The sequence below is a fragment of the Cynocephalus volans genome, chromosome 1 (assembly GCF_027409185.1).
Source record: "Cynocephalus volans isolate mCynVol1 chromosome 1, mCynVol1.pri, whole genome shotgun sequence".
In the NCBI taxonomy this organism is placed as follows: Eukaryota; Metazoa; Chordata; class Mammalia; order Dermoptera; family Cynocephalidae; genus Cynocephalus; species Cynocephalus volans.
Window position 1 is genome coordinate 267,075,127 of NC_084460.1, and position 144,179 is coordinate 267,219,305.

Consider the following 144,179-nt stretch of genomic DNA (forward strand, 5'->3'; position numbering starts at 1 on the left):
ATGACATTAGAATAATTACTTATTGATTTTAGCCTAGGATATGCCTATAATAGTGATGGGGTTCAGGATGTGCTACCCCAAAACATGGCCCTTTGGCATTTGAGAAAATAGCAGAAGCAGAAAGGTCTCTCTCACCTTCCTCTTGCCCCTTTTCCCCTGAAGTAAGCCATAAAGCTTAGCCGACCTAGGTCATAAGACCTTAATTCTAGAAGTAACCTCCCTATACTCAGGGAAAAGGAACATCCTCATCCTCAAAGACACGGAGACACCAAGAAGAATCTGAACAGATAGGCCTTGCTAAATTCTCCCCAGATTATTACCATTAGATTATACCATCTTGTCCTTCAATCATATTTTTTCAGAGCTATCCACTTCATTAAGCTTAGAAGAAAAATATACAGATTTCCCTGTTTCTTTGGGTCTTCATTTCTGAAGGCTCCTGTGACATAAACTTACATTAAATAAATATGTATGCTTTTCTCTTGTTAATCTGTTATTATAGAAGTCTCAGCCATGAACCTAGTGATGGGTGAGAAAAGTAAGTCTTTTCTCCCCATAATAGATCCAAAATAATAATGGTAATACTGCTAGTATTGGTAAGACTATTAAGTACACTTTATTTTCCCTCATTTCTTTATCACAAAAGGTAACACATTAAAAATATTGTCCTGCATTTGGCTTTTTTTCAGTTAACAATATATTTTGGTGATCACTCCATGTCATTACACAGAGAGATCACATTTCTTTTTACAGTTGTGTATTACTCCCTTGTGTGAATTTATATGAACTATTTTTAATGTTTCTGACACAAATTTCACATTATTTCTCGTATTATTATCTGTTGATTGCTGGAGATGATCTACCATAATTCCTAATAATTTGGCTGAATTTAATAAAGACAGAATGCAAAGATTAGGAAAAAGTGCAAACTCGCAACTAAACATAGTGGTTTGAATTCATACCACTTGAGAAAAGAAAAAGGACCCCAAAAATGTTGTGGGTGGAGAAGCTAGACTGAAATGATTAGTCACCCATAATTTTACTGCTAATTAAAAAATGGCTACCATTTGTCTTAACACAGATTCCCTGGAAAAAGAACCTGAAGCAAAAGCAGAGGGGCCTGCAGTATGTGCAATCCCAGGAAAATGAAAGTGAGGGAAACAAGGAGAGTAAATAAGTGGAGCATTTTTCTGAGCTGGTCTCAGCTTCACAACAAACATCGCTGGTTTCATAATGGTGGAAGCATGCTCCGTGGGACTTCCTGCACTTCTGGATTGTGTCACCTGATCCTTGCAAGAAGTCACTGGAGAAACCAAAGGCTCTGTTAGTCCATTTAAGCTGGTGGGCAGGCACAAGGGTCTCTTCTTGTCAGTGAGCTTCAGGTGTGGGGGCTCCTTCTGTGGTGGCGGTAGGCAGCAGCAGTGGGCATGCTTCAGGATGGCAGGAATGGCTTCTGCCACTGTGAAGCTGAACAGGCTGCTGAAGTCGGTCCAACCAAGTTGATCTGGAGTGGTGTATAAATTGGGTCTGATGCACAGTTCAAAATGAAATCATCTAAGTCTTTTGTCCTTAGTCAGAAACCTTTGGTAACAGAAATTATTATTTCAGACACAGAGTTAGAAAACATCTTAAGAAGTCATCTAATACTTTTCCTTACTTTAAACAAGACCATAAATTATTTAACTTTTGAAAATTCTGAAGGATATTTTATAATATCCCCTTGGTAGCCCATTCTAATATCTAAACATAGCAATTTAAACCTTAAAATAAATCAAGCTATTCTATTTTAGCATACTATGACATACATGCGGAGTTGCCTAAGCTAATAAAAATACTGGCCATTTAGAAATTCTAAGACTTATGATAATTAGAGAGTGGTAAAGAAAAATTACCCTGAACTTGGTCTGGGACATGTCTTTTATATGATGAAATTCATAATCTCCTTTTAGGAAAAAATGAACATTTCTTATAAAATGTATTATCAGTATCATGAGAAATTCTAATAAAATTAAATATTCTGAGAAACTAACTTCTCATTCTTTCAGTTGGTTGTCAGTCAAAAGTTGGATAGTTTTTAAGCCAATTTTTTTTTTATTACTGTAACTAGTTTCCCTCCCCTTTCTTTTTTTACTAAATGTTCTTAATTTGAGTGAATCTTTGATATGGCTTGTTTTAGGTCTCTTGTGGCAATTTTGAAATGAAACTTAAATATATGCTTATAATTAAATTATCGAAAAGTTTTTTTTAACCCAATGTGAGGTTCAGATATTAAATATTTGTAAATATTGTTGTGATAGTAGACATGACTCATTCTTTTCCCTTAATGATAATAATTCTCCGTGTGTGTGTGTGTGTATGTGTGTACCCTACATTCTGTCTCATTCTATGATTCGTACATTATAGTGGCAATAATCTTAGGAGTCTGTCTTAGTGCATTTTATGCTGCTATAAAAGAACACTACAGACTGGGTAATTTATAATGAATACAAATTTATTTGGCTCATTGTTCTGGAAGCTGAGAAGTCCAAGAGCATGGCACTGGCTTTTGGTGAGGGCTTTCATGCTGTATCATCTCATGGCGGAAGGTGGGAAGGGCAAGAGAGGGTGACAGCAAGAGCAAGAAGGGGCTGAATTCATTTTTATAACAAAGCCACTCGTGATAACTAACCCACTCCCCCAATGAGGACTTAGTCACCTCTTAAAGTTCCCATCCCTCAGTACTGTTGCATTGGTAATTAAGTTTCCAATATATAAATTTTGGGGTCTATCAGAGAAAAAAGTTCTGTTCAAAGGCCACAGAACGCAAACCAGTATGAGCCAGATTCCTTGACATGTCATGCTATTAATATACAGTAGTCCTCCCTTATCCTTGGGGGATACATTCCAAGACCCCCAGTTGATACCTGAAACTGTGGATAGTACCCAATCCTGTTTTTTCAATTTGGTAACTGAGACAGCTGCTAAGTGACTAACAGGTAGTGTCCACAGCGTGGATATGCTGAATGAAGAGATGATTCATGTCCAGGGTGAGACAGAGCAAGATTTCATCACACTAATCAGAGTGGTGTGCAATTGAAAACTTATGCATTGTTTATTTCTAGAATTTTCCATTTATTATTTTTGGACCATAATTGACCTTGGGTAACTGAAACTGTGGAAAGTGAAACCAAGGATAAGGGGAGACTGTAGTACTTCACATATATTAATTACATTTATGTAGAAGAAAGGAAGGAGAGAAGGAAGAAGATAGTTCATGCAATCTCCCCTCTCCCTCCCACTGGCTAAATCATTATCTATATACTAAGAATGTAGGTGCTCACTACATAATTTTTGAATAAATGAATGAATGACCACCCTTCTAGGACTATTAGATACGCTATTGCTTGAAGGCAAAGAGAGTAGATATCTCCAGATTTCTTCCTGTTCTATAATTCTATGGTTTCTTTGACTACTAAAAGCTGACTAGGTTGCAAATTTGTTTTAAAGTCTGAAAACCAAAATGTTTTCGGATGAAAGGCAGGGAGCAAACACTCCTCAATGTGTCCACTTTAGCACCAGGGAAGCCTAACAAATATCAATATCATTATCAATAACATCATGTAAACATCATTACATGGATAAATAATGTATATTCATAAAAACTGTGTATACCAACAGCACTAACTTGTGGCTGGAACAAAAACCTTAACTGAGCCAAAGTATACTTGATCCCATATTAGCCACCTTGTTTTCAGTTGTGCACATACGAACGCCAGCAACTGCCTTTCTGATGCAGAGTTTCTTGTACGGATAAGGAAAAAACTGCTGAAGTCATGAGGCTGCTCCAGGCAGAGCCCTCATGTGAGTCATATGAAAGCTTCATAATGCTGACCTCTGGCAAAAAGGAGTGAGCGAGGACAGGAGATGCAGAGGGGGAGAGGTTCAAGTGCGGGTTTCCTCCTTGAACCTAGAAGATTATGGGTCAAGAGCTGTGTGCAAAGACTCTACAGCCTGGATGCAGCTGCTACCGCTGTTCGGAAGGAGGCGAGGCACATGGCTGTCGGAGGAGTCAGCCTGTGACAACGGAGCCTCCGTTTGAGGTATTTGTATCCCAGGAGGAGCATCGTTCTATATTCACAAACCAAGGAGTGCAGACACTCCCTTTCTGTAGCGGGGTCTGATTCTTATGCAGTAGGTCTAAACTGATAAAATAAAAATTCTATTAAAGTCACAGAGAACTTATGGCTGTAGTTATCAAATTTGGGGATTTTCTTGTAAACCAAAAGGGAAAAATATTCCTTGGCTTTCGGCTGCATGAAACTCACTAGAGTTGAAGTTGAGAAAGTAGCTCTTAGAATCTCTGAGGTACTAAGTTACAGAGCTGAACCTCAAAAGACAAGCTGCAGTATTGGTTGGTATGCTGTGGATTCAAAATTTTGATAATTAGCCCATTATTATTAGCAATGCCATACTAGAAGATTATTCCCCTGAAGCAGTAAATTAAGTGGACATGAAAAAAGCCTGAACTGAACAGAGAAAAATTGGAAAACATTCATCAAAGAGATTTAGGTTAATCTAAGTGTTAAAGACATATTTTTAGGTGAAGAAGGATTGTAATATTTCAGTAGTTCATACGGGTATGGTCTTTTTCTTTTTTAGGGGGGGTGGGGATCTGACTTTCAAGAAAGGTGCCTTTTGGGGGTATAGGGAGCTTAGAAAACATTTGAAGAGTGAATATCAGGCAAATAAAAAAATGGCTTTGCCAGCCACTGAATCTTGACCTTGCATAAATTTTATTCTTGCTCTTTCTTTTTTCTCTAGCTAACAGACCTAAAAGAAGCATCATGTTCTATGACTTCATTTCACCCCAGGGGACTTCAGGCTGTCCATGCCCGGAAGTTCAAGAGTAAAAGGCCACGGAGTAACAGTGATTCTTTTCAGGAAGAGGATCTGAGACCGGATTTTCAGTGGGTGAGTGAGCAGCTGATGTTGATCAAGAAGAATTTAATGTGTGCTTGTCTAGGGAGGCTGGCTTGTCTTATTACTGAGCAGGCCTTCCCGAATACACTCAGGCAATGCTGTCTGATTTCCCCAGCGGAAAAAAAGTCAAGGCTAAAAAAAGGGCTTTCTTTCTTCCCTACCCCCTCCCCTCCCTATTCCCCTTAAGCAGAGGAAGAGCCTCCCTTTTGGAGCAGCCTCGTCTTACTTGAACTTGGAGAAGCTGGGTGAAGGCTCCTATGCTACAGTTTACAAGGGCATTAGCAGGTGAGTGACTCATAGCTGGGACAGACTTTAAAGATAAAGATCCCACCCCTTCATTTTACATCATGAAGCCAGGAGAGACATCACTCAAGTTCACAGCATTTGGAACCTGTGCAAAACACTATGGCCATTAGGGAGAGAGAGGTGATGATTTAAATAACCTTGAAAGAAAAACTATCCTGCCCTGCCTCAGTTAAAATCAGCCCACTAAACTGTTTCTCAGCCTTTCCCTCTCTTTTACTCAAATCAAAGAAAGCAGGTTTTCCCTACTATTGACTACTGCTCTTCAGCCTGGTGGGAAGCACAGGTAGTAAGGTATCTCTGAAGGGTTTCTCATATCCCTCCCTAAATCCCAGCGATGGTGGTTTGCAATGGCAGCCTCCTGAGTTCGTTGTTTCATTCTTCTACCTTGCCTTCATAGAAGAAACCGAAGCTGGTTTCTGCAAAGTATGGGATATGCGAAAAATGATAAATCCTGAGTTTTCTGCTCTTGCAAAATATACAAAATGGCTGGAGAATAAAAATACTGCTTATCCAAAAGCCAAGTACCCATTTTAGTAAACAACAACTTTATTAAATATATATGAAATATCCACGAATTGCACTGCCTTTTAGTTAAGTTGGGAAAGGTAGTATATCTTATTTCTTTAATTTATGCTATTCGAAGGGAGAAAAATAATGGCTTGATAGTGGTTAAATGTTAATTTTTTAAATGTAATATTAATACTACAAGACTCAATAGTTATTTATCTTAGTATTTGTTATTTTTATTTGTTAAAACAGGGTTGTAGGGGAAATACAATTTTAAATACAGTATGTTGTACAGAAACAGGATTTAATTTACTTCCATAGACTATCATAGGAACTGAGAATATAAAAGATTTCCTTCAAGGAACTCAGCCTAGTAATAGGATGAAAAGTGCATTAGAATTACTTGTCTAAGTGCATAGAGATATAAGTAGAAGTATATTCCTTGCAGCAAGATATAACAGGGAAAAAAAAAAAGCTGGTCACAAATATCCATTAATGGAGGATAGGGTAAATAATCACCATACCAGGAAATAGTATGCAGCCATCTAAAGTATAAAGTAGATAAACTATTATGAAAAGACGTCCAGTATTTTAAGAAAAAAAAAGCAAGTCACAGAACAATATTTACCTATGATCCTATTTAGAAAAAAGCACTCAGATGTACTGTACACCTATAAATTTGTATGTACATAAAGAGCCTGGGAAAACACAGAAGAGATTAGTTTCTTCTAGTGGTTGAAACTGGGGTGGGGAAGGGAGAATCACTTAAACTTTTCACTTTATTACCTTCCACAAAGTCATTACATTCATAATGTAAAAACGAGTTTTAAAATACCATAAGGCATTTGATAAATTCAACATCAATTGCTAGTTTTTAAAACTCTAAGAAAAATAGGAATGTAATGATAATTCCTCATTATAATGTAGAATATTTCGAATCAATAGCACACAAACTTTTTTGTTAAATACTAAAGACATACAGTTAAGTTAGAAATAGGACAAGAATGTCCATTATCATTATCATTTTTGTGAAAAATTATAGAAGTTCTAGCGAATGCAATGAGAAAAAAAAAAACCTGAATATCATTTTTGTGGATTGTAGGATTGTGTACCTAAACGCCCAAGAGAATCATCTAATAAACTATTAGAAGTAGTAAGATAGAAAAATAAGGTGATCAGTTACTAAATCAATACATACTTATCACAAGTTGTATTATGTGTTAGCAATAATTATTTAGAAAATATAGTAGGGGAAATTACTCTCACAATAGCAACAAAAATATAACTGTTAGCATTAAAAAAGAGTAAGGATTTATATAAAGCTTTACTAAGGGACATTAAAAACTTAAAGAGTCAGACAGGCATTCATTCATTCTACTAATATTTATTAAATTTTCTATTTTATAATATTTATGTGCCAGGCACTATTTTAGCCTATGAGGATACATCAGAGAACAAAAGAGACAAATATCCCTGCTCTTATAGAGTATACATCCTAGTGGGAGTGAGATAGGCAATAAACAAATTAGTAAATACTGAGTTTGTTAAAGGGTGAAAAGTGCGATAGAAAAGAATAAAACAGGGATGAGGGATAGGGAGAGCGGGCAAGGGGTGTGGATTACAATTTTAAATAGGGTGATGAGGGGAGGCCTCACTGAGAAGATCACACTTGAACAGAGAATCTGATGGAGGTAAGGAGTGAGCTGTGTGCATGTGCGGCAGAAGGCAGCTCCAGACAAAGGAAACAGCATGAACAGCATGAATCCCTGAGGCAGGAGGAGCAGCCCTGCATTGGAAGGGGAAAGTGGAAGGAGATGAGCACAGGGAACAGCTGTATGTGTGTGCACATGGGGGGAACTGTGTAGGGTCTTGTAAATGACCATCCCAAGGACTCTTTAAGTATGATATTTGAATTAGCAAAAATGTCAGTGATTCTCTAATTTAGAGTTTTGATGTATTATAAATATATTCGAAAGCTACAATAATTAAAACCATGTAGTGCAAATATAAGAAAAGACATATCAAAGAAATGAGATTTTAGGAAGTCCAGAACAGTCACAAATCCAAGTGTTAATAAGATCTAATGAATAATCATGGTGGCATTTCAAATTGGCAGGGAAAATGAGATGGTCCAATAAATGGAGTGGGACAATTGTTAGCCATTAGGAGAAAGTGAACATACAATATGAATTCCCAATGGATTAAACAGATTAATGAAAAAGAAAACATATAAGAACTAGAAGAAAAGATAAGGAGATTATTTTGGGGGGGGAGAGGGGCAGCTGGCTGGTGCAGGGATCTGAACCCTTGACTTTGGTGTTATAACTCCACGATCTACTGAGCTAACCAGCCAGCCAAGATAAGTGAATTCTGTTTAAACTTTTGGCTGGAAAGGTCTGTCTATGCATAACACTCAAGTCAGAACCTGTTAGGGAAGGCAGGAAGTTTCCATAGTGCCCCATCTATCCAAGTATGTTCCAGGGAGCCCCAGTTCTGAGACACCTTAACAGATGTTTCAACGAAATAGTGACCGTGATCAAATTGATATGGAGAACCCTAGAAGAAAATCAAATGTGATCCCTTATTATAGATGTTCTTAGCATTTTTTAAATGTCAGTGTTTACTAGACTGTCTAAGGAAGATTAAGAAGATTAAGAAAGTATAAAGCATTTTCTAAACATATTTGACTAAAACCTTCTTTTGTGTATGGAGGATGGGGTAGAATTTCACGGAGTCGTGCTCTGAATAAAATACTTTGGAAAATACTGAACATCATAAAGAATTTTAAATTCAAAATTTCAAAGACATGATAAGGCAAACAAAAGTAATTGTAAAAATTATTTTTATATATTATTTATGTTATTTTTAAATATTATGCAAAATATTTCAATAAAAATGTGGGCAAATAGGCAAATCACAAGAAAAATCATAGAAAAGACCAATAAATTTATGAAATTCAGTTCTACAAGTAAAGAAATAGAAATTAAAATTTTACCTATAAATTTTTTACCTATCAAATAGGCCAAAAAATAAAGATAAAAGCAAAAACAAAGCCACATTGATAGGGGTATGTCAAAGAGACATGGGAGTCAACTGAAAGAGCTTCTAAAGAACAAACACAAAAAGTTGAGAAACAAAATAAAGGGGTATTGAATTATAACCCAGAGAATAAAATAAATACCTGTGAGTCCACACTGATATGAATAAATGGCTCAAGAAATTAATAAACAGGAGAGAAGCAAATCTGCCATGCAGAAGAATTCCAAATAATTTATGTAGATAATCTACCCTCAAGGAAGTGGACCACGGCTTCCTACTCCTTAAGTGTGGGCTATTCATAGTGACATTTGTCCAAAAGTACAGTATGGAAAGGAAAGGGGAAAGTGACTTTACAGAGGAGAAACCTGACAAATGCTACATCAGACAGGGGATTAAGGACAACATCAAAAGTTATATTTAAGATGGCATATACCTTTAATATGATGTGATGAAGATAGCACTTTACCTCCTCAAACCCATAACCCCAGGCTAACCATAAGAAAAATATCAGAAAAATTCCAAAAGAGGAGCATCCTACAAAATACTTGACTGGTACTCCTCAAAACTGTCAGGGTCACCAAAAACAAGGAAAGTCTAGGAATCTGTCACAGCTAAGGGGAGCATAAGGAGAAATGACAACCAAATGTAATCCTGGATGAGATCCTGGACAATAGAAAGGACATCAGGTAAAAACTAAAGAAATCCTTTAATTAATAATAATGTACCAATATTGGTTCATTAATTATAACAAATGTGCCTTACAATGTAAGATGTTAACCACAGAAGAAACTGGATGTGAGGTATATGGGAACTTTCTGTATTATCGTCTCAATTTTTCTGTAAATCTAAAACTGTTCTTAAAAATGAAGTCTAAAAAAACAAAAACAAAAACAAAACCCTGCTGCACTGTTGGTGAAGAAGTGCTGGAATGGCCACCCTCATGACCATTAGTGGTACAATCACTCTGTGGGACAATTTGGGAACATGAGTTCAAATCAATAACAATGTGTGCACCGCATATTGTTTGATTTAGCTATTCTACCTCTATCCTAAGGAAATAATTGGGGCTGTGTGAAAAGATTTAGCTACAACTATAATCATCACAGTATTTTTATAACAGCCAAAAGCTAGAAACAATTTAAAAGAATTTGGAATTGGCTGAACATATTGTAGTATATTTAAATGAGGAAATACTATGTCATTATTAAATATCACATTGTACAAGAATGAATGATAAGAGAAAATGTTAGATAGAGGAAAAACAGGTTACTAACAATATGATATGAATTACTGTATTAAAAGGCAATATATTTACACCTGCATTAAAATCTTCCGTTCTTCGCACTTAGCTTATATCATGAACAAAAGGATCAATAAAGGGAGAGTCGGAGGAGATGTGGAGAGAAAGAGGATGGTGTGGCCTGGGTTGATCAGATAGCACTTAAGAGGCCATTGTAAGAATTTTACTTTTACTCTGAGTTAACTGTGGAGATATAGTAAGTTTTGAACAGAGAAGTAACTTGTCTTGACTTTCATTTAAAAAGGATGCTCCCAGCTACTCTGTTGAGAGCAGACAGTAGGAGCACAAGTGTACAAGCAGGGAGACTGTTTGGAGACCACTACAATAAATCAGGTGAAAAAGTGAGAATGGCCCAAATAAGTGCACAGAGGGAAATAAAAGGAACAATACTCATCAAACTATTATCAGGATGAATCGGTAGGGTGTTTTCTTTGTGCTTTTCTGTATTCTCCAAATTTTCTGTGGTGAACATGTTATCACTTTAATAAAGAGAAAAATGTTTTGGATATATATTTTATATATTAAACTTTTTATTTTGAGAAAATTATAGATTTATATGCTGGAATATATGTTGAAGGAAAACTACTTTTGTTGAGCCATCCTTAGTATAAATTGCTGTTTTGAACCATCTCGATAAGTGTGTGCCCTTCTCGTCTCCCCACTCTTTTAGGATAAATGGACAATTAGTGGCTTTAAAAGTCATCAGCATGAATGCAGAGGAAGGAGTCCCATTTACAGCTATCCGGGAAGGTAAGAACAGTAAAAATTAACCCAAGAGATCTGTTTTGAGTCCTTGATTTGGTAAAAAATGTGTTGTGTTTGTTCATTCAGCTCTAGTTTTTGATATTTCTAGAAGTAATATTATAATTTTAATTTTATTCTTCATAGTAGTTTTTCAAGAGTATTACACTATTATTTTATTATTTATTCTTGATGAAATTAAGATTCAAAACTGTTATATCACTTGACCAAAAATATGAACTCAGTAAGCATTTGCTAATACTTTCCATATGTTTGGTTTCATGCAGAGTGCTAAGGCTATACCTATACAACCCCAGAAAATTCCTGTAAAAGAGAAAATAAATTTAATCATGCAAGTTCTTAGTGGCAATTTGCCTGAACATAATATATTGTTTAGATAGCACTTAAAAGCACTTCCGGAAGGCATGCATTTTCAGTGTTGTGCCTGTATTTACTTTGTACCCTGAGCAGTATAGCTAGTGGGTGAGGAACCTGATATCAGATGGACTTGTGTTTGCATTGGAGGTCTAACAAATACTAGTGATATAAGTTGGGTAGATTACCTATCTAAGCCTCCATTTATTGCAGAGGGAGGATAATAATAGTACTTATTTCATGAAGTTGTCATGAGGATTAAATGAGGAATATGCACACAAAACACTTAGCAGAGTCCATTTTCAGAGTTCAACAAATGTTGGCTATTATTATTCTATTCCCTTGCTGCTGTCTTGTTCATCATCAAGATAACTAATAATTTACAATATAAAAATCAAGAAGCCAACATAGTGAAAATAAATCATGAAAAATGCAATTTAGCAACCTTTTTTACATGAGTCATTTGAAATAAAATGATGGTAGGATTGCTATCCATTTTAGCAACAAACAAACAAAACAGAAAAATGGCAGTTCCCTGGCCTCACTTTCTTCCCCTTCTAATTACTTATCTTCTATTCTTTACTGAGCATATACTATACGCAAAGCATATTGCTGGGTGTTTTGAAGGTTAAGAACAGAAAGCCCCATACTTTGTTCTCTGTTATTTTCAGTTTTAACAGAGCAGATGGTTCAAGTTACAAGTGTATAAAAGACGTAAACTAAGATGAGAATGAGTTAGTCTCAGTGTGGCTAATGGAGTTAGATTTTGAACAGAGCTCGGAAGGATGAGTTATGCAAACAGGTATGGAAAAAGCTATTCAGAAAATGAGTCTATAACTGAATTTGATGCCATTTTGAAAAGTCTTTTAGTGCCCCTGGGAAAGACATAATTTTAAATTGAAGTAGAAGGGCCAAATGGCCATCAGTTTAACTGAGGCCTCGTCCTGGTATGATCAGGTGCATTCTGGGAGAAAGCATGGTTTTAAGTGTTTAATATAATGGAAGCTGCATTTACTAATGTATTTACTAGAGGTCCCCATGAAAGGATGATCACATTTGGAAAGAGATCTATAGATAGGCTGAAAAATATTTTTGAACATAACAGAAATCCCCAGGTCACCCACATAAGGGGAGGGTCTCTAGGCCCAGGTTCACCTCGTTTTCCTGGTGTTGTCTTTGTGAGCTTGAGTTTGCCTATTGCTTAAGGCTGGCTTTGCTCAGATTTTGCCCACAGCCAAGTTTTTCAGGTTGACATTTGACTGTAACAGTGAAAGCTTTTGCCAGTTTTGCTAACAGATGGTTCTCAGCATGGTTCAGGAAAGTTGGATCTGTGTCGTTATGTATGCTAAATGTTTCTTTCATTGCATATTTGCCGACGAATTGCCTCTTCATCGCAGTTGTTTACAGTTATATTTCATATTCAACTGTGGACTTTCTTGGTTTGTTTTGTGGACTTACCTTACTGAATGCTTTGCTTGTATAATATTAAAAAACACAAAAGGATTTTTGACACATTGGAGGTTGTTATTCATCCCGTTTCCAACAATGAATGTTTCTTTTCACACCGGTGTAAAAGCTTGGAGCCCTTGTTAAAGGAGTCCTCTCCTCTCAAGACTTGAAGCCTAATTTGAAAACTTTGGCACTGTCCCATTTTTCCTGTAAGAACTTTAAGGATGTGAGACCAGGGAGACAGGAGGTTAAATGAGAAGGGATGGAAGGCAAAATAAGAACAGCTGGAGTTCATTAGTTAAAATCCAGGGTCACTAGCTAAAAAGGCAACTGAAAGCCATGTGCAGAAAAACCGAACAAGTAATGCAGCCTTCTTTAAAAAGCCTTGAAGCAGGAGTCACCTTTTCTGAACAGTTTGGCTGCTCTGATGATATAACAGCCAAAGATTTATTGAGTCAGATTTCACTGTATGTACGGTCTCTTTCTATGTAGGTAGAATACATGTGGCAGTTTATTAATCTGGTCATTTGGAATACTATTTGTTTTCATTTGGTGTTAACATATAATATTATGAAATTAGCAGAAGTGTGAATAGCACTAAGGAAAACATATCTTAATACATGTGCCAGGGACTTTTCATACCTATTTCAATCATCTTAACAATCTTTAGAGGTAAATATTATTATTATTCAAATATATAGCAGTGATTTAAACCAAATTTCTCTTATTCAAAAATCCATTCACTCTCTGTGCATCTGTTCTACAAATATTTTTTGAGTACCTACTATGGCCAGGCACTGTGCTGACTGCTAGATACAAAGCAGTGCACTAAAGAGATTTGTTCCTACTGCCCTCACTCCATTGCTAATTTAAAAGACCAGAGGCCTTCATTGCAACTTAGAAAATTTTCCATAATCGGCTCTAGAATTATATTTTGATTTTTTATTATTACAACTAGGAGAAATACTTTGATTTAAATTGGCTAATATTTTACATTTTTCTATAAGAACAACATTTCTTAGTTTTATTAAACTACATATCAATATCTTGGTAATATGCATTGTTTAAATATCTTTCTATAAATAGTCAATTTTTGGTTTAAACCTAGGACTCTGGCCTGTTAGCAGCATTTTTTTAGGAAGCAGTCATATAACTAACTTTTTTGAGGACCAGGCATATGATATAATCTTCCCCCGCCCCACATAATCTTTTTTTTTTTTTAAACCCTTACAGCACCTCTAGGAAGTAAAATATGTTATTTTTGTTGTAGAGATGAAGAAATCTGAGCCTCAGAGAGGTTAGGAGACTGAGCTGAGGTCACAGAGCTAGTAATCAGAGTTGTTAGGTATTAGAATCCATATCTATTCTACCTTAAATCCTTTCTACCTTATTATGATAAATTTGGAAATGCTTAACTCCAGCATATCTTCTTTAGCAACTGATGGAGTTTGGATGTGTTGTCCCCTCCAAAACTCATGTAGAAATTTGATCTCCAGTGTGGCAGTGTTGGAAACTGATTGAGTCATGGGGGCGGATCCCTCATGAATGGATTAATACTCTCCCTGGGGGAAGAGGAGTAGTGAGTGAGTTCTCGCTCTATTAGTTCCCGCAAGAGCTCGTTGCTTAAAAAGACCCTTGCACCTTCTCTCTCTCTCTTGCTTCCTCTCTCTCTTGCTTCCTCTCACCATGTGATCTGCTTGTACCTGCCGGCTGCCTGCCACTTTCCGCCATGAGCAAAAGCAGCCTGAGGCCCGTGCCAGATGCAGCTGTCCCAGAATCATAAGCCAAATAAACCTCTCTTCTTTATAAATTACCCAGTTTCAAGTATTCTGTTATAGCAACACAAAATGGACTAAAACAGCAACAGTAAAAATAAAAATTGAAGTCTGTTTTTATGCTACATTTTGTATAAGCATTAAGCAAAATGCAGAAGAAACATTTTATAGAAAACAATATATAACATTGTATATTCATCAATTCTGATTCTGTCATTGATTCTACAGCACCGGTAATTACAGCATTTAAATTAGAAACAGTTTCAGCTGAGAGTCTTTTAAGGTCATTTTCTAGAAAACATTGCAAAGTAATTATCTCCAATCCATATATGAGAAAATTGAGCCAAAAATAGGCTAAGGAACGTCCCCGAGGTCATACAATGAGGCAGAGGAGGAGTCTGATTAGAACCTTTGAGTCATTGACTTCCACAAATAGATTAGGACAGGCCTGGTTGACAAGAAGTCTGCTATTAAATGCAGTCAGATCACATTGTAAACACAGCATATTCACACATGCATAGTTACATCTTTATAAAGCAAAATATGCCAGGATAATGGTATGTGGTCAGGATTATAATTCCAAAGAAATCAGATGATAACACTTATGTGACATTTGTCTTAATATTTATCTAAATTTTTCTAGATTATTTCTTTCCTTGGAACGTGTAACTTGACTCATTAACTTGATTTGTGACTCCCAGGTCAAAGAAAATGTAACGTCAGGGACTACAGCTCTTTTTTATTCAATGTCCAGTGGGGATTGGGAGTGGGCTCCACTACTGACTCCTACATACACTCATTACAAGTGGTCTGGTCTTCCTTAATTACCACATGCCAGGCCTGTACTAGTGCTGGAGATGTGAAGACAAGGACAGGTTCAACTCATGCCCTTAAGGAGCTTACAGCTTAGAGAGTGATTTGACAACCAGGCATTCACCACATCCCTGAGACTTTGAGAGTCAGCTTTGCTCTTCCTTGTCATCATCATATTTTATATTTTCTTCTAAATAAAGCAGAACAGTATAGAGCAACATCAAAACATTATGACCCATTGCACTTGCAAAGCATCATTTTCCTAAAACTTTAATAAATCTCAAACCCCAATGAAGTTAACAAAAACCAGAAATTAAATATTCTTATATTATTGTGAGATAAAAATATTTTTTTCTAAATTATTAAATATCTTACATATATAAAAATTGAATTAAATTCCATTTAATTTTCTGTCAGTTGGCTATACTAAGTAACTTTTGGACATTTAAAATAAAGGAGGAAATACTTTACATTTTTTGAACAAGCTGTACAAAGATCAGTCATGGGTCATTTTCCCTGATCTTTGAAATTATGTTGTTTTCTTCAGGTTATCTCTTTGACACCTTGGGTGTTCTCATGATCATACCAAGTTAATGTATGTAAAATTCTTACAATACCTGGCATGTCTTAAATACTCAATGAGTGTTAGCTATTATCATTGTCATCATTATAAAATCATTTTAGAAGCAGTCAAAGAAATTTCATTGTGACTTATCTGCAGCTTTAAAGACCCCCCAATTTATTATCTTGTCTTTTCTTTCAAGAAAAACAGAAATAAGTATACTGATGGAGTTTGGATATGTTGGCCCCTCCAAAACTCATGTGGAAATTTGAGCCCCAATGTGGCAGTGTTGGAAACTGATTGAGTCATGGGGACAGATCCCTCATGAATGGATTAATGCTCTCCCTGGGGGAAGGGGAATTAATGAGTTAGTTCTTGCTCTATTAGTTCCTGTGAGAGCTCGTTGCTTAAAAAGACCCTGGCACCTTCTCTCTCTCTCTTGCTTCCTCTCATCATGTGATCTGCTCGTAACTGCCGGCTGCCTGCCACTTTTCTGCCATGAGTGGAAGCAGCCTGAGGCCCATGCCATATGCAACCATCCCAGAATTGTAAGCCAAATAAACCTCTCTTCTTTATAAATTACACAGTCTCAGGTATTCTGTTATAGCAACACAAAACGGACTAAAACAGAAAATTGGTACTGAGGAGTGGGATGTTGCTATACAGATACCTGAAAATGTGGATGCATCTTTGGAGCTGGATAATGGGCAAAGGTTGGAGGAGTTTGGAGGACTTAGAAGATGACAGAAAGACAAGGGAAAGTTTGGAATATCTTAGAGACTTATGTGGTGATGAGCAGAATGCAGATAGAAATGTGGACAGTAAAGGCCATGCAGATGATGAGGTCTCAGATAGAAATGAGGAACTTAATTGGGAATTGGACAAAAGATCACCCTTGCTACACCATAGCAAGGAACCTGGCTGCATTTTGTCCATGCCCTTGGACTTTGTGGAAGTTGGAACTTAAGAGTTCTGAACCAGAGCATTAGGCCAAAGAAATTTCTAAGCAGCAAAGCATTAAGGAAGCTGCGTGGTCACTTTTAAGAGCCTAGTCTGAGTTATGGCTGCAAAATCATGATATAAAGCCAGGATTTAAAAGGGAAGCAGAGTGTAAAGATTTGGAAAATTTGCAGCCTGGCCATGGGTAAAGAAGCGAGAGAAGTGGAGAGCTGGAGAACAATGCAAGGTGAAGCAGATAAACTGGTTGCTAAAGACATTATCTTGGCAGGCAGCCAGATGCTAATAGCGGAGACAATGAGAGGAAAGCCTTGCAGGCATTTCAGAAGTCTGGAAGGGTGCCCCACCCATCACAGACCCTGAGGCCTAGAAGGACTGAGTTATCCTGGTGGACAAACCTGTGGCGCAGCTGTCCTCGGGATCCTGTTCCCTGCATCCCAGCTGCTCCAGCTGGAGTGGCCCCAAGTGTGGTTTGTGCAACAGCCCTGGAGAGTAGAGGCCCGAAACCTCAGTGGCATCCACATTGTGTTGTCTGCAGGCCTGCAGGACACGAGAGCAGTGGAGGCATGGCAGCCTCCCCCCAGATTCCAGAGGATGTATGGAAAAGCCTGGTGGCCCAGGCAGAGACCTGCTGCAGGGACAGAGCCACTGCAGAGGCCGTCTACAAGAGCAATGCCAAGCAGGAAAGTGGGGTTGGAGCCCCCACAGGGAGCCCCCACCAGGGAAATGTCTAGTAGAGCCAAGGTAGCGGGACCACCATGGAGACCCGAGACTTATGGAGCTACCAGAGTGGAACACTGGCCTGGAAAAGCCACAGGCACCAGTGTGGCCCACTGGGCTGTGCATGGCAGAGCTGTGGGAACAAGGCTGCCTGATGCTTTAGGGGACCAGATGCCCAATTGTGCTGAGGATGCAGGACTTGGAGTCAAAGAACATTATCTTGGAGCTTTAAGACATAATGTCTGCCCTGCTGGGTTTTGGACTTGTTTGGGGCCTGTTTTTCCTTCTGGCCTATTCCTCCCTTTGGAATGGGAATGTGTACCCAATGTCTGTTCCACCGTTGTATCTTGGCAGCAGATAAATTTGGTTTTGACTTTTACAGGTTCACAGCTGGAAGGACTTTTGCATTTGGTCTCAGAGGAGACTTTGGACTTTGGACTTTTAAGTTGGTGCTAGAACAAGCTAAGACGTTTGAGACTGTTGTATTTTGTATGTGAGAGGAACATGAGTTTTGGGGGGCCAGGGGCGGAATGATGGAGTTTGGATATGTTGTCCCCTCCAAAACTCATGTGGAAATTTGAGCCCCAATGTGGCAGTGTTGGAAACTGATTGAGTCATGGGGGCAGATCCCTCATGAATGGATTAATGCTCTCCCTGGGGGAAGGGGGTTTAATGAGTGAGTTCTTCCTCTATTAGTTCCTGCGAGAGCTTATTGCTTTAAAAGACCCTGGCACCTTCTCTCTCTCTCTTGCTTGCTCTCTCTTGCTTCCTGTAGCCATGTGATCTGCTTGTGCCTGCCGGCTGCTGCCACTTTTCCACCATGAGTAGAAGCAGCCTGAGGCCCATGCCAGATGCAACCATCCCAGAATCGTAAGCCAAATAAACCTCTCTTCTTTATAAATTACACAGTCTCAGGTATTCTGTTATAGCAACACAAAACGGACTAAAACATATACTTAGTATATGTGAATTATAAAAGCAGTAATTCCACCAGAAACAGAATGCCAATTTTTGTATCTATCACCTTATCAGTTGACTTTTGTGTCCCTCAGCTGTTTAGTCTGCAGAACAGGTATCACATCCTGCTGTGAGGTTTATGAGATGTCCTTGAAATTAGAAGAAAGTAAGATCTTTTCTTTCTGGTTTAAAATCCACGTAACTGAGGTCATAGGCATTTTAGATCCATCTGGTGAATGGACCAACTGATATACCAACAATACCATGAGATAAATGTTTTGAACATCATCACCTCTTTCATGTAAATTTCTTATTTATTACTCAGCAAAATTCACAGTTCCCATATAACTATTTCAGTAGTGCATGCTGGGGGCATTAGAAAAGCATCTCTAGTAAAAGCATTAGTAGACATGGCCATAAAACACAACATTTATAATCTAATGAGGGAGACAACTAAAAGAAACAAGGAGTAAAAAGCATCTTCAACAGAAATACCCTATGCCAACTAATGATAGGTATATAAATAATATTAATTAGTGCCACTAATTCAATAATAAATATTTATTGAATACTTATGCTGGATATTATTCTAGGCACTGAGGATACAGCTATAAGCAAAAAAGATAAAAGTACCTGCTGTTGTTGGAGTTTATATTCTCAAGGGTGGAGACAGACAATAAACAAATATATGTAAGATATGTTAGGTGGTGATAAGTGCTATGAAAAAGAATAAAGCAGCGCCCAGGGACTGAGGATTGCTGGGGTGGGGTGGGGGTGCAGGGCTGCTATTTCATCTAGAGTGGTCAGGAAGCACATACCTTTGAGCAGAGACCTTAAGGCAGTGATGCAGGAAGCATGCAGAGAGCTGAGAAAGAGTGTTATAGGCAGAGCCAATGACAGGTAAAAGACCCTGGGGTGGAAATGTGTTTGGATGTGCCCAAGGAACATATAGGAGGCCAATGTGGCTGGAGCCAGGTGAGCAAGGATGGGAGTGTGTGATTACAAGTAATGGACAGGGCATGGCTGGATGGAGCAGGGACTGGGAAGGCCATTGCAAGTCCTTTGGATTTCATTCTGAGTGAGATGAGAGTCCACTGCAGGGTTTGGAACCAGGAGGGTCATGCCCTGACTTTCATTTGAGAAGGATCACAGTAACTGGCTACTTTGTGGAGGAGAAACTGTAAGAAACAAGGGACAAAGCAGGGAGCCTCGTTAGGAGGCGTATGCAATAGTTCAGCCCAGATAGGATGGTGGTGTGGCCCAGGGTGGTGGCAGAAGACATGGCTAAAAGGGATGGGTTCCGGACATGTTTTGGAGGTATTGCGAACCCATCTGCTGGTGGGTTGGATGAGGGTGTGAAAAAGAGTTGAGAGGAGTTGCCATTTACTAGTGCAGTTAATCTTCATAAAATGGATGGATAGTTTTAAAAAACTTCTGTAAAGAAATTGTGGATCGAAGATAAGACTAAGTATACAAGTATAAGTGAACAACAGAGAAATGGCAAAATGGACACTTTTTTTACTCCTACAAAACTAAAATTATCAAGAAAACTATATGAAGTAAAGGTCTATATCCACTCTTGTTAGCAGGAAGCCTCTTCCAAGCAGATATTGTTCCTTGAGCTTTTTAGTAAATGGTAGTATAGAACCATCATGATTAACAAAACATGCAATCATGATTTTGTAAATAAGCATCAGGATTTTTAGCAATATTATATTTAAGTGAGACTAAAATTGTATTAAAAATAAAATTAAAATATCTTAACAACATTCTTAGCAATTTCACCTTTACCATAGCCTTTTAAAATCTAGTTTTGGTATATGCTTTGTAGTATGTGTGTGGAGAGAGAGAGAAAGAGAGAAACTCATGAAATAATTTATAAATACACATAAAATACAGGCATTCCCAACTGATTATTAGAAGTAATTGTTTTAAATATGGAAGGAGCTGAAAACTCTAGCAAAAACATGACATAAACAAAATTTTTAAAATGTTAATCTGGGAATAGGGGTTTCATGGGGTTCAAGGTGAAAGGGAGGGGCAAGAAGTGATGGCAGGAATGTTAATTCTAATTTGCATCTGTGTAATGTTTTACATTTACCAAGCATTCCACAAATGGAAATGATTCCATCCTCTTTATCAACTCTGTGAAGTCAGAGCAGAATAGCCATTATCTCTTTTCATAAGGAGTGAATTGAGACTTGGGTTGAGATACTGTCCAGAGCTGACTCAGATAGAAAGTGACAGGACCAGGATTCATATTAGGGCTTCTGGCTCCACAGACAGTTCTCCCTTAAGGCACTCAATAAATATGTTTGATAAATTAAGTGCTTACTTTTGGCTGAGCGTTGTACTAGGTAGTGTGGCAGCATCCAAAAGAGAAAGTAAGTCACTCCCTCAAATCCCATGTAGCCTTCAAACTGGGACTAGGGAAATTAAACAGATACTCATGAAACTGTTTACTGTATTTACATAGCAACATATTTGTAGAAGTGAAATAGTAGATTTAGCCCATAAGGACTCTGGGGGGCAAAAAGTAAAAATTAGAGCATTAGTCATTAGAACAAAGGAGAGTTAAAAGGTGTGATAGAGCTCCTTTGGTGGTAAGAGGTTCCCACCTCAAACTGACTTAAGTAAAGAAAGAAATTCAGTGGCTCACTGATCTGATAGCTACAGGCTTGCAGGACACAAACAGCGTCACCAGGAATCCACGTCTCTCCATCACCCAACATTGGTTTTCTCTGTCTTAGTTTTATTCTCAGGCATGATGTCACCAGGTATTGATATATAGCCCCAGCAGCTCCTAGCTAAATCCTACAAGCTCAGCTCTCACAGTGGAAAAGAAAGCACTTCTTTTGCGATGACACCAAACAAAGTAGGATTCTCCCAGGCTTGGGTTTTGTGCTTGTCTCTGAACCAATCTCTGTGGCTAGGGAGATGCTGTGCTCTGATTGGCCAGGCCTGGGTCACATGCCTGCTCTTGGACAGAAGTTGGGTCAGCCCGGCCAGAACAGCATGGACTGAGTAAGAAGAGGGTCAGTTCCCCTGAGGAAAATAGAGGTGTCCTCACTAAAGTGAGAATGGCTGCCAGGAAGGCAAAACAACAGAGGTTCATTACAACAAGATTAGATTCCTGAAGGAGATAATTTTGTTCCCAATTTTAAGGGAGTATTTGAGTTGTTTGTTTTTAACCACGGAATTCTATTCTGGGTGAGAGCAGGTGCAGGAGATTCATGATATGCAGGCATATTCTATGGAGCACCATTTGCGCGTTTATCCTTAATCTTTCCTTTAAGTCTTCTTAAAGACTCTATATGCAGGGATGCTTTGAGCTAAAACCCATCATCTCCTTCTTGTGCCTTTTCTGGCCTTTATCCTCCTGATGCCAGGGGTCTTCCTATCTCTGGAACCCTTTATTAGTCCATTTTGTGTTGCTATAACAGAATACCGGAGACTGGGTAATTTATAAAGAACAGAGGTTTATTTGGCTCACAATTCTGGGACAGCTGCATCTGGCATGGGCCTCAGGCTGCTTCTACTCATGATGGAAAGCTGGTGGGTACAAACAGATCACATGGAGAGAGGAAGCAAGAGAGAGAGAGGGGAGGTGCCAGGATCTTTTAAACAACTAGATCTTGCAGGAACTAACAGAGTGAGAACTCACTACCCCCACTCTCCAGGGAGAGCATTAATCCATTCATGAGGGATCCACCCCCATGACTCAAACAGCTCCCAACACTGCCACATTGGGGATCAGATTTCCACATGAGTTATGGGAGAAGAATACATCCAAACTCCTTCACCCCAAAACCCATCCTTTCAAAACCCATCCTAGCCATTGCCAGCCTTTTATGGTGTCTTCTCCCCTTTTACACTGCCTTTAGTAACCTCATAATAATCTGTTACTGAAGAGGCAAGAAACAGTCCTAAGCCTTCCCCATTCCCATTCTCTTGGGGTCCTCAGATTTGGCCCTCTCCTCTTTTCAAGTTTGCATTTTCTCCTTTCCATGGAGGTTTGCAGCATTCTCTTTAAGAATTCCTTTCCATTCTCTATTATGTTTCAACAATTCTTTATCCCATGCTCTTATCCCCGACTCCCCACTAATCTCATCTACAGGCCCTGTTGACCCCTTGTGGGACTTTAAATTTCGGAGACTGGTCACATGTTGCAAAGTCCTGCTCTAGAAGGTAGAACACTCTATTTTCTGCTCCTCCAATGGCCTTTATCTCTCCAGGCCTCCTCCTCTGTAGCTCTAAAGCGCGGATGATAAGATTCCCAGAGGAGAGCATTCACAAAGTGCTGAGTGCTTTGATGAAATTGATTAGATAAATGGAAACATATTTTTTGCAACCGCTCTGGCCTGTAAGAACAATAAGTTGTATAAATTAAACAATTCTCCATTTTTGAAATAATAAAGATCCTTTGTAATTTTAAATATTATTTTGCAACAAGAGATTCTTTTCCAGCAGTAAAAAACCAGAATGCTTGTTTTGAAATGTTTAAAAAATACAAATAAATATTGCTTGATATCTTTAAAGCAACACTTTCATTATTAATGACTGATTGAACATTTTGTTTAATTTTTCTAGCTTCTCTCCTGAAGGGTTTGAAACATGCCAATATTGTGCTCCTGCATGACATAATCCACACCAAGGAGACACTGACATTTGTTTTCGAATACGTGGTGAGTTGCTCCAGCATTTTTACAATGCATGAAAAAAAGCCTGGTGGTTATATAATGAATCTGTTAATATTTTATGGCATGATGAAATTTTCATTACAATGTGGAAGGTATCATGGAAATTTTCATTATTGTGATTAGTAGAGCCTTATTGTTCTTACATCCAATTTTAGTCCTGCTTCTTTGCCCACTATTTTTGCTGTCCCTGTCCCTCTCATTAGCAATAATAAATAATGATTTTGAATTTGTCTCCTAAATAAAACTTTCAATTTTTTTTAATCTAAATTTAATCACTGTCTGAGCAGAACCCAACATTTTCATTGACAATAAAGATATAAATCACAAGATACTAAAAATTACAAGGTACTAAAGAATAACTCATTGTATATTTTTGAAAGGAAAAAAATATTCAAGTAAGCAGAGAGAAATCATAAGGTATGCGTACTTGACTTGCTTCTAAGGACACACAGAGAGTGAAAAATCCCTGGGTCATGTTCAATGCCAGTCGTTTAAAATAAGCATCTCTGTTTGTGCCAAGAAGCAGTTTCCTTCTAAGAGCAGTCAGTTAGAAAGACACACTGTGTATGACCTTAACAGTGGGGTCTCAGAAAACTTGGTTATGTTTCTTTAGCACCTTATTCTCAAAAATTCTGAACTTCATAATACCTTCTGACAGTCAAGCCTCTGGTCTGTTTTAGGACACTATCCAAGGACCACTAACTTACTCTTGTCTCTCTCCACTTTTCTATTTAGCACACAGACCTGGCCCAGTATATGTCTCAGCATCCAGGAGGGCTTCATCCTCACAATGTCAGAGTGAGTACATTAAGTGTCAGGACTCTTCTGTCTTGATCTCAGGAAGAGAATTTTGAAACAGACTGCCATCAAAAAGTGAAGTCCCGTTGTGCTAACTAAGAAGATGGACATCACTAAAAAAAAAAAAAAAAAAAGACAAGTTCCCCCTCAAGATATGGAGCAACCAATGTCTAGCTATTTTCTGAACAGCCTAACCCTGTCAGTCACTGCCATCATGCAAATGTGTCTTTAGAAGTATAAACCAATTAAGAATTATGTTGAAAGGATGGGCTGGCTGTTTAGCTCACTTGCTTAGAGCACAGCCTTATTACCCCAAGATCATGGGTTCAGTTTCCCATACCACCCACAGAAGACCAAAAATAATAATAATAAAAAAATTTTTAAATAAAGAATTGTATTAAAAGGAAAGAAGTGATGCTAGGCCATCATGAAATAAGTACCTTCTTCATGGCTGACTACTGTGGTCTATGATAAAGTTTGCATTGCTTATTGTTGTAGATCCTATTATATATATGGTACTAACTTCCATTTTCCCAGTCATTAGAATAGAAATAGTAATAAACTCTTAATTAGCTATAATTCTACATCTTTTATAAATTTTATAAACCATTTATATTTTATACTTTTCATTACCTAAGACTTAATTGACATTAGTTAATTGATTGGCTCAAAATAACCATATGAGATTTGTATATGATGTATTTATTCATTTAACTAATATTTATTTGTGTACTCATTCAAAAAATATTTGTTGAGTACTTAGTGCTACATCAAGTTGTGGGGTTTCAATAATGAATATATTGTGTTTCTTATTTTCATGAGCTTAAAGTCCAGAAAGATACGGGGACTTAGATAGGCAGTGAGAAGCAAAGTGCTAAGGACTATGGCTATGTTAACTACGAACACGATGGGAACACATGTTAAGGGGCTCTCACCCAGTCCAGGAAGGTTTGAGGACAAAGGGTGAAGGTCAGTGAAAAAAATTTTAAATACCTGTGTAGAGAATGAGATGGAGAACTAACTAGGAAAACCAAGAAGGAATGTCAGTAGTACATTAAAGACCCTGGTGAAGGTGAAGACCATTAAATGATCTGCATGGTAGTGCTTAGCAATGCAAATAGAGGAGCAGAGAAAGTAGACATTTGGGTTGATTCAGAGTTGGAATTTTGCCTAATGTGTGAAAGGAAAAGACAGGTGGGCAAGACAGTTGAGGAGTTTGTTGAGAGAGAGGTCAGTGGCTTCTAAACTGAGTCTCCTCTGAGGGAAGGAAGTTAAGATAAGCAGGAACTAGAAGTGTTGATTAATTAGAAGAACAGCTGGAAAAGGAATAACTGTGGGAAAGATAGATTTTCAGGCTTGAGTGACTCTCACATACCAGCCACTGTGCTAAATGCTTAGAAGGATAAAAAGACACAGAAGACATGATTCCTGCCCTCAAAGGACTTACAGCCAAAAACAAGAGATAAGAAATATATACTGATACTATTACAGGACATTTGCTAATAATGCCAAGCAAGAAATAAGACCTAGTACTGTAGAAGTTCAAAGAAGTAAAAGATATCTTCTGGTTTTAAGTGGTTTCAGACCTTAAAAGAAGCTCCGCATTTCAGGAGGCTGGAGTAGGGGAAGACATTACAGGGAGATAGAATGTTTTCAGCAAAGGTACAGCATAGGGAAGTAGAGGATGTACTCAAGGAAGAGGACCCCAGAGTCATGGACCTCAGAGTCAGTTTGGGTTAGAGGGACCACAGTGTTTTTCAGTCTGCAGGTTCTGACCCACTAGTGGGTCATGAAATCAATTTGGTGGTTAGCAACCAGCATTTTTAAAAATGAAATAAAGTAGAAGAGAAGAGAAAATGTTAAAGTTTAATACATTTAGAAAGAGTAAGTATTATTTTGTGCAACTTTTGTCCCAGTTGTAACTGTACTTATATTTATGTATGGATATACATTCTGGGTACACATGTACTGTGGATTTCCAATAGAAAAACTCTACAGCACTGGCCTGTTTTAACCTCTTTATTTTGTAGAAGATAAATCCAAGATTTGAGAGGACAAACATTTTGCCTGAGATATTTAGCTTTTGCCATGGCTAAATGTGATTCTTGGTTAAGATTCTTTTCCACTAGTGCCATTCTGCATTTCTGGTTCTGTTGGCCTAAAATGTGGAATACATTAGTGACATGGGGGACACAAGTCTGAGGAAATAGATTAGGTAGGTAGCTGAGAGCCTCACTTTTAACAAACGTGGACATTATTCCTTAGACAGTAGCGTCACTAAAGGGTTTTGAGTTGAAAGAGAATGACACAATCAGAAAGAAATTTATATTACTGTGGTCTGTGGGACGGATTAAAGGGAAACAGAGACTAGAGTCAGGGATACCAGTTAGGAGTTTATTGATGTGGTCTAGCCCAGGGCTCCTCAACCTTCAGTGAGCAGACGAGTGACCTGGGAATCTGACCCAGTGAGTCTAGGGTTAAGTCCCTGAGCTTCTATATCTTGAACATGATCCAAGGTGATGCAGATGCTCCAGGTTCGGCACCCAGCTTTGATTGGCAAGGATCTGGGTAAGAAGTAATAAAGGCCCAAATTATGGTAGCAACGGTAAGAATGGAAAGGAATGTGAAAAACAGTAACAAAGAAGAGTTCAGCCAGGAGTTGGTAGCTATAAGGGCATGTGGAGGGAAAAGATGGGGCCACACATGACTGATTTTGAGTTTGACCAGGAGAATTATGGCTCTGTTAACAGACATAGGAAAAGTTGGTTTGGAGAGGAGGACTGATGATAGGAGTTTTGCCTTTAGGAGGTGAGAGGAGAAACAGGACAGCAAGGGACAAAGGGTAGCAGATTTTAGGAATGTACAGCATCCAGAGAAATACATTGTCATGGAAGTGAAGGGAAAAAATAATTTCAAGAAGGAGGTCATGGTTGAGTGTCACAAATACCAGGAATACAGTTAGAAATCATACCCTTGACTGCAGGACTTTGTGGATTTGTGAGGGATACACTAATACATAGAGGAATTTATTGGGGTTTATAGAGGCACAAGGAAGAACTTATCAAATCAAAGCAGGTGAGAGGAGGGATGTGTTCCCCAAGGTGGAGGCAGCAGTGACCATGTTGGAATGCCAGGGAAGGCACGGCATATTCCAAGAACTGAAGGTAATTCAGTAAGGCTGGACTTCAGAATTAACAGAATTAGGGGTGATTAGAAACACAGCTCAAGAGATAAGTAGGAGCCAGAGTATGAAAGATCTATCTATGTCACGCAGTTCCATAAGAGGAGCCATTAAATGTTTTTAAATGAGAAGGTGATCAATTCACATTTTCTTTTTGTGAAGCTCACTCTGAGGAGAGTGTGGTGAATAGGTTGGAAGGAGGGCAATACTTTTTTTAAAAATGTTATTTTCCCCTGACTCCACATTGTCTTGTTTTGTTTTGTTTGCAATCTCCCTCTCCCTACTCACATAGCAGGCTTCTCTTCCTCTATTCATTCCATAAACGCTGGTCTTGTCAGGGTTCCAGCCTTGACAATGAGACGAATCAGAACAAAAGGTGTACAGATATGAGATTATGGTGGAAGAAAGTGGACAGATATGTCATCTGTTACTTTACCAGAACTGACAGAAAAAGGAAGAGTCAGTAATGATTTTTCTGGCGTTGAGTATTAAGATGGATAATGGTGCCATTCACTGAGACAGAGAAACAGGAAGAAAAATGGATTTTGGAGGGATATAGTGAATTATTTTTTGAACATGCTGAGTTTGAGGTGATTCTGGGATGTTCAGGTGAACTTCAGACTATGTGGGTCTAAAGGCCAGAAAATAAATCTGAGTTAGAGATAAAAATTTTGCAATCATCAGAATACAGTTGTTCACTGAAGCAATGTCAGTGGGTAAAATGGCTAAGGGAGCATGTGTAGAGTGATGAGAGAAGGTCAAGGATGGAGCCCTAAGGAATATCAATATATTAGACATCGGTAGAAGTAGAATCTATAAAAGGAACAGCTAGAGAGGTAGGAGATAAATTAGGAGATTGTGATACCAAGGGGGGGGGAGAGACAGAGAGAGAGAGAGACAGCTTCAGGAAGAAAGACATGGTCAACAATGCCAAATGCTGCAAAGGTAAGGAATGAGAGATATCCATCAGATTTCACAGCAAAAGTCATTGGTGACCATGGCAAAACACTATGAATGAAGTGATCATTGCAGAGGCCTTTTTACAGAAGGATGAATTTTACATTTCAGAGGACAAACAGTTCCATATGATGGCAAGATCCACCATGTGACTATGGGAGTTAGTGGCTGAAGTGGATTGGAGAAGCAGATCATTGGAGCTGAGGAGGCTGGCGAGACTTGTTCTCATGGGCACTGATGTCATGGAGACAACAGCTGCGATCCAGGTGCCCACATCTTCAGCGAATGATGGAGAGTGTTAGGAGTTCAGTGGGTGACAGTGAAAAGAAGTGTAGAGGAAGATGTAGGTGGATGGCACGACAACCCAAGGGACAGCAGTTTTTACTTCAGGGTGGCGAAGTAATGGTTGTGAAGTGGTATTGGGGAAAAGGGAGGCAGGTTATTTCCACCTTTCAGTGATCAAAAGTATGAGGAAGTTCTAGGAAAACCAACGTCCACTTGAGAATACTACAAAGAAGCAGTGAGCGTATGGTCTCATTTAAGGAAAGAAGCCAGAAGGAAATTCATCAGAGGTTAGCTTTTAGGGAGTTTTTAAACCAGGATTGAGGAGAGGAGAGTGAACATTGGGAGAGAGGGGAGCAGTGGACACTGGGTTAAATGACAGGAAGCACAGAGCAGTATGGAGATAAGTTTATATGGGGAAAACAGGAATAGTCAGAGGCTTATATTTTGAGTAGTGACAAAAAAAAAAGACAAGACGGGAATCCTAGTGCCAGGGGTCCCTGGTGGGTGGAAGGACTTAGGCTTCCCTGCAGAGAGCTGGCTGACTGATCTGATTGTGTTTTCAGGGACTCCTAACCCAGATGGCAACAGCCCAATGGAATTATTTTGTTCTCCCAAATTTTATTGTGTTAGGAACAGGTGTAGTCTCTAGGGTATGGGAGGTCTTTCTGGAAACAGTCACCCCCAGTCTGGCTTGACTGAGAAAACACCATCAGATTTGGTTATATTAATTTGGTGGCTGGCAACCAGCATTTAAAATGGACAAGAAGAGAAAATATTAGAGTGCATTGCATCTAGAAAGAGTAGGTATTATGTTTTTCAACTTTTGTTCCAGTTGTAGCTGTACTTACATTTCTGTCTGGATGTGAATACAGGATACATATGTATTTCCTACTGTGGATTGTGTTGAAGGAAGAATCCAGGTTGCAAGGGATGAAAGAGTGAGTGGGTGGTTAGGTTAGTCAGCACAGACTACACTTTTGAGAAATGCACCTATGAAATGTCACACCTTAATACCGCAGTGCTTTACCATTTACAAATGCTTGTAGACAGAAGAGGCAGAGAGAAAGGGGCTGACCAGCAAGTAGGTGGGAGGTGTTGTGACTGATTAGTGAGAACAGTCCTACCCTTGGGATGTAAAAGGCATTTCAAGCTGACCCCCTAAGGAGCTCTGTCTCTGCCTCAGCCAGCTGACTTTCTCCTTCCCTGTCATGTTTTAATTTTCTGATTTTTTCCTCCAGTTTCTCAGGATGGTGTAGTGAGTCAGGCAGGGCTGAGTTTGAGTCCTGAGCCCGACTCTTCCTAGACATGTTTTTAAAGTTTCCTTGAGCTCTGGTTTTCTTGTCTGTAAATTGAGGGTAAGCATATTTTCCCAAAGGCTGTAGCCTTTCCTGGTCACCATCTTCCTATCTTCTGTCCCTCACCTGTCTTCATCTTCCTCTTGCCTTCATCCCTTCATATTGGAAAACATATTTTTAAGCACAAACTATAGTATCTTATCTTTTACCTGGAATTTAAGTTTGTCTTTTATATGAACATTTATATTTATGACCAATTGGAAGGTTTAAATTTCAGTATAGGAATTTTGTACTTTGGTAGCTTTGGTGAATGGTAAAATGAATAATGTTTGTGTTTGAAGCACCAGGAAGAGAAAGCATTGGAAAGACTCCTAGAACCAGTAAATATTTGAAGTAGGAGCCATAAATATATTTTAACATTCTTAAATGGCTTGTGAACCTGATGTGGGAGCTGCAGGGAACTGTAGAACCCCAGATATGCTGTGGTGGGTAAACTCCCCAGGCTCCTGCTTTGGTCAGACCATGCTGCTCATTAACTTGGCTCCAATGTCTCCATGTCATTGCTAGGTCAGTACCAGTGCTGACATCTCTGAAATTCCTATTTCCAAGATGCATGGAAAAACTGGATTTATCCACATAGCTCTGCATCTGCCATTTTGCCTGTGTCTCCAGGAATGCTGGGCCTGTTCCTTTCCTTTCTAAACTGCCAGTACATGTTCTCAGTTGGCATAGTTCCTTGTAAACACTAATGTGGTGTTTGAATTCTCAATTGCCAGTGGCACTGGAAAATAGCAGAAGACACTTGGAATGCTAAGCATTCTTTTTTTTACCTTAAGCTTCTATATTGGTGGGAAACTAGTAATGTCTCTGGTTCCTGTGCCTCATAACTACATGGGACATTTTAAAATTGGGGCCCAGAATGTATTTCTTCTGTTGTTTCCCTACCTCCCTCTCCCATCACTACCCTTTCTCCTTTCTTCTCTTTACTATTTATTTCTTACTCTCTTTTTACGTTTTTGGGGGGGGAGGGGAGGCTACTTTCTTTTGGTTTCTCTTCCCTCTTAATCTATACTATGTATTTCCCTTCAACTTTGAATTTAAGACTTTAAAAATAAGTTTTAAAAGATAATGATTCTTTTACTTCCTAATATCATCTAGTATATGTTTCCCAGTCTGGTCTCCTTGTGTTATGTTTTTAAAAGGGTTTCACGTCAGAGAGACTGGAAAACTTAAGCAGTTGCAAACTTTAGAGTATCATTTCCAGGTCAACTTTGATCTTATATGCCAAGTTCATCAGTGGAGAAAAAAATTAAATCTTTCATATCTAAATCAATAACTATTGTTTCAAAGGAAACTTAAAAGTTTTACTTTAGATTTTTAAGGAAAGGGTAATTCCTTCAGTATCAAAGAAATGAGATATCAGGAAAAGCCAGAATCCCTTTGTTTAAGACACAGTCTGGTTACTTGATTTTCCTTGTCCTTTTTTACCCCTCTGAATGTAAAATCTTAATTTTTTTTTTTTTTTTGTCTCTCAAGAGACACTTTTATTATATTCTTCCAGATGAATGTTTTTGATTTAGAGGAGAAATCAACACATAGTGGCTCAAATCTCTTTAGGTATGGTGTTCATTCCTTCCAGCTTTTCATGTTTCAACTTTTGCGGGGCCTGGCATACATCCACCACCAACACGTTCTTCACAGAGACCTGAAACCTCAGAACTTACTCATCAGTCACCTGGGAGAGCTCAAGCTGGCTGATTTTGGTAAGTTGCCCCTCAAGTCTCCTTCTGGACTGTGAACAATGATGTTTTTGTGTGTACTTTTTTAAAGCATTAGCTAGTCCTGGCCTTTGAAAGCTGGAGGCCTGGGAACATGATGCTTTCTGAGCATATCATACTACTGCATAGGAAGTGAGAGGCAAGAAACAGGGAGAGATGGGTTGTTCCTAGGATTCCATCAAGCTCCAGTCTAGTCAGATGCCCCAAACTGGGGCACTGCTGCTACCTCCCTGCCATTTTTGATATAGAGACATTTGTATAGTAAACTGTACTTAGTAGGTATCCCTAAATCTGAGTGGATGTATCAATTCTATAAGAATAGATCTAGGTTATTCCAGGATGGCAGAATAAAGAAGTAAACCCCAGATTGTAACATGAAGTGCTGGAAAGGAGGCTTTAGGACACTTGCTCCTGCTTGCCTAAGTATCTACATAGTGTGACTGTATGGGTACCTGAAGTTTTTATTCCCATCAAAGTGATTTCCTCTTTGTATTTTAGCAGTCATCAGAGTTTATAATTATATTCACACACACACACATATATATATGTACATGCATGTACACACATTAATATATGTATGTACACATGTGTGCACACACAAATGTATATATATTTGTGTGATGATTTCATCTCCTCCACTAGACTGGAAGCATCATGAGGGCAGCCTGGGTCTGTTTTGGCTTATCATTGTATTCCTAGCACTGGTACCATAGCAGGTGCTCAATCAATATTTGTTGAAAAACTGGTTGCATATGAGCTGAGGAACCACTCTTCTCTGTTTGGCAGATGTCAAATGATGATGAAGATGTGGTACTTTATTCTGAAATAGTAGTTTTCATCCTGACATGTAAGCATTTAATAGACATTCATTTATCAGTTTTCCACAACAGTGAACTCATCTATTAAAATTTTTCCCAACCATAGATCATACGATTCTGTGAGATAAGCAGCTGACCAACAAAGGAATGCTCATTTGGCAGAGGAGCACTTGAGAGAAACTCATCTAAAGTCCTACCCAACTAGACAATTTGGATTAGCAGTCCTCACCCTGTATCTATTAAGCTGCAGGTTCCTGGACTGCAAAAATAGAAGGTGGCCATATTAGTTGTGCACTGAGTTCAGTTGCTGTTACAGAGACCCAGAATTACAGAGGTGTAACCCGATAGAAGCTTAACTTTCTCTCATTTAACAGTCCTCACCTAAGCAGTCAGAACTTATGTGGTGACCCCATGGTGCCTTGGCCCAGTCTTCTGTCATATGGCTCCACCATCTCTAGGATATTGCCCCAACTACATATTTCAAGACGGCTTCCACTTCCTTCTCTCACAGCCTAGAGGAAGGAGAAAAGGGAACCCCTCCATTAAAGGCATGATCTGGGAGCTCACACATCACCTCTTTTCTCATCATATAACAATAACTTAGTCACTGGACCCTGCTTAGCTGCCAGGAAGGCCATATCTAGCTGCAAAGGGGGACAAAATTTGAGAAATTCACTTGACAAAGTGCTACACCAGGGTCAGGATAATTGAGTAGTTCTATTAAAAGCACTCAAAGTTTGTGTTTGCTTTTTATTTATTTTTTATTTTTTTATTTTTTTTTATCTTTCTTTTTTTTTTTTTTTTTTTGTCTTTTTCGTGACCGGCACTCAGCCAGTGAGTGCACTGGCCATTCCTATATGGGATCCGAACCCGGGGCGGGAGCGTCGCCGTCCTCCCAGCACCGCACTCTCCCGAGTGCGCCACAGGCTCGGCCTTGTGTTTGCTTTTTAAATGTTGTTTACTCTGCCAGTTATACTCTTTCTGGTTAAATGCCTCACTGTGCCTCCCCAGACAATGGGTGCTATGCTTTTCTCCTTTGGGCAGGTCTTGCTCGTGCCAAGTCTATTCCCAGTCAGACATACTCTTCAGAAGTCGTGACCCTCTGGTACCGGCCTCCTGATGCTTTGCTGGGAGCCACTGAATATTCCTCCGAGCTTGACATATGGTAAGAGCTAGTGCGAAGAAAATGTGAGTCCTTCTACCTGTGAGGGTTGCTTTATCATCTGTATTACATTTTTAATAATAATTCTAACAATGACAATTACTAATATTTATATATAGAAACATAAAGTGCTTTGAAATACATACTCATTTAATTTTTGCAAGAATTCTGAGTTTTTATAGTTAAAGAAACTGAGACCCAGAGAGCTCTTGCCCAAGGCATCCTCTGAATCCAATGTTCTTTCTGCCACGCCCCCTCCTTGCTCCTCTCTTTAATCTTTTGCCTTTTCTCTACTTTAAGAGCTTGTCCTCTGGGCCGGCCTGTGGCTCACTCGGGAGAGTGCGGTGCTGGTAACACCAAGGCCACGGGTTCAGATCCCATATAGGGATGGCCAGATCACTCACTGGCTGAGTGTGGTGCTGACAACACCAAGACAAGGGTTAAGATCCCCTTACCGGTCATCTTTAAAAAAAAAAAAAAAAAAAAAAAAAAACAGCTTGTCCTCATAGAAGCACAGATATACCCCCAAACCATAGACAAACACACACACACATACACATCTGCATGGACACACTTACATATGCCCAAATGTAGTTCAGAGCCTGGTGTAAAAAATACCAAGATTCAGGAAACCTAATTTTCATGCCAATTCTATTTCTAATCAATTACTCTGAGTTCTGTTATCTTGAAAAAGTCAGGTATTCTCTTTGTGTCTGTGTTTCTCCATTTTTAAACTAAGGGTACTAAACTCTTTCCATGAGAGATTAAATGGGATTGTAGTGCAAGTATAAGAATCACATAGGTGCTATTAAGTAGAACCACATAGTTGGGGAGACTCTCAGATTAATGGGGTACAGTAGTGAGCATAGGATCTCAGGCATTCATCACCCTAGAACAGCACTGTTACATTATCTGGACCTTATTCCTAGAGATTTATCCCAGTCATTTGTGGGCCACAGTTAGATGCGTGATGACTTTACAGATATAGCTAATTCCTCAAAGGTAATAAAATATACGGACCTTATTCAATGACTTAGAAAAAAGTGTTTATGTAAACACAGGGCTCTATTTTTAAAAATCAATAATGATTTTTTAAAAAGACCAGAGTGTCTAAATTAAGCTTTTAGATTTCCAAAGAATTAAGAAAGGTTGCAGAAATTTTCCTCCGGTGTATCTAGAGTCCTTGATTTCTGATACCTGGTACCATCTCTAGAAATATCACCTGCTAGTCAAAACCCTCCTGAAACTGTCAGCTCACACTGCTCTGCACTGTCACTTCAAAGGCCTTCAGCAGCATCTGGCTTGCTCAGTTCTTAATGATGGCTTCCTGGTTGTGCTCCACAGAGTAAAACTTCTACCCATCAATTTAAAACTTTGTTTTATTATAGAATAGTCAAAACATTCAAAAATAAATATATCATATATGTAGATGAGTGATTGTCAACAAGGGGCAATCTTGCTCCCCAGGGGACATTTGGAAATGTCTGGAGATATTTTTTGTTGTCATAGCTGGGCTGGGGGGGGGGGAGTTGCCACTGGCATCTAGTGGGTAGAGACCAGGGGTGCTACTAAATATCCCACAGTGCAAAGGACAACCCTACAACAAAGATTTATCCAGCCCAAAACATCAGTGGTGTCAAGATTGAGAAATCTGACATAGATTAAGAAGCATAATAAAGTGAACTCCATGAACCCACTAGCAGTGTAACAACTAGAACATAACCAATACTGTCGCATCAACTTGTGTCCTTTTCCCATCAACCTGCCCTTCCACTCGAGCAGCTCCTACCTGATTTTACTTTATTTGATTTTTTTGGTCATCATTCCTTGACCCCTTTTTAAAGTGGTATTTTTATATTTTGTATGTATTCTAAAAAAGTTTATTTTGTTTTACCTGTTTTTGATCTTTAAAAATGGTATTATATTGTTTTTAGTCTTCTGTGACTTGCTTTTTTTCACCCAGTATGTTTCTAAGATTTGTTCATGTTGATCTAGGTAGGTACACTTTATTTCCTGCTGATGAACATTTCAATTACTTAGTTTTTTGTTTTGTTTGTTTCTACTATTTTGAACAGGCTTGGTATTTATATTTAAGAATTTCTCTAGGGTACTTACCTAGGGATAGATATTCTGTGAATGTTCAACTTCATAAAATAGTGCCAAATTGTTTTCCAAAGTGGTTCTAACAATTGATACACCAGCAATGTATCAATGTTAGTCAATGATAAATGTCCCTTATCCACATCTGCACCAACTTTGTAATATCAGATTTCTTAGTTTTTGCTAATCAAGTGGGTAGAATGGTATCATGGTGTGATCTGAGTTTGCATTCCCCTAATTACTAATGAACTTGAACATCTTTTTATGGATTACTTGCCATCTGTGTTTTCTCTTCTGTGAAGTACTTGTTTGTGTCTTTTGTTCATGTTCTGTTGTTCTGTCTCCCTCACTCCCTCCCTTTCTTTCTTTATTGATTTTTACAAGTTCTTAGTATATTCTGGACACTAATTTTTTATCAGTTGTGTGTGTTGCAAGTAGCCTTCTTCTAGTTCAGGCTTATATTTTCATGTTTTGATGTTGTGATTTTGAACTAAGTTCTTAATTTTAATATTGTTGACCTTATCGATCTTTTCTTTTATAGTTAGCCCTTTTGGGTTCTTGTTTAAAAACTCCCTTTCCCTGAGATTAGAATAATATCATCCAATAAATTCTTTTAAAGGTTGTAAAGTTTTTTCTTTTCACTTTATTTCTTTACTATATTGAAGTTGACTTTTGTATGTGCTAAACAATTGTCTCACTCCAATTTCTTCAGCAATGCTTCATGCCAAATCTCTTATATATCAAGTTTTCATGATGCATAGTTCTGGTTCTGGGCTCTCCATTCTGTTCCACTGGGGTCAGTTTATCTGTCCCTGTAACAATGCCATACTGTACTGATTTTTATAACTTTATAATAATCGTTGATATCTTGTAGGGCAAGTATCCCCACCCACTTCATTTCCTTCTTCAAGAGTGTCTTGCCTTTTTTCCTTTCTTATTTTTCATATAAATTTTAGATTCGGTGTTTCAAGTTTCATGAAAAATCCTAGTGGGATTTTCAGGGGAATTGCATAGAAATTATACAGCACTTTGAGGATAACTAACATCTTTATAATACTATCTCCCAATTTTTGAACATGGTATATCACTCCATCTGTTTAGTTCTTCTTTAATGATTTTTAGTAAAGTTTTGTAATTTTCTCTCTAAGGTCTTACACATCTAAAGCAAAGGTTCTTGTAAGTCTGTTTCATTGTGTATTGTTTCTTTTGGTTCTTGCATATGGTGTCTTTTTTCCATGCATGTTTAGTTTTTTCTGACAGTGATATGCTAATTTGCCTTGGAATTTTATTTGTGGGATTTCTTTGAGGCCTTAAAACCTTCAGAGAGGTTTTGCATTTGATGATGCCAGATATATTTTTAAAAAGCCAAGTTTACTATGGTATTTTATATAAGTATTGGTCTACCACCCAGATCTTGATTTCTTAAAACCATTTTCTGCTAAAAAGAATGTGAATTGTTTGGAGAAATGGTTGATCCTAAAGCCGGGGCAGGGAACATACAAGATGAGCCTGGGGAATCTCATTGGGCCAGAAAAGTTTCTTAGAAAGTGATCAAAAAATGGTGGGAATATGTTAAAAGGACATGGGAAGCAGCTTGAAGAGGCTTCCGCAGGCCAAATCTGGGACAATTTGAGCATTGAAGTAAATAACGAGCACAATGGATTATAACCTATTGAATAAAATAAAAGTACATAAGTTCATACTGAAGGTTAAAAAAGGAAGTTCCTCCTTTCAGGAGAATACCAACTAATAGAAGGGGAAGAAATAACAGAGTTAGAAAATCACTATTTTGTAACCAACATAGTAGTTAATTGTTTGAAACAAGAGTTACCAATGCTAAAAAACAGGGGGAAAGTTTGATGAGGAATAAGATATTTACATAGTCTCAAAGTACTCTTCACAAATCATTTATTAATTACAAAGGAAAAAACAGTAACTTTACAGTAGAGAAACTTGGCAGACAACATCTTACACAAGTGATAAAATTAGTATTAAGAATAATAGCACTGACGTGTGGCAGTTAATATGATGCACTGAGCAGGATACAGTATCATTTATGTGGTATTCCTGGGGGGGAGGGGAAGGTATAGCCTGAATCTATTTATGAGGAAACATCAAATAAACCCAGTCCGAGGGACATTCTTCAACGTAACTGGCCTGTACTCTAGAAGTGTCAAGGTTTTAAAAGGCAAAGAAAGACTGAAGAACTGTTCCGGATTAAAAGAAACTACAGAAACTTGTCCACTAAATACAACGCATGGTCCTAGATTGGGTCCTGGGAGAAACGGAGCCATAGAGAACACTATTGGGACAATAGGAGAAATTTAAATGTGGAATGTGAGTTAGACAGAGGTATTGGATCAATGTCAAGTTTCCTGGTTTTGATCACTGTTCTGTTGTGATTTAAGAGGATGTTTTTGTTCTTAGAAAATTCCCACATAAGTATTTAGGGAGTGAAGAGTCATGATATCTGCAATTTACTCTACAGTGCTTCAGAAAAAAATAGATATATAGAGAAAATAATGAAAAGAAAGTGGCAAAACTTTAACAACGGATGAGTCTGTTTGAAGGATATGAGAGGTCTTTCTACTCTTCTTGCAACTTTTCTGTAAGTTTGAAATCATTTCAAAATTAAAAGTTGCCCCCAAATTGAGAAAAACCTGATCTTTCACCAAAGATAGTGTAGTAAGCACTGGCCTAGCATGTAATCAGTGCTAATAATCATTTTATGTGTGTTTGAGAATGTATATTCCCTAATTGTTTGGTACACGTGTTCAAAAATTTAAGGTTGTTAATTGTGTTACCCAAATCTTTATTATCATTTTTGTCTGTTTAACCTATCAGTGAAAGGTGTGTTGAAATCATTCACTATATTGTTGATTTGTCATAATTCTATCCATTTTTACTGAATATACTTTGAAGCTATTTTCATTAAGTGCACATAAATTTAAAACTGTTCATTATTCCTTTGTGCACTTTAGATATTACTTTTGCAATAATTTTTCTTTCTCCTGAAGTAAATCTTTTAGGATTTCTCTCGTGTAGTCCTGTTAGTGACGAACTCTCTTATTTTGTTTTCTGAAGATAAAGCCTCATTGTTGAAAGGTAGTTTTGCTGGGAATGCATTCTAGATTGACAGCTATTTTCCCTCAGAACTTTGAAGATATAATTCCCCTGCTTCGTCTTCCATTGTTGCTGTTGAGAAGATTGCTTTTAGCCTTATTGTCTTCCTCTTGCAGGTGATCTCTCATTTTCTCTGGATTTTTTAAAAGAGTTTTTCTTTGCCTTTCTTACGCAGTTTTCACTAGGAGGTGTCTAATGTGGATTTCTTTTTACTTACCCTGCTGAGTATATATTGTGCTTCTTCCACTTATGAATTCACGTCTTTCATCAGCCATTTTCTTTTTGAATATTGCTTCTATTCCGTTCTCTCTATTCTCTCTGTCTGGAGCTCCAGTGAAAGATCATTAGACCGTTTTCTTCTATTATCCATATTTTTTATTCTCTCCTTCACACTCTCAATCTCCTTAACTTTCTGTGCTGCATTCTGGGCAATTTCTTCAGCTCACCTACCAGTCCTTTAAGTCTCCCTTAAACTACGCATCTCTTACCTTTTTACTGCATATGCAGATATGTATGTTATTCCATTGATAAGAGTTTCATGTATTTAGTCATGAATAATCATGACACCTAGAAAGTAAAAATTCAAGTATAAGTTAAAATTGTCATTACTCATTAATTCCACTATTATTGTTGTTTGCCTGGTAAAGCCAAAAATAATAGAAATAGAACAATGGGCATCTTCCCTTGAGCTTACTGTATTCGTTCACTCAAACTAATTGCTAGATATTGGGCATCTCCATTAATATCCTCCTCCCCTCATTTTTTCCCTTTTCTTTCAGAGTGATAAGAGGAGAAGTGAGTAGGGAGACAATTTCCAATTGATAAAAGAAGAAAAGGGGGGGGGATTCTATTCTGCTGGGCCATGCAACCCCTCAGGGTTCAAGCTGAATACCTTTGCAGGAGGCAGATGACAGTGGGTGAGCATCAGCGCCTTTGTTTTAAAAACAACCAATTATAACGGGTACAAGAGCATCTCCTTCACAAGGAGGCCTGTGGCTTTGGTGTCGGTGGGGACCCAGAGCCAATGAAGAGGGCTCTGGTTACCTACAGAAAATGCACGAGTAGGACATACTGCTTATTTCCAGTGCTTACAATCTACATTCTCTAATCTCCCAACATCTTTTCTTTCTCTTTCTGCTATCTTTTCAGGCCTTAAAAGATTCCATTAGGGACTTCAGTGAGAAAAACTCAATGTTTTGGGGTGACTACACTGTTGTCGTTGTTTTTCACTTTTTTTGTATTGGGTTAAAATATGCATAACAAAATTTACTGTTTTTAGCCATCTTCAAGTGTACAATTCAGTGGTATTCAGCACATTCACTTTGTTGCATAACCATCACCACTATCCATCTCAATACTTTCATCATCCCAAACTGAAACTCTGTACCCGTTAAACAATAACTTCCCATCGCCCCTCCCCTCTGGTAACCACTGTGGCACTTTCTATCTCTATGAATTTGACTACTGTAGACACCTCGGATAAGTGGAATCATACACTACTTGTCCTTTCATGTCTGGCTTATTCCACTTAGCATAATGTTTTCAAGGTTCATCTACATCACACACTGCATTTTAAAGAAGGATTTATTTTGGTAGACAAGGTTCTCTATTCAGAACTGACTCCAGGCAGCTGCTGGTTTTAGGACTATGGAAAGTTGTCCCTGCCTGAGACATTCATCACTGGCACGTTTCTCACTGCAAACTTCCAAATATAAAGAGTGGCCCAGGGAAAAGCAAATGGAGATGTCATGTCACTGCTGTATACTATGTTGTTCCAAATTAATTAATTTTCACAGTGAAAAATAAAATACTGATTCATTTCTCCCAATGACAGGTTTATATGCTCCTTGCCACCTCTGAAAAACCTAAAACTCCTGAGATGGTTTTTACCCTCCAGGGATTGCCTAAAGAATTTGAAGAATCTTTTTCTCCCTTATGGAAGAATTTGTTCATGCTCAGAATGGAGAAAAAGTTAGGAAGAGAGCCAGAAAAAGCAAGAAACATTTAGGCTGTTTCCTCTAGCTTGACTGAAGAGCCACAGTTGGAGCAATAAAATGACTCAGTGTCTTCTCCCTTCTGGAAGGATTCACTGTTTGATGCCACCCAGTCTTTCTTCCCCCTGCATGTGAAGTCTGCCTTCATCTCCACGGGCTGCCCCAAGGGTATCTCCACAGAGCAAAAATCCTCTGAGAAGTCTCAAGATATGTAGGGTGAGAAGAGCCACAGGAATAAAGATTAGGAACAAAACAGAAGAATAAAATGAAATAGGAGCTGGTTCCCTCTTTGGATCTGACTGTTCAGAATATTTAAAATGTTTGCTTAAGGCTAGTCTGGGGTGGGCAAAGTAGATGATAGCCACGTGACTTTTATTTTTTATGTGCTTCTTAAATTTAGAAATACAGCAGTTCTGAAAAACAAATGAAAAAACAGGAAGATGAATTATATAGGTTTTAAAGAATAATGCTTACACCTAGAAAACATCTTTTATCTTTTAAACTTCCGGTGCACAGACTTATTTTGTTACCAGTGCATTGATATTTATGGGATTTATGGATATTCCAGGTACCGAAATAAAACTGATATAGGAATGTTGTCTAAAGGCATGCATACTTGTGTGTACACACACACACACACATACACACACAAATGAGTAACCCTAGACTCTAGATACTTTTGTGTGCACACACACACATACACACACACATATATATAAATGAGTAACCTTAGACTCCTAGGTAAGGAGTTTCAATCTTCCTCAAAATGCAAATGGAGAATTTCAACCAAATAAACCAAATATTAGCATTTTATCTTTGTGATACAAATATTACTTTGTAGTAGCTGCATAATGGCCTGAATGTCCCAGTTTTCACAAATATATTTTACATAATTTTGTACCCTGTCCTAGTGGTGTAGAAGATAAAAGACACTCAGAAATTGTGTAACACATATTGCACAAGTGTATTAATACTCAATGCTGTACCCCACAGTTATGAACAATCAATTATGTTTCAATTAAAAAGAAAAAGAAATTGTGTAACAAAAGGACTTTCTTCTTGGTTCCCCACAACTGCCAATATAAAAAGACGCCATGAAAAGGCAACAAGCTTTTTCTGGGCAATAAATACCTTTTGGGTAGAGAAGAAGTGGACAACAGGTTTAAATCTAGGAATAACTATGTTTTTCGAACCTCGTTTAAAATACCTTTTAGTCTTCTAGTGATTGGTGAGCCCCTAGGGATTCTGGAAGCTTTATGGGAACTGGATGGAGGGTGGTTCAAGTCTTTAAAAGCCAGCACATTTCCATTTCTATTTTATAACCAAGTCATGAACCAATTACATATATGTTTTACACACACACACACACACACACACACACACACACACACACACACACTCTCTCTCATGTATTTCACTTCAAAATGAAATCATCTGAGGCCTTTCAAGTGCAAATGGAGAAGCATGGTGAGGGGCAGACCATTTGGTGGTACTTACCAGCCAGGTTTCTCAGTTGGCTAATCTCTTAGCTGACCATTGCTAGCAATCAGGATGGTTTTTAACCATTTCACAGTTTTCTGTTACTTTTATTCTCCTCCATGTATTGCTTCATTTATACCTTTTATATCTGTTGTTTTAAAGACAGGAAGCAAAAAGAACACAGGTATTTAAATACAAGTTAATAAGGAGCTTTAAAATTACAATAATTCCAAAAATTCACCTCAAGGTACTCTTTACCAGATTAATAAGTTACATTTGATCAAAATTCTTGTGTCACATATCAAGATGTCCCTTATAGAGCAAAAATCAGTAAAAAGAAAAAAGGTAGTCATTAGATCCAAAGTAGCTTTATCCTCCAGTTTGACCAACATGTCGGAAAGAAAATTTATATATCACTCTATTTAATCTATTTTAAGATGCACATTTACTGTTAAATCAGGATGCATCTTACAATCAGAAGCATCTTACAGTCAGAAGCATCTTACAATATATAAGTCAGCCAGGCTGCAGTTGTGACTGTTGTTATGATTGCCTATGTGTGAATGTCAAATGAGCCATCATCAAAACTTACAGAGTGTGTGTCAATGACTTAGAAGAAAACCCTGCAAATGAGGGAGGGAGGTTTTTTTTTTTTTAAACCCTTAGGAACCAAATTGTTGTGGAGAAGGAGTAAATCAGACATGCATTCTTTAGGCAGGAGTCAAAAGTAAGCTAACTCTATGTAATTACAAAAGCCAGCTTAGGAGCACAGCACCAGTTCTTTTATACATTATTTTAAGAAATGCTGCATCATCAAACTCTTAATATAGAAGATGATACCATGGGTAAACAAAGATATCAAAGAGTCTGAGTCAAATGCTGAATGTAAAAATGTTTTAGGAATACCTAAACTAATTTATTTTGCTTAATTTTTTTTTGCATGTACAAGTATGCTGTATGATAAAATAATCTATGTCTAATTAAATTTATAACAGCCCTTTGAATAAGTATAAAATAAACATTTTGATCATGTCATAGTTTAACTTGCAGGTTTTTTGTTCTTAATGGTACTTAAAATAATAATGTCTCAACAGCAATAGCATCTTAGATTCAGTGAAAAGGGGTATGTAATTTGGACATTTAATACTTTCTCCTCTTCTCATAAAATGGATAGCTAATGACTTGAATTGCGTAAAATGTTTGCTAACTATATCGTGTTTGTAACTGCTGCTGGTCGTGTTTCGTGTTAACAAAAATCTGCGGGCTCAGGCTTAGTTTTATTTGATATAAGGACTTTCTTTTTTTGCCCAAGATTTTTAATAGCATGTGGTCCCTATTTAACTGTCCCCCCAATATTTCTCTGGAGGAGAAATTCTGGTAGTTCAGTTTGCATATTTGGTTTCCTTGAAAGTGTCAGGTTTACTCTTGTTTCCTTTGCTAGGGGTGCAGGCTGCATCTTTATTGAAATGCTCCAGGGTCAACCTTTGTTTCCTGGGGTTTCCAACATCCTTGAACAGCTGGAGAAGATCTGGGAGGTAAGAGAAAAATTCCTCTTAAGAAAAAGAAATATCTGCATTTCAAACTTTGAACCAAATTTTCCTTAGAGACAAATGAAGCAGACCATCTGCTTTGAGATATTGAACCAGGTCTTAAGATTGTGGAAACTGTGTGTTAGCCACAGGTATAAGCATCTTAGAGGTGTGTGGTCAGGAACCCCCCTGTTTACCCATAGCAGCCCATGAGTCCACCCCACTGACGCTGTTCAGGTCTCCTGCTTCCCATTATTATTGTGTCAACATTCCAGGGTAATTTCTGCCATTAATTCTTAGGCACATCCCTACCTTGTCACCCCCAGCTCTAATTCTACCATGTATTTGGCTCTGGATCTTTGTCAATTGAAGAGAAGACACTAAATTTACATAAAATCCTGATAAAACAGAGGCTTCCATGTTAGTGTGAGAGAGGTACACTGTTTATCATGCTCATCCACAACCAAATTCCCAAGGCGTCAAGGTACCTTTGTGGGGGGGGGCAGAACGGGGTTCTTTTTTTGCTCATTATCTATCCTTTCCTCATTTGTACTATGATGTACTTGGTTTTTATGTCCCTTATCTAGTACTATAGTCATACTATAGTCATTACTATAATCATCTATATATTTCCTTTTTTGAGGGGGGGTGATTGTTTTGTTTATAAAATATACATAACATAAAAATTTTAAGTATATAGTTCACTGGCCTTAAGTACATTCACATTACTGTGCCATCATCACTGCCATCCACTTCCAGAACTTTTTTGTCATTCCAGACAGAAGCTCTGCACCCATTAAACGATAACTCCCATCTACACTCTTCCCCCAGCCTCTTGGTAACCTCTAATCTGCTTTCTGTCTCTATGAATTGGCCTGTTATAGGTACCTCATGTAAGTGGAATCGTACAACATTTGTCTTTCTGTGTCTGGCTTATTTCACTTAGCACGATATTTTCAAGGTTCATCCATGTTGTAGAATATGTTAACGTGCTTTAAACTGGCGACAGGGTCGGGGGCGGTTATCACTTGCTATCCTGGATCCTGTCCTTGTCTTCCGGCTGACATTAAATTTCCTTTTGGAAACATGAGGGATAGTATAAGGGAACATGGGAAAAGCTGGGAAGCATTCCCAAACTAAAAGAACATTTTTCAAGTCAAAAGACTATTTCTCAAAACTTTCCTGCAAGACAGATAAATGCTAACTTCACGTCATTGGATGCTGGAACATCATCTAAGCTGGAGGCAGACTAATGTAATGGCTCTGGAGTCAGAAGCCCAGGCATTGAATTCTAGCTACTTTCTAGCAAATGAACATGGGCAAGTTATGTAGTCTCTCTGAGCTTCAATTTCCTCATCTGTAAAATGGGGATAGTGATAATGACTTTCTTTTTTTTTTTTTTTAGTGTTTCCATTTTATTTTTATTTTATTTTATTTTTTAACTTTTATTTTGTCGATAGACATTGTGGTTGATTATTGTTGCCCATCACCAAAACCTCCCTCCCTCCTCCCTCTCCTCCCTCCCCCCCAACAATGTCCTTTCTGTTTGCTTGTCGTATCAACTTCAAGTAATTGTGGTTGTTATATCTTCTTCCCCCCACCCCGGTTTTGTGTGTGAGTGTGTGTGTGTGTGTGTGTGTGTGAATTTATATATTAATTTTTAGCTCCCACCAATAAGTGAGAACATGTGGTATTTCTCTTTCTATGCCTGACTCGTTTCACTTAATATAATTCTCTCAAGGTCCATCCATGTTGTTGCAAATGGCAGTATTTCGTTTTTATAGCTGAGTAGTATTCCATTGTGTAGATGTACCACATTTTCCATATCCACTCATCCGATGATGGACATTTGGGCTGGTTCCAACTCTTGGCTATTGTAAAGAGTGCTGCAATGAACATTGGGGAACAGGTATACCTTTGACTTGATGATTTCCATTCCTCTGGGTATATTCCCAGCAGTGGGATAGCTTGGGTCATATTGTAGATATATCTGCAATTGTTTGAGGAACCTCCATACCATTTTCCATAGAGGCTGCACCATTTTGCAGTCCCACTAACAATGTATGAGAGTTCCTTTTTCTCCGCAACCTCGCCAGCATTTATCGTTCAGAGTCTTTTGAAGTTTAGCCATCCTAACTGGGGTTAAATGGTATCTCAGTGTGGTTTTGATTTGCATTTCCCGGATGCTGAGTGATGTTGAGCATTTTTTCATATGTCTGTTGGCCATTTGTATATCTTCCTTAGAGAAATGCCTACTTAGCTCTTTTCTCCATTTTTTAATTGGGTTGCTTGTTTTCTTCTTGTACAGTTGTTTGAGTTCCTTATATATTCTGGATATTAATCCTTTGTCAGATGTATATTTTGCAAATATTTTCTCCCACTCTGTTGGTTGTCTTTTAACTCTGTTAATTGTTTCTTTTGCTGTGCAGAAGCTTTTTAGTTTGATATAATCCCATTTGTTTATTTTTCCTTTGGTTGCCCATGCTTTTCGGGTCGTATTCATGAAGTCTGTATCCAGTCCTATCTCCTGAAGTGTTTCTCCTATGTTTTCTTTAAGAAGTTTTATTGTTTCAGGGTGTATATTTAAATCCTTAATCCATTTTGAGTTGATTTTAGTATATGGTAAGAGGTATGGGTCTAGTTTCATTCTCCTGCATATGGATATCCAGTTATCCCAGCACCATTTGCTGAAGAGGCTGTCCCTTCCCCAGTGAATAGGCTTGGTGCCTTTGTCAAAGATCAGATGGCAGTAAGTGTGTGGGTTGATTTCTGGATTCTCTATTCTATTCCATTGGTCAGTGTGTCTGTTTTTATGCCAGTACCATACTCTTTTGGTTATTATAGCTTTGTAGTATAGCTTAAAGTCAGGTAGTGTTATGGCTTCAGATTTATTTTTTTTGCTCAGCATTGCTTTGGCTATTCGTGGTCTTTTATTATTCCATATAAATGTCTGGATAGTTCTTTCCATTTCTGAGAAAAATGTCTTTGGAATTTTGATGGGGATTGCATTGAATTTGTATATCACTTTGGGTAGTATGGACATTTTCACTATGTTGATTCTTCCAATCCAAGAGCATGGGATATCTTTCCATCTTCTTGTATCCTCTCTAATTTCTCTCAGCACTGGTTTGTAGTTCTCATTATAGAGATTTTTCACATCTTTGGTTAACTCAATTCCTAAGTATTTTATTTTTTTGGTGGCTATTGTAAATGGACAGGCTTTCTTGATTTCTCTTTCTGCATGTTCACTATTGGAGAAAAGAAATGCTACTGATTTTTGTGTGTTGATTTTGTATCCTGCTACTGTGCTGAAATCATTTATCAATTCCAAGAGTTTTTTTGTAGAGGTTTTAGGCTGTTCAATATATAGGATCATGTCATCTGCAAACAGGGACAGTTTGACTTCATCTTTTCCAATCTGGATGCCCTTTATTTCCTTCTCTTCTCTGATTGCTCTGGCTAGTACTTCCAACCCTATGTTGAATAGGAGTGGTGAGAGTGGGCATCCTTGTCTAGTTCCTGTTCTTAAAGGAAAAGCTTTCAGCTTTTCCCCATTCAGGATGATATTGGCAGTGGGTTTGTCATATATGGCTTTAATTATGTTGAGATACTTTCCCTCTATATCTAACTTATAGAGGGTCTTTGCCATGAATGAGTGCTGAATTTTATCAAATGCTTTTTCAGCATCTATAGAGATGATCATATGGTCCTTGTGTTTGAGTTTATTAATATGGTGTATCACATTTATTGATTTGTGTATGTTGAACCAACCTTGCATCCCTGGGATGAATCCCACTTGATCGTGGTGAATAATTTTACGTATGTGTTGCTGTATTCTGTTTGCTAGTATTTTAGTGAGGATTTTTGCATCTGTATTCATTAAGGATATCAGCCTGTAGTTTTCTTTTTTGGTTATATCTTTACCTGGTTTTGGTATCAGGATGATGTTTGCTTCATAGAATGAGTTTGGGAGATTTGCGTCCATTTCAATCTTTTGGAATAGTTTGTAAAGAATCGGGGTCAATTCCTCTTTGAATGTTTGGTAAAATTCTGCTGTGAATCCATCTGGTCCTGGGATTTTCTTTGTTGGGAGCCTTCTGATAATAGTTTCAATCTCCTTTATTGTTATTGGTCTGTTCAAATTTTCTACATCTTCACGGTTCATTTTTGGGAGCTTGTGTGTGTCCAGAAATTTATCCATTTCCTCCAGATTTTCAAACTTGTTGGTGTATAGTTGTTTATAGTAGTCTCGAATGATTCCTTGTATTTCAAATGAATCAGTTGTAATATCGCCTTTTTCATTTCTAATTTTTGTTATTTGAGTCTTCTCCTTTTTTTTTGTTAGCCATGCTAATGGTTTGTCAATTTTATTTATCTTTTCAAAAAAACAACTTTTTGATTCATTGATCTTTTGTATTGTTTTTTGGGTTTCAATTTCATTAAGTTCTGCTCTGATCTTAATGATTACTTTCCATCTGCTAACTTTAGGTTTGGATTGTTCTTGTTTTTCTAGTTCTTTAAGGTGAAGTGTTAGGTTGTTCACTTGCCATCTTTCCATTCTTCCGAGGTGAGCATTTAATGCAATAAATTTCCCTCTTAATACTGCTTTTGCAGTATCCCACAGGTTTTGGTATAATGTATCATTATTTTCATTAGTTTCGATAAATTTTTTGATTTCCTGCTTGATTTCTTCTTGGACCCATATGTCATTAAGTAGAATGCTGTTTAATTTCCGTGTGTTTGTATAGTTTCCAGAGTTTCGTTTGTTATTAATTTCTAGTTTTAATCCATTGTGGTCTGAGAAGATACATGGGATAATTCCAATTTTTTTGAATTTATTGAGACTTGATTTGTGACCTAATATGTGATCTATCCTGGAGAATGATCCATGTGCTGATGAGAAGAATGAATATTCTGAGGTTGTTGGGTGGTATGTTCTATAGATATCTGCCAATTCCAATTGGTCTAGAGTCTTGTTTAGATCTTGTGTTTCTCTACTGATTCTTTGCCTAGATGATCTGTCTAATATTGACAGTGGGGTGTTCAGGTCCTCTGCTATTATGGTATTAGTGTCTATTTCCTTCTTTAGGTCTAATAGAGTTTGTTTTATAAATCTGGCTGCTCCAACATTGGGTGTGTACATATTTATGATTGTTATGTCTTCTTGATGGATCAGTCCTTTTATCATTAAGTAGTGTCCCTCATTGTCTCTTTTTATGGTTTTTAGTTTAAAGTCTATTTTGTCAGATATAAGAATAGCTACTCCAGCTCGTTTTTCTTTTCTGTTTGCATGGTAAATCTTTTTCCATCCTTTCACTCGTAGTCTGTGTGAATCTTTATGGGTGAGGTGGGTCTCCTGTAGGCAGCATATAGTTGGGTCCTCCTTTTTAATCCAGTCAGCCAGTCTGTGTCTTTTGATTGGGGAATTTAAGCCTTTTACATTAAGAGTTGTTATTGAAAGGTGTTGATTTATTCCTAGCATTTTATTGGTTGTTTGGTTGTCTTAGGTGTCTTTTGTTCCTTGCTTTCTGATTTACTGTTTGGTTTCTGTGTTTGTTGGTTCCTTAGGTTGTAGATAGCGTTTTTGTTTGTTCGTTTTCTCTTCATGAATGCTTTTTTTATTATACTAGTGGGTTTTGATTTTTCTTGGGTTTTTATGGCAGTGGTAGTTATTTTTCAGGAACCAAACCCAGTACTCCCTTGAGGATTTCTTGTAAGGGTGGTCGTGTGGTAGTGAACTCCCGCAGTTTTTGTTTGTCTGAGAAATATACTATTAGCCCTTCATTTTGGAAGGATAGCCTTGCAGGGTAGAGTATTCTTGGCTGGCAATCTTTGTCTTTTAGTATTTTGAAAGTATCATCCCATTCCTTTCTAGCTTTTAGGGTTTGTGATGAAAAGTCTGATGTTAGCCTGGTTGGGGCTCCCTTATAGGTGATTTGACGCTTCTCTCTTGCAGCTTTTAAGATTCTCTCTTTGTCTCTGAGTTTTGTCAATTTGACTATAACATGTCTTGGAGAGGGCCTTTTGGGGTTGAATATGTTTGGAGATTGTTGAGCTTCCTGGATCTGAAGATCTGTGATTTTTCCTATACCTGGGAAGTTTTCTACCACTATTTTGTTGAATATGTTTTCAATGCTGTCTCTGTTTTCCTCCCCTTCTGGGATACCCATGACTCAGATATTTGAGCGCTTAAGGTTGTCTGATATCTCTCTCAGATTTTCTTCAATGTCTTTGATTTTTTTTTCTTTTTTTTTTGTCTGCTTGTGTTATTTCAAACAGCCCATCTTCAAGTTCAGAGGTTCTCTCTTCAACTTCGACAAGCCTGCTGGTTAAACTCTCCGTTCTGTTTGTTTTTTATTTCGCTGAATAACTTCTTCAGTTCAGCAAGTTCTGCTACATTTTTTTTCAGGACATTGATTTCCTTGTACATTTCCTCTTTCATGTCCTGTATACTTTTCCTCGTTTCATCATGATGTCTAGCTGAGTTTTCTTGTATCTCATTCAGTTTCCTTGAATTATCACTCAAAATTCCTTGTCAGTCATTTCAAGGGCTTCTTGTTCTATAGGATCTAGAGTTTGAGATTTATTAACTTTTGGTGGTGTACTTTCTTGATTTTTTGTATTTCTGGTATCTTTTTTTTGATGTTTATTCATTGTGGCAGGGGGTTTCACAGTCCACCGGTTTGAGACTAATGACTAACTAGGATGTTGCTGTGGTTGCCAATTTGGTATGGCTACCTCCATGACTTGTCAGTTGGCCTCTAGTGCCTTGTGTGTGTGGTTGCCTCGGGTCTTGGGCCTCTTTGGGCAGCCACCTCTCTGGTCAGCTTGGACTCTGCTGGGCTGCTGGATCACAGAGCAGTACTGCAGGGTGTGTGGTCTCTGCTGAGCTTCCACTTCCTGTGCAGGACTTCTCCCTGTTACGTGTGCTCTGGCCTGGGCTGTTGGATCACAAAGTGGCGACCCCACAGGGTGTGTGGTTTCTGTCGAGTCTCCGCCTCCCTAGCCGGACGTCTCGCCGCTTTGTGCGCACTGGGCTGGGCTGGGACGTGTCTTCTGCAGCCCTCGTCTATCAGCTGGGCCTTCAAGACCCTGCTCGGCACTGCCTCACCCAGGAAGTCTACCAGGTTTCTGCTAGGCACAGACGACCGGTCATTCTGGGTGCCTTTGTAGCACTGTGTAGATCTTTCTTGGGACTTATCACCTTCCTCCTGGTATCGCGGTTATTTGTGTACTTGTCTTATCTCCCACACCAGAGCGTGAGCTCCTCAGGGAAGGAGCCTGCAGCACACGGTTCACCTTTGAATCCCCCCGGCATGGACCGAGTCCAGTGCCCACCCACAGTCAGCTCTCCGGCAGGTTCAAGCGAACTCGGGAGCTCTCCAACCACACTATTCTGAACCAGAAATTGGTTAGGTGTTTTTCCAAACTGGTGGCCACAGAGATGGTATCTGCCTCCCGGTAACAGGAAGTTTACCGGGGGCTGGAGCCCAGGGTGCGGTGGAGTGACAGTCGGCCCAGCCTGTACTTCCTTGCCCTCCCGACGCTGGCCGGGGATGCCCCACGCCACCAGCCCTGCCAGAGAACCACGGAGGGAGTGGGAGGGGAGGCCGGCCCGCAGGCCCTGGGAAGCCCCACACCGGGGCAAGCAAGTGGGAAGGTTCAGTGAGGAGCCAAGCCGGGCAAGGAGGGTCAGGCTTGGCCGAGCCGGGCCGGAGCCGCCACCACCTGAGAAAATGGAGGCAGCCCTGGGCCGGTGAGTGGCCCAGTGGGGCAGGCAGAAGCTGGGCGGGCGTCCGCCCCCCAAGCAGGGCCGGGCCGGGGGTCACTCACAGGGCTGTGCCAGGTCGGGTGGCTCCCTCTCTGCCTCTGCGTCGTCACCGTCCCCGTTCTTGGCCGCTGCCGCCTTGGGCTGCTCACTCGGTCTGGCGGCACGGCTTGGGCACTCCCAGGAATCTTCTTGTATGCCGGCCTGAAACCTCAAATCCTGAATAGGGCAGCTGGCCACCTTCAGCGCGGCCCCGGCCTCCGGGATCCTGGCAGCGTCAACAGCAGCCCTGGCGCCGTGTTCCCCTCAGGAATTCTTAACTGGGGGTCCAGGGACTCCTTAGAAGTCAGCAGATATAGAATTCAGGGAGACAAATTCAAGGAACCTGGAAACTGCAATTGCCAGAGGTTGCCGGGGAAGGGTCAGGCGGCCCTCCTCTGCCTTGGACCCACTCTAGGTTGATGCTGATAATGACTTTCCAAACTTGCTGTGAGAATTTCGTGAGATTGGATGCATAACAAGCTCTGTACGCCACAGTGCTCGATAAATGTTTGCTTTCTTTCTCTCTCATGTAAATTGTCGTAGAAATGTTTCAATAATCTAACTGCTAACAGGCATTACCTGATATTTAACCTAATTGTTCTGTTCTTCTATTTAGCAAATTACTTCTTGTCCACAATAGAGGACGCACAATAAGCACTGCATAGACATAACTCTGAAATGACCTTTTGCACATTTAACGAGTTTTTCCTATTTAATCAGGAAACGACACTTACTGGACATTCACCCTATATAAATACTCTACAAAGTTTTGTAAGAAGCTACAAGGCATGGAAAAAAGAAAAGAATAAGGAAAATGCATGATCTATGCTTTCACATGTTCAGTTTCTTGTGTTGTGAAGTATAAATAAATATATGTGAAACAAACTATATACATATGTAGACATGTAAAATGATGTAGGTATAAATAGTTACTATAAATTGTGATACTGAAATAAGGTGCTATTAGGATATTTGAAAAGTAGTGTATTTGAAAAGAATGCAAGTGTACCCTTGTGTGCTGTTAGTGTTTGAAGAGTTGAGTATAAATTGATTTTCAAAATATTATGTACTATTTTTAAATGACCACACACTTAAAAAGCAATCATTTTACAGTTCTTCACATTTAGCACAGCACTTTGAAATCATAGAACAGAAAGAGTGAGCTAGATGTTTCTGAGGACCTGATGACTTTCTAGTTATATTAGTTCAAATTTTCAGGACTGGTCTTGGGTGACTGACGCTGGCCATCTGAACGATGTTTTAGGTAATTCAGTAAGTGAAAGAATTCAGATTGAATATGAACATAAAGTACCAAAAAATGAGTGATACAGCAGAAACAAACATGTCTGAACAAATCAGTCTAACAAGTCCTGCCCAGGAAGCCATTTCACGACCACCATTATCCTTGTCACACTGCTGCAAATTGAAGGGACTTTATTTTGACATTCATGGTAACTCATTACAAATTTAGAACAAGCAAACAGATTAGGAATAACACTGGTCTGGAGTCAGGATTCATGAGTTCTGAATGCAGCTCTGACTTCGGGTATGAGACAGAACAAGTCGTGCAGCCCACCTCCCTGGGTCTCAGCACCTGCAATTGTGCTTGATTCTCTGACTGCATGAAGTTGTGACTTCCTTGAACAAAGTGTAAAGAGAATATTGTCGTTCCTATCACTTTAAATCAGAATAGTCTTCTCTGTTCACTAGATTTTTTCCCCCAGTTAGTTATTTCTCAAATTTGTTGACTTGCATAGCTCATTGTTGACTTTCAATCCGTACTTCAAGGAGATAGCTCTATATTGCTTAGCTATAGTTTATGGGCACCATGAGGTCAGATTCATTAAGTCTCATTTTTGCCCATGGTTCTGTCTAAGCAGGTAGAGACCATGGTTTTGTCATTGTACCTGTAGTTCCACACTCTGAGGACAAAGTGGAAAGCCACCACATTTAGCAGCTGTGTTGTCTGTTATACCACTACTTCACAAGCAGGTTAGATAATTATTATTTTTCTTTTCTAGCACAGTGCCTGGTCTATTATAAGTGCTAAATAATAATGATACTTGTATTTCAATTTGGTCTTGTATATGCAAAATACAGTTTTAACTGCTTTATGTTACCAAAATTCAGGCCAGGAAGGAAGTCATTAGAGTGCATGTGAAGAAAGAACAGCAAGAGAGAGACTGCATAACTTCAGGCTAAGAGTAATTCAATTTTTCATTTTTACAGATGAGAAAATAGTGTTCCAAAGTAGTTTTGACACACCCAAGGTCACACCAACAAAGTTACAGCAAAAATGCAATGGAAAATAAAAGCATAGTGGGTTGTGGTATGAGGCCACTAATGTTAATGTTTAATGACGTCACAGTGTCTATCAGAAGCTTATCCATACGGCTGAATTATACATCTCAGTAACAGTGGGTGTGTGCTTTGCTATCTGGACAAACTTCTTTCCTTCCTTCCTTCCTTCCTTCTTTATTCTGTAATTGGCAAATAAAAACTGTATATATTTATTGTGTACAACATGATGTTTTGAAATACGTATACATAGTACAATGGCCAAATTGAGCCAGTTAACATATGCATCACCTCACATATTTTTGTGGTGAAAATACTTAAAAGCTACTCTCAGCAATTTTCAGGAATACAATACATTATTAACTATAGTTGTTGTATAATAGACTCTTGAACTTATTCCTTCTATCTAACTGAAATTTTATATCCCCCCCCAATCTCCCGCCTTGAACCCCCTGCCACCCCTGGCAACCACCAATCTGCTGCTCTCTGCTTCTATGAGTTAAACTTTTTTAGATTCCACGTGTAAGTTAAATTATGCAGTATTTGTCTTTCTGTGCCTGGCTTATTTCATGTAACATAATGTCCTCCAGGTGCATCCATGTTGTCACAAATGACAGGATTTCCTTCTTTTTTAAGGCTGAATAGTATACCATTGTGTATATATAACATATTTTCTTTAACCACTCATCTATTGATGGACACTTAGGTTGATTTCATATCTTGGCTATTGTAAATAATGCTGCAATGAACATAAAAGTGCAGATATCTCTTTGATATACTGATTTTGTTTCCTTTGGATACATACCCAGTAGTGAGATTGCTGGAACATATGGTAGTTCCATTTTTAAATTTTTGAGGAATCTCTATACCATCTTCCATAATGGCTGTACTAATTTACATTCCCACCAACAGTGTGCAAAGGTTCTCTTTTCTCCACATCCTCGCCAACACCTAGCTTTTGTCTTTTTAATAATGGCCATTCTGACAGGAGTGAGGCAATACCTCACCATGGTCCTAACCTGTATTTCTCTAATGATTAGTGATGTTGAGCATTTTTTCATATACCTGTTGGCCATTTGTATGTCTTCTTTTGAGAAATGTCTCTTTGAGGTCCATTCTTGCTGCTATAACAAAATACCTTAGACTGGGTAATCTATAAAGAGCAGAAATATATTTCTCACAGTTCAGGAGGCTGGAAAGTCCAAGCTGAAAGAACTAGCAAATTCACTGTCTAGTGAGGACCTGGTCTCTGCTTCCAAACTGGTGCCTTGTTGCTGCATCCTCTGGAAGGATGGACACTGTGTCCTCACATTGTGGAAATGTGGTAAAGCCAAAATGCTAGCCAGATCCCTCTAGCCCTTTTATAAGGTATTAATCCCATCCATGAGGGTGAAGACCTCATGGCCTAATTACCTCCAGAAAGCTCCACCTCTTAATACTCTTGCATGGGGATTCAGTTTCATCATGAATTCTGGAGGAGACACAAACATTAAAACCATAGCAGATCCTTTGCCCATTTTTTAATTGAGTTATTTGTTTTTTTGCTATTGAGTTGTTTGACTTTGTTATATATTTTGAATATTAACCCCTTATCAGATGTATGATTTGCAAATATTTTCTCCCATTCTACAGGTTGTCTCTTCACTCTGTTGATTGTTTCCTTGGCTGTGCAGAACTTTTTAGTTTGATGTAGTCCCATTTGTCTATTTTCACTTTTGTTGCCTGTGAAGCAGGTTAGAAAACTATACAGATTATAAATAGTTCCTGAATTTGCATTTTACTAAATGTGGTCTACACAGATGAAATAGGAAAGCTATTTCAGGTTCTATGATACATAATGTGGAAATTGCTTCTTTGAAAGCAATGGGTCTATCTATTCTAAATCTCACAACCTCAATTTTCTTCTACTTTTATCCTGAGATCTCACTCTTATGAATAAAGACATATTGAGAAGCCCTGAATCCTTGTCTTACCATCTTTCTGAAATGCCTGTATGAGTATGTGTGTGTGTGTGTGTGTGTGTGCGCGCGCGCGCACATGTTTACATCTAAATAATATCTGTCACCACTTTCTAATCAATTTTTTAAAACTCTAATTCTTTAAATAAGTGGGGTTTTTTTTTTTCCAAATAATCCTGGAGTCTGTTCTAAAATCAGAATAAACTATGCAGTCTTTAAATCCATGAATCAAAAAGCATTTATTTTCCATAACAACAAAGGCAGATAAACAGCCCCTTCAGCCCACTGTGGTTTAAAACATAGCACTCACTAGCTGCCTTTTAAGAGACTTTAGGGAAGAAGTAAATCAACAATTTTTGGTGTTCAATTTCCCAGACAGTGAAGGAGAGATTTAATGATTTTTTCAAGTGAAAAAGAATTCAATAACTTTCAAATAAAAACTTAGCACCAAATTTCCAAATAAAATGTATTGAATTTTGTTTACATTTTTAAAATCTCAAGCTTAAAGCTTTTAACATAAGATTTTTTAAAAATTTGGTATCTGTTTTGTTGGTTTTAGTTAAATATAATACAAAGTAACCAACAATTCTGGTAACTTTCACGCTAGAGAAAATATGGACGTAGTTGGTATGTATTTCCTGTATTGTTTTCTTTTCATTATCTTTGCTTTCTTTTCATTGTGCCTTGCTAGTCAGCAGAAGATGTATGGGTACATTGTGAATCACACTCACTCATTTACACATACATCTGTACAAATACATAGATGGTACATTAAAAAAGAAAAATTAGCTTCCCATCCCCTGGCTCTTTCCCACAAAAGAATTAGTCCAGTTGGTTTTTCAAAATCGATTCCAGGATTCTTCGAGTTCCCTCAGGCTCAGGGTGGTTGATAGGAAAAGCCTGTAATCCTCTCAGTCACTTTTCAGTTTGTTTAGGGAATGGATCAAAGAAGGAAGATTATACTGGGTGGCATGATTTTTTTTTTTTTTTTTTTTTAATGAGGGAAAATAGCTCTTCAGTGTCTTTTGTTTGAGGACAAGCTTAATAGACACTAAAAAGTATATCTCTCAGCCAGAGTCCTAGTCAGCAAGCTTGTAGATATTAAGATTCTGGATTCATCATTGACTTAATCAGTTGCTGATGGGCAATTGACTTCCTGCCATAATAATTGGGCTGGCATCTATATCCAGCATTCTACAGGTGGAATTACTAAACTCTTTCTAGGAGAGATACTTCTAAAAAAAAAAAAAAAAAGTTATATTGAATATGCTTACAAGAAAAGTGATATGGTAGTGGTATAATAAAAGCTACTAGTATTTTACTAGTATTTCACAAAACCATGTTATTTTGGCTCCTAGATATAACTGGCTATGGGCTTTTATGATTATCTTAAAAGAATGGTAAGATGATGCCTATAAACGAGCTCGTAGTGATAGCTCCATCCAAAATATGAACTGTTTTGGCTTTGTACTCCAAAAGAGTTTTATTTTCATACAACATCTTAACTAAAAACTAGGGCTTCAGTTTGGTAATCCAAAGCATAGGCAAACTCTTTTACAAGTGATTTTGTTACTGTTATAGTCCACCAGTGAAAAACCAGATACCGTATTCCAAGCTGCTAGCCACAGAGAAAACGAGCAGATGAGATTAGCTTTATAGAAAGGACTAGAGTTGGGTTTAGGGTCATTTTTAGTCAACATTCCATTGCCTGAAGGTCAGTCATCTGAATTCTTTTTAACTGAGCATATCAGGGAACAGCTGAATGCCCATGCTGAGGCATAATTTAAGTTGTCAAGTGTCTCCTGTCAATATACATGTGGTCATCTGATGTAAGGCAAAGGGACAGTAACTCCTGCTTCTTTATATCCCTAACTCCCAGCATGGTATCCTAACACATGGTGATTATGCAATAAATACTTAGAGATGAGAATGTGACATTTTCTTTTTTTTTTTGGCAGCTGGCCAGTATGGGGATCTGAACCCTTGACCTTTGTGTTACAAGGCTGTGCTCTAACCAACTGAGCTAACTGGCCAGCACCAAGAATGTGACTTTTAAGCATGACTGTAAGATCTACCTCAGAATAACAAGTGAATTAGTGAGGACACAGTCTCAGGACTATAGGAATACATAAGTTTTGCCCAATAAACTGTAAATGTTGGGAACACTAAAGTTTCTTTCTCATATATACATCAGCTAGTGTAATGTGACAGACATCTAATTCTTCCCGTTCCTCCCTGGTCTGTTCTCTATTTCTCCATCCACATCATCTCCTCACCTTTGTCTTTCTCTGGCTTTATGTAGGTGTTGGGAGTCCCTACAGAGGATACCTGGCCTGGAGTCTCCAAGCTACCTAACTACAATCCAGGTAATATTGATCTACATTTCTGAATGCTCTGAGAATTAGTAATGAAAGAAGAGCAGTGGCCAGACAAATAGGGGATTCTTCTTGTATTGTGAACTAAACAGCAAAGAAAGGTCTAGACAAATTTATAGATTTACATATTCCCTGATTACCCATTTTATAAGGAGAACATTTAAATAGTAGTTGAGGTAAGAGCACAAGTAGCAAGCTGAATAGAATTTGAAATGACTATTAATGTGGATTCCAAATTCATTTCCAAATACCCCGTAGCTCAAAAACACAAGTGAAAGGATGGTCTCACTGTTGAGCCCCATGACTATCACTGAGTTTATTTGTTAGATTATTGAAGCTCATAAAGTATAAAAAGAAAGCTAATGCAACAAAGGGGAGGTGGAGGCTCAGGAGGCCTAGCACAGGCCAGGTAAGATGTCTCTAGATTATCCTTACTAAGAGTTCATCCATTGCCTCTAGACTTGACACTTGGTCATTTTCTGCCACACATTTGGTCCTCCAAAACTGGCTCTTAGAGGTGGATCTGGAAGTGTTAGAAATGTCATCCATGGGGGAAGTCTTTGAGGAGTTGTTCCAAGGCCACACCAGAGGGATCAGATTTTGCAGTAGTCACTTCAAGGATGTTGAAACAGATGAGAGGAAACAAGCAATGAGCCATAGGATGAGGGACCATACCAGATGCTGGAGAAGCATGTGAAGGTCATGCCAAAGCTGGACTCGTACTGGCAGGATTAAAGCGGAGGTAGATACATATAGATAAGAGCAAGATTAGGGTGAGTGTCGTCCAAACCAGATTTTCCAGTCTTTATATTCTTACATAGTCCCATTACTAAAAACAGAATTTTCCCAGATTGTTGTCATTACTAACTTTGATATGAGATTATCCTGGAAGAGTTTCAGGAGAGCCAGAAATTATAGGGAGATGAAAAAGATGAGTAAAGAAGAAAACAAGACACAGGGGACTGGGAACTTTTTTCTTCTTTCTCCAGCATCTAATACTTTTACTCAAATGGCGAGATATAGGGGCCAGGCATCTTGAACTGGCCAGGATTATGGAAACCCTACAGCAAACTAAAGACTAACTGTAAGGTCCTTTCAGCTGCTTTGTGAATGATCAAATCCACTGCTAAATGGCCTTAGAGTCATTTACAAATGATTTACCATTTCTGACTATTTTGTTTGAGTTTAGCACTTGAGAAAAATGCCAGTCCCTGGCCACAGGGTTTGGAATAGTGCTTTTTCCCATTGGTCTGAGATAGAGAGAAAAAAGAATAAGCTTCTGTGGAGACCATGGTCCAGTCTGCAGTAACTCCTGTCTCCAGTTGCCATGGTTTCCAGGAGAGACTGGTTCTCATCTTTTCCCACCTCCCTGAACTTCTCCTTGCCCACTCTGCTCTCCCTCTTTGCTCAGCTTCCTAACATGGATTAGGGCCACAGTATGGGCTGTAGGAAACAAGTTGGTGATGTCAATACAAAGCTGCCATGGCGAGCTTATGCTGTTTCCCCAAACTTCAAACATTTGGGTTTCAGGTTGATCCAGGCAATAACCAGTGATCCTTAATAATTGCCTTGGTGAGAGCAATAATGATGGAAACTTGGCCAAAATCTTCCCTGCCAGATTCTGTGCTAAAGAAGATAACTGGATTCCAATAAAATGGAGAGAAATATGTTGCATTTTTCGTTTTGCTATCATTTCAAAGTACTGCAGTGTGCAATATTTTTATTTATGAAGAAAATTCTCCAGGCCCAACATCAATAGGGCTCATACTCTGCATTGTTTTTCTAGTGAAAATTCAGTTTAATTCAAATAAATCAAAACTTTTTGAGTACTTACTATCTACTAGGCACTGTGCCCTGTGCTGGGGCTACATGGATAGACAGGATGCTTTCTTGGATCTCTAGAGCTTGGATTTGAATTCATTCATCCATGCTTTTTCAGGTTCTTCTTGTTCCTGTGGTCGTCATTTGTGAGCCCTGCCTCCAGGGGCTTGGGTAGCTCGTGGCTGTGGGCCAGACTGAGCTTATGGAAGGAAGGGAGTTGTAACCTGAGCATTGCCAAGATATCTGACCCCACATTTGTAAATCTTAAAGGTCCAGCCTATTTTGGGCATGGAGTCAGTACTATTAACTCAGTCATAATGACTATGTTTTAAAAGGGTTATCAATGTCTGTGTTCCAGGAACACCCCCTTATGTGAATTAATGGGTCCCTTTTGAGTCATCCCCCACCTATCCCCATCCCTGAGCTGCTGCTGCTGCTTCCATACACTTGAACACTAATGATTAGGGGAACAGAAGAGGAGATGGGAGCCAGAAAAATGTCACAGATGAGAACTGTGTTAACATCATTTTGCATGGGATTTCCATTTCTTTCCTCATCATTCTAAGTAGTAGTAAGAGCCCCCACACTTTGAATTCAGCTGGAACAACGATTTTGGGATAGCTATCCAGTGCCCATCCATGCCCACTCTGCCATTTCTAGGCCCTGTCTGGACTCCATCTAGGAGGGCAACACAGTTTCTATTCGTATAGGCTTTTTAAAAATCACCTGGTGCTAACCCAGCTAGACAGGTTTCTCTACCTGTTAACTGTTTTCTTGGGGCTCTGGTGAGCAGGGTTGTAGGTTCTCTAGCCATCAGCACAGACTCTTGTGCCTGATTAAATCTGGGCAAGCTAAAAGGGTTGTATAATTTTAGAGACTGGCTTCTCTTTCCTACTTTTCTTTTCTTTCTTTCTTTCTTTCTTTCTTTCTTTCTTTCTTTCTTTCTTTCTTTCTTTCTTTCTTTCTTTCTTTCTTTCTTTCCTTTTCTTTCCTTTTCTTTCTTTTCTTTCTCTTTCTCTTCCTTCCATCCTTTCCTTCTCCCCCACTCCCCATTTTCAACAGGCTGGCTGAGAACTCTGTGTCTTCTACTTCAAAGGGCCAGTTGTCTTATTTTGATGTGGGCAGATTGAGAAGTAGGCTTTGAAAAGTAGGCTTTTTTTTTTTGTTTAATCTTTTCTCCTGGGATAGCTTTCAGAGCAATATATCCAAGTGTCAGAGAGGGGGTTCTGACGAGCACAGATTCCCAGACTCTCAGCAGGATCATTCTCTAACAGAAATATAAAAGTGAAATATTAAAAACCCTGGAACGTGAACTCCATCTGCAGAGTAGCCAGTGTCTTGCCTACTTGCACCATGGGAAAAAAAAAATCTTGAAAAAAGAGGGAGGAGAAAAAAAGTGCTTTGAGTAAGAGGTTTACAGGTTTAGTAGAGCATAGTAACATCCCCTCAAAGAAGTGGGTGTTGCTCTGTGACCCCCCAAAACGCTCCTCCTTTGACTCAGCCGCCAGAACACTCACTCTCCCCCAGCAACACACCCCCTTTTCACATGCTAACTGAGGCGCCTGTGATTGGCTGAACAATAAACTGGTCACACTTGCTAAAGGGCTGCCATTTTTCACACAATTAGCCAAGACACATTAATCAAACTGGCGGGGATCTGGGGCTATGTTGGCCTCCTGCAGTGGGGGAGGGGAGAAATTTTGGTGATCCTTAATAAGAGTCCACAGGAAGCAATAATAAAGAACGGTATACTGGAGGGGATTTTACTATCAGAAAGTCTGTAAAGGTTAAACCCCAATTGGTACCATATCTGGAATGTACCGGGTTTGTGGCACAGAAGATCCCAGAAGCTTAGAGCAAACTGGATGTTCATTTGGCTAAAATCTGCTAATACAAGACTGTAGTGTGAATTCAAATGGTGGAGCCCTATAGACATTTTTACAAAGTTCCTTCAGCCTTCTTAGCTCTCCCTTTCACTCCCAAGAAAATGCACTCAGGAGTCACTCCCCTTTTGATCCTCAAGCAGTTTGGGGCCAACCAGACCGTGGCTACACCAAATCATACAGTATCAGTTTCACCATCAGATTTAATAGGAATGCGGTATAGAGAAGTACAGAACCATTTAGAACCAATTAAGAAAAAAGTATTAACTGGCAAGGTGTTGTTCCTAAACTAAGTATTCGAAGGACATTAAAAATAGTTAATTTTGAGGGGAAAAAAGTTAACATTTGTACTTTTAATCAAAATTTTCTGGCTTTTCCAAATTCCCTTTAAGTAGGTTTTGCAATGGTAATGTAGAGAGTTGATAAGATCATACCTTAGAGACCAGTTTGCTATAGAATTGTGCAGAGCTTTTAAGAGAATGAACTAAATATTTAGACATTTCTCAGCTAAAGTAAACGGAGGCCTTATTCCTCTGGAGGTTGGCCAGCCACCGTCTCATTACATGCAAAGATACTGGGATAACGAGAAACTTTTCTTCTGCCCACATGATTGAAGCCTAGTTGTGGTTTTAAATGTGTCATTGATTGTTTCATCCACCTCCTTTTGCTCCACTGAAAGGGTCTGTCGTGGCTCTGTTTGCTTCCTTAAACATGGTTTTTGAAAGCGCTCACGCTGTGTGAGCTCAAATCCTAGCATTAATGTACTGCTGGGTTCATTTCACCACACTCAAAAGCACTGAGTTTAAATCCCTCTCAATTCCATTTGAGGCACCAGAAGACTTTATCCTTCTCCACTAATGGTTCCAAGTTTACATCTAGATACTGGGGGTCAAGGACAGGAGAGGATTTAGAAATAACGGTGCATGACATTAGTCAATGCATTTGCCAAATTGGCAATTAGTTCCTGATGTGCGTGCAAAGCATTTTATTCCTGTCTCTTTGATGCTTGTTCCCATAGAGAAGGGAATAGAGTCCACAGAGGCCTTCAAACTTTTAAAGAAATATCTGCTGAAAATCATGCCTGATTTGTGACATGAGCTCAGCCACAGGGAAGCATCCGGGATTATCTTGGTTCTTTCAGTCCCAGGAAAGAACACCATACATGAGAAATTTTTCCATGGGAAGAATTTAGTGGAAATGAAAAGGCAGGAAAGTGGTACTAAAAGCCCTGCAAGGACCAGAATCAGCTGTACTATAAGCCACACTGATGCCCCATTGTTTTTCAGTATGCTTGCTTTGTCGACTTTTGACCACCAGGTGGAAGCAAGAAACAACAGGGATGGTGTGCTGACATCAGCCGGCGTTATATTACAGCAATGTAGCCTCACGCTGGGAATGTCTTATTTTGACCTTAAATCCAGTGTGAGAGCTTCAGTGCATCTGACACCACTACAGGACTGATGGTGGTTAAAATCTAAAATGACCTTTTTCCCCACTGGGATAATAAAGTGCTAGTGTGCTTTGGGCACAAAGGATTCTGAGCAAGTCTCTGTGTGTTTGCTGTGAACACAAGCTTAAGGTCTGCATCTATGTTGGCATCAGCTTGGTGGGATGAGCTATTCAGCACAGGGATTTATTCAGTGGACTGAAGCAAGGGGAAAGATACTGAGAAGAGAGGCTTTGACTATGGGCATCAACTCTTGTATGAAACCACAAGTCCAAGCTCCCCTTTCTACTATCTGGGGGAACTTGAGGAAGTTACTTATTTTTCCCAGTTCCCTAATCTGAAAAATGGGAGAAATCTTATCATTTTAAAAGGGTTCTGTATGTGCCAGGACATACATAATTGCTAATCCCTATTACTGCCTGCCAAGGTCTATGCTGGAAGGAATAGTACAATTCTACAGATGAGGGACCAGAGACTTTCTCCCAGTCTCACACAGAGGTATTTTCTGACTGGAAATAGGTCAAATCTGCATCCAAAAATCATGTTGTGTCCCTCCCTCTCATTTTGCAGCGTGATTATGAGAAGTAAACAAAATGTTGAACTGCATCTGCCGTAGTGTATAACCTTTAGTAGGTGCTCAATAAAAGGTAATTTCCATTCTGTTTTTACACAGCATGGAGGTTCAGCTGTTCAGTGATCTGCCATGGTTCAGACCCAATGACAGGTGTGAGAATTGATGCCATCTCTGTTTCTTTATATTTAGCTCCCTTAGAAATCTTGGCTCCTTCTAGATGTCAGAGACACCTCCTGGTGCCAGAACTGACTTTTGTTTTTGCTTGCTAAACCTTGCCTGAATCCACACATCATGAGAACTGATTCTCAGTTTTCAAACACCTACCTAAGTCACTTTGAGCTCCTGTTAAGGCTGTCGTCTGGTGATGGATCCATTCTACACTCTGCACCTGAACTTTTCTGAGGTATCTGCCCACCCTATGCCCACGGGGCCCTTCCCTGGGAGAGTCCTTGTTATTACATGCTACATAATAGTGTCCAGTAAGGGCTGCTAAATCATGGATAGCATTGTGTTATAATTGTTAATTTCACTCAAACATGGTATAGTGGAAAGAGGGTTGAAGTTTTTACAAAGCAGAATTGACTACTTCTAGTGCATCTAGTATTTTACACATGCCCCCTAACTAGTACATAATAAGTATTCAATAGATTTTTGTGTAATGAATTCAATGACTAGGAGTTAGAAAGCTTGGGTTCTACTTCCAATTGCATCCTCTAGGACTCTAATAATTCTTGTTCTGCCTGCTTTGCCAAGAAAAAACATGTAAGTTATTATTCACCTTACTACTGGGTATTAATAACTACTATTTATTGAGCACTAACTATGAGTTAGGCACTTTCATATGTTATTTTACTTTAATTTACAACAGCTCTGTCAGATAAGGGCAATGTTATTATCCCTACTTCATAGATAAGAGAGCTGAGGCTTTGAGAGAAGTATGTATCTTCCCTGGGGTTACTTAGCCAGGAAGGGGATGACCCAAAATATCCTGACCTGTTAGACTCCATAGCAGTGCTCATAACAGTAATTCCACATTACCTTCCAACTGTCAAAGGGCAAATGCAATGATTTAGTCATTAAAACAAGCCCTAGACTGGGAATCAACTAATAACACTTTTCCAAGTCCATTTCCGAATGATTATGTCTTTCCTCCCAGACTTGCTTTTAGAATCTGTGAGCTTGGCGACATGTTTCTGGAACATAATAGTGTGAGTGGAGTCCCTACCCTGGGACTCCAGCAGCCCTCCCTTGCTACAGCTAATGAAGCCACTGGTGTTCACCAAATCTATGAACCATGATTGGGCTCATTACTGTTTCACTTCTGGAGCGCTGCCGAAAGCTCCTGGGGAGTTACTATTAACATCTTTATTAACCCGTCCCCCAAATCAGTGAGTGAAATTAATTTAGATACACAGCCCACTTTGATCTTCATTAATAGTTTCTTCTAGTTTCTACATTTATTTTTAGTTTTCTCATCTTTAATTTATTTGGTGGCAATTACTAGTTTTTATTGAGGGGAGTTGATGATCTTAAAGTAATTAAGATTAGGAAAAATTTAGAGTGAAAGCAGGTAAGAAATATTTTTTCTAAAGTAAAACCCTGCAATGTTCCTTCCTGGTTTAAGAAGAAAAGGGGCTTTAAGCTGACAAATATGATGGAACTAGCTCAAACCAGTCTCATTCCCAACCTTCATGGCCAGTGTCCTGCACCATGAATCTCTCTAGGCATAGAGCAGGATGGACTTTCTTGAGTTACTTTTAAGTTTTAAGAATAAGGTTTAATACATTTATTTCATTTTTATTTTCATCCAAGAATCAACTTCTCATTCATTCAGCAAACATTTATTGAGTGGTAGGTGCTAGGAATTGGGAGAGTAAAAAATAAATAAGATATTGCTACCAGCCTTTAAGGAATGTAGTCTAAAGGGGAAAATAAATAAGTAGTAAAATGTGGAAAATATATTATTGCAGCATCCCCTGGGGACCTTTAAGAACACTAGGGAAAAGTTCCCCTTAATTGGGGGAATTCAGGGATTTTTTTTTTTTTTTTTTTTTTGAGAGAAAAAGACATGAATTAGGTCTTCATGATAACCAGAGGAAGATGACTGGAGGAAGATGGCTTTTTCTGGGTGAGCAAGAGGGAAGAACATTCCAGACAAAGAAGAATAGGAAAGCAATATATTTGGTAATACAAGGGGTCTTCAAAAAGTTCATGGAGGGACTCATATTATCTTTCAATTCTATTTTTCCATGCATTCTTTGAAGTGTCCTCATATACCAAGCAGGTAAATTGCTCAGGACAACTAGAATGCTGGCTTTGTGGTGGGGCCATTGCTGGAGACTAACCAGGAAAGGTAGACCAGGACCAGATTGGGAAGTGCTTGGTAATCACCCTAGGGATTTGGACTTTGACCCATAAGCAAAGAGAAGGCATTAGATGATTTTTAGCAGGGAAGTGATGTAGCACGATTTACATTTTAGGAAAAATTGCTTGGAAGACTGTATATAGAGTTTAATTGGTGGCAAGTGAGACCAGAAGCAATGTGGCAATGCTCTAGATTCTAGAAGACAAATAGGAAGCCTCACTAGAGCAGTGGCAATGGATAATGAGAGGAGGGGACAAATCTAGAAAACATCTAAAAGGCAGAGTCAATGTAACTGATTGGATTTGAGTTGAGGGGAGAAACCTATCTCCAACGGGTGAAAGAATGATAGCATCCTTCACTGGGACAGGAAATGAAAGGCGGAAGGAACAGATTGGGGGGGAAGGTAATGAGTACAAGGTTTCAACATTTTAAGATATCTGTTGAGATATCTAAAAAGCAATTAGAGATATCAAATGGAAATTTTTAAGAAAACAAATGTGATATCTAAAAAGCAATTAGAAATACAAACTGTGATTACAAGAGTCCAATATAGAAATTCAGAATTGGAAGTCATCTGCTTAAAGCAGTATTTAAAGCTCTAGGTGTAAATTCAATTGCCCAAGTTAGGGTGTATAGAAAAAGAAGAGAAAAACATGAGGAAACCCTGGGGGACTAGTACTGAAGGGCCATGTAGCGGGAAGGCAATTTTTGGAAGCCAAGAAGGAACAGCCAGAGGGACTGAAGAGGACCAGGGGATACTAATAATGCCATGGAAGTCATATGACCACAATCTGTGTATTCTTGGTGCTGAGCACAATCACTGCATGTTGTGGCCCTTAAATATTTGTAAAGACTACAGGGGATTGGTAAATGTCAGATGATGTATCATTAAATACGATAAACACTGAACAGCATGCTCAAGCTATAGCTCAACAATCATTTGTGGGGTGGACAGACATTAGCCTTGGGACTGCCCCTGAGAGAGGGGAGAGTCTTGACTATGCCCATTCCCTCCACCTTCTCCACCCACCGGGAATGAGGCTGGCCTCTCTTTCCTCTACAGAGACCTCAGGTACAGGCTTCAGAGGATGGGGTATTTTCTCAGAATCCACAGAAAGTTCTGATGCAGGGTAAGAAAAGTGTTTAGCTACAAATATGAGTTAGAGTGCCAGATTTAAGTGCCAAGGTACACCTTTGGTGAGAGCATAGGCTTTTGGAGCCCTGAGGATGCTCAAAGGGGAATCAAAGGCTGGTGAAGACCCCTCTAGCCAAAGACTAAGGAAGCTTCCAAGCCAGCTACATAAGAAAGACTGAAGCAAGCGGGGGCTGTGGGGCTTGAGTAGGTAAGGGTTTGGGGAGGGGGAGGCGCGTGTTGGAGAAAAAGAGCTGCAGATTTTTGCAGTGCTGTTTTAAAGTTACTGCTTGAGATAGGGAAATAAGGCTAACAACATTATCAACTATTTAAATATATGGTATCTCAAGAATGCATTGTATTCAGGAAATTCCAGAGGTGTAGTTCAGTAGACCACACTATGAGATAACCTTAGGGTGACTGTGGCAAGACTATAGTAACTAGAAAATATTTTACCTTGAGCTAAGACTCAAAATGATTGCAGTGATGTTTTATCAATCAATCAACAAATCTTTATTGACTAAGGTACCGTAATTGAATCAGTTGTGAAATGAGCTTTATTAGACACTTATGAAGCATGGACTATTATTACTATGGTAGCAACAGTTCTACCCTCATTTTAATTTGACTACATTTACTTTGGAAATTTAAATGTTTTGCTTTTTAGTTTCCTTGTACAACTTGCTTTGCTCTTCCTGCCTTGAATTCTAGTTGAACGCAAATGAGAACTCTTTTAAAGAGAACTGCAGAGAGAAGAGATAGAAAAAACTCTGGTCTAATTATTTACTATCATCTTTGGAAGGAGAAGGGAAACAAGCTACCTCCAGACCTATTATTTTTAGAGGCTATTGAAGCCAGAGAAACAGACTCCTCTTGAAATAGTGCTGTGTAAAATGCCTATCTGTTTGTGGATCATTCTCTCATTGATTGCTTGTAGCTTAACTACGGGGGAAAAATCAATGGGAGAGAGGCAAGGTCATTCCGCATCAGGTTATCTGCATGAGAGTGGGAGGGTAGGCCACAAACAGGCGTGGGGCCTTGGTTCTGCTTTGTGGCAGCCTCCAGTCTGACCCTGGACACATAATTCCTCTATCTCAGCTAATGTAGCTATAAATTAGGAAGAGAGTCAGCACAATCAGTATACACAAAACGTGGAACCTCAGATACAAAATGTTGTTACTCCTGGGGTCTTGTAGCAATTCTTACAAGTTGTCCTTTTCTGGTAGAATTTATGAGAACTGATTTTTCCCTTGTCATGCTTTCTTTTTCACATCCTTGAACAACATATTAAGAATGTGTCAGGCACTATGTTCTGCAATTTTTTATATACATTGATTAATAGAATCTCACAACAACTTCACTCGAGTTGTTACAGATGAGGAAATGAGCCTCAGAGAAGTGGATGTTGAGTTGCTGGTGAGTGGTAGACCCTGCCCTCTTTGTTAGACCAGGGGGCCTCTGTCTTAGCTGCTCACTAGAAACATCTGGAGACCATTACAAATATAATAACACAACAACTAACCAATGCCTGAACCCTCCCCAGACTAGTTGAATCAGACTCGCTGGGGAGTGGAGCCAGGGCTTCCTTGCTTGTAAAATCTCCCCAGGTGATGCTAATATGTAGCCCTGCTTGAGATCCACACTGTTGGACCATGCTACCTCTCCACAATCAGAGGGAAAATCAATACAAAAAAAGAAAAGGAATGAAACTAACAGTGAGCCCCTACTACATGCCAAGTGCTTGTCTAATCCTCCCAGCAACTGGAAAATGAGTCCCATTTTACAGATTTGGAAACTTCTCAGTCATTTAATCAGAGAGGTTAAGCAATTTCCCCAAAGTCCCAGAGCTCATAAGTGGCAGAAAGGAGATTTGAGCCTGGGCTTGCATTCATATTACTACACCACACAGCTAAGAAACATACCTCTGGTCCACACCGAGTACTCAAAAGAAATCAAACCAGGGTTATAAGAACTCGAGCTTGAAGCAAGTTAGAATCTCAGTGGAAGGAAATGTTTATAGAAGGTTCCAAGGATAACAATAAGGGAGAGATACTTGAGAAGAGAAAGAGGGGCACATCAGACAAGGGAGAGAGCAGGAATAAAAGACACGAAGAGTGAGGAAATACTTACATTACATTAACTGTCCTAATTCTCACAACCCTATGCAGTAGGAACCATAATTATCCCCCTTCTGCAGATGGGAAAACTGAGTCCCTTCAGGTCACACAGCTGGTAAGCAACAAAGCGTGGATTCAAAACCTGGGTCCAGGGTCCAAGTGCCTAACCATGGACTATTTACACTGCCCATCATTTTTCAAAGGAAGAGAAAGAAGGAAAAGCAAATAGGATTTATTTTGTTTAATTTGCCAAAGCAGGCACTTTACATTTATTATATCACTGAATTGCTCTGGCATCCTTGTGAGGTGACTGTGACCTCCAGCTTGGGTTAAGAAAACAGGGTCACCATGATGAAAGCATCTTGCTTAAGGCCTCCCCAAAACTGAAGCAGCAGAGTTGTTATTTAGACTGTAATTCAGGTAACTCCAAACCCATGTTTCACAAGAGCAACACTCACTAAAGTTAGAAACAGTATTAAAATACCAACAGCCAAAAAACACAGTGCATAGAACTCTAAGAAGGGAAAAACAGAAAATGAGGGAGGGTTGAAATGGATTCCATCATGTTGATTATAAATTGGGATATGACTGGGGCTGGCCCGTTAGCTCAGTTGGTCAGAGTGCAGCCGTATAACACCAAGGTCGTGGGTGAAAAAAAAAAAAAAGAAAGAAAGAAATTGGGCTATGCCTGAATGAGGAAATATTTTCATTTTGTTTGGCCAGGGAGGAACTGTAAATAGGTAGTAGAAAGTGGTTTGGAAATAAACATACTAAAGAAATGCCAGATATTCTATCTTTATTGGCTATTTTGAACTTAGACATAATCGTACTGAACAGAGAGTACATAACCTATATACACAAGTGTTTTCCTTAGCGCCCATCTGGGACTATAAAACACCAGTGGAGCGGTTCACATTTGATTGCATCTGACCTTGAAAACTCAGCTTAAATCACTTTCTTTGATCCCTCCTTTCACTCTACAGCTCTTAGCGCTATAAACACAATTTTAATTGAACTTACTTTTGAAATTAAAAAATAATAGATGCTTTTTATTTTTAAAAATTTTGAGCAAATAGGCATAGAAGTAAAAAAGAGTAAACCCCTATTAACCACTATCACTAGTGAGTAGCTTGCAGATCTTTCTATGAACATAACAACCTAAATATGTCAGTATTATAAAAATAATTTTTTGCCCAACTTTTTTGATTAAGTTCTTTGTTGTGACAGTCTGAGTTTATTCCATTTGTATAGGGGCTGGAAGAAGAGATTTTAAAAACCAAAATAATTACATTTCAGGTTTAAGAAAAGTATAAGGCAGAAATATTTTAAATGAGAGTTGAATACTCTTTTCTCAGAGTATCTTAGAATGGGAAATTGAGATAATTTGATAAGGAGTGTCAGCTTTTATCCCCCTTTGCTCCTCTTATGGCCCTTACATAGAGTAGGCATTCAATTAGTATTTCTTGAATGAATGAGAAATTATCCCCTTTCATAGTGGTTTCAGTTTGAGTTAAATAGTGTCAGTACCAAGAATAATAGAAACACATGTATCCAAACATAAATGTTATAGAGTACTCCAAAGAACATTACAATTTTTATTATTAGCCATTTTGGATTTTTCAAGCCAAGATTCATTTCCATTTTCACCACAAGTGATATATGAACTTAGTGCTATTACTTTTTTACCACTTTTGAGTCTTTGAGACTTTGACCTATCATTTATCACATGAATTCTTGCGTGTATACTTTGTTCTCCCAAATGAATTGTAAACTCTGCCATGGAGGGAAGGTTTCTTTTGATTGTGCATATGTGTGTGTGTGTGTGTGTGTGTGTGTGTGTGTGTATTCTCCCTAGACTTGATACATGTTCTACACACAGTATATGTTAAATAAATGTTTGTTGACTTTACTGAATATTTTGACTGTATGAGTTTGCTAGGGCTGCTGTAACAAGTACCACAAACTGGGTGGCTTAAACAACAGAAATATATTGTCTCACAGTTCCTAAGGCTGGGAAGTCTGAAACTGAGGTGTTGGCAGAGTTGGTTCCTTCTGAGGGCTGTGAGGGAGGATCTGTCCCAGGCTGCTCTCCTTCGCTTGTAGATACCCATCTTCTCCTGCATCTCTTCACATCACCTTCCCTGGTGTGTGTCTATCTCTGTGTCTAAATTTTCCCCTTTTTTGAGCATGCAAATCAAACTGGATTAGGGCCCACCCTAATGACTTTATCTTAACTAGTTATATCTGCAACAACCCTATTTCCATAAAAGGTCATATTCTCAGGTACTTGGGGTTAGGACTTTATTATATGAACTTGGGGGCACACAATCCAACCCATAATAGTGACCTTCCACCAAATCATAAAAACTCAGAGTGAGAAGTGGCCTTAAAAATCATTAGTTAGCCCATCTGATACCTGAATCCTCTTTACCCCAAGCCAAGAAGAGCGTTTACAACTTTAACAATATTTTTGGCAACAAGATTTAGAGTTGTTTTTGCTTTTTAATGTTTCTCTATGTGCTTTCCAGAATGGTTCCTGCTGCCTAAGCCTCAAAGCCTTCAGATTGTCTGGAACAGGTGAGCAGCACCTTGGGAAGTTACCTTTAAGTAGGGTTGAAGAGACATTTCCCTGGACCTCAGTCCACTGAACAACAGCTCCTGAACACCTGATCTGGGGCCCCAAGCCCCAGGAAGTTGCCTCTGGGAGAACCAGCCCCTGTGAGTCTGTTAGTTTTTCTCTATGAACCACTTTACTTTCAGTGAATTTGGTCATTAAAATTGTTTTGTGTCCCTCAGCCATGCCCCAGGCCCTGAGAATGAGGGAGTGTTGGCCTGCAAGAAAACCTAGTGGGTTTATTATTCTCTGACACAGAGAAACCAAATAACATCACGGAGTGGCTATTGGAGGGGGCAACTTGATTCATGGAGGTCATGCTTTCCCAGGCCCTCTCCATGCAGTTTCAGCTCAGACCAGGGCAGACTTTTATTACCCGCTTTCAACAAATCCCTAGTTTCTTTTGCAAAGTAAAACAGATAATAGAGACATTCCGGGAATAGTTAGCTAACTAAGCTGTGCCAGGCAACCTCAGGGCTAAGAAGAACTCTGTGTTTTCGGACAATGACCAATTACAATAACCAGTATTATTTGATCTGAGAGTAATTAGCCAAGGCTCTGTTCTTTTTGCTTCAGTGAGGAGGCAAAAAGGGCAGTGAGGAAAACATCAGAGACAGGGGAAACGAGCTCAAATGTCAAAGAAAAACACTCCCGCAGGTGGGGAGAAGTCGAAGAGTTTCATCGGCCAAGATCCTAACTGAACATTTGAGCGTTGTTCTTCCCTGAAAACCTGGTGTACTTTAACCTAACTAAATGTTGTGTGATTTCCCCATTCTTACTGTTTATATGCTTTAAAGAGCCTCCATGAAGAGTGAACACCAGGGTACAGAGAGTAAAATAGGCTGGGAACATAGAGCTATGGACTACCAAACGATGTTTTATTGGGAGGGACAGGTCTCCCCAGGACGCCCGCATGCTCCACTCTTATTTTCAGAAGCACTGTATAACCTGAAACTCCCCATTATTTTGGAGACATGTTCCAGGGAACTACTGTTTATCATTTCATTTGAGATGTGCAAACTTTCTCTTCCCAGCATAGCCAGGCTCCCTAACCCCTAGCTAGAGAAACTTGGATTTTAGCAGTGTCCTGTGGCTTTCTTTCATTTCACTATTTGCTTCCAAAATAAATGGTAACACCAAATCTACAAACCACCTTAATACTCTTTAAGCTGCTTCTGTTGCCACTGTCAATGGCAAAAGATAGTGCCACCGGCCTCCTACTGGTCGCCCCACAAGCCCTTCCTTCTACGGCTGAGCAGGAGTTGAATTCTCTGAATATCCTTCTGGCTTTTCTGACCATACAGCAACCACCACCTTGTTCATTCCCTTGTTCCTAGTAATATCTATCCACCTGTGATCAGACTTCTGGCTTCTCTCTGCTCAGATCCTCAAAGCAGGGAGTCATGTCTAGAGGTGTGCTGCCCAATACAGTAGCCACTAGCCACATGTGGCTACTTAAATTTAAATTAATTTAAATTAAATTTAAAATTCAGTTGCTTAGTCTCACTTGCTGCATTCCAAGGGTTCAATAGCCACATTGTGAGTCGTGGCTACTATAGTATACCAAGCAGAAATAGAATATTTCCATTATTGTGGAAAGTCTATTGGACAGTGCTGGCCTAGATTATCACATGAAGAAAGTCTTGGCTCTGCAAAGGGCTCTGCCAGGAAAACTAACATTAGACGGGATATGCACTATGTGCCTTGCAGGGTGCTGTGTGTGTTATCACATTAACCTTTAGAATGTTATTTCTCATGTTAAAGAGGAGGAAACTGAGGCTCAGATAAGTTAAGTGACTTGGTCAAGGCCATCAGCTAAGTGAGTGGTGGAGCCATGATTCATCTGGTCCATAGGTCTCTGTGCCTTATCAGTTGAATCAAGTTGCAAGTGCTGAGTAAAAGTCAGCCAAGGTGTCACTGGCCTTTCTGCATAACTCCTACAGAGGTACAGTAGGACTATGCACAGGCCTGTAAATGGATCTCAGGGTCTTGCTTGGAGTTTGATGGTGACCTCATTAATGTGGGCCTAGAACGTACGTACTCACTTTTTAGATCGATTGGCAAATCATAAGATACCTTCTCTGATGTTTCTTCTTTCCAGTGTCGAGTATACTACTTACTGTGGGCTGCTACTCTACCACATCCTAAACTGAGAGCATTAAGAAAGTACATGCTCCATCTCTGCCCTTTTCCTCTTTCTATGGATCTAGGGGGGAAAACAAAGAACCCAGGGGAGCTCATGGTGACCAGCCTCATTCGGCACCGTGAAGGTCAATGGCAGCACTGGGGTGGGAGATTTTAATACTCAAAGCCAGGCTGTGCTAAGAAATCAAAAACGTTGTTTCAGACCCCTGAGAACAACCAGATTTTAGATGCATTGAGTGATTGGTTAGCAGATGGTGCTTTACACAAGCACAGAGCTTGATTTTCACTTTTTCTTATTGTTTGTGTTTCTATTCTGGATTTTAAAATTAATGTAGATGTCCTAGCACCTAGTACATCTTTTGGGACTGATGTACAATTTTAGTCTTTTTTATGACTTTTATAAGCAATGGGGCCTGTGGCAATTCAAGTTGGCTGGAATGAATTTATTATTTATTATCCTTGCACATGGGATGGGCACTCTCCTAGGCTGCTGGTGGAAATGGAAATTGGCACAGCTCTTCTAGCTAATAGTAAGAATCAAATACTTTAACATGTTTTGTATCCGTCAACCTAGGAATTTCAATTCTAAGAATTTATCCTAAGGAAGTCATTGCACAAGTATAAAAATATTTCTCTTTGAGGATATTTGTCACAACTTGACTGTAATAGTATCCCTATCCAACAAAAAAGGAAACAACTCATATAAGGATCTAGTTGTGTAAATTATGTAATGCCCCCATAATGGAATGCTATGTCACCATTAAAATTATGTCCTGGAAGACTATTCAAAACCATGGGAAGAAGATTGAGATAGTCAAGTGGAAAAAGTAGGTTATAACAGCATATATAGTGTGATCCTTTTTTGTTTGTTTGTTTTTTATAAACATATATATCTGTGTAAAAACAAAGGACTGAAGAAAAAAATGAATACCAAAAAAATGGTGATTATCTTTGAGTGAAGGTGGTTTATCTCAAAGAAATGGGATAGTTTTAATTTTCCTGCTGTGCGCTTTCTAAGTGTTCTACAATATCTGTGTATTATTTTGGCAATGGAACACTTCTTACTTCTTGAAATGTTACTAGAAGAGTAGATCATCACAGTATTCTTTGTCTTTACTAGCAGACTTTCATTAATTGGTTAAGTGGGTTCTTCTAACTCTGCAAGATATTCCTGGCATGTTCAGTAGTTAACATCGCAAGCCTAACAATATTAACATTTGACCTATATGGAAAGTGCTGATAGGCAAATTAGCATTTGGGACGTTCATTTTTCATGCCAACTTTCATTTGCAAAGTAAGGGTTGAAACCAGAGGAGAATTGTTCCAGTAGGGGTTAGAAGTGGTGGCAAATTGTAGAAATACAACAGTAAAGGCAACGGACAGCAAGCAAGACCGCAGATGGCAGAAAGAAGCAGAATGATACAAACATGGAAGTGGTCAGTAAATCAATATTTGTGCCCAAAGAAGCAAAATTTGTATTCCTGAGGCTCTTTTCTCAGCTCTCAAATAAGAGTGCAATGTGCTAATAGCAAGGCAGAGACCATTAGGATGCTTGCCAAAGGCCCAGATCTGGTAGTCCTACTACCAGTGCTGCTAGGGAAGGCTCATGTCCAGGAGGGCGTGGATTTGGCTCAATGGGGGAGACCAACACACACTTGGCTCACAGGAGGAGGAGACTTCATTAGTACACATTGCCCTTGTCACCGCCTCCGCCAGCTGAGGAGCAAAAGAGATGTGTGGTGGTCATAGTTTGGAGGGTATAAGATTGGAACAAATCCTAAAGCCTCTAGAAGCCATGATACAACTTTGTGGGAAGAGGTGGGCTGGGGTGGGGAGAAGAAGCTCAATTAGTTGAAGTGGAAAATCCCTAAAAAGAAGTCCTTATATCACTGAATCACTGATCAGTACCTACTCTTCTTTCTTTCATTGGCCTGGTTTAAAAAAAAAGTCCTCTTGTTCTTATAAGAAAAGGAGTGCTCCTAATCCTACCCATAAGCTCCACCAACCTTTCCTGGCTTCCCTAGACACCCTACATAAACTCAGTCGAAATAAAAACAGTATGCCTGTCGCACTCACACAAGTTAAAACAGGCCCCCCAGCCTTCCCTATCCAATCAGGTGGCAGCTCCCAAGCCCCCTCCCCAGAGCAGTCCTGGAGCCACCATTGTTGTGGGTGAGTGGGGTGAGTATGCCGAGAGACAAGTTGCTGATTGCGGTGGGAGTGCAGAGGTGGAAATTGGTAGAAGATGCATTGCTCCCACCATCACCACCACCACCTACCCACTCCCCAACATGCCTGGAAATTCATATATAATCAGAAAGCCTGTAAGGCTACAGAAAGTGGGTTCAGGCCCCAATTTTGGCACACACCCCACCCCACTGCCCAATAGTGTGGGTGGACCAGCTAAAAAGTTTTTCATGAGATTTCCCCTGAATCTCCTTCCAGACTGATACCAGGCTCTAGTGATTTATACTAACTTCCCCCCTCCAAACTCCAATTTCATGGGTCCTGAAAACCTGTGTCTGAACAGGGCACCCATTCAGGTGCCCCGCCAGTCTTTCCTCAGACCACAGCTAATGGGCAGACTTCCACCCCAGGTCCCTTTCTCTCCTAACTGGCCTGGAAAGTTGCAAGGACTAGGTATTTGCAAGTTTCTTCTCTATCTTGTCATGAAGCAATTATTCCTGAGTTTGAGGATAGGTGTTTGTTTACAGAAACAGTTTCATGTTATGGGAATCAGACACCTGAAAGTTTTTTATGCAAATCTTATGCAAAAGTTAGGCAAATTACAACTCTGAACCAGGACTTCCAGCCTCCCTGCATCATGGCACCTGGAAGGGAAAGAGCATCTGCTCTTTTTTGTTTTAAGTTTGTATGGGTATTTGACGTTAAGTAACACCATCTACTTTTGCTTAATAACGGATTTGATAAGGTGTTTCATGGCCATGCAACTTAATTCTGAATGTCAGACGTCAGTCTTATGGTTAATTGCCTTCTGGGATCTATACAGTTTTCCCTCTTGTGACCTTCTACTTGTAAACCTGTCTGTGGTTTGTAGACATGAGTGTACTGCAAGGATTGGCACTAGATCAGCAAAGACTTTCAAATATTGTAAGTAAAGAGGCAACATGAAGACCCGGAAGACTTGCAGGATCGGCCCCTTCCACCCTCCCCAGCTTCATATCAGGCCCTTCCTCTCTTTGTCCCGGGCCAGTCGACTAACCTGAACTCCCTTCTTTGAACCCACTCTTCTCCCTTCCACCCTGGGGTCTGTATGAGCACCACAGATCTCTACCGGCAGTGCCTGCCCCTTGCCTGCCCCCAATTCTTCTACTCTCAGCTCAAATGCCACTTCCTTAAGAAAGCCTTCCTTGACTACCTCCTCCCATCCTCAGTCAGGGATTGGTGCTATCTTGGTTAGATACCTTAGAATGGGTAATTTATAATCAACAGAGATTTATTTCTCACAGTTCTGAAATCTGGGAAGTCCAAGATCAAGGACCCAAGATCAAGCAGATACGGTGTCTGGTGAGGGCTCTCTGCTTCATAGTTGGCACCTTTTTGCAGTGTCCTCAGGTGGCGGAAGGGGAAATGGGCTCTGTCAAGCCTTTTGATCCCATTCATGAGGTCTCCACCCTCATGATCTAACTAACTCCTAAAGGCCCCACCTTCTAATCCCATCACCTTGGTGATTAGGTTTCAACATATGAATTTTGGAGGGACATGAACATTCAGATCATAGCTGTCACCTTTTCTTCACAGTTGTACTTACACATTTGTATAATTTGGTGAGTGTCAGACTCCTCCATTAGACTAAGCTACCAGAAGGCAGAGTCTTGCCCTATAACTCTGAGAGCCAACCATCTACTGTCACATAGTGGTGGCTCAATAAATGGATTTGCTCATCTCTAAGCACGTAATTCAACGTAAGGTCAACTTGAGAACTTGTCCTTACTGTGATTTGGGTACTTAAGTATCTCTTTTCCTCTGCTCCATCTCAGGGAGAATCGAGAGAGCTTCTTAGCTAATAACCCTGGAGGCTGAGCTTCAGAAACACTGTAAATAAGGGTATTTTCCACCCAAGCTTCACCCTCCAGATTCGCCTCTCTCTGTGCTTTTAGCCTTTGGAGTCCAGAGTCTGAAACATATTTTCAGTTAGGTTTTTCTGCTTGGTTCGGGCTGCTGTGTCCCTCCAGAAGGAATCCTTAATTGTATATTTCTGCTTCTGTACTTATAATTCTGTGTCCTTTATGTGTACCTGGTGCCCAGAGAAACAGTGGAGGGCAGGGGAGCTGAATGATACAATACTGAGGTTTCCCCTTCATCTTAGTAGCAGGACAGGTAAGAGTTTCAGTATAGGGGTGATTTTTCCACTTGCCATTAACTTCAGTAATCCCAGAAAAATTCTATTTGAACCGTTCTTCTAAGTCTAGCCATCTCCTTTTCTTTACTTTTTGTTTTTCCACCTTTATTTTTCAGAAAGGAGGCCTCTGGAGAAACTCTTTTTTTCTCTCCCACTTTTCCAGGCTGGGCGGGGTTCCTGAAGCCGGAGACCTGGCTTCCCAAATGCTGAAGGGCTTTCCTAGAGACCGAGTCTCTGCACAGCAAGCACTTGTTCATGATTATTTCCGTGCCCTGCCATCTCAGCTGCACCAGCTTCCCGATGGTGAGTGTGTGAATGTGTGTGTGTGTGTGTGTGTGTGTGTGTGCGTGTGCGTGTGCATACGTGCTAAGTCTCAGTGTCTTAAGTATTCACTCTCAACAGTAGGGAAATCATAGAATTTGCATCCAGAAGTGAAGTAAGAGATCAATTTGCCTGGGAGAAGCAAGATGGGCCCCAATCTTGTCTGAGTTTTGCATGAGATTCTCTAAAACTCTAAAGCACTGGTGAGGAGAGGTGACAAGGACCTCCTTGTAATGATCCAAACATTTCACATATACACACTTACACACAGAAATTGGATGAGATGAAAGTTGCCTCTGAGTTGTTTGCTTTAGCTAACATCTGCCAGGGGAAGCAAAACCAAAGTTTCTAACAAGCCCCTTCTCTCCTTGCATAGAAAGTAAGATGATAGGTGACATGGATATGTCACGAGAGGAGAACTGGGCCTTTCTTGACTGGTAACACGATGCTGCAGAAGGAAGGTCTGAGGTGGGGTGCTTGGGGAAGGGAAGCGTCTCCCAGGCTGGCCGCCCACTGGAAACACAAGTTACTCTGAAATCAGCCTCTGCTGCCTGGGCCTGAAGTCATCCTCCAAATCTGAAATCTGCTGAGGGATCATGTGCTTGGAGCAATCCTCGTGTTTCTCAGAATGTGGCCAGGAAGAGCTACAGGAGGATGTGGGCAGTGTGGTCATGGGGGGAGGGCTATCCTTAGGTGGGGTTCCTTTGAAAACTTCCACCATTCAACTGAAAACAGTTTTTAGAAGTCCTAAGCCAGAGAAAAGAAAGCTGAGAAGGAGGACCTAGGAGCTCAGACTGGAAAGAGGGTACTGGGACGGGAGTGAGGATGGGCCACTGTGGGAAGAGGACAGGGACAGGGCGAAAGGTGTAGACAGTGTGGCCCATGTTGTCAGGGTTTGCAAACGCAGCTCCACTGGATATAAGACATTGTCCCACAGCAGTCCAAAGCTCTTAGTTAGGGACTTGTTGAGGTATTTTATTATTAAAGTGAGTCATTTAGGATCTCCAAAAATAACCATAATCATGCAACTGGGGTTAATATCTTACTTAACCCTGTAGGAAGAGTCAGTCATTAGTATTTATTAAGTTGCCATTAAGTGTCAAGAACATGTTAAGTGTTATAAAAAGTTGAGGAAAACAAGAGACTTGTCCTTGGCCTCAAGGATCTTAAGGAGTGGGAGGAAAAGAGGGTGAGGAAGAGGAAACAGGGCACCCTCATAACATATTAGCACAAATCATATCCAAACAGCTAAAATCTGCATGTAACCAACTGCAGATGTTCAGAGACTGTGTGTGCGTTAAAGGCAATTCTTTGGAGGAAATAGAATAACTCAAGTAAGATGGATTAGACTGGAGTTGAATCTGAAGTGGAACTTGGAAGGAGAGGCAGGCCAGGGTCCAGCATATGGGTGGAATGAAGACATCGCAGGCAGACTTACAATTCTCACTACCTTCCTGTCACCCCCACCCCCACCCCGCCATCCCAACCTCCTCTTCCAGACTGAGCGCCTAGATCATCCTTCTTAGCTTTCTTTTCTCAGGCTTGGGACTTCTAACTCTCCCACTTCATGCAAGTGTATATGCTTGGGTGTACACATACACACACGCACACATACACTCCCTTCTCTCTGCTTAAGGAAACTTCTCCCATCGGCTCTCCTCTGGGGTCTATTATTCTGCACACACAGTGAGAACCTCCGGGTATCTTCAAAGTTTTCTAGGCACCAGCTTTTGCCTGACGAAGGATAATTAGGAAGAAATAATCCCTGTCCAAACTGATGTGCTGTTAGAAACTTAGATTTTGAGTTTTCCTGGCTGATCCAAAGCAAAGGCACCAACAGAGGGGCTCTGGTGCACGTATGTCTCTGTGTGTGTGTGTGTGTGTGTGTGTGTGTGTCCATGCGCAAGTGTGTGTGAGAGAACGATCTGTATTCCTTCTCTGTTCACCCAGTCACAGAGCCCAAATCTACTTTGACACTTTTAGAAAAATGAAAAGATGGAATCTTGCAGGAGCCTGCCTGCACTGGGGGAGACTAGGAGTGCTCACAGCAGGAGGGAAGTTGACTTTTCTTTATACATATAGGGGTTTTCCATGCAGAGTTTAAATTATGCCTGATAAAAGGAGTTTCGTGGATGTTTCAGTTCTTTCAAATTCTCCTGGCTTCCTCCCAATTAAATGAGGTTTGTCAAAGCCACAGGGCTCTGCTGCTGCTGCCTCGGCGGACAAGCACTTCCTGCAGCGACATCTCGAATCCCCGAGGGAGAAGATGAAAGGGCCGGTGCCAAGAGACTGGGGAAGGGGGGGCAGGAGTGTGTGTGTGTGTGTGTGTGTGTGTGTGTGTGTGTGCGCACGCGCGCGTGTGCACACGCATGTGCGTGTGCTCGTGCATGTGTGTGGTGAGGGGCAAGGTGTGGAAATACGTATAGAGACAGACCAACAGCTAGGACATGAGACACGCACACAGGAAAAGCAAAGCTACCAGGAATACTGGAGAGAAGATTAGAGGAAGAGAAGACGCTGGGGCCGGTTTGTGCTCATTCACACAGTGGCCCTTACCAAGGGCACATTTTCTACTAAGGGATGTGTTCCCTAGGCCTGGCAATGCCAGCCTGCTGTTTCATTGCCCCTGGCAAAGAGTCTTTATTAAGAGCCTCCTTTGCAGACAGAGAGCACCAGTGAGCAATCACAGTTCCCAACCTGCAGGGACATAGAATCTCCGTCCTGGTGGAGGGCTGCCCCAGGCATGAGAATTGTGCAAAAATAAGGCATGCTCTTGTAAATGATTTGTAAGGAGAGTTTTCCTTCCCTAATTATGCATGAAATTTTGCTCTCTGGTGACACTTCAGTATGGAATCATTTAGGGGCTTATATTTATATCATTTTATTATTCTGGTTTTATTCTGGCTGTAGGATAACAGAGTTGTCACTTTAAAATATATTCTGTTTCCCCTTTGATCTGGAAGATGCCAGCCAGCTCTTATTGTCTGCCCTCTGAAGACGACAAGTAAATCATGAAACCTGTGACTGGAAGATGTGTGGAGAGTGGAAGGACAGCCTAAATCCCAGTGGTAGAATGGCAGAGAAATTTCCCCCCAAAATGAAAGCATTGCTCCCATCCATCCATGTCTATTTTCATAAAGCTGAGAAGTCCTAAACAACACTTTCTCGAGGTTGTGGCAGTAAGCTTACAGCCAGAGGAAATTTATCAGGGAGTTATTGCCATGAAAAACCAGGAATTCCAGAATTAGTTCCCTTTTGGAGGGCCCTCTTAGGTGGAAAAGCATGAATATTAGAATGGCAAGCATGTGGGAACTTCTGCCAAGTTCTGATATTTTCCCTTACTGACTCATGAACACCTGAAGAAACATTTGGCGAAGGAGAAATTATTGGTAGTCCCTCTCAAAAAACACCCAACAGCAAGCAAGCTAATTGCTTTTGCAGATGTCCAGGGAGCCGCTCTTCCCGCTTATATACCGGCTTACGGCCACACTTGTGGTCCTCATGGCTGAGCCAGCAGGGCAGGACGTCAGCTGGGGCAGCTAGAACCTAAAATTAGGCCCTTGGCAACTCTCTAATCTTAACTGCAGGTTCAGCTTCTTCGTTTAATTCCCTTTGCCCTCAGCATGAACTTGAGCTCTGGGAAAGGAACACTGTTTAATGATTTGGGGGTGGAGGGAGTAAAAAATCATTAAGCTGCCCCTTCTAGAAACTGGCTCCACTCCATTCTTGCAGGAAGCCTTCCAAATGTTACCCTTGGAAAGTTAAGACTGATTTTGGAACTTAGCCATTTTGAACTACAGACACTGATCCAGAAAAGTATTTTTTATCTGGGCAGTAAATGCCACATGATTTAAGAGTCTGGTCCTTAAGCCATGGTCCTTGATCGTCAGGACATCAAAGGCTCGTGTTTCTCTCTCTCTCTCTCTCTCTCTCTCTCTCTCTCTCTCTCAATTGGTCCCATTTTGCTAGCCAAATCCCATGCTTGAGTCTCCCATTCCTTCCTGGACTAAATCCCCCCTCTCCTTTAAAACAGGTTTTAGCATCTTGGAAAAACAATCTTGAAACTTAAAAGCTTGCAATTGTTTCACAAGTAATTTCGCAAGAACAATATACCATAGGCTGCACTGTCATCATATATACGCACAGGGATAGACACAGGTGGCATTTCAGAAACACCCCAATATCTTTATTCCAAGAGTTCTTCAGCAGGCCTCACTCATACTGCTCTGTTAAAATCTGAGTAATATTTTGTTTTGCTCTAATAAAAGAACTTCGGGCCTTCTTTTAATATTATCTCATTCATATATTTGAAGATCTCTATGCTATCACTTCCCAAAGGTTATTTCTCTAGGCCAAACTTCTTTAACCTTTTTTTGTTTCCAAATATAGATTCGGTGTCTCCCACTTTCTAATTATTTTGTTTCATTGCTCTATTCTGAATCTGTTCCTATTATTTTATATATCTCTGACACCGTGGGCCCAGCATAGATAGACTCAGGTTTCTAACATAGTGGGAGAATTATGTTCCAGTTCACTCATTGAAGATTTACTGAGTGTCTATTAGGTGTGATATTGAAGGACACAAAAATGAATTAGTCATGGACACTGTCCTCAAAGAGCTTACAATACTTAAGGAAATGAGACAAGTTTATAAACAGCTGCAGATCAAGTAAACACATGTATGCTATGATGTTCAGAGGAGGTGAGATTAACTCCAGCTGTGGGGATCCAGGATGATTCTATGAGTGGGTCTTGAAAGATGATGGATGTGCATGGTTGGGGAGGAAGGAATGTTGTGTTCCCCTTAATACCATCTAACATTTTTCTGAAGTTGTCTTTTTAATAACAGTGGCATAATATTAATTCACTCCTTAGGCTTGCATGCTTTCTTGCAGCAACTTAAACATTCTTTTACATGTACTAATGAAGCTTAATTTAGCTCTTTGTATGCTTCCACATGATTTCAAACCTACTTTGTTTATTGCTTTTATTGTCTAGCCTACTCAAAGTTTAACCAGAATATTTTGTCATTCCACAAGGCCAGATTTCAAGGGTTTGGGATGGTAGGGAAGAGGGAAAGGAGATTCTCAGCCAGGTCTCTTGACTCTATGCTGCTTCTAGGAGTTTGTAACATAACTCACACCACTCTCTCCACCTTTTAAATCCTCTGTTAATTAGTACTTAAGAAATAGTACATTAAGAAGCAAATTAGGAAGTGTTCTCTATAACACACATCTTCATCATTTATATTCAGAGTTGTCCTCAACCCATTCCAGTACATTCAGGGAGATGTTGGGTTGAGACATGATTTATGGTGTTGTGTAGAGTTGTGTTGCTAGGAGAAGCCTGGGTAAACCAAGCCGCAAAGTCCTACCAAGCCCTTAAGTAGGTTAAATTTGTTAGCACCACCAGTTGAAAGCATCTCCACGTAGAGATAAACCATTCAGGAAAGAATTAGAAACCCTTAGAGTGGGAAAGGATCTTAGCGACTACTTACATCCATACCCTCATTGTATAGGTGAGTCACTGACACCCAGGGAAGGATAATAATAGCTGCCTTTTATTGGGCATCTATGTGCTTCATGTAAACTCTCATTCAATCTATATACTAATTGGTGAGGTTGGAATTAATTTCCTCATATTACAGATTAAAAAATTGGAACTGAGAGAGACTAATAAAGCTACACAGCTAGTCACTGGTAGAGCCAAGATTTGACTTCAAATCAGACTCCCAAGCCACTCTTTTCTTATTCATCGCTCTTATCAAAGGTCACATAGGAACTTAGTAGCAAAATCAGGATTAGAAGCAAGATCTTAATTCGCAGTTCTGTGCTCTTCCCACTGTCTCACGCACTATTTTTGTTTTAAAGTCTTCCTGAAAAAGATTTCACACATCCCCAGGTAACATGTTCCGTATGTCCAACGAAGAGGGCTCAATTTTATGTTAAATAGAGACTCACACCCTAGTACCACTGACCTCTTCCTCAATGCCAACTTATCTTGGTTTCTGCTCTTTTTATTTATTTATTTTTTGCAATAAGAGATACAATCACCCTTAGGTCTTTTAATCAATGGTGGTTATTGTTTTACTCTATAACTCATTCAGTTTTATAAGAAGAACATCATATTGAATGGAAAATTGGGCAAAGGCGTAAAAAAGCAACTTGTGCAAGAAAAAACAAAAAGAGCATACCAACACATAGAATAAATAGCTTTATTAGGTATTAAATACAAATAACTGTCAAATTAGTTAATTTTTCTTTTAACCAGTGCTGGTGAGGTTGTGGTAAAATGCTTCTCTTCTGATGGTAGTGTAAATTGGGGCAACCTTTGCAAAGTATCATGGCATACATACCAGAAGTCAAAAAATGGTCATACCCTTCAACCCTGTAATTCAATTCCTGTAATTTCAATTCCTGGAAATTATCCAAAGAAACAGTTGAATAGAAAAAAAAAAAAAAAAAAAAACATGAAAAACCTAGCTTAATGAAAATGTTCATTGCAGTGTTGTCTACAATGTTCAAAATGTCTACAAAAATTAAAAAATAAAAATAAAAGAAATGGCTTAAATATTCCAGAGAACCAGTTGGACAAGTGTTGGTATATTGACTCAGCATACATACTATGTAACCATGTAAAATGATAATAGACAGGAATGTGTGGTATTATGTCATGTGGTATCATGACATGAGCTACAAGAAACTAGAATACAAAATCACATATTATCATGTCCCTATGGAAATTATTATTCATATGAACAAAACTGAAAGGTAGTATGCAAAAATAAAATAGCTCTTTTAGGGGGATTGTAGGTAATTTTCCCCCTCATTCAAAGTTTTCTTTAATGTTGGTGTTATACTGTCTTTATTGTTTAAAGGATTGAGTTTAAAACAAAATGGCACAGGAAGTCCGAGCTCTGGATTGAGAGATTAAGGACCTGCTTCTTCTTTTTTTCCCAGCATAATGTATGCTGTTAGGTTTTTTTAAACGTCAATTTCTCCATCTGCACAATGGGTTAACACTAGTTTCCTTTACCCCAGGTTGAACAGAATGTTTATTTTATAAAGCTTTTAACTCACTGAATGCAAGGGTTCATATAAATGCTGTCCTAGGAGAATGAAGGGCGGGAGGGAGAAGAAAAGATAAATAGGCACTAATTAATTTTAAAAGGAAAGATCATCTGCTTTAATCGGAAATGCATATGTACTGTGCCCCTAGTCAGTTTTAAGTGCACTCTGTGTTAGTTAGCAACTTCAGTTTAAAGTACTGTGTGATCCTTTGGGCTTTGAAGATATGAAGCCTATATACATACACATGAGCTAAAATTACCACGTAATCACGAGGATATATGCACTCTGAATAATTAAATGCACTAAGCAACTCCAGCTGATGGATTGATGATGTGTAAGAGTAGCGCAAAAATCACGTGACAAGGGAGATTACAAGACATTATGAAATGACAGTTTAATTTTGAGGCTTTCTTTTTAACTTGTGCTTTCTCCTTTAGCCATTACAGGCAAGTAAAAGAGATTTGATTATCTTGTTTCCTGTGAAAGGTTATTTAGCTCCTCAATCCCATTAAGTCACTTTCTGCACTCCAGTGCACCGAGCCTTCCCCAGGTTATCAGCCCAGGAAGAGTAAACGGAGACACCAGGATCAAATTTCTAAAGGAAAGAAAGTTAAAGCAAAGTTTGAAAGGGGTGACAGCCAACAGCCATGAGCTTAGGAACTCAATTAGAGTGAAAGACAACTATCTCATTATCTCGTTCTGAAATGATCTAAATACATAAGAATCTAAAAGTTTTAAATAAACTTGTCCTACTGACTGTCTAGATGACTGAATATTCCTTCTCAAAAAATTTTTAAACACCCACTTTCGTATTTATTTATTCTAAGTGCAAAGCAGCTGCGATAATTATGCTGTCAGATTCAGTGAGCTAATGAGGAGTCACCAGAGTGGAAGGTTTGGTTCTGCATTTGTGAAATTGTTGAAGGAGAGCCGCTCTACAGCTTTTTACATTCTTTCTTTTTCTTTCTTTCCTTTCCCCCCACCCCCCTTTTGCTTTTTCTGTGAGTTGGGAAGGAGAGTCTGGCAGTCCAAGGCCAAATTGGAATCCTTTTAATTAACTGGTTGCCTTCCCAGAATCTTCTGCCAGATAATTCTCTCTTTCTCTCCCGTCCTCCCTCCCTCCCTCCCAGCTTTTTGGAGCTGCTGCTTTTGAGGGCAAGGAAGCCTGAGGGGAATCCCAGCTTTTTATGCCACTGCTCCCCAGGGCAAGAGGACACTTCTCCCTGAGAGAAGTTCCCAAGATGGTTTGGATTTGAGTTGACTTGTGAGTAATCTGTAAAGTGTACACACTGTTTATTTTGGCTGTTTAACTGTCTGTGCTATGACATGAGCTTTAGCTTTCTTTTAAGAAAGTAGAATACAAAATCGCATAGTATAACGTCCCTGTGAAAATGCATCATGCAGATCCACAAAACTTGACGTCTCCCTTTTTCAGCCTAGCAAACACGGAATTCCAAACCAAAGAGGTCAGGGCCACAGATGACCTACAGCACCTAAGAGACAGAAATCTAGCCCAAGCTGGACAGAGCCGGCATTGCAGTTTATTTCTTCTCTCTGGGTGTGCGCAACTTCCAGCACACAATTTTTTTTTTTTTTTTTTATGCTTTTGGTGCGCCAAAGATAGAAGCTTCTCTTTTTGTTAAATTGTGAGGTATTTTGAGCAACCCAGATTTGTGTAGATTGTGAGTCTGGGAAAAGCAATGCCCCAGTGGAAGGATGCCTTGAGCAAGTGTTGTGGATGTGCTTTGGTGACAATGTGGCTGCTGCCTCTTGCAGCAGACGATGTCTATGCTAATGCTCGTAACAATGACTGCTATTTATTATCAACGTATTGTGTATCAGGAGCTACACGAGGTATTTTGCATTTATTACCTTTTGTAAACTTACAACAATCTGCCAGGAAGTTTCATTTTCCCCATTTTTTAGATGAGCCCCTTAAAATGTTAACTTTTGGAGGTCTTGGTCCGTAGCTTTGGCGTATTAAGCACTAGTCTTAAGTAAGCACTTAACAAACACTGGCATGTATGAAAAGGCAAACTACCAGTGTTCTGAACTAACCCGATACATGATTTGGGGGGGGGGAATACACACACACACACACACACACACACAATATTATATATATGTACTATTATATACATATAAATATATATGTAGTATTATATATGTATATATATAAATATATAAAAGTAGTATTTCAAAATAGGTTTTTGGGTTTTTTTTTTAATTTACAAGCATTGCACTTTGGAGTCTATTTAAATAGATTGCCTAGTAGATTGCCTAAGGTGATTGCCTAATCACCTACCAGGATTTGAAACTCCAAAACATGTCTAGCCCAGCATGATGCTCATTGCCTATTATCATTGCCACTAAAGTCTGGACTCTTTGCATAACATTAATCCCCTTCACCATCCGGCTCCAACCATTTTCCAACTTTATCTTCTAGTCTGTCTGCTTTAGCCACGTGAGAGGACCTGCAGTTCTCTCAAACACTTTCCTTCCTTGGTGTCTTTGCTCATGTTGATCTCTCAGCCAGGAACGTCATCCTCCCTAGAAGTCTTTGACTATGAGAGCATAGTCATCCTTCAAGGGTCAAAGGGCACCTTGTCTACACTTTACCCTCGCTTCCTAGTGGACTTGGGGGGAGGAGGTTTCCTAATTCTTTCATAGCACCTTACTTTTGGCCCTTGTTTGTACGTTTGTGTATCTCCCAGTTTTTCTCTCACTTTTACCATCTTCAACACTTAGCATAATGCCCAAGTGTTCATTTGGGAAATATGCATTGAGTTGAATTAAATAGGAAGCACGCGACATCTATTAGTAGACTCAGTAAAGTGAGTCATCCATGAGTCAGTATGAATTATTGGTAAGTAAGTCTGGCTTGTGTTTTGACATCTCTTTGGATAAAAAATACAACAACAGACATAAAAAATACATACTGTAAAATATCCCGGGAAATAATATGTTGGTGCTTTTCTCTTTTTCTCTATCCAGAGGAGTCTTTGTTTACAGTTTCAGGAGTGAGGCTAAAGCCAGAAATGTGTGACCTTTTGGCCTCCTACCAGAAAGGTCACCACCCAGCCCAGTTTAGCAAATACTGGTAAGAAGAAAAGGTGAGGTCACCAATGTCCATCCAGGTAAGTGGTCCCAACCGTGAGGCTCCTATGGGCAAAATTGAAAAGCAGCTGCTGCCAGGTGGAGAGGACATTGCTCCCGGGCTCAGGGCACCTCTGTTCGTGTCTAGCTCTTCATCCCCAACTCTAGGGACAGGTGGCCTCACCTCTTCAGGCTTCCACTTCCTGAGCTGGGAAAGGAGGGTGATAACGTGCAACACCTGTCTCTCCCACCCCCAGGGCAGTGTGAGGGCTCTTTAGACACGACTTAGAGATCACCGTAACACCTTCAGCTGACACAGGTAGAATAAAGGATTGCAACTGACATGTTGTTTTCCCTTAATTAGGTAGTTCTCTCAGCCAGCTGTCAGGACAAAATCAGAGGTAAGAGTGACCAGCCATCCCAGGATGTCGGATGTTCAGTGCTAAAATTATCATGGTCTGCGGTAAACATGGATGGTTGGTTGCCTTAGTGCTATGAATTACCTTCCAAGGTAACCTTGAGGAAGAACAGGTACTGTGGAGGATTTTCCCAAAGCTACTGTACCCTAAAAGGAATTATGAGAGCAGACACAGGAAGCCAGGTAGGACAACTCCAAAAGCCACCATAGTACAGACGTCCCCAGATGTTACAAGAGCACTTACCATACTGGGCCTTCTATCGTGGCTACAAGGGACAGTAATCTAGTTAGAGGAATCAAGGTGGAACCTACATGCAGCACCAGCCAGCCAGCCCTTTAGGTGACCCTGGTTATATCCCAAACCACAAGTGTTATATCATGATTCAGCCACCCATTTGGCAACCACAGCTTGGCTGTGGTTCCTAACAGAACTTTTGGGGCCTAGATGGTAACCATTGGCATACTCCCTACACCCACTCCCCACCCCCAGTGTGACTCTCAGGGCAGGATTCAGCCCTTTGCTGCTTTCTCTTGGATCTCAGTCTTTGATTGTCAATATGCAAAGGCATATACACATCAAGGATGTCTCCCTTCTGGCTCTTCTAAGATCCTTGTCTTAGAAGACAATGAGCTTGTCTTCAAAGAACAGGGAAATTTAGAATTATAGCTCTTCCCCAGAGCATTTTATGAAATACCTAAGTTTGCATGTTGACAGTATACAACTGGAATTACAATTGGCAATACAATAATATGGTCTTTCCCAAGCAAAATATTTTCTAGAGCAGAGTTTTTAGGACATAATTATGCCATTTTAAACCTACTAGTTATGCGGATAGGATGAACTTTAGCTGCATTCTGTAAAGTTTAGTTTTCCCCTTCGTAAAATTAGCAAAGACCCTAATGGAAATGGTCTCAGATGGTGCTCCATAAGCATTATTATTATTTCTATCGTTGTTCTTTTGTTTTACTAAGCAGCCAGAAGGTAGGGAGATAGACACTCTGTTCTTCAGTGACCTTCTACAAAGAATTGTTACCTGTAGACATAAATTGGTCACAGCAGAAAATCAATTACATGTAGTATGTTGAACTTGGTGGCTGTGCCACCAATTGAAGAAAGGAGAAGGCAGATTTAGCCTCTATCAGAGTCATCTCATGATGTCCCTAGGCCTTGGTACTAATGTAAGGAGATAAAACCAGTAGGAGGTGAACCACAAGAGAGAAAAGCTAGAGCAATTAAACTGTTTAATAAATGGCTTGGAATCAGCAAAATCTGAGAGTGCTGGAGTTAAAGAGACTAAAAGCCATAATCACATGGACACTTGGGACCTGTAAATCTTTTCCACTGAATTAAATTTATGATAAAATATTCGCTTTTCAGGAGAGTCAAAATGTAAATTGGGGTATTAGGACTTAGTAACTGGCAGCAATGCCTCAAAACTAAGACTCTTGAAAGATCCTCAAAATGTCAGTTTTAGGCATGATAAAAATGTATACTGATGTCTAAAACAGAGAAATAGAGGGGAACTAAAATTTATTGTCCCATGGCACGTGCCAGGCATACAGTAGGCACTTTACACATATTATTTCAAAGCTAGGTGTGTTTTGAACAGTGGGTTGGGTGAGTTACAACTGTAGTTTGTACATCCAGAGATATATTTTGATTGTTTTTAAAGCTTTCTTAGTTCTTACTACCAGGAGTAAGATGCTGCCACTCTTATACTTTCTCATCACCTTTTCTGTCAATATATATAATTCCATCAATAACTTTGCAGTAATGTTTAACAGGTTTTCCTTAGATGATCTGTGCTCTGTTATTCATTATTTTGATTTTGTTTATTCCTTATTCACTTGCAGGGCTACGTTCCTGCTGTTTCAGTTTTCATTTCCTTCAGCTTACTAGTAAGCTTTAAATCTAACTCCATACTGGACCAGGGGTTTTATACCATGACCTGTGACCTGGAATGTTTTAAATACGATGTGCAAGGCAGCAGCACATGATACTTGAAGAGAAAGCAATGGGAGATTATGGTTATTGTCATTCACCTAGAATTTAACAGTGATTCAAAAAGTAGATATAGACCAAGATAGTCTAAGGAGAGGACTTCCGAATAATTCCATCCATTTTGTCGTTTGATAGAGAGATCCCTGGGCCAGAAGATCGACTTCCCAACAGGACAGTTGGGAGACTGACAATTGAAAGAATTCAGAGACAGAGGTGGTGCTTACAGAGGCCTGTCACTCCTGTATTCACTAACAATTTCCCCCAACAAAAGGACTTCTGTGGCAAGGAGAGGATTAGTCTAAAGTTTAGAAAAGTCTCCAGGGAAGATGGTTTCTTGGATAAAGCTGTCAACAAAAGGACTTGCTTACGACTCGTTATGATTTCCTATGGGGCGCTTCTTTCCTCATGGACTGCATTATCAGAACACATTACCACCCCACCCCACCCCATCCAGATTTTAGGAGTTTGGATTGAGCTGCTGGTTAGAATTGAATTTCAGGCTATGTCCTTCTATTGAATCCTAATTGTCAGTGATGATGGCAAAAGTGATGAGGAATCTAAGCTCTGATTTGATGGTGGAGATACTGAATAATAGATAGGAGCAAAGAGTTTCAAAGATGTAATCCAAGCCCTGTTGCACCCTCAGACACACATGCACCCACACCCATAACCCTCAAGTGAAAGGAGAGATCTGTCTTGGCTAACACGTGTACCGTTTTCTACAATGACTCCTTCTAAAAGAAGCCAAGGAAACTCAAATTACTTCTGTCTGGGGGTCATCTCAGGAAATGTAGTAGCTTAGAAACCAGAGACCTCTATACAAGGAGAAACTAATTTAGAGAGAATTTAAAAATAGTAACTATTCACCAATGTCTGAGATGGAAGAGGGGAAAGTGCACACAGATGGTCCAAAGAAATCTGCCTTAGTGAGTATCTGATTTTAGTAAGGCATCTGACAAACCTGTCCAGATACACCTGAAAGATGAAACAGTTGGGCCGGGTGATGGGGCAGATACGCGCGCTCAAAGAAAGTGGTTATTCAACCTAGAGAAAGACTGATAGCGGTGTGTTACAAGGCTCAATCCTGAGTCTTATTCTAGTTAAATATTTGTATTAATCACTTGAACAAAATCAGAAAAGGTGCATAACTTATTCATATATTCATTGAAGTAATTACTATTATTATTCATTTGCTACTTCCATTTTACAAAAGAGGAAACTGAGGCTCAGTGAAGTTAAATAATTCCTCCATGGTAGTATACCAGAGTTAAGATGCAAACCCCAGGTCTGGCTGTCTCCAACATCTGTGATCTTTTCAGTAATCACATACCGACGAGATTTGTAGAACAGACAACTCTTGAGGCAGCTGATATTTAGCATTGGATCATGATTCAAAAGACTCAGACCTTGCTAGAAGCTAATGAGCAACAAGCTGAAGCAGCAGTTATTTTCATCAGGGCCGGCCCGTGGCTCACTCGGGAGAGTGTGGTGCTGATAACACCAAGGCCGCAGGTTCGGATCCCATATAGGGATGGCCGGTTTGCTCACTGGCTGAGCGTGGTGCTGACACCACCAAGTCAAGGGTTAAGATCCCCTGACCGGTCATCTTTAAAAAAAGAAAAAAAAAAAAGTTATTTTCATCAAATTTTATCTGATTTAAATTCTATACTTTGGGCTTAAAATGTCCACAACTTAAGTAAGTCTGACTTAGAGGAAGTTGACATTTTAAGTACAATATGAATTAACAGTATAACCTGGCTGCCCCCAAAGATAATGCTAATACTTTTAGGCTACATGCATGAAGGAATAAGATGATCGCCCAGAGAAGGGAAATCATTTACTCTCTATCAATCAAACCACATCTAAGTTATTGTTATGTTCAACTCCACACATCACATTTTAAAAGAAAGGTCATATTGAAGTATGGTTAATATTTTTTGTGCACCTATTAGTTTACAGATCTAATTCTATTGAATCCTCTTTATAAGACTAAGACATAGGTGTGATTAGTACCCATTTTACAGAGAAGAACTTTAAGAATCAGATATAAGTAGCTAGTACTGGATGCTCACACTCTGTCCCCAAAGTCTATGCTTTCCCCACCCACCTCTAACTCTGTGCTGCATGCTGCAGGGAGGGCTACCAGAACAGAGGGCGTGGGGGCCAAGGCACAGGGAGAAATTGCTACAAAAAGAGAAAACTCAGGGGGCAGAGAAACTCCCTCCAGAGGGTTCAGGGCTCACACAAAGCAAAAGCCGGTCCTTCAGTGGGTGGCTACAGAGCCAGGACAAGCAGATTGAAAACTACAAGCGTGCTACTTTCGACGCAGCAGGAAGAATTCTTGAACAGTTTCACCTGTCCACTAATAGACTGAGTTCCCACAAACTGCCTCCCTGAAGATACGTAAAGCTGTAGGATTTTTTTTAAGTGAAAAAAGGATTTTTTTAAAAGTGAAAATTGACTAAATTATCCTCTTTAATTATAATGGAAGATAAATTATGCTTCTGCTTCCTTCTTTCTTCGCCTTTAGTTAATGGATTTGCCTCTTCAAAAGCTTAATAAACTTAAATGTAAGACTGAAACGTCACTCAAATCTTCCTTCATTCCTTGATTTTGTAAAACAAGCATTCCTGATGTTTGTGCATATTTCTTCCTCCCATGTTTTTGTTGATTCCTTTGTATAGACACATACGTGACTTTTAAAAACATAATTTCTTTTTGCTCAATTTGATATATTAGTTATTTTAGTGATGCTTACTTATTTAGTCATTAGTACTACTCACCTAATATTTCTGTCTCCCAGTCATGCATAATCTGGACGGCACTTTTTGATTCTCTGGTGGATGGATAGGGCCGTATGGTTAGTTCTGGCCAATGAATTGTGAGTGGAAGCAATATGTGTCACTTGTGGGCCAAGCGTTCATTTGATTGCCAGTGCAAGGCCCTCTGGATCTCTTTTTATTTTTCCCTCTATTGCAGTGACCAGCAACATTCAAGACTTTCCCACATGAAGAGATGTGGAATAGAGAATCCAGATGACGTATGATGACTGTATAATGGGAAAGAGAAATAAAACTTTATTTCAAGCCACTAACATTTTGGGCTTATTTGTTACTACATTATAACATAGCCTACCCTGACTAGTACTAGGACACATAAAACACATCTAGCATGGTAGCTATTAGACAAGTGACTATTTATATTTAAATTTGAATTCATTGTTAAATTAAATCTAAAAGTCAGTTTCTCAGTCACACTGGTCACATGTGGCTAGTAGCTACCGTATTGCACAATGCAGATAAAAAACATCTTCATCGTTGCAGAAAGTAGTGTTGAAGATCTTCCAGACACACACAAACACACACACACACACAAAGGAAGTACTGTTAAACAGTGCTGACACAGAGTGCTAGGATTTTTATGAGAATTGGTGATGCTATCTTCTAACATTTCTTGATATTTTAAGTGTGTGCATCTAATACCACGTTGGCATTAGTCTTGAAAAGTTTTGCCTTTTTGAAGTGAAATCTCTGGGAGCATCCAGTGGAGGTTACCTTCTAGAAGAAAATAAATCCCTCTGAGCAGTTATATTTCTTAGAACCAAAGAGCTCAGAAGGTCTTTTCCTGAAGGTTACATTGACAGAGAAGATTAACATCTTTTTGTTACTCCTGATACCTTTCACAAATGAATTCCCAAGGTAGTTTTATTTTATTTATTTATTTATTTATTTATTTATTTATTTTGTCTTTTTCGTGACCGGCACTCAGCCAGTGAGTGCACCGGCCAGTCCTATATAGGATCCGAACCCGTGGCGGGAGCGTCGCTGCGCTCCCAGCGCCGCACTCTCCCAAGTGCGCCACGGGCTCGGCCCCCAAGGTAGTTTTATTTTAGCCCATCCTCTCTGAGCCTCTTCACATTTTCTACTTCTAACTCTTCTCTATCCCTAAGTGGGTTAATGTGCACCTGATATAAGATCTGATGTGCTTGGTAATGAATTCATCCAAGTTTATTATCATCCTTTTAAAAAATTGTTTCCATTGTAAGAACTGTGGTTGAATATTACAAGAAAATCTTGTGGGAGCCTGTATTAGTCTGTTCTGCTGCTTATAACAAAATACATGGAACTGGGCGATTTAAAAGAAAATAAAACTTATTGCTTACAGTTTCTGAGGCTGGGAAGTCCAAAGTCCATCTGGTGGTTGCAACAGTGACCCAGGAGTCTCACATTACAAGATGGTGGAAGCAGAGGGAGCAAGACAGACTCTCCTCTTCTTTTAAAACCCTCAGAACCACACCCTGACCACCATTTTTAACTCATTCACTACTGCATGGTCCTATAATCTAATCTCCTCTTCAAGGCCCCACTTTACAATTACCATAAGAGGATTTCCCACCCTCTTTTCAGTCACAGTGGGAGCTAAGTTTCTAATACATAAAACTTGGGGAACACAATTCAACTTCAGGGAGTTTGGGGGGGACATAATTCAATCCACTACAGAGCCCAGAGCTTAATCAAGATATAAGATAATCTTTCCTGTCCATTCATTAATTCATTCAACAAACATCTAGTCACTAGAATTACAAAGATTAACAGTTCCCTCAAGGATCTTACAGTCTAACAGAGAGTTAAATGAAAATAAATACAAGATCCAGTGATAACATATCAATCTGCCCTGTCACAGAGAAAGTGATGGTAAGCTTCGTCTTGAAGTGGGAGTTTGCCAAGCAGGCAACTGAGGTGGTAAGAAGATAGCCCTATGTGAGGGAGATATAGAAGGGACAGGATGTTTTTTGGCTGTAAGGAATCGAAAACCCCAATTCAATGGCTTAATCCATGAGGATATTATTTCACATAAGAAGTGCAGAAATAAGTGGCTCCAGGATTGATTAATTTGATGGGTCAAGAACATCACAAGGACCCAGGTGCTTTCCATCTTTCTTCACTGCATCTTCAGTGTCCTTCACTGCCTTAGTCCTCAGGCTGGTTCCTATCATGGTCACAAGATGCTGCCACAATTTCAGGCTTCATATGCAGACACAACAATATCCAGTAGAAGAAGAGGATATCTCTTTGTGTGTGTTCTCTCTCTTTTTTTTTTTTTAAGAAAGCACAGTTCTCTTTACATCCTACTAATCAGATTGTCACATATCCACTCCTAAAATGCTAGCATTACATGACCGCTTTAGAATGTTCAAGATTTCCCCCTGATCTGAAGTGAGCGTCATCTTTCTGGAATCATCATGACAACACATCAGTCTGCCCTATCACAGAAGAGATGACCCTTTCAACTGAGGAAGAAATGGGGAATGACTGTCGGGCAGACAATCAATAGAATCTGCTACTGCCACTAATTGACTATGGGGTCAAATGGCTGTACGGTTTCCAGTCTGGGGGCCTGGACGACTTGTGACATCATTCATACTTGGGTAATTAGCTTGGGAGAGAAGGTTATGAGCTCATTTCTAGACATCTTGACTTTGAAGCACTAGTGTATATCAAACAAGTAGTACTGCTCGTCTGGGGACAGGAAATGGAGACTGGCTGCATGTGAGTACCGCTTACACACTGATGGTCCTTGAAGGCCCAAGGATGTGACTGCCCAAGAGAACATACATAGAGAAGAGGTATAAGAACTGTATTTTGTGAAAGCCCACATTTAGATGGTGGGTGTGAGCAAAATAGAGTAGTGCAGTCAGGCCCCCTTGCTTCAGGTCCAGTTGGGGGTGATGCAGCACGTTCTTTGAAAACAAGTTGTGTGAGGGTGGAGTTGGTGCCCATGCCTGACTGGGTATTTTTAGCTTTTGCTATTCGTGTGTGTTCTTCAGTGTGTGAAGCAGCAGCTCTGAACTGCTGGTGGGCAGAGCTCACGTCTAAAAATAGAGCACATTTACTTTGCTGGCAGCTGCTCAGTTACTCTTTGGACTGCCTAGCTCTTAGACGTGTGTGTGCGGAATAAAGCTTATGATCTCTTCAACCAAGGCTCCAAGGACCTTTTTCCTGTTACCTGGCTTGTAGACCTGCATGTGAAGGGTTTTGTGACCCAGTCTGGACTGTGGGCTACAGGGGTCTGTAAGCTTCAGACCCAGCCCTAGCTCTACAGTGGGAGAAAGAAGACTCCACAAAGGAGACAAAGCATGAGTGGCTAGAAATTGGTGGGGGGAGGAGGTGTTCTGGGGAGGAGAGAGAAAACTAGAATCTTTCTGTGCAACAGAAGTTAAGAGTGTTCCTAGAGGGAGTAGCCTGCAAAGAAAAATGTTAGGGGGTGTAAACTAAGAAAGGCCGTGGATTGGGTAGCTACTGGTTGTTGGTGACCTACAAGGGAGCAGCTTCCATGGAATGCTGGTCAGAGAAATAGATGATGGGCTGCCCCATGTTCCATCCACCTTCCCCACCTTGCGCCCAGCGCCACCTTTCGGGACGACAGTCGCCACGTTCCATTGACTTGGGGCTCTTGGGGTACCCGAGCCGGCAATATTGGGCCCCAGCGGGGACCTGGGTATGCTGGTAGAGGCGCGCACAGAAGGCGAGGACAACGTCTTCGGGGAAGCAGAGTACGCTGCCATCAACTCCATGTTGGAGCAGATCAACTCCTGCCTGGACCACCTGGAGGAGTAGAATGATCGCCTCCATGCCACCTGCAGGAGATGCTGGAGTCCAACAGGCAGACACAATTTGAGTTCCAGCAGCAGCTTGGGGAGGCGCCCAGTGAGGCCAGTCTCTAGGCTCCAGGAGCCCCCAACAAGGCCCCAACCCTGCTTCCCTGAGCCAGGCCCTGTCCTGGGCCCTGACCACTGGGCTTAGATTCCTTCTCAAGGGCTGGCCTTTAGGTCCCCCTGTGGGTCTGCTTGCCTGGGCTACCCTTCTGGCACTCCCCATGGCCTGCCTAAGCCAGTCCCCACTGCCCGGCAGCCTGCAACTTACCCATCCACCTGCCTGCCCAACTCTGGGCAGTCCCCACTCTGCCCAGGCCTGGAGTGTCCACATTAAATGGTCTCCCACAAAAGAAGAAAGAAAGAAAGAAAAGAAAAATACAGTGGATTAAAGAGAGTGAGTGGCAAGAAAGCAGAAGCAAGGACTATCTTTCAGAAATTCTTTCGTAGAAGATGGGAAAGATGGCATACGAGCTGGAGTGTTGAAGGACTGAAGGTTCGTGTTTTGTTTGGCACAGGAGAGATCATGCATTTTTATGGGCTTGAGAAAAAAGGAAGAAGTTGGAAGAAGCAGGGATGACCTAAAAACACCAGGCACGCTCCCTTCTCTGGCTTTTGCCTGACTCTTCCTTCTGCCTAAAACCATTTCTCCAGATTTCCACACAGCCCATGTCCTCCCTACTTTAAGCCTTGGCTCAAGGTCACCTGTCAGTGAAGCCCACCGCAGCTACCAATCCCCCTTACCCTGCTCTATTTTTCTAAAGCATGTTATCACTTGAGTTCATGCTCCGTAAATTATGATTTACTTATTTGTGATATTCATTGTTTCTCCCCTGCTAAAATGTAAGCTCCATAAGGGTGGGGGTCTTTGTCTTAGTCACTGATGTAGCTCAAGCCCCTTGAACAGTTTCTTGCTCATAGTAGGTTCTCAGTAATTGTCTTTTGAATAAATGAACTCCTCCGCCTGCCATGTTTCTACTACAACCCAGCAGTCCTTTTTTCTCTTGCCCCGTTCTGTTTTGTTTTTGTCTTTTTTCAGATGAGACATACCCGTGTTTTAGGTTGATTGTGTACTTTCTATCTCCCCCAGGAGAAAGTCCCACAGGAGCAAGGATTTTGATATATTCTATTCATTGATGTGTCCTAGGCACGTAGAATTGTGCATGATGCATAGTTGGTGCTCGGTAAATATTTGTGGAATAAATACATGAATGAACCAGTAAAGATTTGGAGATTGAAGGAAATGAGATTAAGAGCCTATGTTTGCCTGGGAGAGGATAAGAGATGCATGTCCTCCGAGACAGGTGAAAAGGAAAAGTACACCGAAAAAACATTAAAAAGCCATTAAGCAGGTGTGCAGAATCAGGAGCCAGACTATCGGGCTCTGCTACTTACTAACTGTGTGAACTTGGGCAAGTTACTTCACTTCTCTGGGCTTTCACTTTCTCCTTTGTAAGATGGGAATAGTAATAGTATCTATCCCCTAGAGTTGCTGTAAGGATCAAATGAGTTAATACATTCAAAGTATTTTAAACAGTACCTGGCACATAGTAAGCACTATAAAAATTAGTTAGTGGCAATCATGGTTGTGGTGTGGGGGTGGGGGTGGTGGTGATAGTCATACTAAAGGAAAAGGAAAAGAAAACAGGAGAATTAAATGTGCCAAAGATCATAAGGTTCTACCTGGTAAGGGAAGGCAGGAAAACAATATGAACTAAGTTAGATGGGGTTTGGGGATGAAGTTGGGGGGTGGGCGGAGTTGACAACACCCAATTCCGGTTCTGTTGTGACTATGCTTCACCTTGGTGAGCCTGGCTAGTTAGAGCTGCAGGCTCTTTTATAACAATAGGTATTTGGGTTTCATTTACCTTCTGCTCTAATGAACAGATTCAAAAATGAGAATCGGTGTATTAAAATATAGATATTTTTCTCTACAGATAAATTCCAATTCCTGCAAATGTGTATGAAATAAAATAATGACGCTGATTTTTTTTCCTCTCTGAGATCTTTTTGCTTTTTGTTGTAGTTTTGTAGGTGTTTTGTAATTTATTATGTTTAAACAACGTTTGGGGAAAGATCTAGGGGATCTGAGGGAAAAAACACCAAAGGCCAGGCCGGTAGCACTAACAGAGCCCACAATGGCTGCAATGGGCCACACATCTCTGAAAAAGACAATTCTCCAAAAGGGTGGCTGGGGAAGGCAGATAAAAGACCAAAGTTGGGTCATGTGACAGGTGTCACTTGAGTAACGATACTGGGGCCAGAGATAAAAGCCCACTCCTTCTGGTCACATGACACAGCTTCATTACGCTCCCAGCAGGGGGTTAGAAAGTCTGGATGCCATTTTTACTTATTTATTTATTTGTGTTTTTTCCCCTTATTCTGTGATAATGAGAAAATGTTTAAACTCCCATCTCTGTGTTTAAACATTTCTTCCTGCTGACAGCAGCGGGATACCCCTTGATCAACTGTCAGATTGGAAAGTGCAATTTTTCTGGAAAGTAAACAGCATGTTAGCTGGTTGGAAATAATTTTCTGTTTATTGGTAGCTGTTAGTCTAGGAGTGATGGAGCCCTGTGACAGCACTTGTCAAGTGAATAATAAGAAACAAGTTTGGAGATACCTTGAAGACACAGTTCTGACAGTAGGGCCTTACTATTTTTGATAGAAATGTACTCTAAAAAAAAAGTTAAATTAAAATGGGCAAGAAAACTTTTCCAGTGTCACCAGCTCTTGGAAATCTTTGTGGCAAAACTGACTGACACAGAATCAAAAGCAAACTCACGGCATGCTGGAGCCAGAGAGGTCCTTGGCAGTCACTAAATCTTACCCCCTTATTTTACCACCGGGGCAACCAGGGCTCTGACAAATGCCTTGGACTCTTCTCATTCACAAATTAGAGAGAAACATTCCAACTATCAATATAACAAGGAAATAAAAGTTTTATTTTCTTTTAAAATTCATGTATGAAAATAAATGAAAAAAACTGGGGGAGGCAGTTTAAACATTTTGACTTAAGTATACTAAACAATGTTTGATGGCTATACACACACACACGCGTGGATATATATATAAATATTTTTTGCAGTGGCTAAAAAGACATTGTCATCTTCTTTATTGGTTAAGCATGTCATCAGAAAAAAAATTTTTTTTGAATAGAAGTAGTATATATTCTCAAGCTGTATACCGTTATCAGTTCATACCTACCCTGAATTAAGGTAAATTTGAGGTCCTGATTTACCCAGAATTTGCCTCACTTCTTCCTGATAGCTAAAAAAGTATTTCCAGCTCCTGACTAGGTACTTTCACCCTGATGTTTCCAACAAATATGTCAAGTCCTACATGTCCAAACTTCTCCCCCATATTGAAAACAAGGCAAAAAAGGTCTTCTCCATTCCCATTTTGGTTAATAGCATCACCATCTACCCACTTGCCTGATTCCCCAGCCCTCCCTCCTAAATACCTTTCAGTCCCTTTTCTTCTTTCCTTCTCCGCCAAACCACGTGGTTCTCAAAGTGAGGTCCCTGTAACAGCAACATCAGCATCACCCGGAAAACGGTTAAAATTCTCAGGCCTAACCTCAGACCTCCTGAATCAGAAGCTGGGGGATGGGGCCCAGAAGATCTGCACTTTAACCAACCATCCAGATAATTCTGATAAATTAAAATTTGAGAAGCACTGCCCTGGCCGTGGTCTGCAGGTCTTGCCCCATAGCTCCCTAAGTAGCCTTCCAGCCACCGATTCCTTTCTCTGGAGTATTCTCCACACCAGTGGTTCTCAGCCTTGGCTGCACATTGGAATCACCTGGAGAGTTTCTTTCTTTTTTTTTTTTTTTAAATATTGATGCCTGGTTCCCACCCCCAGAAATTCTTGTGGTGTGCAGCATAGGCATCAGGACTTTTTAAAATCTCCCTATGTTATTCTAATGTGTAGCCAGGTGATAATCACTGCTCCACTCTGAAGCCAGGGTTCTCTTGTTAAAAGGCAAGTCAAATGATGTCACTCACTACTGTGGATTGAATGTCCCACCAAAACTCATTGACGCTTGATCCCCATTGTAACAGCAAGAGGGTGGGAAATCAGACTATGGCAGTGTTGAAAGAGGGACCTTTAAGAGGTGGTTGGGTCATAACAATTATGCCCTTATGAATGGATTAATCCATTTGTGGAGTAATGGGTTAATGGTTTAGTGGGTTGTCACGGGAGTGGCATTCATGGCTTTACAAGAAGAGCAGGCGAGCACGTTGAGGAGCTCTTGCCATTCTCATCATGTTATACCCTGGTCACCAAGGGACCCTGCAGAAAGTTCCCACCCAGAAGAAGATGCACCCCCTGGACCATGGACTTCCCAGCCTCCAAAACTGTAAGAAATAAATTTCCTTTCTTTATAAATTACCCAGTTTCAAGTATTCTGTTATAAGCAACAGAAAATGGACACACACTATTCCCCCTTAAAAAAATCTCCCTCAGTCGCAGGATCAACTCTGAATGAGACTGCTCTCCATGGCCCCGACCGAGCTCTCTAGCTGGCTCTGTCATGCTCGAGTCCCGCTCACTTCCTCTGCACTCAGCCACACGGAGTTCTCATCATTCCCCAGGGCAGTATCCTGTGTACTTTCTGTTTCCTCTGCTGGAATGCCCTTCTCCTCCCTGCCTGGCGATCCTCTACTCATCCTTCAAGACTCAGCTCAGAGCCGCTCCAGCCCAGGGGTAGTTGCTCTCCCCTCTGGGATCCCAGAGCACTCTGTTGCTGTGTACATCATAGTACTGGTCCCAACTCACTGCGACTATCAGTTGGCACTTCTCTCTCCTTTTTAAAAACCGACTGCATCAGGGGATCAAAAGAATACTTAGCTTTTTAATTTTATCCCCAGTGTCTAGTGTAGGTTAAACATTGAGAAGATATTCAGTGAATGTTGGTTAAGTGAATGAGTTGAAAACATACGGACAACACTTGCTGCCTTTCATTGAGACCAAATCATGGTGCCATTTTGCTTTTCTTTCCAGAATCAGTAAAGATCATATAGCTCATATTCCATTTATATGACTTAGGGATAATATACACGACTAGGAGCCAACCAGATCTAGGTTCTGTCACTTGCTGGCCTTCATTTTCTAATCTTTAAAATAAGGTCAACAATACCTATTTTGTACAGCGAGTGTGAGGATTCATTGCATAACACCCAGCAGTGTGCCTGACCCAGACTAGGTGCCGAATAAATTAAAAATTTTATTATAATAATAAGTAAAATGAACTGAAAAAAAAAGTTAAACTGAGAGGCAGTTCTGTGTATATATCTGTCTTCTCTTTCAGAGTGTGAGCTCCTCAAAGGCAGAAACTGTCTTATTTATCTAGGTGTTCCCTGGGGTCAGAAACACAGTGGGCATTCACTAATTAATTCAGTTGCTCATTCAACAAGCATTTATTAAGCTGATGAATGAAATGAATAACATTTGGGTTAGAGTAATGGCCTGTTATGTGAGGCATAGAGGGACTCACATCTGTCCATCTTACAAAACAGAGAATCACAAACTTGGCAGCTGGAAGGTGTCTTAGAGATCATTCTTAAAGATGCTCATTTAGGGGTGAGGAAACAGAGGTAACCAACGAGAAAAGCCATTTTAATTTCAATGTTTAATAAAGAATTTCTGGGCTACAAATTGATGCTAACCAAGTAGAAAAGCAAGTCCACATTTGTAAAAGTTGGCACTAAAAGCGCCTCATTGGGTAAGAGATACTTAAGCAGGACGGCACCTGGTTTTTCGTGTGGTAAGAGACTAGAAGGCTAAGAAGAATTTTAGGAAAAATTGTCAGTTCCAAATTATACAGCTGCTCTCATGGAAAATAAAGCACCTTCTCCCCAATACATATTTAAATTTACATTGCTCTGTCCTTTCAAAAGGCAGGTAGAAGGCACAATTTGGGTCATTTAACAGGTGTTATTCAAGCAGTTGAATAACAGATAAAAAGAAGTTGGAATCATGTAAATAAGCCTCTTTTAAAAAATGAATTACCTCAATAGGCTCATCCCTGAGATCTCAGTCACTCCCAAAATGTCTGAAAGTCACTTTCAGGGCAGCCTAGCATGAAGTCTCCCAGGTGCAGAAGAAAGATAAATGAATGTACACGAGAAAAATGAATGAATGAATGAATGCTCCAGACCAGCCAGAGACTAAACCGCAAACAATATTAGGTTTTCCTCCGATCATTCAGACTTAACGTGACAATGTGAGAAAACACTATTAAGGGAGGCAGGGGAGTCCCAGGCCTGCGTGGGGGTTGGCGGGCAGCCCCCAGTTCCCAGCCCCAGATAACAAGCTGCTCCCCGGGAACACGTGTTAGGAAAAGTGCTTGATCAGAGTGTCAACTTGTGGGCCGAGTAGGAGCACTAAGTGGTTTTGTCTGTCACCTCCTCCGCCCCCGCTGGAATTTGGCCATAATCTGATGGAAGCACTTTGCACACTTTCAGGAGAATTTTCCACTATCAGTAAGGCTGTTTTTCATACTTAGGCTATCACCAAAGGCTTTCAAAGAACAGTGGTACTACTATTGCCCTGGAGGGCGTGTGTGTCTCAGGGGTAAGGGTGGGGGACCAAAGCCCCTCCGAGCGTGGAATGCTCAGTTCATTGAGGTTTTCATTTGCGTTTAATTACAGCACCAGTGTCCTGAGGACTGACTCTGTGCTAGTGGCTGCTCCTGTGGCATCTCTTCATTAGTTCCACTTGCCGTGTGACAGGCAGTGGGAGAGCTAGGATTGAAACTCAAATCCATCCCTGTGGTTCCTGTGTCCATACTTGATCTCCTACCCATGCTGTCCTCATGTCACTGTAAAGAGGATTGACAGGACTTATTAAGCAGTGGTGGAAGAAAGGGTTAAAGACACCAGCTTTCAGGTCAGAGTGACGGGGTTCAAATCCTGACTCCACAGCTTTGTAGTTGAATGATTTGGGGCAGGTTACTCATTAGGCTTCAGTTTTGTCATATGTAAAAGTGGGTCCAATAATGGCACCTACCTCTAAGGGAGTTATATATAGTGAGGTTTGCAAGGGTCCCATACACCAGGGGTGTTCAATTAATGATCATTCCAAGTATTATCATATACATCACAAATACATTCAATATTATAGAATTGCTTCCACCTAGGTGTGAATAGGCCATGTGTGTTTGTGTGCACGCAATGTGACAATGAAGAAAAACAATAGCCACTACTTACTATGCACCTACTACATGTGAAGTAGTAAACTAGGTGCTTTATATACATGACCTTGTGCTTTACATGTATGACCTTATTTATTCCTCATAGCCATCCTGTGAGGTGGTTAATAGTATAATCCTCTTTTTCAGATGAAAAAAATGAAGCTCAGACAAGTTAAGTGACTTGCTTGAGGTCACACAGCTAATAAATGGTGGAGCTGAACTTAGATTTCAGGACTGGCTCTAGAGCCTATGCTTCTAATCACTATGATACAGTGCCTCTCTGAAGTAATAGACTTTAAAAAATAATAAATTCCAAAGGTTGCTACCTTCAAATGTGTGTTGTCTTTTAGAGAAACAGCTTTGAAAATTGCCAGCTTACCCCATCAATGCTGCCATTGTTCCAGCTCATTGGTCCTCGGAATCATGCACAAGCCTCATGAGAAAACTAGTCTCATTCAATTTTATCATCCTCATCTTTTAATCTAAAATGTTATTACTTAGCTTGATTATGCACCTTATTCCCCAGACTTTGATCTAAATGAACATTGCATAATGACAAAATAAAAAATAAATAAATTTTGGTTATTTTTAAAAATTAAATCTTCCTTTAAAGAATAAATATTTGCCCCCATCAAGATACACCAAGAAGTCACTTCAGTGTCTGAAAAGAAATGACCCAGAGTGTTTTTAACTGCATCTTTGGAATAAGCAATTTGTCTTCCAAAGAGAGTGCTTTGAAGAGGAGACTCATGTGAGATACATAAGTCCTGGTATGTTTATTTTAAACATACCTTAAATTTGCTTACATTTATTCACAAGTAACTTGCCTGGAAGCCCCACACACTCAGCTCTGCTAAGGCAAGGGAAATTGATGAGATCACCAAGTCCTCTTGAATTGTGTCTTGCATGGACTTTTAAACTTTTATTTAGTGAATTATAAACATGCAAAAGTCTTCATTGAGGAAAAGGGACGTCGTCTAAACCAAGACACCCCACACATACACCTTGACCCATATCTCTGTTCTACGATGCTGAGCCCTAAGCCAGAAATGGCAGTTAGTAGCTAGAGAGAGAATTTGGGGCTCTGAAGAGACAAATAAGAGTACTGGGTACGGCTTTTTTGATAGGAAATCAGCAATGCCCCCATTCACGCAACTACCCCGAGCTTAACATAAATGCCTCCCTTGCTAGAAACAGGGTGTTCCATCTGAGCCAAAACAGTGCCAGACAAATTTTGACAAAAGTCCATTTTTCCACGTGATTTTTATGTGGCCTGCCATTTAATTACCAATTTAATGTCAGACGCACAGGACCATCCTTCCATAACCTCTCAGTCCCCACGTTCTCACTAGGCTTAGTCATTATCTCAGCCTCTGCTTAAATTCCTCCTTGCTAATCCACTCAAAGCAGGACCTTCTACTTTTTGCAGTAACATGACTTTGGTTTCTTTAAGCTCTTGTCGCTTTTACTTTTGCCTGCATTGCTGCTTACTTCCCTCACACCACCACCACCACACTGTGTTTCCCATATGTTCACAACCCTAGAGTATCTCAAATGACAAAATGTAGACACATGCAATTGTCCAAGTAAGTCCATCTTTACTTACTTTGGTCTGGTTCCCATTTGTCTTATCAGTTAAATAGTAAAACTTTGGCTAGTGTGGTAGGCAGAATAATGCCCATGTCCTGATCTTGGAAACCTGTGACTATGTTACATTACATAGCAAGGAGAAATAAGGTTGCAGATGGAGTTAAGTTGCTAATCAGCTGACCTCAACATAGAGAGAGTATCCTGGATTATCCAGGTAGGCCCAGTGTTACCACAGTGTCCTTAAAAGTGTAAGAGGGAGGTAAAAGAGGAGGTCAGAGTAGTGTGCTGGAGAACTGGACCTGCTCTTGCCAGCTCTGAAGATTGAGGGAGAGGCCATGAGCCAAAGAATGCAGGTGGCCTCTAGAAGCTGGAAAGCGGGCAAGGAAACAAATTCTTCCCTAGAGCCTCCAAAATGGAACACAGTCCTGCTGAGACCTTGTTTTTAGCCCAGTGAGACCATTTTAGACTTATGAACTGCAGAAGTATAAGATAATAGATGTTAAGCCACTAAAGTTATGGTAGTTTATTAGAGCAGTAACAGGAAACAAATACAGATAGCTAAGACCTAAATAACCAGAAAACATAACTCACTGACATTTTTTCTGCATATCACTTCTGAGAGAAGTATTCAAATCTCAAGAAAAGTTTCAATCAATAGTTTTCTTTTAAGCAAGATCTGAGATTGGGTTCTCTGGAAACAGACTGACAGAGAGTTGGGGCCACAGGTTTACTGGGAAGGGCTCTCAGGTGAGGAAAACTGGACCCAGCAGAGGGAGCCGGCCACGCAGTTGCATCTGAGGCCTTAGCCAATCCTACAGGCAACTCTGGAGCTGGGTGGCCCTTCAAAATTGTCCCAAATTGAAGCAAACAGGCTGAACCTTTGAATCCACATCATCCAGTTTGAGAGGCAGCATAACTGTGGGTGAGGCAGTTCCTACGTAGCTGGGGGACAGGTAGGTCAGCCCTGTGGAGGGGATCTGGGCAGGCACTAGAGTATTCACTGTAAGCAATATTTCTAGGTTATGTCTGAGATCGATATATATTCTCTCATATCTTGACATGACGGATAAGAGGAACTAGCGCTAGTTAGTGCTTCCTACAGAGCAGATAAAGACTTTATACTCATCATCTCTAGTTCTAGCAAAGTAACTATTAGTTGTTCCATTTTAAAGATGAGGACACTAAAGCTCTGAAGCTCAGACTGGTGAAGCGGTTTGTCCCAGGCCACCCAGTTAGAGAAGTGGCAGAGCCAGGTTTTGACATTAAAGTCAGCCCATCTCATCTCCAGTTCACCACAGAGCACATGGAACATGTCCTCAGGAAGAGAGTTAACATTCGCAAACATCACTATGACACCACAAGATTCTTGGTCCTCAAAGAAAGATAAGATTATATTGGGTAAACTCTGCTTCCTAAATAGGAAAAAGGGCCTGAGACCAATTGATAAGATATTAAACAAGGATTGAAATGAAAAAGAACTTCTGGTGGCCCAGAGGGGTTGAATAGATCAACTTTTGTAATAAACACTGTAAATCAAAGTTAATTACATTTTTACCCAGATTATACATGGTGCATTGGGTCATAATTTTTACTTATGCCTCAGTGTTCTCTCTCCAAATGCAAGCTCTGAGGGGAGAAGTGTCAAGATGTTCTATCTTTCTTCGTATGACCCCTAGCATGGCCCCTAGCACCTCGCCAGCACAGGACAGTACCTAATAAATACCATTTGATGACTTTCTACCCTCCCATTCAGGGCCCCAGACCCCGTCTAATGGCCGGCAATGCGATATCATTCACTGTAGCACTCTCCCTGCGGGTTGGGTCCGGAAGATATGGGCGCTCTGGAAAACACTGTGAACGCTCTCTTTTTTAATAAGGATCCTGGTGTCCCATGATGGATGCTATAAAATCTCGGATCGGCTGGTTGTGTTCATAGCCGTGTGGGCCCATTAAGAGTGTCTGGTCCTGTGGTAACATACTTCATATCCAAAGTGCAAAAGCAAAAGCATTTATTATAAATAATGCTAGGTGACCCTGGAGTAAACACAGCTGTGCCCTCGTGGTGTCTTGTCAGTGGCGCTCCCTCAGTAGATTAAAGAAATCCGGGTTTTATGGGGCCATCACTTACTCTGTGTATACACAGAAGGCTGGTTTGCTATCAGCCCGCAGCTCTCCATGTATAAGGTTTCAGGCCCAGGAATTCTATGAAGTGGAGATGCTTCAGTAGAACACTTATTCTTGTACGTTCTAATACTTCCAAAAGGGGATGAGGGTTGGTTCCTACTTGTTCCTAAATGATCTGTACAACATTTTGGGCTCTGCACAACTTGTAGCTGCCCTTCTAATTTCTTACAGACTCCTCCACGTGCCTCCCATGCTCTCCCCTGCAGCTGGAGCCAGTGGAGCGAGCATAAGACTTTATCTAGGAAGGTTTGGGACTGGGCTGTCATTCTCCAGCTGTGGGGCTAGGAACTGTTCCTTTAACTCACTGAGCCTTATTTTTCTTACCCTTACATGGGGGCAATGAGCTCTGCTTCCTGGAATTTGTGCTAAATTAGATCAGTAGTCCCCAAATTAGGGAGCAGAGTTTGAAGGGAGTGGTCGTACAGAGTAAGGGTCACACACACGGGAAGGCGACTTCAGTAGACCCAATGTGGTCTCCTGACACCTTTCTTGCTGTTGAAGAAAGGAGTAGATATCTGCTTAATCTTCAGTGGAGTACACCATCGCATGTCCTGTCTCCTACTTACAAGCCTTCACCCCCTCTCCTTTGCTTACAGGTGAAGTCAGAACACGTAGGACTCTTTACAAGCTGCTCCTCCATAACTTACTAGGGCATCCGACACTTCCCCAACACTCTCCATCCTCTCCTCATTCAGAGCGATGCCCGCTGCTACCATCCCATGCTCTCCCGCACCTCTGTGCCTTACAGGGAAGGATCCCCTCGTCCTCAGGGCCTTGCTCCCACCCACTCTACTCTTCCCACCTGGCAAAATTCAACTCACCCATTTGGGAAGTCTCCTCTCTCTGACTTGGGATCACCCTCTTCATTGTCGAGAAAAATTCTTGAGCATCTCAGTTTGTACGAGGTAGAAAGAACAATGAAAGGTGCAGTTTCTCTGGGTCTAATTCTGACCAATGAACAGAAGGTGGTTGGACAAGTGATGGAAATCTTGTGAGGAAACTACCACACGGCCACTGCTTCACTGTCACAGACTGCAGCGTAAGTCTAGAGCTGTGCTGTTCACTGGTCCTGGCAGCTCACCCAGTTTACGTGCAGTTTGACTTATAAATTGTGTGTGTACTACTGTAGTAATTGTATACAATTAAAAGGGTTTATACACACACACGCACGCATATATAATAACCTTTGCATGATTTTAAATGTATATGTTTAACAAAAATTATATTTATTAATATTTAATACAATATTATGATGCTGTATAAATACAGTAATATTAATATATTCTAGTTTTTTCCCAGCAGCCATTGTGGTCTCCCTAAGAAATATACATAGGAAGCACCTTGGGAAGCCTCCCTTTGAAAAGGCCAAAATGCCCCAGGATCACTGAAGACAGCCTGCGTTGGACAGTTGGAAGCAGGGCAAGGAGCCTAGGTGTGCAGAGGCAGAGGAGGCCTTTGTATTTTGGGAAAGGTGTACCTGCTCCTAAGGAGAGGGCTGGATCTCAGTGGTTGGGTGGCCGATGAAGGAACGAATCCTGCCCAGGTCTTCTCAACTGGCCTATAGGCAAGGAGCAATTGGCTATGCGTGTGAGTTGAAAGAATAACTCCTGTAAAAGGCCCCATGCAAGTATCTGTGGAAGTCACCAGAAGATCCTTTCAGATGGACTTTCAAGGCCAGCAGCTATTCAGTTTCAGGGCCCCTTCTTATCATCAGGGCCAAGCAACAGAGCTAACCTGGGCAGAGCTTCTCTTTTGAGATTATTGCAAGCCACTTCTCACAACATGTAATGGGGAGAGTGCTGATATCAGTGGCTAGGGGACATGGTGTGTGTAGGAGTGATGGTGCTGGGGATGAACAGGGACACATTAGTCACACCTTAAACAATCAGATCAGTTTAGACCTGTTAATTACCAGAAGATCATAGAACACTTGGTGGGATGTTGTTCTATTATCATGCACACACACACACACAAAACCAACTTTTAAACTTGCCACATTAAGACCTCAAAATTAAAACCTATTCATTTTATTTTAAAGCTTTTTACTAAACAGCTTTTTAAAAAAATCTTTCTTGAGATATAACTCACATACCATACAATTCATTCATTTAAAGTGTACAATTCAATGGCTTTTAGTATATACATAGAGTTGTAAAACCATCACCACAATCAATTTCAGATTTTCATCACCCCAAAAAGAAACCTCACAGGTCTTAGCCATCACCCTCCAAATCTCTATCCCCTTCAGTCCTAGGCAACCACTAATCTACTTTCTGTCCTTATAGATTTGCTTGTTCTGGAAATTTCATATAAATGAAATAACACAATTTGTGGTCTTTTGTGGCTACCTTCTTTCATTTTGCATAATATTTTCAAGGGTCATCCATGTAGCATGTATCAGCTACAACATGTATGTTGTAGCATGTATTCCTTTTTATGACTGAATAATATTCTCTTGTACAAATATTCCATATTTTATTTATCCGTTAATCAATTGATGGACATTTAGGTTATTTCTACTTTTTGGCTATTACTAACAATGTTACTATGAACATTAATGTACACGTCTTTGTGTAGATGTATTTTTTTTTCTTTTATACCTAGGAGTGGAATTGCTGGATCATATGGTATACTTAAGTTTAACATTTTGATAAGCTGCCAGACTGTTTTCTAAAGCAGTGGCACCACTTTTCATTCCCACTAGCAATATATGAGATCAACCTATTCACTTAAATGCCAAATTCACATTAACTTTTATAGAAATTTCCCTCTGGATAGAAGGACTGGCTCTGGGCCCTTACTCCCGAAGAAAGAACTAAGAAGCAGTTACGGTGGCGGCCTTTTCTTGCAGGCCTGCTTAGAACTTGTTTTAGAGTATCTAGGCCACTCCCTTTGTTTCAGACAGCCTTGACCTCTGGGACATTGGAATGTAATGCTTATTTTCCTACTTCATAGGAGTGTTTTGAGGAGAGAAATTCTTTGGGATCCTTGGAATGAAATAGCACAATTTTATGAGGTCTGTTGGTGGTGGTTGCCACAACAAAATGAATAGCTGTAATAGTTAAAATTATTGAATGTTAGCCCTGGAAGGGAGAGTGAAGAGACCACCTAGTGCAGGCGTGGTAAATAAGCAGCAGCTCACAAGGATGTCAGATCAATTGGAGGTGCTTGGGATTATGGAGCTCTGTCCAGGCTCAGGAAAAGGACTGTGATTGATTAGCAATGTCTGCCAAGGTGACAGGAGGGCATCAAAGGTGGCACATATGCTACCTATTTGCTCTCCCTGATTGAAGCCAGACATAGTACTGCTGAGGAAACAGGTGCAGAAGCATCCAAGGTCACACAACTGGCTAATGACCGCGTTGCAACAAGAATCAGTTCAATATTTTTTCCTCTGCACCATGCTGCCCCCAGTTCTGAAAGATCTTCATAAAGGAACCTGTTTGGGGACAGGAATAGGGTTATCCAATTAGGACAGTTTCTATCCTGCTATGAGCGTGTTTGGACAATTCTCATCAATGCCTGTGGGACTTCCTCCATCAGGTAACCAGTTAATGATTATAAAGGCTTGGTAAATGCTAAATAATAAAGAGGAGCCCTTCCCAACTGCTGAACCCCCATATCTTCAGCACTCATGTGGAATGCCCTTTGAAGTCCACAAACTTGATGCACTTGTACACAGGGAGGTTTGAGGTGGATGTGTTTGGACCAAAGAGAAGACGTTAAGCCCTTTTTGATTAGAAAGGGAATGACTGTGAGTGTGTGTGTATTCTCCACTTGAACAAAGAGAAAAGGAATTCCATATTCGGCCCTTAGATCAACCAAACCCCATTTTTTCAGAAATAGTAAGACCAACGTCATTCTGGAGGAGAAAAATTATTTTTCTATGTTGGAGAAATGAATATTGACGATAAAACATAGCCATTTTTTTTTATGGACGCCTAACTTTATGAATGTATTTAATAACACTGAACTGTAAACTTAAAAGAGGTTCAAGTGGTGAATTTTATGTTACGTGTATTTTACCACAGTAAAAAAAATTGGGGAAAAAATAACCATTTTTTATATCCTGAAATTTATTTGAATTTCATTAGGATGTAAAATATGACTGAGTTTCTCCTTTTCCATTTTATTTATTTCTTTTAAGTAAGGAAATAGTATTTATTTCTTACAGTTTCAGAGGCTGGGAAGTTCAAAGTCCAGGGAACACATCTGGTGAGGGCCTTGGTGACTCTACATGGCAAAGCAGGGTGTCACATGGTGAGAATGGCAGAAGCAGGATAGTCCTTTTCCACTTTAGTAACGAATGAAACATCCACAAGAAAAATTACATAGAACTCAGAGACCTCTTGTATTAATTTCTTTTATTTTTTAAATGTTATTGTATAAAAATAAGAAATATAGTAATACAAAAAAGATTTCTCTTTTCCATCTCTCCTACCTTCTTTTATCTTTCCTTCATATTATCACTTGAGCACCTACTATATGTCCTACGTTAATTAGGCTACAGTTCAAGTGGGTGAGCCATTGTCCCTGCCCCTGAGGAGCTCGCAGTCCAGTAGAGCCTGTCCTTGTTCCCTGCCCAGGGGACAATCACAAGCTGTACCACAGCCTACAGAAGAGACAGAGACTAACTGCCCCTGGGGAAAGGGAGGATCAGGGAAGACAAGTCGGTGGTCACTGAGCAGAGAAGCAGTAGAAAAGCACTCCATGGTCAGTATGCACATAGGCTCGGAAGGTTCCAGAACTGTAAAAAATAGAAGATCTGAATGAAGCATAAGTTGGACGTGGAGGAGGGGCATTGGAGGAGTGACAGGAGATCAAGCTGGGGGAAAGGGATCTCTCTTCCCAGGCTTCTGGAGCGAGCCTGCCTCCAGACCTCGTCTGTGTGGTTTTTTGTTTGTTTGTTTGTTTTCATAAAACTGTCAAAACTAAACAGTGAATGCAGGCAGGTTTGTGTGTATGTGAAAGAGAGAGGGGAGTCTATGATGAATAAATTTGTTAAAAATTGGAATTCATGTCTAACTGTTCCTTCAGATCTCCTGTTGCATAAGATATTATTTGTTTAATTTGACAGGCTCATGACATCAACCTCAAAGGTGAGGACTGCCTCTGTCAGCCAGAGATTTGTTTAAACCTTTCGTGAACGTCGTTATATTTTTCAGACTGCACCATCTCTTGGATGACAATCGGATGTGTAAATTTCCCACCAACTATGCCCCATCACTGTCCCCTCTGCCTATCCCAAACCACAGGCCAGTGAGTGACCCCTGGGTCTGGTGGGCAGGATTTGGGAACCCACCAATGAAATAAGTGACAAGCCACAGCAGGTGGGAGGAAGCAAATAGCCCTCAAGTCACTGAACGCTATGAGTGTCCAGTATGGTTTCTTAGGTTACCCACCTCTCTCCTTCCCATGGTGTTTTTGTTTTTTTTGTTTCTTTGAGATACAATTCACATACCATAAAATTCACCCATTTGAGAGTGTTTTAGTCCGTTTTGTGTTGCTATACCAGAATGCCTGAGACTGGGTAATTTATAAGGAAAAGAGGTTTATTTGGCTTACGATTCTGGGACAGCTGCATCTGGCACGGGCCTCAGGCTGCTTCTACTCATGGTGGAAAGTGGCAGGCAGCTGGTGGGTACAAGCAGATCATGTGACAAGAGGAAGCAAGAGAGAGAGAGAAGGTGCCAGGGTCTTTTTAAGCAACGAGCTCTCGTGGGAACTAACAGAGCGAGAACTCACTCATTAAACCCCCCTCCCCCAGGGAGAGCATTAATCCCTCCATCAGGGATCCGCCCCCATGACTCAATCAGTTTCCAACACTGCCACACTGGAGATCAAATTTCCACATGAGTTTTGGAGGGAACAACACATCCAAACTCCATCAAAGAGTATGTAGAGATAGTTCCTGACTTATGATGGTTTGACTTAGGATTTTTCAACTTTGCAGTGTTGCAAAAGTGCTGTACATTCAGCAGAAACTATACTTCAAATTTTGATTCAAAATTCTTTAGGGCCAAGCCCGTGGCTCACTCGGGAGAGTGCGGCGCTGGGAGCGCAGTGACGCTCCTGCTGTGGGTTCGGATCCTATATAGGAATGGCCGATGCACTCACTGGCTGAGTGCCGGTCACGAAAAAGACAAAAAAAAAAAAAAATTCTTTATAATAACTTTATTATAAAATAGGCTTTGTGTTAGATGATTTTGCATAACTATAGATTAATGTAAGTGTCCTGAGTACATTTAAGGTAGGCTAGGCTAAGCTATGCTGTTCCTTAGGTTAGGTGTATTACATGTATTTTCAAACTTACAACATCTTCCACTTATGATGGGTTTATCAGGATGTAACTCCATCATAAGTCCAGAAGCATCTGTAATTCAGTGGTTTTTAGTATGTTCACAGAGTTGTGCAACCACCACTGCAATCAATTTTAGAACATTTTCATCATCCGAAAAAGAAACCACGTGTCCATTAGCAATAACTCCCATTCCCTTCAATGCCCCCCAATCCCTATCCCAGGCAACGACTAATCTACTTTCTCTGTGGTTTTGCCTATACTGGAAATCTCTTATAAATGGAATTACGTTTTGTTTGTTTCACTGAACATAAAGTTTTCAAGCTTCTTCTATGTTGTAGCGTCTATCAGCACTTCATTCCTTTTCATGGCCAAGTAATAGTCCATTGTGTGGATATACCACATTTTATTTATCCATTTATCCTTTGATGGACATTTGGGTTGTTTTCACTTTTTAGCTATTATGAGTAATGCTGCTATGAACATTTATGTGCAAGTTTTCGTGTGGACCTATGTTTTCATTTCTATTGGTTATGGATGTAAAAGTGGAATTGCTGGCTCATAAGGTGACTATGTTTGATATTTTGAAGAACTGCCACACCGCTTTCCCATATACCTTTAAAATCTGAATTAAAAGGTAATTTTAAAACTTTAAAAATATATGGCTTCTCTCTCATAGTTGTACACAGCAATCTGTGCTTTTCCATGGTTAGGCATTTATTATATAAACAGGACAACACAATTTTATCCCTTCTGCTCAGGGCTAGAGCATCTTGGCACTCAGGCCAGCCTAAGCCTAATAGGACCTCCATTCATCCTCCCAGGAGAATCCCAGGCTAGTTAGTATCCAAGACTCATGGAAGAAGAGTTTCCTTCCTGTCTGTCCTAAAATCTTTTCTTGGTTTTTATAGAGCTATTGGCTTTGATCAATGCTCACATCCTTAAGTGCCACCGCTCTTCCCCCATACATTGACCAATGTCTACAGGATTAATTAGGTTAAGAGTAAAGGCCTTAAATCCCCATCAAAATTCCAAAGACATTTTTCTCAGAAATGGAAAAAACTATCCAGTCATTTATATGGAACAATAAAAGACCACGCATAGCCAAAGCAATGCTGAGCAAAAAAAATAAAGCTGGAGGCATAACACTACCCGACTTTAAGCTATACTACAAAGCTATAATAACCAAAACAGTATGGTACTGGCATAAAAACAGACACACTGACCAATGGAATAGAATAGAGAATCCAGAAATCAACCCACACACTTACTGCCATCTGATCTTTGACAAAGGCACCAAGCCTATTCACTGGGGAAAGGACTGCCTCTTCAGCAAATGGTGCTGGGATAACTGGATATCCATATGCAGGAGAATGAAACTAGATCCATACCTCTCACCATATACTAAAATCAACTCAAAATGGATTAAGGATTTAAATATACACCCTGAAACAATAAAACTTCTTAAAGAAAACATAGGAGAAACACTTCAGGAAATAGGACTGGACACAAACTTCATGAACACGACCCCAAAAGCACGGGCAACCAAAGGAAAAATAAACAAATGGGATTATATCAAACTAAAAAGCTTCTGCACAGCAAAAGAAACAATTAAAAGAGTTAAAAGACAACCAACAGAGTGGGAGAAAATATTTGCAAAATATACATCTGACAAAGGATTAATATCCAGAATATACAAGGAACTCAAACAACTTTACAAGAAGAAAACAAGCAACCCAATTAAAAAATGGGCAAAAGAGCTAAGCAGGCATTTCTCTAAGGAAGCTATACAAATGGCCAACAGACATATGAAAAAATGCTCAACATCACTCAGCATCCGGGAAATGCAAATCAAAACCACACTGAGATACCACCTAACCCCAGTTAGGATGGCTAAAATCCAAAAGACTCTGAACAATAAATGCTGGCGAGGTTGCGGAGAAAAAGGAACTCTCATACATTGTTGGTGGGACTGCAAAATGGTGCAGCCTCTATGGAAAATGGTATGGAGGTTCTTCAAACAACTGCAGATAGATCTACCATATGACCCAGCTATCCCACTGTTGGGAATATACCTAGAGGAATGGAAATCATCAAGTCGAAAGTATACCTGTTCCCCAATGTTCATCGCAGCACTCTTTACAATAGCCAAGAGTTGGAACCAGCCCAAATGTCCATCATCAGATGAGTGGATACGGAAAATGTGGTACATCTACACAATGGAATACTACTCAGCTATAAAAACGAATGAAATACTGCCATTTGCAACAACATGGATGGACCTCGAGAGAATTATATTAAGTGAAACAAGTCAGGCACAGAAAGAGAAATACCACATGTTCTCACTTATTGGTGGGAGCTAAAAATTAATATATAAATTCACACACACACACACACACACACACACACACACACACACACACACACACACACACACACACAAAACCGGGGGGGGGGGAGAAGATATAACAACCACAATTACTTGAAGTTGATACGACAAGCAAACAGAAAGGACATTGTTGGGGGGAGGGAGGGAGGGAGAAGGGAGGGAGGTTTTGGTGATGGGGAGCAATAATCAGCCACAATGTATATTGAGAAAATAAAATTAAAAAAAATAAAAATAAAAAATAAATTTAAAAAATTAAAAAAAAAAAAAAAGAGTAAAGGCCTTAGTTAAGGGATAGTTTTGGGGGTTCTGAATTCCCACAGCAAAATTGGGAAGAAAAGACCAAGTGAGACTCATAACCAGAAGATCTGGGCAATCTTTCCTTGATTGGTGGGTCCCAATAGTCCAGGATGGGGATGGCAGTGGGATAAAGAAGACTGCAGTTGAGCCAGCAAAGAGCTTGGCCCCAGAGCTGATCACCCACCTGCTGCGTACCAGCTGCTCTATGTCCACCTCCTTATTTATCCACCTCTCTATAGAAGAGGAAACCAAGAGCTCAGAAACACTTGCCCCATGCCTCACGGCAGCACAAGGCAGAACTGAACTGAAGACAAAGTAGGTCTGAGTCCCCAGACTGGCCTAAGAACCACATTGGCCTGGCCACCATCCCTACGATCTGGAGCATAGATGCTGGCACAGGACACAGGGTCTGGCTCCATTTGCCCGGGGCATCCATTCCACGTCGTTCAGTGGCCTCAAACACCAGCACCTGGCCCTACCCAGCAGAGTTGCTGTTAAGTTGCTGTCGCTGCTATTTTGGAGGCAATCATATATTTTTAATGACCCGCAAAATCTCCCTGAGAGAAGGGAGGGAGAGTTGAAATTACAGCCAAGCAATTTGCATTGCGAACGAAGTTATCCTCCCTCCTGCCCTCCAAGAATATGCAGAAATAAATGCCTCCTAATGAACCCCGGGGGCCTGAGGCTTTGATATGAATTCTGCTGGAGGCGGAAAGAGTTCTAGCCATACTGAGACCCAGCATGAAGTTGGAGCAGGAGGGCCAGGGCAGTCCCTTTCAGAGCAAGCAAGAAAGGAAATTGGATTATCTTGCTAGCAGTTGGTGTTTTTCTATCACTTAGAACCACAGATGAGAGCTTCCTTCCCTCACGTGGGGGGAAGATTTAGCCCTATTTAACACTGGGCTCCTCATCCACTCCACCCTCCCTGTCCTGGCCTTGCTCACTAACCCTCTAGCTCCATCCAGACTCCTGGGGCCTACAGAGACCAGGAGCTCCATAGCCTTTGTCTATTCAGGGACTTAAGAAGACCTCCTAAAGATGATGTATGGATAGAAAGATAGGTAGATAGGTAGACAGATAAGCAGACACCTTTCTATTGAAGTCAAGTCACCTTTATTTCTGGCTGCCACTGGGAAATCACCAGCCCTTCTCCCCTCCCCCATGGCCTCCAGGGTCTGCATTTACTCAGCACAGGGAGGTGTGTGTGCCGACAAGTCTGTGCTTGTAGAAAGGAGCCAAGTGGCTGGGTAGAGTGCGTGGTGTGGCTCTGACGGCCTGTGGCTGTGTGGGCCTGAGAGTGTGTGGTAATAGTGGTCTGTGTGCACTTGTGAAAGAGAGGGGGTGAGGAGGCCTGTTCACTGCCTCCTTGGGGGATGCATGGGGGTGGCACAAGCCCAGCGTGCACACAGGGAACAAAGGGACTCTGCGGGAGAGCCGAGCTCCCTGTGGCGATGCCTCCCCGCTGCCTCCCTCCCTCACCTCTCCTGAGAACTGCAAGCCCATCCTCCTGATGAAGATTTCTCCTCCTTCCCTGTGGGTCCTGCTTGGTGGAGCCTGGAAGCCCAGCGAGGCCCTGCAGGAAATAAGACCTGTGTCAAGAGGCAGGTCCCTCAGTGGTTAAGCAACTGGGGACGTCCATCAAACAATCCGATTTCAAAGCCCAGATCCACATCCCTCCATCTCCTCATCTGTGTAAAGGACCAATCCTACTGGATTGTGGCAAACACTTATTATATGCTGAGAAGTATTATGGGGTGAATGGGTTAGGAACTGCTCGGCACTTTAGAATCCAGTTATTGCAGCCAGTATTGGGATAAGATGATTTAGCCTTCTTAAGGAGTGCTGAGGGACAGCAGGCAGAGGCCTGTGTGTTAGGGCCATACCCAAGGGGATCACTGAATCCCTGGTATCAGGAAGTTCTCTTCTGATAAAGGTGCTTTCCAGAAATTGTCAGTGATGGCACAGCATATGTATGTTTTAGAACCTTGTCTAGATCAAGATGCCCCTGGGGAAAAGAGAGAGAGAGAAGGGAAACAATTAGATATTTTAAAAACATAATAATCATATTAATCGAATGTAGTTGGGAACACTGATTGGGTTCTGATTTAAATGAATCAAATATAAAAAGATATTTATGAGACAATCAAGAAACTTTAAACACTTGTGTGGATATTAGATAATATTAAGGAATTATTGTCAATGTTTTTAGATGTGATGGTATTTGTTATGGTCAATGTCCGACGGGTAAAAGAAATTTGTCCACGAGAACCAGGTGATAGGAAAAGGAAAAGAGTTTATTTCTGGCAGCCAGGGCTACTCAGGCCAATCGAGAAGTGCAGCCCCGAGTTGAAACCTCTCGCAGCTTTTATTTTTAGATAGGCGGGAATTTTTCGCACCTGACACAATCTAGCCAATGCAAGCAAGCCAGCGGTACATAAGCTAATTTTGTGGTTAGCTCTGTAGCCCCTCCCCACCCTGGATTCCCCATTTATTTTAGCAAGCGATTTGTACAGAAGCAGAATGCGTATGTTAAGGTCAGTAGGGGTTGGGGCGTCCCTTAACAGTATTGAGGTTATATTAAAAGATCAGATAGTCTTTTATCTCTTAGAAGATACACTGACATAGTCACATATGAAATGATACAGTATTTGGATTTAATTTAAAATAATCTGGCTGGTAGCAGGATGGTGGCATGGAAGTCAGAATCCACTAAGGAGTGTGTAACAACTACCTGCCAGAAAAAATAATAGTATTCTAGCTGTTGGGGCAGTTTGGGAAGTGAATCAAATGAGACTGACAAGGTGGTGGTTCAAGGGGTTCCATTATATAATTTTCTCTAATTTTGTGTGTTTGGACATTTTCATAATCAAAATATTATTTAAAAAAAAAAAAAAAAAGAAGCACCCTCCAGAGCTGCCTGTTGGAGGGTGACTTCTGCCCTCCCGCAATGTGACCGGGCAGGATGACTCACTAAGGCCCTTGGACCAAGGGGAGGGCCACAGCTGAGCAGGGCTTTCTAAGCCCCATAAATCAACAAGCACAGCTGAAGCCATTTAGTAGGAAGCTTGTTAATAAGAAAAATCTGGTTTAAATGGGTCATTTTATTGTAGTGAAGGAGTAGATGAAGATGAACAGGGCCCCCCTGGCAACAAGGAGGTTTATAACTAGTGCCAAGCTCTCCCTCACAGGCAAGAGTTGGATCATGTCAACTCTATCCCCACCTCAAACTTTTCCAGGAGGTTGGGGAACCCGAGGTGGGAGCAACAGGAGTGGGGGATGGCCCCGGAAAACGTGCAGGGGGAGCTGCCATTGGGTTATCTACCACCACAGATGTGCACCCCTTCAAGGGACAGCTGGGAGTTCGTGGACCTAGGGAGGCCACATCTGGGGTGTCACATGGACGCCCGTGCTCTACCCAGGGCAATAAATGGAGGGGAAAACAGTCAACTCGAAAGCAAGAAGTTTTCAAGTAGAGTAACCTGAGACAGAGAAGGAAGACCTTCTGGAGAGAGGTGGGACTTTGAAAAAGAATCTTAGTGGAAAAGGACCCAAGAGGGATCCTAAAAAATAAATAAAGTAGCCAAAATGAGGTGAAGACGATTGCAGCTAAAATACACTGGAAGTGTTTTGTAAAGCTACACGACTACGTCAGTTGTTGAGTAAGGCAAATCATAACTAAAGTCAAAATGTTTTGTTATTTTAGTTACACTAAGTTTCTACTTGTATTGTCAGGGCTAGGGCTCAGACCTTCCAAACCCATTGTACAGACTGGGTCACCAGACCCCTCACACGCAGGTCCATCCTAGGTAATTGGGAAAGATCCCAGGAACAATTGGCAGATGAAACAAGCTCAGTCCTCAGCAACAGCAGCAGCAGCAGCTTACAGGTCCATCAGCTTACAGGTCTGGTGGTAGCAGCAGCCTCTTGGATGCTCTCGGGGGCCCTGGCAGCAACAGCCTCCAGCAGCAGTAGTGGTCTCCCCACGGCCCCCCTCAGGGGGCATCCCAGGGGCAGCACGGGGGAACCATGGATCAGAGCCACTCGTCCTTTATACTTAAGTCATAACCCAGGATGCCTGGGTGCACATGCGCAATTACATTAGACAATAACCAAGGAACGCCTGGGCACACGTGCATATTTACATCAAATGCTCGGCAAGATTCTGAACATCTGAGGGGCCCTGACCATTTTCCTATATTTTCCCAACATGTTTTTTGATGGTAGTTGCCTTGGAGGGTCATGTGACTTAGCATCCTCAGCTGACGGGCTAAGAAGGCCCACATGTTTGAGTTTGGAGCTTGGGTAATGATAGGCCAAGGCAAGGGTCCCTGGAGGACCTAATTTAATTTGCCAGTGATGGAGGACCACTGCAGGGGTCATAAGAAGAGCACTGAATTTGGAGTCAAAAGCCTCAAGTTTCAGTTCTAGCTTTGCCATTTCTTTCTTTCTTTTTTTTTTTTAAAAGATGACCGGTAAGGGGATCTCAACCCTTGCCTTGGTGTTGTCAGCACCATGCTCTCCCAAGTGAGCCACGGGCCAGCCCTAGCTTTGCCATTTCTTAGTGGTATTTAATCCCTTGAACTTTCTCAGCCACAGTTTACCTATTGGCTAACAAAATGAACAATACCTATTTCACAAGGTTGTTATAGAGAGGTATTTATGCAGTAAAAACTGCATCGGATTTGAAAGTAAAGTGCCATGAAATCTTAAGTGCAGGCCTCACCTGTGGAATATACTAAAAAGTATATGTACTTCACAGGGCCTGGTTTTCCAAAGCCTTGCAGTTTCAAATATTGACCTTGCGGGGGGACTGGAAATTTCCCTCAGGCTATAAGTCTCTGTTGCAAGATAAGGATTGTGGTACAGCAGGTTGCTGGCTCAAAGACAGACTAGTTACTGATTGTTATGTAAAGATACTGAGAAATTGCTATAGGAAGGAATATTTGCTAAGATCAAACTGTTGTTGATAGGACCACTTAATTGCCTTACTGGAATGTCATATGGCTTGTTTCACTGAAAGTTACCAGCCTATACTGTTAAACGATAACCCCACCTATGTCTCTTCCTGTAACTTCCTGGTCTGGAAAATAAATGCAGGAAGAGAACCCCAATTCAGTGTTAATTTCCCAAGGAAGAGATGCCTCTTGCTTGAGGGTTCCTGCGGGAGATTAACCACTTTGGGGCCTCTCACTGCTAGTAGAGATGGGCTTTGAGTAATCCTTTGCATCTCCATCACCCAGGGGAAGTGGGGTGACAAATCCGTGGGGGGTGAAGCAATGCAAAGCAACACTCACCTGTGACTTTGAGCCAGACAGGCAATGCCTCTGAGCCTCTATTTCCTCATTTGAAAAATGGGAGAGGAATACTAGCCTCAAATGAAGACATAAGAGAAAAAGTAAGTAATCAGCTTAGCACAGTGCGTGGCACATGATAAGCAATAAATGTTAGCAATTAGTATTAATGATACAAACTATTAGAGCATAAACGAGGTTAAATGTGGGAAGTCACCAAGAATGGCACAGAGAAATCACCCTGGGATCAGAAAAGGAAGCTCAGATCTTCCTAAACTTCTTCCAGTCAAAGTGGTTCCTCCCTCATCTCAGCATTTACCTTTTGTACTTTTTCTGTTCTCACTTGGAGGACAGGGATTGCCTACTTTTAATGCAGGCACCTTTCTGTTTGGCCTGTGATAGACATGGTACTATTAGATCAATAAAGACTGTTGGTTGATTGAGACCTTTCTCCACAGGGAAAAATGTACAGAAACTGCAGCATGGGCATGAGCCAAGGTTTAGGAGAAGAGAAAGGGAGCTTAGAAGATGGGAAAATAAAGGCAGAACGTTGTTGTTTTTAATCTTGTGTTTAACTGGGTAGCTTCGGAAAAATTTTTAACCTTAACAGTGATTTGTAGAACAAGATCTTAGCACTGAAGCAAAAAAAAAAAAAAAAAAAAAGAGTTCTGTTTACATAATTAATACACATGGGTGTATATGGGTCTTTAAATAAGGGCATGCAGTCATCTTTCCCAGAGTTGTACCTTGTGGTTACTGAAGAGACAGTGATGACACTACCCTCGCTAAATTAAACCTCATCCACTTCACCCACATTTGTTCTTGGCTCCTGACACACAGTAACACCCCTCCCTTCCCTGGCCCCACCTCACCCTAGCTGGTCCCCAACCCTCCCACAGAGCAGGAGGCGACCCCAACCGGATCATGGGATGTTTTTCTTCCCGTCTGCCCCATTGGTTCCCTTATGGTAGAGACACCGAGAGTGTGAAACAGCACACCTACAAAGCTGGCCTTCTGGTTCGGGGGGCCTCTAGAGGAAACCAGCAGTCCCTCCATTTCCTGTGGATGAAGGATTATGTGATTGAAACAAATCACCCCCTCATTCCTCTTCCCAAGTCACACACGCCCAGTGGCTGAGAGTTAAATGAGCAGGAGACATCAAGTCAAGGCTGGGCTGAGACCCCAGTGTGTAAAAATAGGCATTTGGACTTCCAGGATGTTTGTTTGTCTCCACCCTGTCCCCACACTCCCCTCCTGCTGGTACCTTCTCTGGGTAGGGCAGTGGGCTGGAACCATCCCTATGTGCAGAAATGGTTAACCCCTCCTGGGTGGATTCTACCACCCCCGCTTGTTTGTGGTCCTGTTACTTTTCTCCCACTTTCTTCTCTCTTGCAGACTGAGTAAAAGCTCTTTGAGCACGGAAGGGTTTGTGTCACAACAGTTTGCCACTGCTGGCTGGGTGCCAGGCAGGGAATATACACCCTATTGAAATGGGAGGGCACCAGCCAGGATGCCTGGAAGGGCCTGGAGGGCTTTTTACATGGAGATGAGCTGACACTTGGCTCCTTCTGTAACTAATCACCACTGCTGTTGAAATATTACTACTTCTGTTACAACCACTAATGCCTCAAATGAAGAACAGGCGCTTTGGGGTAACATCAAATATGGGTAAGTCACTTCTCATTTGGGATTTCCCAGCCCTCCCAGTAAAGAGCTGGAGAACCCTCACTTGATTGCTGCCTCTGTTAGCTGAGTTGGTACAGTGCTGGGATTTGCCTGTCCCCTGTTTAAACCAGGACTTCCCTGATGAAGATTTTGGGGTGCAGAATCTGAAAAGAGACTTAAAGGGGAGTGCAAAGAACATGGGCCCCGTGTCACTCAGCCTGAGTTTGAGTCTTAGCTCCACTCCTCCCTAGCTATGTGACATTTGACCATTACTTGCCTTCTCTGAGCTCCTTTCCTTATCAAAACAATGGAAATACTGATAATATGGATGTTGTTATGAGGTCTTATAGATCGGTCCTTAGCCCAGTGCCTGGCACCCAGCAGGGGCTCCAGAATGAAAGCTGTTATTACTCTTGATCTTTGTGTCTGATGACCTCCACAGAATGTCACACCTTGCAGACACACCAGTGTCCCTAGCAAAGTACAGTCGTCCCTTGGCATCTGTGGAGAATTGGTTCCAGGACTCCCCTCAGATACCAAAATCTGTGGATGCTCAAGAATTTGTGTATAACCTATGCACATCCTCCTGTATACTTTAAATCATCTCTAGATTTCTTATAATACTAAATGCAATGTAAATACTATATAAATTGTTGTTATACTGTATCATTTTGTTTTTATTATTTTTTATTGCTTTATTGGGGGGTTTTTAATTGTTTTGTTTTTTCAAATATTTTCTATCCACAGTTGGTTGGATCCGCAGGTGCATGTGGAACTCACAGAAACGGAGGGCTGACTGTAACTAGCTTACGATTTATACCTCTCACCACTGGCCCTGGGAAACCAGTGGAGATCACAGTAATGACAAAGAGCAACATTTGCATTGCCCTTCCCGGTTTATAAAGCACCAACACCCACACCCTACTATTTAATCCTCAGACCCTTCTTGTGAGATAGATGCCTATCCTTGTGTTCCTTTTTTTTCAGAAGAGAAAGCTAAGCAAAGTCACGTAATTAACAAATGGCTCATCTGGGACAGTTTGATGTTCTTCCACTCCAAACTCCCTCTTGCCCAGCACCCTGCCCTTGCATTGATGTCAACTACCTCATTCCCCCAAAACACGTACCATTCCCCCAGGGCCCAGCTATCAGCTAAGGAAGTCACTAACTTATCTGTGAGGATGTGGAAACAGCTGTCATATGTTACCAATTTCAGGTAAACTATTTGTATTTTGATGGGGGTCTCCTCTTGAATAAGCCTTGATCCAAAAGATTCACCGTAATGGGCTCCTTCAGGTCTTGTGGGGTGAATTACATTAACCCAGTGGGTTCTTGTCTTTTCCATCTACGTATAAGATTTGTCACACATATTGAGGGTATGGCCACATGAAATAAAGCAGAGTCATCACAAAATTGTAAAGTTGTCAGCAATCTTTAATTCAGTAGAGTACAGCCCAATAACAGGGCCACTATATTCTAGACTTAACCCCATCTTCTCACCCAGCTAGACTCAGCCACTGGGCTCTGGGCCAAGAGGGGTCAGTTTCTAGGCTGAGCTGGGGAAAGAGTGAGATTTTCAATGACATCCACATCTCATTTGATCTTAATAACACCCTGGGAGGATGTGTGAGGTTGGAGCCATTTTCCCTTATAAAGAGGAGGACACTGAGATGTTCAGAAGGCTTGAGGTGCCCAAGATCTCAGGCCAGCATGCAGCAGTGTCTGGAACAATCCTGTCCTTTCCCATTGGTGCCTCTTCTACTTATTCCTGCATATCCTGAACTTCCTAGGTAGTGAGCAAAGAAACCACAAGTTTATCCTCCCAGAAGGCTAAGCACTGGCCAATCCTTGACTCTACAGATGGGACACAGAGACTGGTAGAACCCACAGACATCACATGCAATTAACCTCTAAGAAGGTGAAGGATTAACTGTGGCTGCCATTCCCCCTAGGACAGGGTAAGAGACTGTGGGTTTAAACCACAGCAGGAAGATTCAGGATAGATATTAGGAGGGACTTTCTGACCATGAAGTCCATGAAAAGCTGAAGTAGATTTGCATGAGAGGAGAGGAAGCCACTTTTTTTGAGATTGTTTTTTTTTTTTGGTTATACATATTCATGGGGTACAAAGCTGATCATCACCACCTGTGCCCAAGATGTGATGGCCAGATCAATACTATCAGCATGCCCATTAGCACAAATTGTAATTATTTCTCATTTCTCCCACCCAATTAATCCCCGACCTCCCTCCCCCTCCTGCTTCCCCCACCACACTCCACAACCCTAGGCATGCTCTTTGGAGATTCATGGGGAAAAGGTCAGCTGCTGGGTAGAATAGCCTAGCCCATCATGGAGATGAGGAGATTGAAGTCTAGGATTACTAGATTTCTCTTTGAGCCTTGTGGCTAAAAACTGCTAGAAGACACCATATAAACAGAAAGTATAACTACACTTATTTTTAATTGAGTAATCATTGCTTCCAATTTGGGATGATTTCAGCAATGCCGCTTCTTATATTTCTATTTTGGCTCTCTAGGAGAAATTTGAAGTTTCCTGGTAATTTATAATTTTAACCACATTTTTCCTGAGGCAGTAAGTTTATATGGGAAAATAGTTCACTCTGAATCTTAAAATTTTTTTCCCTATGGTATAATTTGCCATCACACTAAACACACATGTCATTATCTCATAAGCTCATAATTGCTGACTCCTCCAACTCTGACATCTCCAGAACAGGTAGTTCTTCAAAGAACATATCATTGCAATGCCAAGACAAAATTTAGTTGCCCCTGTATGACAGGTAGAGAATTAAAAAAAAAAAAAAAAAAAAAGGAAATAACCCCCAGGAATAGAGAAATAAAGGACACTCTGACTCTGGACCTTGATGCTTTCTCCTCCTTGGATTGGAAGGTCCTGTCCTTCATATATGAGGGTGCTGACCTGTTCCCAGAGGGCATGTGCCCCACAGCCTTTCTGGCAGGTGATGGGTTTACATGGATCCAAACATACTCCTGCCCTCTCTCCCTTGTGTTTATGGGATGCCTCCCAGAGGAGCAAGTGGAGTCTGGGAGGCTAAATCACCAGCCCGCGGGGCTAAACCTGGGGTTAATTTATCCTGAGCTGGCCAGACAGCATGACAATATAGAAATAGACTGAATCATCTGCTGAGACCATACTACAGAGTAAAGCAGCACTTCCCAATCTTTCTCACATCGTGGCACACAGAGAAAATGACAATGTGATATAAGACACTCTGGGATAAACAGATGAGGTTGTTTGCAACCAACCAAGTGGCTCTAGTCACTGTAGGCCTTTCCTGGACACCCAGGGGCTGAAAGGCCAAAATATGAGCCACATATTGGAAGGCTCTGGAGTAGAGCAAGATGGGTGGGGAAGAGCAGCGCCAGGTGGGAGAGGGCTCTGAGGTTAGATGGCTTGGATTGGAGTCCAGGCTCAATCACATGGAACCTTGGATGAGTTACTTAATCTCTCTTTGCCTCAGTTTCCTCACAGACGTAATGGGGTTAATAAAAGTACCTACTTCAAGGGGCTGTTCTGAGGATTAAATGAGTTAATCCATGTCATGTACTTAGAAGAGTGTCTGCCACAGAGAAAGCACTGGACAAACAGCAACCACTGCTGTTACTGCTGCATCCGCTCCAGAGACCTAGGGCCTGCTTCCCAGCAGGGAAGGCAAGCATAAAAGGAAGCCTGCTCCATTCCAGGTTAGACACCGCAGTCAGACGATTCACCGCATTCTCAAAACCTGCGCCTCTTCTGTTCTTTCTCACTCCTTTCTTTCTCTCCTTCCCCAGGTGGCTATGGATGCCTAAGGGGTAGTGGTAAAAGAGGAAAGAGAATTGACCCACAAGCAGGAAATTCACAGTCAATTTTAGTTCTTCCACCCTAGTGGGCTCCTGCTGGGTAAGTCAGTCACCTCCTGCCTCTGGTCCTCAGGTTCTTCACAGGTTGAACGGTAGACCAGAAGACTGCAAAGGTCTCTTCCTGCTTTGATGTGCCATGACTGCTCTGTGGTATGGAATTACATGCTAGGGTGTGTGTGTGTGTGTGTGTGTGTGTGCGTGTGTGTGTGCGTGTGCGTGTGCGTGCGTGTGTGTGTGTGCGTGCGCGCACGTGTGTGCGCCCATGCACATGCATGCATGCATGCTTGGCTGGTGCCTGAACCTGCAGCATTATCGTCCAGGATGATAAACACAGAACGAGTTAGTGTTTTCTGTGAATCAAAACATTCTACCTGCAGGAAGAACATACCTCCAATTTGCCAGTGTTGCCCTCCCAATAGCCAAATTCTAAACTGGAGCCTTTTCTACTTCAAGAATAAATCTGTAAATATACTGCCTAGGTAACATCTTGTTAGATTCATCATTCAAAGCTCTTGAAAATAATAAAACAGCATTTCTTTTTTAAACTAGTAATTTAGACATCTTAGTCCTCCCACTCTCTGAATTATTAAGGTGTGTTCATTTCTGCTTACAGGTGGACATTGGATAAATACACAAAGGCATATATTCATCCATAAAAAATACATTTAAAAATGCCATTTCCCAGCATCTGAAGTTATCCTTTTCTAGCTCTATTTTATTTAGAGGTGGTTATAACATGTCCATCCTTCTTGCTATAAACAATTAGTACTTTAACCCAAATAGTCACTCATAACTAACAGCCAGAGCAATATCTCAATTTAATCCTGATCCCAACAAGAACTATCTCCCACCTTCAGAGTTTGAGGAGAAGTTTCTCTCCCTTTCTCCCTGCCCCCACCCCCTCCCCCCGCTTCCCCATGCCATCCTCTGGAGAGAATGGTCCTCAGAAGACATTTCTTGTACCTCCTGGAAACCAACTGTATTGCTCTTGCAAAGTCACGCAAGAATGTCCTGGCAAAGTGAGGAGGGGGGCTACGGGCTAGGGCAGAGCTGTGCAGTCTGAAGGATTTGGCAGAACAAAGCCCCACCAAGCATGACCCTGTGGTTTCACTTTGTTTTTACTGACATAATGCCCTTCCTCTGTGAAGCCCAATTCAGGGCTTTCTCTGTGTGAGAAAGACTTTTCTGGAATTTGGACACTAACACAGGCTCAAATGACTGCCAGTCCCATCCAATGAGGAGGTCAATGTTTTTGAAGCCTTGGAGAGAGCTCTGGCCTGGCTCCTAGGAATGGATGCAGGGCAGCCTGGAGCAGAGCCAGCTCCAACAACTGGGTGTTCTCACAGGCTCCAGACGTTGCCTGTTGGGGGCCCCACGGCCAGTAGGAGAAGCATTCATGGACCTGCTTCCTGGAAGGTAAGAGGGAGGGCAAGACAAATGTGGCCAGTACTTTTACTGCCTGCTGCCTTTGACAAATGACAATGGTTAGCAGAATGAGTTCACCAGCCAAGAAAACGCAACTGGCAGGGCAGCCATGGAGCCCTTTGAGGAGAAGCGCATTTTGTCACCCCGGGTGGCACAGCCATCGCCAAGGCAGAGAGAAGCAGACCCCAGAGCGTGGCCTGGACCAAACAGGCTTCCCATGGCTTGATTCCTATGCTAGGCTGAATAATGGCCCCCAAAGATACCTAGGCCTTCATCCTGGGACCCATGAATGTGACCTCACTTGGCAAAAGGGACTTGGCAGATGTGATTAAGTTAAGGATTTTGAGATGGGGAGATTCGCCTGGATTTACCTGGGTGGGCCATAAATGTAATCACAAGTGTTCTTGTAAGAGAAAGACAGATTTGACTTCAGAAAAGATGCATGTATGAGACCCAAAGCAGAGTTTGGAGTGATGTGCTTTGAAAATGGAGGAAGGGGCCACAAGCCAAGGACTATAGGCAGCCATGAAAAACTGAAAAAAGGCAAAGAAATGGATTCTCCTCTAGAGACCCCAGAAGGAACCATCCCTGCTGACATCTTGAGTTTAGCCCAGTGAAGCTGATTTCAGACTTCTGGTCCCCAGAATTGTAATAGGATAAATCTGTGTTGTAAGTCACTGAGTTTGTGGTCCTGTGTTTCAGCAGCCATAGGAAACTCCTACAGTTCCCAAGTATGGGAGATGCCCCAGTTGCTGGGCCTCCCTTTATGGCAGAGAGACTCCTGAGAGACAAAAGGGAGCATCAGTGCACCTCTGGGCAGATATTCCCACAGACTATGCATCTTTGGCCAATGCTGGGAATGGTCGGGACAGGGATGGGGAAAGGAATAGATGTTTATTGAGCACCTACTATGTGCTTCACTGTTCACATATTATCTGATTTAACCCTCACAGCAACCTTGTAAGGTAGGTGTCAGCACTTCATTTCCTGATGAAGACACTGAGTTTGGAGACTTCTGGCCACCTACCCACGGTCACACAGTTGGTTAGCAGCAGTTCCACTGGGAAGTATATTTGTGGCTTCCCTTTATCCCTGTCCTCTGTACCCCTTCCTTAGAGATCCTCAGAAGTGAGAGGCTGGGTGAGGCAGTTACTATGGCTATAGTTCCAAGAATTCATTCATTCAATCAGCCATTCATTCACTAAACACTTAGCCAGCGCCTCCCAAATGTTAGGTCCTGTACTGTGTGAAAAAGGCCCATCCTGCCTCAGGTCACTTACGAGCCAGGAACAGACTTTTACAAGACAAGTTATGTTGTTATTTCCCTCTCAAAGTTCACAGCCCAGCTCAGGCGAGGACATGGGCACAGAGGGTCAGGCATGGTCCACAATGAGAATTATTTTATTTCACTAAGGAGGAGCTAAAGTTTGGCCTTGTTGGTGACTTGTAAGAACAGAGGGAAGAGAGACTGGCATCCTTCATGCAGAGCCCACTGCCACTGGTTTTCCTGGGGGTGGGCACAAGTTTGCATTTGGCCCCAACACTCGCTGTACTCCATGCACACCAAAAGGGAGTGTTGGTTAGTGCTCAGCCAGTTTACAGGTACAGGCTATGGCCTGCAGAGAGCTCTGCTAACCTTGATCCAGGGTTTAGCTTGGACTTCGCTTCCACCACATCAGGCTCTGTAGAGGCAAGAGCAGAGCCTAAGGCTCGTGCTACGTCCACTGCTCTGTATCTGGGGTGTAACAGGAAGGCACCACTGAGCTTTAACTGGGTGTCCCTCTCTTTATGTATAGCAGTGATGCTGACTTTGTGTCCCATTGGGTCTTCTGTTGTTAGTTATTTCAGACAGGATGCTTTTAGTTGCAAATCTTGGAGAATTCAATCCAGTCTGGCTCAAATAATCAAGGTATTTTATCAGCTTTATTGAAACGAAAAGTCTGGAAGTAGGGCTGGCTCCTAGGGAGGGCTGTTCTAGCAGACTGAACAATGCAGCCGAGCTGTTTTTGTCCTCTTTTTCTCAGCAGACTCCACCCACATCAGGCTCTCTTCTCATGACCCCGAAGAGGGTGGCCAACAGTCCCCAAAACTAAGTCTTGTTGGCCCCGATGAGCATGGCAGGGTGATGTTCCAATGGGAAGTCAACCCAGAAGGCCAGGAGAAATGTAAGGCACTGCTCGGCTTAGGGCAGATTACATGCTGCCTACCTAGCACTGGGGGTGGAATCACCTAGAAGCACACCGCTGATAATGGCAGGCAGGATGACTAACCACAGGAAATTTGGGGTATAGTTAAGAAAGGGAAGGGGAGAATAAATGGATATTGGGAGCCAATCAGTAAATGTCTACAAATTTGACAGGGTTTTGTTGTTGTTGCTGTTTTAATATTAAATGAACAAATTTTCTATCCTTCTTAATACTTCCTGGGAGTGAGTAATCTTGCAAGGGCTTCCTTAATTGGGTACTTATGATATCACATGCTCCTTAACACACCGATGAGCAGATTTCTTCTTTATTAGGGCTTCAGGAGTTCAAGGTGCCAGCTCTTCCCTGCGTTCCCTGTCTGTGCTTCCCCTAAAAGAAACAGTGCTGCGACATCGCCCCTGCTTAATCACAGGCCAATTATCTAGTTTGTGGATTATCCCAAGTCCTTCATCTTCCCACATCCTGCCTGCCTTTTAGCCATCCCTCTGCTCATTAATAAGCTTGCCTGAAAGGATGGGGTGGGAAAAAAAAGAAAATGGAACTCCAAATTAACCAGTTTAGCTCTTTACCAACCCTGGTCAAATGTTTGAGGAGGAAGTTGAAAGGAAACAATCGTTTGAGATTATCTTGAATTTCCATTATCTGTGATAACTTCAGTGACTCCTTCCCATGCCCCTCCCCCCCATCCCGTTAGAGCTATTGAAAATGGTTGAATCCAGAAAAGGCCCGTTCCTTAGACACCCAGACATTTCAAATGGCTCCATTCTTGTTCTCTCATTTCCCAGGTACCTCAAACAACTTTTTTGCGGGGATGGGGAATTTCTTTTTTTTTTTTTTATTGAGTCATAATTGATTATACATATTTTTGGGGTTCAACATGAACGTACGTTGATTAAATCAATATTATTAGCATATATATTATTACAAATCATACTTACTCTTTATGCCCCTTACCCAATCTCTTCCCATCCCCTTCTTCTTCCCCCCTCCCACCTCTAATAACCCTAGATTTCTTCTCTACTTCTGAAAGAGTAATGGGCCTGTGGCAGTAGCAGCCTGCCTGGTTGCAGGAGGAGGGGTCAGTCCCCAGATCCATGCCTCAGGACCCCAGGTCCCCAGGTAGGCCCCATGGCAGCGGCGGCATGCCTGGTTGCAGCAGGAGGGGTCAGTTGGTCCCTGGCTCCATCTGTTTTAACATTCTAAGTCGTTGTTGCAGAGCAGTTGGGTGGGAGGGGGAGAGGGGTAGGGGGAAGCAAATAGGGTGGGAGGAGGAGGAAGGAGGGGGGTGTTGTGGAGACCAGGGGGCTTCCAGTGGTGGCTTGGTTGTTGCTGGGCTGAATGCAGATGTCAGGCGGGTGTGGCTGAAGCCCTTGGTCCCCCACTGCTCTGGCTCAGGAGACCAGGTGGCTTCCAGCAATGGTTCAATGGTCATTGCTGGGCTGAATGCAGATATCAAGGGGGTATGGCCAAAGCCTTTGGACCCCACTGCCCCAGCTTGGGAGCCTGAGGTGTTTCCTGCGAATGCTTGGTGGTCATCGCTAAGCTGGTTGTGGGTGTTGGAGGGGGTGTGGCCAAGGCCCTCAGCCCCTCACTGCCCCAACTCAGGAGCCCTTCCTGAGTGCTTCCTGCGGTGGTTCAGTGGTCATCGCTGGGCTGGTCGTGGGTGTCAGGGGGCATGGCTGAGGCCCCCAGCCCTCTCCAATCCCTGGCTTAGGGTCCCAGGGGGCTTCTGGTCCTTCTAGGTTTTGAAAGTGTTCTTTGGTGAAGTGAGACTTTTACTAATTAATATCAAACTTTGTCTCTGGTCTGTGGGTATTTTGTTTTTTCTTTCAGTTCTGCGATGGATTATTCGCTGTTCCCACTACTTAAACTCTACACTGGAACTAATTTGTTGTCGTTTGCTTACTTCTAAAATGGGGTAACTTCCTATGGGGACCAGCACTTGAGCCCTGTTGTTGACCTAAATTGTGGGGAAGACTTTTTTGCAGCTCAGGTTTTAATGTTGACTTCGTAGGTACTTCCGGATCTCGTGAGATCCAGTACACCTGCATTGTGCACAAACTCTGGTCTGGGCCTGAGACTCTTCAGCAAACTGCTCCCCCTGCAGGTCTATATTCCTGACCAGTCTCCACTGAGTGGTCCTGCACTGACTGGGGTACACATCAGCTGTCCACGCTGTACCCCCATGTTCCCCAGGCGGGCCCATCTCCCCCACTGCCCATGTGCCAAACACTTCCCATGTGTTGGGCCATACGCCTGTACCTTGCAATGTCTCACTGGTCTCTGAATGGCTCCTTGATCCTATGTGGGTCCACAGGAACCCTGTTAGTGGTCTTGCTGGCCTGGGGGCTACCAAGGCCCTCCTCTCCCCTGCTGCCTACAAGCAACTTCATGTGAAGGGCACAGCTGCGACTTTTGCCAGCTCCAGCTCCGTGTGCTCACCAGGGCCAACCTGGAAGCAGCCGGGGCCCAAAACGGTCAGAGCAGTTATTTCTTTCTCTCATCGTGGCTTCTCCTGCCTTCATGCACTCCACAGATCTCTTCTCCTCTTCCCCTGAGCGCTAGAGGCCCCAGCTTGGCTGTCATTGCTTCTTAATAGTTGTAAATTTGTTGATTTGTGGGAGAGAGTAACGCTGGGGACCGTCTATTCTGCCATCTTGATCAGAATTGCCTCAACTTTTTAAAATAAACTTTTTTAAAAATCAAGACAATTGTTTTTGAGAACTGTTGAAAGGAAAACAGCTCAACCCCACTGCCCAAGTCAAGAATTACAGATCCCATGTTTCAGTTTCCCAGTGAATAGAAGTCAGATAAGCACACTAGCTATTGCTGAATCAGGTAAACCAAATGAAGGGGGTGGGGTGACCAGAAAATCCCCCCCAGCAAGCCAAAGTGCTTACATCACTGTCGAGCTCTTTTACCTACCTGTAATCCTGCCGACTGGGCCAATTGTTGAGCTAAGGCTGGGTCTGGAGCTCACAGACCCCTCAAGTCCATTCACAGACTGGGTCACAGACCCCTCACACACCAGGCTGGGTCACCAGACCCCTCACACATAGGTCTATGGGCTAGGTAACTGGTAAGCAGGTCCTTGGAGCTGTAGGTTTGAGAGCATGGCCACCCAGGGCAGACGCCCGAGGCATTAGACACCAGCTAAGTCGAGGTGCCGTGCATGTGCACTAACTCCACCCACACACAACTTGCTTACAAAGAATGTGCTGCACCACCCCCAACCAGACCTAAGGTGAAGGGGGCCTGATTAATTTATTCTATTTTCCCAACAACCACCTCCACCAAGTATCCGATCACTGTTTCCACCCCTGCCAACATTGAACCAGATTCACCCTAACTGCTATGGGCTGGAAAGGAATTGACAATGACCTCCTAGGTTTTTGGCCTCTTTAGCATAATTCAAACAAAAAGGAAAAGGATATCTTTTCTATTTCTTAAAGAGCAATCTTCCCCCCAATATCTAAAAACAAAGAAAGCCATTTCCCTTTGAGATTTGCCTTTCTCTGACTATACCTGGTGGAACAGACCTCCAACTCAGCTACTAGATAAGAGCAGTGAGATCAGTTATTAGAGAGATCCAGCTCTTTCATGCCATTGCCTGAGAGTAACCGAGAGGCTTTAGATTCAGTCATGAGACTGATAGAAATGTTTTCAAATCCAAGCCTCTAGCCCCACATTCGGCATATAAATCTTGGCAGAAACTGGGGAGTGGAGGGCTGGCACTTCCTTTTACCAGCAATGTCACTTGGCCCAAGTGACCTGCATGTTTATAGACAGTTGAGTTAAGCATTGACAACCCCTCCCAGCAAAGTTTAGAAAGGTCATGAGCAACCCATCCCCTGGGCAATGTAGTGATGACCGTTCTCATGGCAGTGTAATGCAGGGCTGGTCTCAGAAACAGAAAAGCCAGGCGGGCTCCTGATCCACTGTTACACCCAGCCCTATGGCCAACCAAAGCAAGCAACAAGCTCTCTGAGTTTCAGGTTTCCCATCTGGAAATGTGAACCTCAACAGACCTCTCAGGGTTGTTCTGAGCATCAGGTGCACTAATGTACAGTAGTCCCCCCTTATCCACCATTTCGCTTTCCACAGTTTGTTACCCATGGTCAACAGTGGTCCGAAAATACTACATAGAAAATTCCAGAAATAAACAATTTATGTTTTACATTGCGGGCTGTCATGAGTATTGTGATGAAATCGTGCACCGGCCTGCTCCATCCCACCCGGGACGTGAACCATCCCTTCGCTCAGCGCATCCACTCTGCAGATGCCATCTGCCAGTTAGTCACCTAGCACCCGTCTCCACTGTCAGGTCAGCCGTGCAGTACTGCAGTGCCTGTGTTCAAGTCACCCTTATTTTACTTAATGATGGCCCCAAAGTGTCAGGATAGTGATACTAGCTTATTGTTACAATTGTTCTATTTTAGGGCCGGCCCGTGGCTCACTCGGGAGAGTGCGGTGCTGATAACACCAAGGCCACGGGTTCGCATCCCTATACAGCGATGGCCGGTTCGCTCACTGGCTGAGCGTGCTCCTGACAACACCAAGCCATGGGTTAAGATCACCTTACAGGTCATCTCAAAAAAAAAAAAACCAATTGTTCTATTTTATTATCGTTGTTGTTGATCTCTTACTGTGCCTAGTTTATAAATTAAACCTTATCAGAGGTGTGCATGCATAGGAAAAACATGGTATATGTAGGGACTGGTAGTATCCATGGTTTCAGGCATCCACCTGGGGTCTTGGAATGTGTCCCCTGTGCATAAGAGGGCCACTGTATGTGAAGTGTTTGTAAGCTGCACTCCAAATTCAAATAACGATGATGATGATGGCAATGAAGATTTTGGCTTTCCTCCCAACGGCCACTAATGATCAGTGAATAAGCTCGGGAGGAGGGCATCCCCCACAGTAGGTACCCACAGACGCCTTTCCTCTAGAGGGTAGTTGGCTCTATAAAAACCCCAAGCTTCAACTCTGCTCAAATTCAGTTGACTTCACAGCTGTCTCCCATCCCCACCGAGGGACCCGCCATCTCATTGCCCGACATTTACAGATCCTTCTGCCAACTGGGGATTGGAAACATCTGCCTTCGGCTGCGTGATTTCATTGGCTCCTCCAATCTCATTATTGCCCTAATAATAGGCAGCAGGCACTGTGCTAAGAACTTTACATATTCAACATCATGTAATCCCTGTTTGTAGGTGATAATGCAGTAATAGTTGTTCTGATGTCATTTTTACATGGGAAGAAACTGAAGCCCAGAAAAGATTAGAAACTGTACTTTTCCAAGGTCCTAAAGCTAATAAGGGACAGAACCAGGTCTCAGGACAACCAGGATCTGCCTGACTGAACATTGTCTGACCATTAAGCTTTACTGCCTCTCCACTCCCTTTCCCCAGGAGTCCCAAGATGGACAGTCAGGCCTGCCTTTGCTAGTCACTGTAGATAGGCTGGGGCTTCCTTCCTGGATCCTAGAGACCCTCCTTAGGATGGTGGTTCTCTGAGCCGCATAAGTTTTACCTGGGACCTCTAGGTGAGACTCTACTCCCCACCACCCTCGGCTGGGTCTCAGGAACCTGAGGATTAACTGCCCTGCCAGCAGCTTGTTAGAGGCCGTGTTGGCAGATGAGAACAGCAATAGAATCAGCCAATTAAGCAGCCAATGAGGCTGAACTAAATGTGACCTCGCACTTCACTGAGGATGTTGTTTCTCAGCAGTTTCTCACCAGTCTGGGTTTGGGGGGAAAGAAAGGGAAGGGCGAGGGGAGGGTCCTGTTTGTAGACAAGACGCCCATCTCTTTCTTTCTTAAGGGGACAGTAGCATCAAGGATTCGGCGATTTCCAGCACAGGGAAGTTGGGGAGTGGAGGCCTGTATCTCTGCTGTAAGCCCAGGGCAGCAGGCGGGTGGAAGGCCTAGGCTTGGGTGACAAAGGGACGAGGTCTCTTCAGTTGAATGAGACATTTCGAAACAGGCTGGAGACCCAGACTCTGGGTTGCATCTCTAATAGGGAGACAATGCTAAACAGGAGCCTGGGCCACACTTTGAAAGCTCACACACAGTTTGAAAACCTCTCTTTTATCTCTACTTATGCCACCAGCTCGGTGATTAGGGAGACCCTTGGTCCCCTCCACACGTTGTCAGCAAAGAACAGGGAGCACCGTGTTCAGAAACTTGTGAGGCTGGGGACTCAGCTGGAGAGGGAGACAATGATGTCCGTGTCTAGTGGGACCAGCCGATCTGGCAGCTGTGGAGCGTGCTGCTTGGACCTCCTCTCTAGCAACGACTTGACACTCAGCCGCAAGGAGTGCAGGGAGCTGACAGCCTCCAGCTGTTAGAGCCCTCAGGACCCACCCATGCTCCTCCTGGGGAGCCCCAGCCAGTGCCTGGGCATGGCGGAGGACTAGGGCCTGGCGGTCCCTGCCAGCGTGGAGCTCCTCCAGCGGGCAGTCTTGGCTCAGAGATCCCCGTGGCGTTGGCTGAGACCTTATCAGATCTGCATTGTGTCCTGAGGTTCTCGCTCCCCAATTCTGCTTTCTCACCCTTTTATCTTTCACAGGCATTACCCCAATAAACCTTTTGCACTCTTGACTCTGTCTTAGTATCTGCTTACCACAATGCGGTTTAGGACACACGACCCCAAACTATGGCACCTTGGCACTTGAGAAAACAGCAGAAGCAGGTCATAAAACTTAAGGTCAATCTTTCCTTCTCCCCTGAAGCAGGTCATAACAGCCTCATTCAAGAAGTGCCCTCCCCATACCTGGAAGAAAGGGACATCCTTATCTCTGAACACATGGGGACAAAGAGAAGAATGTGAACAAACAGGCCTTGCTAAGTTCCCCCCAGTTTGGTCCCACTAGACATACCCCCTTTGTCCGATCATTCTTCTCCACAACTCTCCACCTCTTCATAAATCCAGCCATAAAAAAATGCCAAGTTTATCTGTTACTTTGGATCTTACATTTCCTCATGAAGTGAAGGCTGCCATGTTATATAAAACTTACATTAAATACATTGGTATGCTTTTCTCTTGTTAACCTGTCTTTTGTTACAGGGGCATCAGCCATGAACCTGGCAATGGGTGAGGAAGGAAATCTTTTTACATCAGAAGATCCAACTGACTCAGCCTTTTACTGGGGGATGCTCCAAACCCAAGGGGCCGTTCCTTCCTCTCTATGTCTTCCAAGCTCTATTTGGATTCCCCCACAGATGTCCCCTCCCTGCTTGCTCTTGTCTGAGTCCCATGGAGCCAGCAATGTGTGGCCTAGAAGTCTGCCAACCAGTGCCCACAAGGTCTTCTTCCAAATCCCAGACTCTCAGAAAATCAAATAGATTGCCAAAACTTGGGCTGTTCTAGTCAAGGGGGGAAATGTCACAGGCTGGAGGAAGTGTTTTCACCTCTCAAAGGTGAGGCTCTGAGTTTGCAGAGTCGCTGGCAAGCACAGACATTGCTTGAGTACCTCCACAATTGGTAAGGCTGCAGGTAAGAGGAGTGGAGCCTGCCTGTGGAGTAGATGGTCCATTCAGGGTGGGGTCAGGTGGTACAGACATGTGGAGAGTATGAAGCACCAGAGGTAAAGCAACGGACAGGGGAACCCAGGAAAGCAAGAGATTACCTCAGTTTGGGGACCCTAGGAAGACTTCTAGTACAAGCAGCTTTGGGTTCAGCCTTAAGTGACAGGAAAGATGCAGTATTACTAACAGAGAAAGCACAGAGAATCGGGGTCAGGAGCATGCAAGGGGATTCAGGGCACAGTGGCCAGCCCAGCATACATGGAGTACATGGTATTCTGAAGATAAAGTCAGAATGATAGGGTATATTTAAATAAAGGAGGACCCTGAATGCCTACAGTATTTGAATTTTATTCTGTTCATACTGGGGAGCCATGAAGAGATGCCATCAGCGGAGTGATGTGATCAGATCAGTGTTTTAGAAATATAGGTTCTTGGCAAGACAAAGGGGTAGAGATCGGAGATGGTTAGAATAGTTAAAGGCTATTCCATCAGTGAAAACAAGATTAATAAGGGCCTGACTAGGTCAGAGAAGTGGCAATGGTAAAGGGGAAGAAGATTGGAGATTTCCTGCAGAGGAGAATGGCCAACAAAGAGGACAGGAGTGGGGTGAGTGGATAAAGAGAAGACACTGGAGCCACGAGTCTAAATGACCTGCTTGCTGAACGATCTCAGAACAAGACTGACGGTGAGAGAGAGAGTATGGGTTGGAACATACTGAAGTCAGAATGAAAGCAGTTGGACCAGGACTTTGGAATCTTGGAGAATGATCAGATTAAAGATACAATTCTGGAAGTCATTTCCACTATCATCCTCACACTTCTGGTTCAGGTGCTGAAAAGGAGAGAGAAAGAAAAAAGAAGAGAATCCAAGACCAAATCTTGGGACGGCCTCCATTTATTGGAGCATGATGAGTCCAGAAATGATTGAGATGACACGATGCTGTAGACTGGATGCCCCCCCAAACCTCATTTGAGGCTTAATTCCCACTGCAGCTGCCGAGGGTGGGAAATCCTATTATGGTAATTGAAAGGTGGGGCCTTGAAGAGGTGATTAGATTGTAGGAGCATGTAGTAGTGAATGGATGAATAATGGTGGTCACAGGCGTGGTTCTGAGGGCTTTAAAAGGAAATCACATGAAGAGCCATCTCTTTGTGCTCTGCCATTTTCTGCCATGTGAGACCCCTGCATTGCTGTAAAGCCATCACCAAGAGACTCCACCAGATGTGTTCCCTGAACTTTGGATTTCCCAGCCTCTCAACTGTAAGCAATAAATTTTGTTTTCTTTATAAACCACCTAGTTTCAGGTATTTTGTTATAAGCAACAGAAACAGACTAATACACAGCATCAGAGGGCAGTGGGGCAGAAGCTCTGGAAAGAGCTCCAAGGGGAAGGGGATGGTTAACAATATCAGACACTACAGAAAGTCACGAAGGCTGCCATGTGGAGAGCGCTGGGGTGGGTGGCCTGAGGAAGAGTAATTGCAACGGAGAGCTGTGGGCAGAAGACAGTCTTGTTGGGCTGAGGCATGGCTGAGGCAGGGAAATGAGACAGAGAGCTGAGCCCTCTCTGAGGATGTTTGTTGAAAAACAGAAGGAGAAAAGTCAGTCTTAAGTTTATGTAACAACAAGGTCCAAAGAGTTATTTATCTGAGGGCATACAGTTTTTTAACTTTTTATTTAAAATAATTTCAAACAGGCAGGAAAGTTGCAAGAATATAAATTGTCCATAAAATACCCACCTATTTACCCAAATTCATATTTTGCCCACTTGTTTCATCATTTGCTACCTTGCTCTTTTATGTACACATGCGTCTACATGTGTATGCAAACACCGTATATTAGTTTACGTAGATATACATGTACATATATATGCAAAATGTTTCACTGAACCATTTGGGAGTATGTACATCTTGGCCCTTTACTCCTAAAACAGTGTGTGTTTACTGAAAATAAGGATATTCTCTTATTTAACTAAAGTTGTCAACTTTATTCAATTTAACATTCATACAATCCTTTTTTGCAATTGAGTAAATAATACCCTTTATAGTGTAGAGGAAGACAAGTAGTATCTTTTCCTCTCCCCTCACAAGGTTCATGGCTGACTCAGATTAACGAGAGAAAAGCATACAAATTTATTTAATATAAGTTTCACATGACACAGGAGCTTCAGAAATGAAGACTCAGTGAAAGAGGGAAACCTGTGTATTTTTATGCTTAGGTTTGCTGAAGAGGTGGATAGTCGTGGAGGAGTAGTATGATTTAATGGTACTAAACCAGGGGGGACTTAGCAAGGCCTGTGCAGATTCTTCTCTGTATCCCTGTGTCTTCAGAGATAAAGGCATTTCTTACCTCCGGGTATAGGGTGGGCCCCTCTCCAATGAGGGTCTTATGACCTGCTTCAGAAAAATGCCAGGGAATTTTCTGTGGTCTGCTTCAGGGGAAGACAGGAGAAGATCAGAGAGACCTTCCTGCTTCTGCTGTTTGCTCAAATGCCAAGGTGCCTTTGGGGTAGTGTATCCTGAGCCCCATCAATATTATTCCCCCCAAACTGGGGTGAGTGTGTAAGCTGGTCTTTCTTTCTGGGTTCTCAGCAGCTGTAGCCCCCGGCAGGGTCTGAGTTGAAGGGAAGGGTGGATCGCATTCATTAATGGCCACTTAAGCCATACAACAGTTGCCAATGGCTCTAGTTCCTGAGAACAAGGGCAGGATATGGGTCTACCTAGGAGGTAAATAAAGATCAAAAAACAGAATTACGTATAGGTAAGTCAGGCTGACTTCCATGTCTGCTAAACTCATGACCTGTTTATTGGAAGAACTCCTTTTTATTTCCCTTCTCAGTTTAACAAAAGGAAAAAATATAATGTCACTCTTCTGAGGCTTGTTCAGCAGAGTAAACAGTACTTGACACTTGCCTTGTATCCTCTTTAGGCAAAGGATGCATTTCCAAGCCTGTGCTAACATATGCATGTCAGTGAAAATGGATCCTTCATGGAATCCAAAGCCATCTCAAGGACTTTATGACAGACCCTGCCAGGGGCCACAGCTGCTTAAAGGAGCATTCTGCTAAGCTTTTCTAGGGCGATGGTGTATTTCTCCTCATTTCCCCACAGTCTCTGGCCCCTGGGGAACACAGAAGAGTTTCATCCTTCTTGAGGCCATTTACTTCCTGAGTTGGCTATTTCTAACTCTGAGCCGGAATACACCTGGTACTTTATCAACTGTAAATATGAGTCAGTCTGAAAGGAGACACAAACTGCGGTGTTTCTGATCTGAATACTTTCAGTAGGATTATTTGGCAACACAGACATTTGTTCTCCTTAACATCTGTCTTTTTGGATCGTGGCAATTCCAGTATCTCACACTGATAATCTTCTTTTCTACCAGATGGAAATTATAGATCCCATTGTATTTTCTATCTTGCCTTGGCTGCCAGAAAGCTCAGAGCTAAATTTTGTACTCACTTACAATATACATATTAGCATAGATTTTTCTTATATTTGTATTTCCATTTACCATATACGTGTATGTATTTATATCTCCATTTATTATATTTCCCTGTGTATCTATGTACGGCTATCTATCTACATATGGTTTTATTGCACACATGTCTTTAATATTAAGCCTCCTAAAATCATTTTTGGAAGCAAATGGGGTATGCCTCATAAATATGAAGTTCCTCACGGGATCCTTGTGTCATTTAGACACTTATTTACCCATTCCACATATAAAAGCAAGTCCAAGGCACTTTCTCTAATGGCTGTTAACTGCCTTTCCTGGTCCCAACTATAAATGGCCTTGCCACAGAAGGCAATTTGGTTTGGGGCAGGAGCTCGTAGTTAAAATAGAAACGTCTCTCTTTGGATTACATCCCAAATCTTTGTGTTTATTTAATTTCTTCTGGGGAATTCAAGTTTGATGCTGACAGAAGCCAAAGGAATGCTGGTCCAGAGAAGCACACCCTTCTCAAGCTGACTTTTGTAAGAGAGAAGGAGAGAAAAGCCTGACAGTAGGGGAGGTAGGGGTTCCCCCCAGCCATGGCAAAGAAAGGAGGGAGGGTCGGAGAGCAGAGCTTCCTCACAGGTGGCCCTTCTCTTAAGCAATGTGT

At 41.2% G+C, this 144,179-nt stretch overlaps 2 protein-coding genes across 3 annotated transcripts; both read left to right on the plus strand.

Annotated features, from left to right (window-relative positions):
• The first annotated feature begins 3,956 nt into the window (after nt 1-3,956).
• On the plus strand, nt 3,957-89,449 carry CDK15 (cyclin dependent kinase 15). Of its 2 annotated transcripts, XM_063112066.1 has the most exons (14): nt 3,957-4,079; nt 4,801-4,950; nt 5,150-5,244; nt 10,782-10,861; nt 23,051-23,145; nt 23,896-23,958; nt 31,316-31,439; nt 33,317-33,437; nt 43,572-43,665; nt 58,028-58,091; nt 71,968-72,016; nt 78,725-78,864; nt 88,947-89,052; nt 89,413-89,449. In XM_063112066.1, exons 1-14 carry the CDS (start codon nt 3,957-3,959, stop codon nt 89,414-89,416), a joined length of 1,308 nt encoding a protein of 435 aa, XP_062968136.1. In that variant the 3' UTR covers nt 89,417-89,449. The 2 variants fall into 2 exon arrangements, with proteins under 2 accessions (XP_062968136.1, XP_062968144.1); XM_063112074.1 differs by lacking the exon at nt 89,413-89,449 and having other exon boundaries at nt 88,965-89,056.
• A 6,710-nt stretch (nt 89,450-96,159) lies between these two features.
• On the plus strand, nt 96,160-98,192 carry LOC134369656 (bublin coiled-coil protein-like). The gene is given in 3 exon segments (XM_063086265.1): nt 96,160-96,210; nt 97,936-98,101; nt 98,104-98,192. Coding segments are annotated over 3 exon segments (306 nt in total).
• The last annotated feature ends 45,987 nt before the right edge of the window (nt 98,193-144,179 follow it).

Coding starts and splice junctions, on each gene's coding strand:
- CDK15 (XM_063112066.1), top strand. CDS start 3,957: ATGGGTCAAGAGCTGTGTGCAAAGACTCTACAGCCTGGATGCAGCTGC. Junction 4,080..4,800: donor CAACGGAGCCTCCGTTTGAG/GTATTTGTATCC, acceptor TTTTTTCTCTAG/CTAACAGACCTAAAAGAAGC. Junction 72,017..78,724: donor CTTCAGATTGTCTGGAACAG/GTGAGCAGCACC, acceptor CCACTTTTCCAG/GCTGGGCGGGGTTCCTGAAG.